General features: G+C 38.6%; 2 protein-coding genes across 2 annotated transcripts; one reads left to right on the top strand and one right to left on the bottom strand.

Annotated features, from left to right (window-relative positions):
* Positions 1-37,193: 37,193 nt before the first annotated feature.
* On the bottom strand, positions 37,194-38,915 carry LOC136874118 (coenzyme Q-binding protein COQ10 homolog B, mitochondrial). Its single transcript, XM_067147673.2, has one exon. It carries the CDS (start codon positions 38,913-38,915, stop codon positions 38,229-38,231), a length of 687 nt encoding a protein of 228 aa, XP_067003774.1. The 3' UTR covers positions 37,194-38,228.
* A 403-nt stretch (positions 38,916-39,318) lies between these two features.
* LOC136874116 (serine hydroxymethyltransferase, mitochondrial) lies at positions 39,319-143,416 on the top strand. The gene is made up of 10 exons (XM_067147672.2): positions 39,319-39,455; positions 53,838-53,981; positions 79,734-79,813; positions 94,853-95,053; positions 106,366-106,570; positions 114,815-114,954; positions 131,511-131,676; positions 131,778-132,033; positions 138,644-138,751; positions 138,854-143,416. Exons 1-10 carry the CDS (start codon positions 39,408-39,410, stop codon positions 138,982-138,984), a joined length of 1,479 nt encoding a protein of 492 aa, XP_067003773.2. The 5' UTR covers positions 39,319-39,407; the 3' UTR covers positions 138,985-143,416.
* Positions 143,417-144,179: the final 763 nt, after the last annotated feature.

Below are 144,179 nucleotides of genomic sequence, written 5' to 3'. Positions count from 1 at the left end.
AGCACCTTGGGAAGATGTTGTTGAGGTGTTGGCGAACTATAATGCGGAAGTGGGGTAGTGCTCCATCATGCAGAAACCACATAACTTGTCTTATTGCCAAAGGCACATTCTCAAGCAATCCAGGCAGAGTATTCTGCAGGAAGTCCAGGTACATTCCTCTGTTGAGGCGTTGTGGTATAATAACTGGTCCAAGTATGTAGTCGCCAAGAATCCCTGCCCAAACATTGATGCTGAACCGATGCTGGTGAGACACTTCAACCATTCCCCGGAGATTTTCTGTAGCCCACAGATGATGATAGAAATCCCATAACTGTGATGGCCTGATGCAAAAACCATAGACAAAATCCTTCCCGTAGAGGGAAATCTGCTGCTGATAATCCTTGCACTCCTTGCAGGTGATAGGGATAATAGCAGTTGTCATGCAGGATACACATAATCGTAGTCTGGCTTACACCATGTTGGCGGGCCATTTGCCTGGAGCTTGTACTAGGGTTCGTCTCAATGTCCTGTAGAACCTGTTCCTCCAGATCTGGTGTATGCACAGTCTGCCGTCTCCCTACATGTTCGTCTGTCTGAAAGGAACCATGATCACACAAATGCCTAAAAATGGCTTGAAATGTTGTGTGATGTGGTTGGTGTCTGTGAGGGTACTTGTTTTGGTATAGCTGTGCTGCCTCTCAACCGTTTCCATGGTTTGGCCGTACACAAACACCATCTCGGCTTGTTCCTAACATGAATACCAACAGTACGCTGCTTCATTCACACTATGTGCAACAGAAGAAACACACTGCAAGTAGTCAGAAAAAATTTCATTCGTCAGTGCCATTTACCGTCGCAACGATGCATTTCCGGACACATGTTCATAGGACATTTTTTCCTCCATTTCCAGTCAGAAATAAGTCCCTGCAGTTTGTCGGTTTTATTAAAGTTCATCCTGTATAGTCCACATTAAAAAGGTTAATGTGGAGGGCTTTCAGTCTCTTATAGATGAATGTCAAGCTCTTCCAACCAAGAGAGTGCCTCAAGGTTCACACAATGTATGTCCTCGATGGAACTAGCAGAAGCTCACAGAGGGCAGACCTTCAAAATATGCATGACGGTTTGCACTTCAGCACCACAGTCATAAGCTGGAGAGTCCTTCCAGCCCCACTGAAGCAGAGCAGAAGCACTTCTTCTGACTCCGCAGCATATCCTGTTAAGTGTGGTCTAGGTGGAGCGAGGAATGTTGAACCCAGACACCTTTGCAGTTGGATCCCTGATGTTGACAATGCCGTGAGGGTGTGATTGAGACCATTCATGTTTTCATGTTTCATCAGGTTTAAAGTGTGAATTAACTAATTCCTTTGCCGTCTTCGATGCAGGTTTCTGTGATTTCAATCTCATTACAGCATTTTTATTTTTTTTTGCTAGTTGCTTTACGTCGCACTGACACAGATAGGTCTTATGGCGACGATGGGACAGGGAAGGGCTGGGAGTGGGAAGGAAGCGGCCGTGGCCTTAATTAAGGTACAGCCCCAGCATTTGCCTGGTGTGAAAATGGGAAACCACGGAAAACCATCTTCAGGGCTGCCGACAGTGGGGTTCGAACCTACTATCTCCCGAATACTGGATACTGGCCGCACTTAAGCGACTGCAGCTATCGAGCTCGGTACAGCATTTTCATCTGTATCCTGATGTACTGGGAGGTAATTGTTCTTCAGGATCTGGGTCCACAGTCTAACAAGGGCACTTTGCCATCTGATATGAGGAAGCTAAATGTTGCTCATTAATAGTAACCATTGAACAGGAATGGAGTGCAATGTACCAGAAATAATTCTCATTGTGTGGTGCAGTTGGACATCAATGAGACTAGTGTGGGAGCAATATTAAGCTGGTGAATATACTGTAACATGTTGGTGGGGTAGATAAATAAATGAGTACAGAACCTGGTAGCGACCTATTTCTAAGATTTATTAACTTAGCACTACAATTACAGATTTACACTCACACTGACGATAGCCCAGATTACAACTTACACACATACACGGTCACACACTTACACTGTTCGTGCGCTCTCTCTCTTAGTTTCTCTTATGTTCCATCTACAATGACTGAGAGAGAGAGAGAGAGAGACACACACACACACACACACACACACACACAGACAGAGTCATCAATTATGTACACTACACTCACTCAGACACTCAGTCACACTCGTTAGCACTGTCATGGTCCACAACCTACACGTCAGTCTCGCAGGTCGGGGTAGTATCCGCTGTTCACTCAATCCGTCGAACCCCGTTCACAGTCCGCACACGTCGGCACCCAGTGTTCCCTTCGCGCTGCTCCAGAACACTCCAGGTTCTCCTCCAGCAGCCCGCCTCAAGGGACACACACACACACACACACACACACACACACACACACACACATCAGGGAAACAGGAACAAGTCCTCGGCTCCAACAGGCAGATACTCTATCAGGCTGACATCTAAGCCCAGGCTATCACTGACTGCGCTCCAGTGAACTCAATCTCGCTCTCACTCACTAACTGACTCTCACTGACTGACTGACTCTCCAAGTTACTCCTCTCCTTATGTACCTGCCCTGGGCCTTCGAGAACAGTCCGGAACCTAGATGTATCCAGGAACCTCGTGGGATAGAAGACTCCAGATTAATAGTCGAGTAATTTCCGTCGTTCTCTGCTGTGAGACCGCGGATGGAGGTGAGAGGGCCGGCCTAGCACCAAGTGTTGCTCGTGATTGGCGCGCTCGAGCATAAGGGGGGTGGGGCCGATACGATGACGCCCCCGGCGCGTAGCGACTTGGCATGGCGGACGCCATAACCATTACAATACTATTGCTAGAGCAGTTGTTCGTAGTGTACACGCATCTACACCCTATGAAGTATCAGCATGCTGTTAAGGCTTTAAAGCTTAGCAGCCAGCTTCTGACACTGTGGTCATGGAACTAATTACAAATGGAGGACTATGACAGTATTTACTAAATACACAGAAGTTTGGAGACTGAATGCTGAAAGGCATTCAAGTCTATAATGTGTGTGAGTGTATGTATGTGTGTATGTATGTATGTATGTATGTATGTATGTATGTATGTATGTATGTATGTATGTATGTATGTATGTATGTATGTATGTATGTATGTACAAATATGAAGCTCTAAAAGTATAGCTTCAGCAAGTGCAGTTACCTTTTCCCTGGTGAAGATGCAAAAGAAGGTAAACTGACTCATCAGGAGCTGAGAAAGGGATGAGGTGAGGACCCAACTATTGGAGACAGTAGTAGGGATGGGAATTCTCAATGGAGAGTATTGAAACCAGCAGCCAAAATCTCAAGAATCTCATAACCATTCTTGAGTCAAAGTGAATAGTGTCTCACTGTCTGACTGTATGCGTGTGCAATCTCCTTTGACTTTACAATATTGTTTTTATCATCTTACCTACTTCATTGTAAAAAGAAATAAAACAGAACAAATATCACTTTAGGGACTTTTCAAACACAAGCGTAATAATATTTGCAAGCAAAAGTATGAGTGTTGATATTCCTTTGAATTATACTTTCTCTTGTTTCTTCTACGAAAACTTGGTATTTCCCTGTAAGAATATAACTATATTCATGCAAATCTGCCTACTGCCGTTTCTTGATGGATGCAGTACTATTGCATCTGTCTCTTGATGCAGGCCAGAGCAAAAATGTAACTTCCACTGAAGTCCCAGTTTTATCTATGGCTGTGACAATATGAAAGCTGCTGAGGTATGGGTGGTGCTGAGTAATGACATTTGGGGCAAGACTAGTACGTCCAATCATTATGAAAGGTGTTGCTCATAGGTTCAGCTGCAATAGCAATTTCTGGCCCAATGAGGGAAGCAATGGCTAACTACCTCACTCCTCAGCTTGTTAGTACGCCTCATTTTGGTGCTGTCATCAGTTTTTGCATTTTTTCCATACCCGCATCCATTTTTGGTGGTGCTATATGAGGATCCAACCAGCCTCTGGGCTGATGACCTAACAGACAGAGACGTTCATGTAAAAGAAACGGCAAAGGACAAGAGTGCAGTTCAAGCTTCAAACGCAGCCATCTCTTCAAATGGCAAATCATGCCCGATGTATTTTTTCTTTCAAAACTAATTACATTGGGGACCAATATTATAGTGGACTTAATTTTCTGATAGCTGGCCCCGTGGTGTAGGGGTAGCGTGCCTGCCTCTCGCCCGGAGGTTCCGGGTTCGATTCCCGGCCAGGCCAGGGATTTTTCTCTCGACCTGAGCACTGGTTCGAGGTCCACTCGGCCTATGTGATTAGAATTGATGAGCTATCTGATGGTGAGAGGGCGGCCCCAGTCTCGAAAGCCCAGAATAACGGCCGAGAGGATGCGTCGTGCTGACCACATGGACCCTCGTAATCTGCAGGTCTTCGGGCTGAGCAGCGGTCGTTGGGCAGGCCAAAGCCCTTTCAAGGCCGTTAAGTGCCGTGGGGTTTGGTTTTGGGTTTTATTTTCTGATACTTCTGTGAAATACTCCCAGGTCCATAATTTTCTTTTGGTAGTCATCAGTGTGCACTAAAAATAATACGGTACATGCAATCAATTACAAGCAGAAGGGCACAGATGATTCCCATCCATCATGAACCGAAAGCACAGGCTTGAATGAAATGACAAATTTTGTTATGTGCTGGGGTATAGGGTGGCTGGGATAAATCAGACCCCTTACCACCTTTCTTCTTGCTTGTCATCGATGAGACTTGTGAATCCCTTCTAGTTAAAGCTGGCAATGATTTATGCCTATCTTGGAGAGAACCATAAGTCAATATTTCCAAACAATATCCATCTATCCATCCATTATCTAAAGGCTAAGCTTTGTCGCTGCAGCCACATCCCACGATCTACAGCAGTCCTTTTCATCGTGACATAGGAAGCAAAACCCAGCTGAGTGATTATGTTCCTAAGGTATGAGAGACGTGGTCTTCCTCTCGACTTCTTCCCTAGGACCTTTCCTTCGAAGAAGGTATAGATGCCAAACAATATATAACTTAAATTTGAAAAGTAATAACAGTTATCTCTATTCAAAATTAATTCTGTATCACATTTCTCTTTATAAATCATAACAGGCATACTAAGTCTATACTACTACTTGTAGAGTTAACCAAAACACAACAAAGTGTTGTTGCTCTCAGTGTACTTCGAGACATCAGAAGCGTGCTTGGGCTTCTCAAGATGCTCATGAGACATGTATCCTCAGGAAAACATCAAGAAGTTCTCCGTCTTCTAGAGACATGTGCTCGTGTTTTCCATCCCTAGATAACAGAGTGTGATGGTATGGACTTTATTATTGCATTTTTATGTTTTCATGTTTGTCTTTCTTTCTCCTTTCATCGCTCCACCTCTTATTGAATACATGTCAATCAATCAATCAATCAATCAATACTGATCTGCATTTAGGGCAGTCGCCCAGGTGGCAGATTCCCTATCTGTTGTTTTCCTAGCCTTTTCCTAAATGATTTCAAAGAAATTGGAAATTTATTGAACATCTGCCTTGGTAAGTTATTCCAATCCCTAACTCCCCTTCCTATAAATGAATATTTGCCCCAGTTTGTCCTCTTGAATTCCAACTTTATCTTCATATTGTGATCTTTCCTACTTTTATAAACGCCACTCAAACTTATTCGTCTACTAATGTCATTCCACGCCATCTCTCTGCTGACAGCTCAGAACATACCACTTAGTCAAGCAGCTCTCCTTCTTTCTCCCAATTCTTCCCAGCCCAAACTTGCCAACATTTTTGTAACACTACTTTTTTGTCGGAAATCACCCAGAACAAATCGAGCTGCTTTTCTTTGGATTTTTTCCAGTTCTTGAATCAGGTAATCCTGGTGAGGGTCCCATACACTGGAACAATACCAGAGACTTATATGCCCTTATATGCCCTCTCCTTACTACAACCCCTAAACACCCTCATAACCATGTGCAGAGATCTGTACCCTTTATTTACAATCCCATTTATGTGATTACCCCAATGAAGATCTTTCCTTATATTAACACCTAGATACCTACAATGATCCCCAAAAGGAACTTTCACCGCCATCAACGCAGTCATTAAAATTGAGAGGTCTTTTCCTATTTGTGAAACTTACAACCTGACTTTTAACCCCGTTTATCAACATACCATTGCCTGCTGTCCATCTCACAACATTTTCGAGGTCACGTTGCAGTTGCTCACAATCTTGTAACTTATTTATTACTCTATAGAGAATAACATCATCCGTAAACAGCCTTACCACGGATTCCACTCCTTTACTCATATCATTTATATATATAAGAAAACATAAAGGTCCGATAATACTGCCTTGAGGAATTCCCCTCTTAATTATTGCAGGGTCAGATAAAGCTTCACCTATTCTAATTCTCTGAGATCTATTTTCTAGAAATATAGCAACCCATTCAGTCACTCTTTTGTCTAGTCCAATTGCACTCATTTTTGCTAGTAGTCTCCCATGATCCACCCTATCAAATGCTTTAGACAGGTCAATCGCGATACAGTCCATTTGACCTCCTGAATCCAAGATATCTGCTATATCTTGCTGGAATCCTACAAGTTGGGCTTCAGTGGAATAACCTTTCCTAAAACCGAACTGCCTTCTATCGAACCAGTTATTAGTTTCACAAACATGTCTAATATAAATCAGAAAGAATGCCTTCCCAAAGCTTACATACAATGCATGTCAAACTTACTGGCCTGTAATTTTCAGCTTTATGTCTATCACCCTTTCCTTTATACACAGGGGCTGCTATAGAAACTCTCCATTCGTCTGGTATAGCTCCTCTGACCAAACAATAATCAAATAAGTACTTCAGATATGGTACTATATCCCAAACCACTGTCTTTAGTATATCCCCAGAAATCTGATCAATTCCAGTCGCTTTTCTAGTTTTCAACTTTTGTATCTTATTGTAAATGTCATTGTTATCATATGTAAATTTTAATACTTCTTTAGTATTAGTCTCCTCCTCTATCTGGACATTATCCTTGTAACCAACAATCTTTACATACTGCTGACTGAATACTTCTGCCTTTTGAAGATGCTCACATACACACTCCCCTTGTTCATTAATTATTCCTGGAATGTCCTTCTTGGAACCTGTTTCTGCCTTAAAATACGTATACATACCCTTCCATTTTTCACTTGATATCGTAATCACAGCCAAGGGACAACCAGTTTTGCATTGAATCTGAACCACAGGGATGTGACTTTTCCTTTCGAATGTCACATTTGCATTGAACACAAGACATCCCACAGCTGCCTTGTAGACTTGTGAATCCCTTCTAGTTAAAGCTGGCAATGATTTAAGCCTATCTTGGGGAGATCCGTAAGTCAATATTTCCAAACAATATATAACTTAACTTTGAACAGTAATAACATTTATCTCTATTCAAAATTAATTCTGTATCACATTTCTCTTTATAAATTATAATAAGTATACTAAGTCTATACTATTAACTGTGAGACTACATCGTTTGGCTATCACTTTCCAACTGTTCCTATATTTCTGTTTATATAATTTTATCAATCAACTGTCTGGTCTTTTTTCATTGGTATAATGTAAAAACAGATGCTGTAACTTTGAGAGATATCAGGCTTAAAAGTACAAATAGGGAGAGCTTTTATAGCTAAAATATTGCACATTGTAAATATGTAACACAGAAATAAATCTCTCACTTAAATAATCAAATATTTATTAGAGGAAATATAATAGCTGTGGTAGACTAGAAATATCTACTAAGGCTGATATCACATTTTACAATTATACTGTAATTTACAAATTCCAATACAATGTTATTTTACACCACACTTTGATTTATACTAATATCTCTTAGCAATTTCTGTGATGAGTTATTTTCAGCAACAGTTCTTCAGAAGTAAAAATAAATTCCTTATTCACAAACAAGAAAGAGACATTAATATAGGTATTCATCAGGACATAAAATAATATTTCTGATTACTAGGAATATCATTTTCACAGCTGATTTTCAGGAGGACACCCGATTCTTTACAATCTCAAAAAAAAAAAAAAAAAAAAAACAGCATAATTAATTTTACATTCTACATGCAATCAGGTGCTCTCGATTCTGTCATTATTACAACATGCAAGCTTGAATTCACCAGTTATTTCTTTGAAAACAAGCATATTGACATGCAAGATCCAGAGTCTGATGAGAGGTTTTATCCTTATTGCATAATTAGTCTTTTGTGTTACTAATTTTCAACCTCCTAGCCCTTATTTACCTTCTTCATACTTTCCATTCAACTAGGAAGAAAATAAAGTGATGATATTCAACAGAACATAACCATGTCTAGAAGTAACATTTTCATAGATTATTTGTTCAAAACCTGTGATTTTCAGCATAGCCTTTGTCCATATCTTGTCTATATCTATAATTACATCATTCAACCGTAAAATTCAGCCATAAATAATTCTAACATTGATTGATTCCTTCCAAGGGAGGAAATAATATATAAACACAATTATGTTAATTTGCAGTAATGGAAACAGAGTTTCCAGTACATGATGACAAGAGATGTTCAATGCCTTTCTCCCCAGTAGCCACAAAGCTGGTCACCATAAATTCCTTGCTATGTGAACATGTGATTTAGTGATAATATTCTGACCACAGAGTATTACTAAAAAAACATATATTTTGCCTATCTATAAACTTACAGTAATATCCAATTTGCATACAAGGTATATATATATATATATATTTGTCCTAAAAACTTTTCATAAAGGATTAAATTAACTAACTGATGAGAGCTTGTTCACATGATAATTCTGCAAAACAGATTCAGATATTAGCTTCACACAAGAACTGAAGTGTGTATGTTCAAAGCTACTACCCATAACCCATAGGATGAGACTTCTGGTTAAGGCTGGCAATGATTTGAGCCTATCTTGGAGAGAACCACAAGTCAATATACTGCATAATTTAAAATAAATTTGAATGGTAATATCAGTTATCTCTATCGCAAATTAATTCTGGGTATCACATTCCTCATTATAAATTATAATAATATAACATAATATATATACTATATCAGGTATTTCACAAATGTAATAGCCATCTTGAAGCAATAACAAGTGAACGTACAGCAACAACAGTCTTGCAATACTTTATCTGATAGGAACATCCAGTAAAAAGAGAGACTAGAAATACTGATACTGAAGTACAATGATAAAAGGGGTAGGAGGACAAAATGGAATGCAAAGAGAAGAACCTTAAAAACTATATCTACAATAGTTTATTTACGCACATTCATTTATTTATATATCCAGAACTTCATAAGAGATAGTACAAATACTGTGATAAAAAATAATTATGTGGTGCTTTTGATAATTCGTCGGTCCCATGGTGTAGGGGTAGCGTGTCCACCTCTTACACGGAGGCCCTCGGTTCGATTACTGGCCAGGTCAGGGATTTTTATGTTGATCTGAAGGCTGGTTCGAGGTCCACTCAGCGTATGTGATTAGAAATGAGGAGCTATCTGACAGTGAGATAGCAGCCTCGATCTAGAAAGCCAAGAATAACGGCCAAGAGGATTTGTCGTGCTGACCACACGTCACCTCGTAATCTGCAGGCCATCGGGCTGCGCAACAGTCGCTTGGTATGCCAAGGCCCTTCAGGGCTGTAGTGCCATGGGGTTAGGGGTTAGGGGCGCTTTTGATGATTCATGTGAGAAAAGCATTACGCATCACATGCACAGCTAGGTTTATCTAGGAATGAGATAATATGAAAGGTAAAATCAGGAAGGAAAAGAAATTAATAGTTGGTAAAGAAGGGGAAACAAAATTTCTTTAGATTATAATAAATGTATACACATTCTTGTTTTAATTTATTTTTCAAAAATAATTTCAAATGTTCTTACATTAACACTTTGCCACTTGAATTCTAGGAAAGGAATATTCCAAAAAAAGAGGTACTATCAGATCTGAAAAAATTATGTTATCTGCGCTATTCTCAAGACATAGTCTCAGTTTGATGTTCTACTGCCAGCAAGCCTTGGCAAGACAATTCATCAGTCAGATGCCACGGAACCTTTCTTAAACAGATGCAGATCCACGTGTTCACTACATAGTCCTCATTATTATCTGCCCACCTTTAAGCGATAGGTATGTGTACGGGTTTGAGGAGTAAGGAGGGAGCTCTCCTGGTTCCGGTAGTACTGCTAACTGAATGGAAATGAAATCTGAATTGCAATCGATAATATGATCGATCGATATGAATTTTCTAAACCTTTGTTATCTTAAGCCAACAATTGTGTCACACACACATTTCATAACATCATATAACATTTCTCGATGCTAATCTTATTCCTAAATTTAATTTTATAGTTTGGCTTTGCTGAGTAAATAACAACAGTACTAGTAGGTAAAGTGTGCGCCAGATGTTGCACAGCGATGCATAAACGATTAATAGTTTGTGTTTCAAAGGTTCTCCATACGAATCTCGAAGATTGCCGAGGTCGACCAATTCAGCACTAGGGTGTAAATCTATCGCTAAAAAAGTGCGCAGATAATACTGAGAACTACTCAGCACAGTATTAGCAGCAGAAACTTCACTGTCGTCTGAATCAACCTGGGAAATTCGTCTGAAATGAAGAAGCATTCCTGACTTCAATCTCGAGGAAGAAGGTCTGAGCTTTTTTTTTTTTTAATGCATGGTGTGGGTTACTGTAGTCACGTCCTAGTTCGTGAACCATGGGCAACGGCTGAGCGGCTTAGTAAGTGGTCCACAGAGTCAGGATACCACTTGCTATGGAATGGGAGTGGGCATCTCGGACATATTCTGAGTCATGGCCATCCTTGTGCTCAGGCAGCTAGGGCTATACAATCCACCGGTGGTCCATAACCTATTAGAGGAGAGATCCTCACTTGGACTATGTGTAAGTAGGGTAGCATCCAGCTTCATGAATTTATCAAGCTCAGAACATTTTAAGCAAGCCTTGGACCTATGGGAGTAACTGAGTCCCACTCTGATTTGACAGGCAAGGGACTCCTTGGAAACAGCGAACAAAATGGAATTCGATGGGGAGCTATCAATATTAATGGGGCATATGGAAGAAAGAAAAAAAAAGAACTGGCTGAGTCAGCAAAGAGGATGCACCTGGATGTGCTAGGAGTAAGTGATATTCAGGAAAGGGGAGATAACGAGGAAGAGATAGGAGATTATAAAGTGTACTTGACAGGTGTTAGAAAGGGAAGGACAGAGTATGGGGCAGGGCTGTTTATCAGGAATACCATTGGACGCAACATAGTTTCTGTTAGACATGTAAATGAGCGAATGATGTGGGTAGATTTGGCAGTTGAGGGAATTAAGACGAGAATTGTATCTGTGTATTCACCATGTGAGGGTACAGATGAGGATGAAGTTGACAAGTTTTATGAAGCATTGACTGATATCGTGGTCAGGGTCAACAGCAAGGAGAGAATAGTACTAATGGGCAATTTCAATTAGGGTTGGGCACTATGTCCCTGTTTCGGGACACTGTGCCGGTGCACCGTTATGTTCCGCTGTTCCGGAACACGGAGTGTCAATTGCTGCGAAACATTCTCAAGCGAGACCGAGATATTGACTTGCTATCCCGTCAGAAGCGCCCTTCCCCTTCGCCTACTAGCTGACTTTACGCATAGATATCAAGGATAAGGAGCCGTCATCGGCTAAGTTAGCGTGCTGGCCTTTGGTCACAGGGGTCCCGGGTTCGATTCCCGGCAGGGTCGGGAATTTTAACCATCATTGGTTAATTTCTCTGGCACGGGGGCTGGATGTATGTGTTGTCTTCATCATCATTTCATCCTCATCACGACGTGCAGGTCGCCTACGGGAGTCAAATCAAAAGACCTGCACCTGGCGAGCCGAACCCGTCCTGGGATCTCCCGGCACTAAAAGCCATACGCCATTTCATTTTTATCGGCTAAGTTTGTGCATGATAGCGTAGCAGGATATTTAGCCACCACACTCTCCCTCTGCTTGAGCTTTTCAGAACTTATGATTTTCACTTTCCTCGAGTTCAGAGTGTATTGTGAACAGAATTACAGGCTCAGTGATATAATTGAACGCTCACAATGCTATCGCTTGTCCAATTTGTAATCGGTTCTAATGCTACTAGGTACACATTCATTATTTCTAACACCTTAAAGAGAAACTAAGTCGCTAATATTATTCTGAAACACTTACATCTACATGACTTGTAAATATCACTTCTTCACCTGAATGTTTCGTCTTAAAATGACAATTCAAGTTTTCCTATAATTAAAGGATGTAGAACATTCTGACATACTGAGCCCACCAAGTTATTCGCAACTATTAGAGAATTAAATAATACACTTCACTAGCTTAAGTGATGATTTCACTGAACATTCTCAAAGAAAGAAACTCAAGTCCACGTTTTAACAAACTTCACCTCATTACCGCAAGCTACAGTTAACTGATTGGAAGCATCTTTTCACGCGGAATCTTCGAGAATGCTTACACTATAAGAAAGAAAAGATAGAGAGTCTTGTGTATAATAAAATGAAGTACGGGTACAACATACTGGGCACACGAAGTTATACTTGGCTATTTTACAATTAAATAATACACTAGTTTAATTGGTTTCACTTCGAGATTCGCAAGTAATCAAAGGTAAGCGGGACCTGTGACGACACGATGCGTTCGGCACCATGAGTCAAGTGACAGCGGATATAGCCGATGACGGCTCATGACGGCTCCTGAGTGTCAGGCGCTAGACGGAAGTGCAGTGTGCCCGTGCCGCCGCCAGTCCCGCCATGTGCTGCTCGTGTTGGAGTGTTCCGTGTTCTGTCATATCCTCTTTGTTCTGTGAGTTCCGTTGCAGCCTGCCACTGGCCTTCGGTAGTAAATCGGTACATGCGAATAACTTAATGTGTTCTGTTTTGTGTTCAACTGTTCTATAAGTATGTTTTGATTGAAGCCTAGGAATATACACCGTACAAAGGACGGTAAACTTTCCATGACGTCGCACCGGAGTCCTGTTTGGGATTTTTTTACTAGAATAAAACCCGACAGAGTGAACTACAATATATGTTTTTCTATTTTGTGTGCAAAGGGATCTTCAACTGGCACAATGTCCGACTCGTTGGCTGAATGGTCAGCGTACTGGCCTTCGGTTCAGAGGGTCCCGGGTTCGATTCCCGGCCGGGTCAGAGATTTTAACCTTCATTGGTTAATTCCAATGGCCCGGGGGCTGGGTGTTTGTGCTGTCCCCAACATCCCTGCAACTCACACACCACACATAACACTATCCTCCACCACAATAACACGCAGTTACCTACACATGGCAGATGCCGCCCACCCTCATCAGAGGGTCTGCCTTACAAGGGCTGCACTCGGCTAGAAATAGCCACACGAAATTAAATTAACCGGCACAATGACGAGACATTTCAGACTTAAACATCCCACAACAGACATTTATCAAAGTAGTTTCTTATCGGTGCATCATGACTCAGAAGACGAAAAGGCAACAACTGAAGCTTCAAATCCTGTGCCTGCCACATCTGTTCAAGTAATAACTGGACAAACCTATCTTCCTGTGTCGCTAATGCAAGCTGTTTCATCATCATCTACCACCAACACTACTACTGCTACTACTACAACCGGTACGTCCGATCATACACTTGAGTTAAGCACATTAAGCAGAGGGAAGGTACAAAGATTGAAACAAAATAGAATACAAGCCTATTCATCCAGGCCTATGTCAACAACTAAGAAAGAGAAACTTGACGAACAGTTGTTGAAATGGATTGCAAACGATTTTTTACCTTTCAATATAGTTGAGGCTGAGGAGTTTCAGAAGTTTTTATCGATGTTGAATCCTAATTATAGTATCCCAAGCCGTAAAACACTTTCGAATAGTCTCTTGAATAAACTCTATGACACAACATTGCAAGATGTCAAGGCTAACATGTCAGAAAATGCTTCATATGTACACTTACAACAAATGGGTGGATTTCATTGAAAAATGAAAACTATATAGCAGTTACCGCTCATTTCATATGTAAAAGTGATGGCACACTCTCTTCAAAGCTTCTGTCCTGCTCAAAGTTTGTAGGAAGACACACAGCAGACAACATTGCCAAAGAACTCAGGAAAGTGGTAACAGAATGGGATCTTCAGGACAAAATCGTGGCCTGCACAACAGATAATGCTTCAAATATGGTTAGTGCGGTTCAGAAGTGCAACTGGTGGCACGTTCCGTATTTAGCGCATAGTTTGAATCTAGTAGCACAATCAAGCCTGGAAGAAATAAGGCCAACGAGAGAGAAAGTAAAACGTATTGTCGAATTCTTTAAAAGGAGCCCACAATCCTTGGAGAAACTTCACAGCACTCAAAAACAGATGGGTTATCCTGTTCTGACTCTAAAGCAGGACTGTCCAACACGGTGGAACTCGACATACAAGATGATGAATAGAGTGATTCAGACCAAAGAACCACTACAAAGTACTCTTGCAATAATGAACAATAATTCTGTGGAAGTTTTAAACAATGAAGACTGGTACATAATTGAGAAATCAGTTGAAATTCTTCGGTGTTTCGATGAAATGACGAGGGAAGTCAGCAGTGAAAAGCACGTTATCCTTTCAAAAATTGGATTGATGAGTAGGAACCTTCGAACTCATTACCAACAGCTGCGAGAGGTGGAATATGACAGTCCGGCCATTTCTCGACTCCTTGGCAAGATATGTGAAGAACTGACAAGTAAAATTTGCAATAAGTACCACAATATAAATATAATGTGGGAAGCAACACTTTTAGATCCACGTATGGTTTTATGAAGGATGAAAGCAAACTTAAAGAAATAAAGGAAAAACTTACTAATGATGCCGCTACCGTTATTGGCACTGCACACCAACAGACAGCTGTTAACACATCAGGTGGAACACAAGAGCCCTCATCAAATGAGAGTCAGGCATATGGGTCTACAGTATCATTTTCGAGCATACTATGGAAAAACATTGATGCAGGCGTTGAAGAGCTCGTTCAAGCGCCAACTGTTAATCCAAAAACAGTAAGTATCATACAGATGGATAAGTATTTAAATATGCCTCTTCTGCATAGGTTAGAGAATCCTCTTCAATTGTGGAATGACAACAAAGATACCTTGCCAGCCCTCTACGACTTAATGAAGAAGAGACTTTGCATTATGGTGACATCAGTTCCCTGTGAACGAGTGTTCTCAAAGCAGGGACAGACCATCACAGAAAACCGTACACGTCTGAAAAGTGACAAAGTTTCTAAAATCATGTTCCTGAATGCAAATATGCTGTGAACATTTTGAGCACCATTTCAAGTGTTGTAGCCTATTGGAAGATTAACATTTGTCGGTAGTTTCACTTAATTTTTATTTTCGTGCTCTCCTTGTACAGTATATAGTGTTTAATTTTTATTTTCGTGTTCTCCTAGTACAGTATATAGTGTTTAATTTTTATTTTCGTGTTCTCCTAGTACAGTATAATATAGTGTTTAATTTTTATTTTCGTATTCTTCTTGTATAGTATATACTGTTTAATTTGTATTTTAGTGTTCTGCTTTAATATCGTGTACGTAAATAGAGTACCGGTACTGACGAATATATATATATATATATATATATTTTTTGCTAGTGGCTTTACGTCGCACCGACATAGATAGGTCTTATGGCGACAATGGGACAGGGAAGGGCTAAGAGTGGGAAGGAAGCGGCCGTGGCCTTAATTAAAGTACAGCCTGGTGTGAAAATGGGAAACCACGGAAAACCATTTTCAGGGCTGCCGACAGTGGGGTTCGAACCTACTATCTCCCGAATACTGGATACTGGCCGCACTTAAGCGACTGCAGCTATCGAGCTTGGTAAATATCTCTTTAATTGTGCGAGTATATGTTTAATTAGTGAAAATAACATTGTGACATTTGTAAACACATCTACTGCCAGTGTAATTATGACAGGTGTATTTCAGAATGAATGAAGACATTCTTATCCTAAAAACATTTTAGACATGATATTTCTGGGTGCATATTTCAGATTTTCGACTGGTTTTTCACGTGCCGTGAAGTTTTATCCTGGCCCTAATTACAATACCTGCCGATACATTCAACTGGTGGAAATATCCTTAGATTAACTACTTTTAAACACCTGTACTGACATTGTAACTGTGTTATCTGTATTTCGTATTGACCGAAAAAATCTTGACCTAAACGCAGCCTTTAAACGAGATTATTGTGCGCGAATTTCAGTGTTCCAACTGTTCGTTCGCGTTTCGTGCAGCTTTATGCTGACCATGGCCATTAGAAACTACACAGTACACACAGCACGTTCGATACACTGATACAGGCATAGTCCCGCTGGCCCGGAGCATGTAATGTTGCCTCTCGAAGTTCTCTCTACTGCGCAGTGCGTAGTTACAGCCTCGCGTCCGAAGTGCCCACTGCACACAGCCAAGGCCAACTAGTTTATCTAGTGCCGCCTTCGACACAGCACGTTCGTTACAGGCACATTCCAGCTGACGCGGAGCGTGTCATGTTGTCTCTCTCTCTACTATGCAGTTACAGTCCCGCGTCCCATGTTGCAGCACTCTGTACCGAAACGCTCCGCCTCCAAGCTCCTAATGTTGCGGAACAACTGAATGTTCCGGTCTCCCCAACCCTAATTTCAATGCGAGAGTAGGGAATAGAACTGCAGGATACGAAAGGGTGATTGGTAAATGTGGGGAAAACATTGAAGCTAATGGGAATGAGAAGCATTTGCCGGACTTCTGTGCTAGTATGGGTTTACCAGTTACGAAAACATTCTTCAAGCATAAGGCTATTCACCACTACACAAGGGAGGCTAGGGGCACCAGATCCATAATAGACTATATCTTAACAGACTTCGAATTCAGGAAATCTGTTAGGAATGTACGAATTTTCCAGGGATTTTTCGATGATACAGACCACTATCTAATCTGTAGTGAAGTATCTCTAGGCCTAGGGTAGAGAAAGTGAAATCTGTCTGCAAACAAATAAGGGTAGAACATCTCCAGGATGAGGAAATTAGACAGAAGTACATGGATATGATTAGTGAGAAGTTTTCAACAGTAGATAGTAAGCAGGTTCAGGATATAGAAAGAGAATGGGTGGCATACAGGGATGCTGTAGTAGAAACAGCAAGTGAATGCCTAGGAAAAACTGTGTGTAAAGATGGGAAAAGGCAAACATCTTGGTGGAATGATGAAGTGAGAGCAGCTTGTAAACGTAAAAAGAAGGCTTATCAGAAATGGCTCCAAACAAGGGCTGATGCAGACAGGGATTTGTAAGTAGATGAAAGAAACAGAGCGAAACAAATAGTTGTTGAATCCAAAAAGAAGTCGTGGGAAGATGTTGGTAATAACCTGGGAAGGCTAGGTCAAGCAGCGGGGAAACCTTTCTAGACAGTAATAAAGAATCTTAGGAAGGGAGGGAAAAAAGGAAATGACGTGTTTTAAGTAACGCAGGTGAACTCATAATAGATCCCAGGGAATCACTGGAGAGGTGGAGGGAATATTTTAAACATCTTTTCAACATAAAAGGAAATCTTCCTGGTGGTGTTGTGAAGAGCCAAGCTCATGGGGACGAGGAAAATGATGTTGGTGATATTACGCTTGAGGAAGTGGAAAGGATGGTAAATAAACTCCATTGACATAAAGCAGCAGGAATAAACCTGAAATGGTGAAGTATAGTGGGAAGGCAGGGATGAAATGGCTTCATAGAGTAGTAAGATTAGCATGGAGTGTTGGTAAGGTACCTTCAGATTGGACAAAAGTAGTAATTGCACCTATCTATAGTCCGACTCGTTGGCCGAATGGTCAGCGTACTGGCCTTCGGTTCAGAGGGTCCCGGGTTCAATTCCCAGCCGGGTCGCGGATTTTAACCTTCATTGGTTAATTCCAATGGCCCGGGGACTGAGTGTTTGTGCTGTCTCCAACATCCCTGCAACTCACACACCACACATAACACTATCCTCCACCACAATAAGACGCAGTTACCTACACACGGCAGATGCCGCCCGTCCTCATCGGAGGGTCTACCTTACAAGGGCTGCACTCAGCTAGAAATAGCCACACCTATCTATAAGCAAGGGAACAGGAAGGATTGCAACAACTATCAATGTATCTCATTGATTAGTATACCAGGCAAAGTATTCACTGGCATCTTGGAAGGGAGGGTGCGATCAGTAGTTGAGAGAAAGTTGGATGAAAACCAGTGTGGTTTCAGACCACAGAGGGGCTGTCAGGATCAGATTTTCAGTATGCGCCAGGTTATCGAGAAATGCTACAAGAGGAATAGGCAGTTAAGTTTATGTTTCGTAGATCTACAGAAAGCACATAACAGGGTACCGAGGGAAAAGATGTTTGCCATATTGGAGGACTATGGAATTAAAGGTAAATTATTAAAATCAATCAAAGGTATTTATGTTGATAATTGGGCTTCAGTGAGAATTGATGGTAGAATGAGTTCTTGGTTCAGGGTAATTACAGGGGTTAGTCAAGGCTGAAATCTTTCACCTTTGCCGTTCGTAGTTTACATGGATCATCTGCTGAAAGGTATAAAATGGCAGGGAGGGATTCAGTTAGGTGGAAATGTAGTAAGCAGTCTGGCCTATGCTGATGACTTGGTCTTAATGGCAGATTGTGCCGAAAGGCTGCAGTCTAATATCTTGGAACTTGAAAATAGGTGCAATGAGTATGGTATGAAAATTAGCCTCTCGAAGACTAAATTGATATCAGTAGGTAAGAAATTCAACAGAACTGAATGTCAGATTGGTGACACAAAGCTAGAACAGGTCGATAATTTCAAGTATTTAGGTTGTGTGTTCTCCCAGGATGGTAATATAGTAAGTGAGATTGAATCAAGGTGTAGTAAAGCTAATGCAGTGAGCTCACAGTTGCGATCAACAGTATTCTGTAAGAAGGAAGTCAGCTCCCAGACGAAACTATCTTTACATCGGTCTGTTTTCAGACCAACTTTGCTTTACAGGAGCAAAAGCTGGGTGGACTCAGGACATCTTATTCATAAGTTTGAAGTAACAGACATGAAAGTAGCAAGAATAATTGCTGGTACAAACAGGTGGGAACAATGGCAGGAGGGTACTTTGAACGAGGAGATAAAGGCTAATTTAGGCATGAACTCGATGGATGAAGCTGTACGCATAAACCGGCTTCGGTGGTGGAGTCATGTGAAGAGAACGAAGGAGGATAAGTTGCCTAGGAGAATAATGGACTCTGTTATGGAGGGTAAGAGAAGTAGAGGGAGACCAAGACGACAATGGTTAGACTTAGTTTCTAACGATTTAAAGATGTATAGCACTAAATCAGGCCACAGCACTAGTTGCAAATAGAGGATTGTGGTGACGTTTAGTAAATTCACAGAGTCTTGCAGACTGAACGCTGAAAGGCTAACAGTCTTTAATGATAATGTATGTAATGTATGTATGTTTTAAATGCTATTTATTCGGGGTGTCAACCTAAGAAGATATTTTGCCCCTACTTTGCACCATATGTTATGAATATGGATATTGAAGAAGTGTGAAGTGTTGAATGTGAGAAAAGGAACATTAAGGATGGCACAAACACCCAGTCCCCAGCCCAGGGATATTAATCATGTACAATTAAAACCCCTGGCCCGACCGGGAATCAAACCCGGGGCCACTGGGTGACAGGCAGATGTGTTGCCCCCTACACCACAAGGCCAGACAGGTCTGAGCTTACACAGAATCTGGTTCACTGTACTCAGAAACAGATAGCAGCTAAGCTGAGGTTTAATTTCTCCAAAAGTGCATGTTGAGCAATTAGTGTTTGCACCTCTATTTAAGAAGGGGTCAATTGCATCTGACTGTCTGACTACTGTACCAGAGCCTGTAGTAAACATGGTGAAATGTCAACTCTCATCTAACAGCTTGGAGAAAAAATCTATCCCTTAGATGCTGGCTGTGAAATATTATTACAACTTCAGATTGTTAATAAATTCAATTTATAATCAGTTTGTTCATAATTTAACAGCACCAATCTAAAGGGAACCTCTTAATTACATGTATCCAGCAACACAATTAGATGTGAGAGTTCCAACTGGGGATAAAACTGGTTTCTGCCATTATACCAACTACTTTATTCAGACTAGATCCTTCCTTAACAAATCAGTGGCAAAACAAAATCAATAACAACATTACAAGCAGTATTCTAGGGGGCATAAATATGACGCTAGGAAATTTAAAAACATAAAAATAAATTTACAGTATCACTTATGAGAGCTCTAGAAACTCCCTAATAATATGTATCCTCTTCATAAAATACAAATTGTTTTTCTTTATCCTTCAAGAGAACATTAAAATCATCACTTAGATACTTTTTGGAAAAGAAGTTCAACTGAAACAACACAGAGTATTTGGGTGAAGGATCAAATGAAGTTTTTACTTTCACAAACTTACAAATGAAATGACAACATACATCCAACTAATACCCCCATTAGACATCCGGATGTGCTAATGGATGACAACATCTTTTTAGACAAGCAATACAAACCAATGCCTAATAGATGTAAAACTATGAAATGTCAGCATGATGACCAAATAGGGTCGAAACCAGTACTGATGTAAGTCATTTACCATAAACAGTATTGATAAGGTGGAATTTCTTTCTTATCCATATATGAGTGATCTAGAAGTTGAAACAGAGGCAGCGTTAGAAAACATCAAAGAATTTGTCACCCATCATTTCCAAGAAAAGAAAACAGAAATGGATGGTGATGACAAGAATGCAGATGATGAAGAAGATGGTTTATGACATGTGAAGTCCTACCAACATACCCTATCAACCATAAAGGATGTTCAGCCTTTTTCGCTAGCAAAAAATGACACAAAATTGTTAGGCATTATTTGCCATGCTCACATTTTAACAGAGAACCGTACTACCAAGGACAGTTGTGTCCAGCGTACAATTCTGGATTACTGGAAGAAGTAAATCTACATTACTATATACTCTAAGCAAAAGGTTTTCAGGTGGTTTCCTTACAAGAACTGGCTCTAGAAGTGGATGTCTTCATGGTTGGAACTTGAATAATCCAGGTTCTCTAATCAGGCAATGTACCACTCCACCAAAATTGCCAAAATTCTCAACGTGTGGTTATGCTTGGCTGGAATACTCTTAGATATAAAGACGAGTAAGATCTATTTATTTATCATTTGCTCATTAGTGCTGGGGATGTCCTGGTGCAGGCATTTCTGTTTGACGTCCATAGGCGACCTGTATATCTGGATGTAGCAAAATGGTAATGACAGTGAGATAGGGAGCAGGTGAAACTTGGCATAAATAGCCTACATAGCCTACATACATAGCCTACTCATGTTGAATAACACCTTCATCTGATGGACAAATCATCATCAAAATGTCATATGATGTCACTCGATATGAATGCTGCAGAGAGGTTTGGAATCAAATCCAGGCTTTTGGCACACAACCTAGTGGTTAGAAATTGTGTACCACCACCTCCCTTACCCTGCGGGCCAACATTCTGATGGTGAAAATTTTTCTACCAACAGGACTCAAGCTGGGTAACCATTTAGACTTGAAACCTTAAAGATCATGGCCACCAGATGGACTAAGGTCAAGATCTGACACTGGGTGATAAAGCACACAAATGTAGACATAGAACTTGCATGATTTTGTATTTCTTTCTTTGGCAGAATAGTCTAAACACAGCTGTTCCCTCATGGGTACCAGCAATCAGTTCAAGTTAGTACCTATTAAGAGACTATACTAACAAATGATTCATCAATAGAGGACATGTTAACACAAATTCAGCGATGGTGTTGCACCTGCCAATTGCAGGACTTGTGGTTCATATACCAGTACAGGGGAATATATTGTTAATTCTTCATTATCTCTAAACATCAAAAGGATTAATTTTTCAACATCTCCAACCCCCAACAGCTGCTACAAAAATCATACAAGTGAAAAGATGCAGTGGCCATTAATGAAGAGCATATTACTGCCATGGGAGCAACACCACATATCTGCATAACTGACTTTGTTCTTCTTATCCATTAACTTCCTTAAGACTGGTTACGCCTCCCAGCCGCATATGAATATGCAGTCCATCGGAAGAATTTTTGTGTTTGTTTTCCATGCAAACAACATTTCTACAGTACAGAATGGCAAGGTAAGGTTAATTTTCCTCTACACGTACACATAGGAAAATGAACACAATGAAGATTGTTCTGGTGCACTGCACATCCATGTGTGGCTGGGAGGCATGATCAGTCTTAAGGAAAAAGGATGGGAAGTGCATTGTCAGATATGTGGTATTGCTCCCACAGTGGCAATATTTCAATTACTTCTGCAGTAGTTAGTATGTCAAACACCTCAGTACCGAGCAAGTGGCTGCACAATTTGGGTCAGGTAGCTGTCGGCTGGGTTCGAACCCCACTATTGGCAGCCCTGAAGCTGGTTTTCTGTGGCTTCTCAATTTTACATCAGGCAAATGCTCGGGCTGTACCTTAATCAAGGCCATAGTCAATTCCTTCCCACTCCTAACCCTTTCCTGTCATATCATCACCATTAGAGAAAGGAATTTCTCAAGGCCCTGTGCTTAGATCTTTTCTTTTCGCACTCTTTGTGAATGACATTTCATCGAATCTAAGACGTGCACGTGGATGACCTTCAACTCTACATAGACTCCACAGTAAGAGACCTTCATGAAAATATTGACTTATTAAACACAGAATAACAAGCTCTTAGTGACTGGTCTGCTGCTCATGGCCTGAAACTGAACCCTAGAAAGTCGCAAGTAATCCTTCTTGGCCATCAAAATCATATGACAACTATATGTAAATGTCCGTTGTCCAGAGTAATCCTTTAAAACGTTCCAATTCCTTTTGAATCATAAGTGAAGAGTCTCAGCGTTATCAAGGATGAAGGCATAACTTGAGCTGCTCATGTCATGCATATCATACAAATACAAAAAATTCTATAGTTCCACCTTTTCAATACAACATATAATCAGTGAAGAATCACATGATAAAACTTAGCAGAACATATTTCGTCCAAGTATAGGACATCTTCAGCTACTAGTTAAGTGAGAATTAAAACATAATTTAATTAATCTTATGACATCTTCAGCTACTATTAAGTGTAGTAAAACATAATATAATTTATCTTATATGATTTAATTAATCTGAAGATGTCCTATAACTGGACAAAACATATTCTACAAATTTTTACCATGTGGTTCTTCACTGATTATATGTTGTATTGAAAAGGTGGAATTATAGAATTCTTTGTATTTTCATAGTTGACGTCAATAAGGAACTCAATATGAAACTCATTGTAAATAATAAATCATGCATATCTGTCAAAGTTTTCTCAGTCCTACATTCTTGACTAAACATATTTCCAATACAGCTTCTACTGCACGAGAACGGAACCATTTACCAGATGACGTCAAAGAAGTACCAACCACATTGTCATTTAAAAGAGAGCAAAGAGGTACAGCAATATGCGAGTGAACTATGCAGTTCTAGTCTTTCATAGATCATGTTAATTACTACTATTATTATTATTATTATTATTATTATTATTATTATTATTATTAATTTTACAATCGTGTAACTGTGTGTGTCTCACTGGGGTGAAGTTTATTTCAGTTATAACGTATTTTGATTGTATTAGAGCAGTGGTTCCCAACCTTTTGTGGCCCATCGCCCCTTTCTGGAGGTTGGCTAATACCTATCGCCCTCTTTTCATTTTCACTGTATGCCTAATTTTAATTTGAAGTAAAGGGTAAATAATAAAGCAGTTTTATTATTTTAAACAATTTTATTACTGTATATAAAAACAACCACAACAGTTTTATCCAGTCACTCTTAAATAAAATAGAAAATATTAAAATGTACATTTTTTACAGATCTTTTAAGAACAAAGAAGTGAAATAATTATTACGGTATCTAAGATCATTGACGAACATTAAAAAAACAGGAGTACATGTTTTCATTTTTAAATTGGAATCTGGAAAAGTTGACAGTTAAAATTTGAAAAAATAAATGAAAATTTGAAAACTTTGTTATTGTTTTATTTTACCATTTCAATGGCTGCCTTGTCCTTGGTGGATTGCAGTTAAAGCTTGAATATCCGGCTTTATTTTCGTCAAGTTCAGGTGCAAGACTCCTTTGAGGCAAATGTCCAACTTATTTTTTTTGTTTGGTGAGGAGCTGGACAACAGAACTAAATCCTTTTTCAACTAAACATGTTGAAGGGAACGAGATGAGAAGTGGTTCAGTTTTTCCCCACAGTTGTGGATAAGTGTCCATAAGCTTCACCCAGGCTAACTCGTAACCGCTCTGCTTGAAAATGATTTTCACCTCACAGTCATACTTCAGATCTAGAAACTCGTCTGCAAAGAGTTATCAAGCTTATCCACAGCTTCAAATGAGAATGGATCTAGAATCTAATCCGGAATTTGTAATTTGGTCAAATCTTCAAATCTTGATTCCATGTCAGTTTTTAACTGATCAAGGTGATCAGTAAAAATTAGGATTTTGTCTTCTGGGAGTTCAGGTGTCTCGTTATCTGACACTGAACACTTTTTAAGGGTCGGAAACTGAATAAGCTCTTTACGGTCAATATTTACCTTGTGAATATCAAACTTGGCGATGAATGATGAAATAATTCCTTTGGCCTTGATAAGGTTCATCTTGTTTCCTTGAAGCCTTATATTGACTTCGTTCATTTTTTCAAATATATCTGTAAGGTACGCAAGTTCCAACTTGTGTTACTTCAAATTCTCACTTAAGACAGGATCAGACGTGTCGAGAAACTCAGTAACCGTGTCAAATAATTCGAAGAAACGGCGCAAACAGTTTCCTTTGGAGAGCCACCTCACGGCCGTATGTAGAAGCAAGCATTCGAATTCCTCATCATTTTCATGGCAAAGTTGTCGGAACAGACGGACATTGAGGGAATTAGCTTTGATATTGTCGACACCAGTAACAACCAGTTGTAAGGTTTCATGCAGGACACCACTCAACTTTTTCGCAGCTAAATGTTGACGATGAATGACACAGTGAATAGTGATGACCTCTGGCACTTCTTTCTTAAGGTTGGCTAGAAACCCAGCATGACGACCTGACATGGCAGGAGCACCGTCTGTTGCAGATGCGCTCACGTTTGTTAGGGGAATCTCTTTTTCCTCAAAATAATCTTGCACCACTTAAAAAATTGACGATCCCTTCGTATCAGTGATCAAAGTTCTAGCAAACAACATTTCCTCGGTAATTTCCTTTTGTTCATTGATAAACCTCACATAAGCTAATAAAATTGTTTTGTTATCAATCACAGTTGAGTCATCAATCTGCAAGGCAAATTTACTTTTTTTCAACAAACTGGTGAGTTTGGATTCAACGTCCATGGCCATTTCATCAATTCGCCTGAAAACAGTATTGTTGCTCAAAGGAACCGATTGACTTATCTTATTACTAGGGCCCTCGCCTAGCATGATTTCAACAATTTTTTGGTAGCTGGTAAAACAAGAATTTTGCCAAGTGTGTGAGGTTTACCACATTTAGCGATCAATAAAGACACCTCGTAAGAAGCAAGAAGACCTTTGTCAAGATCGGTTGCTCGTTTTTTAAATAATTCACTCACATTAGGCCGTTTGTCAGTTTTAGCTTTGAGGTGTTGAAAATAACTAAGTTCTTTACTCACTTTATCACAGTGCACTCTTGATAAATGATCTTTCATTCGCGAAGAATTCATGGCTTCATTACTATTAAATGTTTTATCGCACAAGAGACAATGTGGAAACTGCACATTTTGCGGTGACGCAATAAAGCCAAATTTTAAATACTCAGCTGAGTACTGACGACACTACTTCTTCTTTGAATCCATTGTGCATGAACTTCTACACTTCAAAACAAATGCACAAAAATAGAAAAGCCACGCACAAAAACTTATGGTGAAGCACACAAAGGCTAGTTAAGACTGAAGACAAATGTACTGTAAGTCAATGGCAAGTGTGTTGTGATGGCAGGAGGGGGAGGGCGTTGAGTCATCAGTCGGCCGCGTTGAGTAACAACAGGTGGGGACTGTGGAGAGGGGTGAGCGCAGTGAACTTGCAGGCTGAGAATAGCCAGTGACTCATGTTACCCAGCAAATTCTACTTCTTCTTCTACTTTTTCTCCCTTTTTTCCCACACTTGTGGGGTCGTGGGTGCGAACTATGTCGCACTTGTGGATTTGGCCCTGTTAACGGCCGGATGCCCTTCCTGACGCCAACCCTATATGGAGGGATGTAATCACTATTGCGTGCTGCTGTGGTGATTGGTAGTGTAGTATGTTGTATGAATATGAAGAAGAAAGTGTTGGGACAAACACAAAAACCCAGTCCCTGAGCCAGAAGAATTAATCAGACGCGATTAAAATCCCTGACCCAGGCGGGAATCGAACGGCAGGACCCTCTGAACCGAAGGCCAGTATGCTGACCATTCAGCCGAGTTGGACACCCAGCAAATTCTACTGTACAGTACTATTTTAATTTTCCCCCTTTGAATATTCATCGCTCCCCACTTATTTATTGCCCCCCTGATAACCCCTGATCACAGTATCAATTTTAATTGTGATACTTTTCAATACGGAACAATGAAATTTTTATCTTTAAATCTTCAGGGTTGTCGACAGTGGGCTTGAACCCACTATTCCAATAATGCAAGCTCAAACCTGCGTGACTCTAACCACATGGCCAACAAGGACAAACATAAAAATACAAAAGGATAAGGATAATTTCCATAAGAAGATGCGCAGATTGTCTTTCTTTCTTTTAAGCTTTTGTGTTTGTCCATCTCCTCTTTCTGTTGCTCCCTCTTCCCATACTGACCTGCCATTATGTTTGTTTAATTATGTGTTCATTTTCGTATTCCTATCTATCTCTGTATAATTTGATATGACACTTGTTTATTCCTTTCCTTTATTCCTATCTATCTCTGTATAATTTGATATGACACTTGTTTATTCCTTTCCTATACTTATAATTATTATAAACATAACTAAATTGCCCGCCTTGACACTTAACTACCCACACACATGTATGGATCAAGAAACAATCCCATATTCCTAAAGTTTGTATGGCAAAGAGTCACACTAAAACTTCAGCCAAGTTCTCATACATCCAGCTGTGTAGCAACAATTCATAGGACAAATAGAAGTTAGTTCTCATAGCCAAGTGGTGGTGGCAGTGGTAATTGTATGGCCTCAGTTAGTATGTGCCGGTATTTAGGCTGCTTGTGACCCAATTTAAACAATCAAATTACTCTACTACATAGCAGAGAAGTCAGTATTCTATTGGGGGACCTACTGCAGATCTTTAATTAATTTTGATAGGAATAAAAGATCTTCTATAGCTGACATGGTAGGTCTTAGAGAACTGCATGCTGCATCTACTTTTCACTGCCCATCAAAAATCTAACTACCTCTATAGGGTTTGTACCCATGATCTTTGGATTCAGATGATGACACTATCAACAATCCAAAGAATGGCAATATACAGTAACAAATATTTGTTGCAGAAATATTGTGAAATAAAATTATAATTAATCTTTATTTACCTACTACAGGGTGATTTCAATTAAATAAGCAGGAATCGCTATGATTAATGAAACTGAAATAAAATAACAAATTTGGTCAATTTTTAACACATATGTAATGGAACTGAGGAGTTAAAAAACAGACAGGGATTATCAGCATCTCTTACTAAATTAACATAAAAAAATCAAAACAAATCTGACAGGTGGTTAATATACATATAAATTCTGATGCAAGGAAATATAAAAAATCTTCTAATTCAGCCTATACTTATCAAACTGACAAATCAGCATCTAAATGAGGATCTGAAATCTCAAATAAGACTCATCACGTGATACCAAACCAAACCCCATGATGCAACAGCCTTGAAGGCCACGGCCTACGAAGTGACCCCAGCTCAGCTCGAAGGTCTGCACAGATTACGACGAGGTGGAATATGGTCAGCATGACGAATCCTCACGCCGTTATTCTTAGCTTTCTGGACCAGGGCCGCCATCTCACCGTCAGATAGCTCCTCGATTTGTAATCACGTAGGCTAAGTGGACCTCGAACCAGCCCTTAGATCAAGGTAAAAATCCCTGACCTGACCGGGAATTGAACCCAGGACCTCCAGGTAAGAGGCAGGCATGCTACCCCTACACTGCGGGGCAGCCTCACATGTGATACAGGAAGTAAAAATATGCCTACAGTATATTTTTTTTTTAAATATGTTAACTCATGAGCAGAGAAAGAGAGCCATGAGACTTGTTAGAAGGCAGAGAGCAGTGACAATTGCACAGATCAGGCAGAGGTGAAGTGTCTGTTTAAAGGTATAGTGTATTCTCAATGAAATCAGAGCACATTTAATAGTACATTAAAAAACACAATGATAATTTTAGGTTTCATATTTAAGACAAGCTTTTGCCTGCAACTCTGAATGCTAGAAAATTACATTTTGTGGCCATTCATAGAATTGAGGAGCACTAAAAACTGTATCAAATGCATTTAATATATTTTTAATAATGTCAAAACCTGTTGATTTCTTGACAGAAGTTGAGTATTTTCAGAAAGAAGAAAACATGAGTGTAGAGAAACCATCAAACCATAGAAAATGGTTTAAAGTGGATGCATAACACGATTGGGCTTTGGTAGACTGCAAATAAAGTCGCTTGCTCATTGTTTCTCTCTCTGTATTCTCAAGGTTAAAAATGTTATTTTTCAGCTCTTATTAAACAGATTGAGATAAAACCTAATGGAAGGAAATTCTGGATGTCTGTACTACTAGTCATGAAAAACTAGTTGGCAGTTTGTGGGTTTATTCAGTCCAAACTGAATGACTGACAGATGGACAAAACCTTCAAAAATGGATATTGCCCCTGCAACGTGTTTACTAAACAATAGCAAAATCATGACAAAATATCAATGTACAGACAGATACTACATTCTTATTATATTAGTAAGATGAAAGTTAGTAATTAGTGGGAGAAGCAGAATCACTGTCCATAACATTCACATTTGTAGAAGCTGGAAAAATACACTGATCCTTTGACAGTCTGCGGGCTGTCAGAACCCAAACAATATTTAGTAGGAGTTTGGAAGTATCCAGGATGACGTTAGAACATCTAAAACGGAAAAAAGGTTAGTGAACTCAGGAGTACTATACTGGAAATGAGTAAAAGCTCAAACGACTTAAGTTGTCACAACGCAAGATTTGAAAATCATCCATCATCATCTATATCCAGAAAATAAGCTCACAAAATTCTTATATGCAAAAAAAAGTCAAGTGGCTGAATAAATCTGGTGCATTTCAGAGGCATGAGAGTTTCTGAAACTAAGACCATTCAGTACAGCAGAATTTAACATTCTTGCATCCGGGAGATAGTGGGTTCGAACCCTACTGTCGGCAGCCCTGAAAATGGTTTTCCATGGTTTCCCATTTCACACCAGGCAAATGCTGGGGCTGTACCTTAATTAAGGCCACGGTTGCTTCCTTCCCACTCCTATGCCTTTCCTATCCCTTCGTCGCCGCAAGACCTATCTGTGTCCTTGCGAGGTAAAAAAAAATAGCAAAAAAATGAACATTCTCCAAACTTTCTAGCAAGACAATAATGTTAAACATACATCCCTCCAACTACTTTTATGGTTTGCAGAGACAGCGAGGTGCCAGAATTTTGTCCTGCATAAGTTCTTTTAGATGCCGGTAAATCTGTAGACAAGAAACTGGTGTATTTGAGAGCCTTCATCCAATTAAAATGCTCTTTGAAAATAAATTTTTGTCTTCCAATATATAGGCTGTTTTTCCAGTCATTGCTCTAATATTAAATGGATAAGTAGGCTTGCTAGCAGGATATTTGCCTAAGAATTCTCCAAACAAAAGACACAGTCAATAAAATTTACCATCCATCATTATTATTCCCATTTTCATGTAGGAGAGAGTACTGGATGCCACTGATCCGATTCTAGAACATACTTTCTATTACGATAATTTCCTTCTCAAAATTGATTTAGATTATGAATTTTGCTTATAATTTTTTTTCACTGAAAATTTACCTGCATTTTATGCAGATCTCGATCATTTGTAGACCATTTTGAAAAAGTGAGCATAATTTTTCTCAATCACCATCACATGATGGAGGCTGAATTGGGGAATATTATACAGATCCAACTCTGTCATAATTGCCCACACATGTCCAAACATCGTCTTGAGTCGAGAGCTGGACTCCATAATCAGAGAACACAGGTGATACAAGCGGGCCACGTAACACTAAAATCAGACGGTTCAACTTCAATAATGCTTATGTACATCAGCCCATATCAGAACACAAAAACTAAGCCAACAGTATACAGATACCAGTTGATCCACACCAAAGGACAGCAAAAGCATTGAAACAGAAAGACTCCCAGCTCAAGACTGTTTTAACAATCATCATTTCACAGTTTTTTTGACTTTCATCATGCTGTCTTAAAACTTTCTACCTAACATATCATTCTGTGTGTCTCCTGTGTTTTTAATACATCATACATGTCTTACTGAGGATGACCCAATGCCGGGTCTAAACATTTCTATTTATGCGTGAACTTTCGCCTTAACTGGACATAAAAAATATATAGTATTGACTAGGAGGATTAAAATAGTTTTTGTACAATTTTGTAAGATATGCTAATACAGACATATCGTAGGAAAAAATCGTATATTTTACAATACATGCAAATCTGCACACAACAAAAAAAACAATGGCCAACAAGCTAGGATTCTGGTTAATTACAACTTAATGTCAAGGTTCTCAATCCACTGCACAGTTTCTGGGGACGACATAAGAATTTTTATTTACAGTGTTTTTTAATCTTTTTTTTTACAATTGACTTTGCTACACTGACACAGGTAGGTTTTATGGTGATGATGGGATAGAAAAGGGCTAGGAGTGGGAAGGAAGTGGCCGAAGCATTTGCTTGGTGTGAAAACAAGAAACCATGTGAAACTATCTTCAGGGCTACCAACGGTGGGGTTCAAACCCACTATCCCCGAATTCAAGCTCACAGCTGCGTGTCCCTATCCGCACGGCCAACTCGCTCGATAAGAAATGTATCTTGACCGGGTTTATATGGTTAGATAGCACAACTGTTGACAATGTGATGAATGGTCTGATGTGGAGGTCCAAAGCCACACGTGGAATCGGTAGCTTGTTCCATTTATGCAGCATGTTTCCCTAAAGTACACTTCCAAGTTTGGCATCTGAGAAGAAGTGTAGATGCACCTCTGTTGCTGGTTCCCACAAAACCTCTCTGCAGCATCACACAGAAGTGGGTGGTGAAACCTTAGCCTGCTTGGATTACGAGTGTGCAGATATCTGTGCACAGTGAGCTCAGAATTCTCACCAATTTTATAAAATCCATTAAAAGGGCAGTAGATTTGCACAAATCAAGAGACATTTCCTACGAGCAGTAGGACCCAATGCACTGATGTGCAAACGTGCCAACTTTCAAAAGTCAGGAAATTTTGTTTTTTGGCATATCCCAGCATGATATAGATGTTGATTCCCAGAGGGAATCTGAAATATTTGTTCAATGTCCAATAACAGACCATTTATATTGTTATTATATCCCAGCATGTTACGACGCATCATTATGTAATCAATTATGTAATTTCTCTTATTAATGAATGAATTAATTAATGTATTTATTTATCAATTCTGAATTATTGCATGTATTTTATAAATACTGAAATATTGCATGTATCTGAGTTTTAGAACATGACTCTTTATTGTAACTGTCTTAGGCCTCTTCATACATTTCTGAACTAGATTTATGCTCAAATCACTGGCTTTGTTAAACAGGTTTTAAGGTTTAATTTTTTTCCAGAATTCTTTTTTGGGAAGCTTTGATCTGAATGGAGTTTTTGTCCTTGTAAATATGCTAAAACAAAGTTTCACAGTCGGCATTGTTATGTGGAAACGATAAAATAAAAAGCATTACATTAGAGATTCTGTCATCATCTTGTTTATCGTTTCGTTGACAAGGCAATACAGACTTTCAGCGACTATGTTGTCTACCTCCGACACTAAAATGAACACTTCCACAGAAAATAACAAATTGCTTCACCTTTCCTTCACAGACATTTAACCATCTTACTCTGAGTGCAGCTCTAACTACACAACGTGTAAAAATAAGGCATGACCAAACTTTCAGAACACATTCCTCACACATAGAAGAAAATATGTTGTATGGACATGGGTCCAGAAATGCTTTATTTTCATGTTAGAACTCATTTTCCACAACTCTACATAGTTTATCAAACATGGGAAAAACAAAGGAACCAAACATACAAGTATACCACATGCAACTCTTTCTTACATGAGATGCTCAATATGCCCTGTTAGTATTGATACATGCATCAACCCGCCATTGCATTGCATCCTGGATGTGTTGATACATGTATCAATGCTAACGGAAGGCATTTTGATCATGTGGTATGCTGGCACTTTCTGTTCCTGTGTGCTCTACTGTGTACAGTTGTAGAAAATGAGTCCTAACATGGAAATAGTGGTTCCGGACCCATGTCCATATAACAAGTTTTCTTATTTTACATGTGAAGAATGTGTCCTGAAATTTTGGCTGTACCTTATTGTCAAACCCTGCATTGCATCCTTCTTCCTGCACTCAGAAGCAGGAATTTAAAAAAATATATATATATTCATCAGATGAGAAGAGTCTCATTAGACTTCTTGATCTCTCATTTCAGATTATTCCCTAGTAAGTTCCTTATCATTGATCTGGTAATTCTAGAGCAAGATAATTTTCCCATTTAACAGATGCGTGCTATTAATGAAGAATTTACTGATCACTTCTCAGATATATCTGTCAACTTGTAATTAACAAAGCTCTTGAAAGTTCTGAGACAATCTTCTTCTTCCAGACCTTTTTCCTAATTAATTGGGGTTTGTACTGGTTGCCCAATTTTACAAGCCAGATGCCCTTCCTGATGCCAATCCTATACAGAGGGATATATTCACTACTGCATGTTTCTGTAGTGGTTGGCGGTGCAGTGTGGTGTGGTGTGTTGTATGTAGACAAAAAGAAGTATATTAAGACAAATACAAACACCCAATCCTCAAGCCACAGGAATTAACCATACACAGTTAAAATCCACGACCCGACTAGGAATCATATGATATAGATGTTGATTCCCATAGGGAATCTGAAATATTTGTTCCGACTGAGTAAATTTATAATACCAATATAAATGGTCCATTATTGGACATCATCAATTCTCCAGCTAACTCACTCCTGGTTGCCAGCGTTTCGCCCCCGTGTGCTAGGCTGGGCTCATCAGTTGGTACCCAGCACACCTACCAAGACGCATGGCTAGTAGTGCATATCATGGAGGCCACTGCGTAGGCTAATTGTAGCCACCAGCAGTGCCAATGCACTATGAGATACTTCGTCTCATTACCAAAAATTGATGCCTGCTTGGCCATCAGATGATATAGATGTTGATTCCCATAGGGAATCTGAAATATTTGTTCCGAATGAGTAAATTTATAATACCAATATAAATGGTCCATTATTGGACATTATAAATTCTCCAGCTAACTCACTCCTGGTTGCCAGCGTTTTGCCCCCGTGTGCTAGGCTGGGCTCATCAGTTGGTACCTAGCACACCTACCAAGACGCCTGGCTAGTAATTCTGTTTAGAGGGCCCCAGGTTCAATTCCACACCAGGTCCATGATTTTAACCATGTATAGTTAGTTTCTCTGGTTTGGGGCTAGGTGAATACATCCCTCCACATAGGGTTGGCATTAGGAAGGGCATCTAGCTGTAAAACTAGGCTTAATCTAAATCAGTTGCTGACCCTAATACATTGGGGAAAGGCCAGGAAGAGGAAGAAAATTATTATTATTATTATTATTCAAATTACCTGTCTCCTTTTAAGCTGCCCAGCTTTATTCAGTGAAGAATAACAGGTTATTTTGAACACTGATATAACAAAAATTTGATGAGCTTGGAAGCAAAGTTTTGGTCAGATTTGAAAAACTGGTACAGATGATTGAATTGATTAGGGCCACTGTTGTCACTTGATATTCATTTTTTTAAATATTCATTTGCTGCTCGTTATCTCAAACTAAGGAATGTGTTGTGTTATGTAGGATGACTGTGCCTTATAATGGATTCAAATTTGAATGAACGTTCATTTATATATTTTTTTCAGACCGCTTTCAGTCTCATACCGTACAGTAATGTTTAGATCTCTCTCTTGTGACTTTTTTTTAGCACCGTTAGAACTTAGTTCAGCAAAACTTACCATTTTTAAGCTTAATAAACAGTGTATAGTTGTTTGAGAATCAGTTCTCATTATAATTAGTTAATATGTTTGTTTTATGTACAATTTTTAATTAGCCTAATGTATTTGACCAGATCAAAAATTCTTATAAGACATGATAGCGTTGTGGCAGTGTCACTGGTTTTTCATGAAAAGAGCCACAGTTTAAGTCTTGGCCAGTACATGTGGGATATTTGAAATGGAAAGTTATGTTCCTGTGATTTGGATTGCATGTAAAACTAACTGGATGTCTAGTGACTATGCTTATGATATCAACTATTGAGTAAACCTATGAATTAATGTCTGTCCTTTTTTCATTATTTTAAACTCTGAGCTATAACTACTTTAAGTCTGCCCTGTGTGACGGAGTGGCTCAGACAATACGGCACTGCCTTTCAGAGCCTAAGTTGGCAGGTTCAATCCCAGCTTTGTCCAGTAGTATTTGAAAGCATTTAAGCACATCAGCTCCACGTTATTAGATTTACTGGCACATAAAAGAACTCTCATGAGACAAAACTCTAATATCTCCGCATCTCCAAAACCATAAAAATAGTTAATGGGATGTAAAACCATTAACAGTATTATTAATAATATTAATGTTATTTGCTTTACATCCCACTAACTACTTTTTCAGGTCTTTGGAGATGCTGAGGTGCCGGAATTTAGTCCCGCACAAGTTCTTTTACGTGCCAGTAAATCTACCGACACGGGGCTGTCGTAATTGAGCACCTTCAAATACCTCCGCACTGAGCCAGGATCGAAACTGCCAAGTTGGGGTTAGAAGGCCAGCGCCTTAACCGTCTGAGCCACTCAGCCCGGCAACAGTATTATTACGTCAGTTCCTGATTTTTGTTTATTCTTCAGTTTGATAGTTTATCGTCTCATTATGATACTTTGAATGCAAAGAGTTTCTGCCTATATTTGAACTACACTGTCTCAGAACTTTATTCCGGCTCCTTGGTTGTATGGCTAGCGTACTGGTCTTAAGTTCAGAGGGCCCTGGATATGATTCCTAATACCAATATAAATGGTCCATTATTGGACATTATAAATTCTCCAGCTAACTCACTCCTGGTTGCCAGCGTTTCGCCCCCGTGTGCTAGGCTGGGCAGTTGGTACCTAGCACACCTACCATTCAGCCAAGGAGTTGAACAGACAGGCAACTTGAATATTTCTGACAACTATACTGACAGATAAATTTGTGATTAGCAATTTAACAACACATGGAAAGGGTCACCAGACGTCCAGGAAATCCCAATTTAACTTTCTATGCAGCATCCTTGTAACATCCTCCTTTATCAGAAATTCAAAACATTAATTGGTTTTAAAAAGTGTCCTTTCCAGCTGCAAAAGAGAATAAATTTGTAAGTAGCTTGGCTGCATGGACAAATGTTTTTTGGAGGCGAAGTAAGGTTTTCCAGATGGTTATTGTGGTTGTAGAAAGTAAACTTCAGTCAGATATTTTAGTGCCAGTAAGTATAAAACTTGCCATTCTGAACTGTTGAACATTACAGAATTGTATTTATTTTTTTGTTTGTTAGGTTTTGTTTGTTTCATATTTACATATCTGGGTAGAATTATTAATGGAAGTAATGAAATCAACCATGAAATTAATAACAGACTAAGTAAAGGTACAACATTTTATCATCAAGTCAGAGAGCTTTCATGGGATGACAAAGTACCCAAGAGAACAAGAGAAAGTTTCTTGAGCAAATGTGAGCTGATTCATCATACTACTAATGATAGTCATTAATAATCTGAATAGTTACCAGTATATGATCTTCAGAAAAATTAGGATAAATAATTTAATACTTTAAATTTAATCTCATTTTCTTCAGGTGAAAGGTCTCTCAATTTAAATAAATGAAAAAATCTGAACATAAAACAACTCACAAACTTTCAGTAAGAGGTGGGAAGGGGTCCGACACTTCGAAAACTGAAGGTATTGGCCAAAGAAAGACAAGGGCTACAAAGGGTGTGAAAATGGTAGATTTTCTAGGCCTCGAAACCTAATATAGTCGGGTCGGAAATGAACAAAAGTTGACCAAGGGAGGTCAGATAGGATAGATGACGGTAAGAATCCTGGCACAAGTAACTGGAAGCAATGCCAGGAATCAGCTAAGGGCCCCGTGGTCACCAACCTACGTTCCGAAGTTAAGAGCCGATGGGTTGCCTTTTAGTTGCCTCTTACGATGAGCCCCTATCCACCTTTCAGTAAAGTCTTAGGAATTATGGTAATCTATCATCTGTGACATACCTAATGTTTCTCAAGAAAACATAAACCAATAGGCCTAATCATTATGAATATGAATCATAAATATAATTTTTTCTTGTTTTGATTATTATTTTAATTATTTGCTAGGATTAGTATTTTAAATGCAGATCAGTAGTGATTGATTGATTAAATGAATGCATCTAATTAAATTCAACTTTACCTATGTGACAGTATTAGTTAAATGAATGATACATTGTATGTGCTAAATTTTTGGGAACATTGTATCTGACCTGGACACAGTAAGTAAGTAAGTAAGTAAGTAAGTAAGTGACTGAAAGTGTTTTGAATTGGGTCTGCAAGAAAGAAAAATGTAAGGACAGGTACACATGTAGAATTATCACTAAATCATATACCTAATACAGTTTTAAGAATGTGAAAGTTTAATATTTATATTACACTATGTCTGTATGTCCATGAATCACCTCATCAATGATGGACAAACATAAAAATGTAGTTCTAACACGCGAAAAAAAAAAAAAAAAAAAAACTTAGGCCTAATTATTTTCTCATTTCACATCCTTTGTAACTTGTTCTTTTAGTATTTCAAAAATTAATTATCTGATTACTCAAACATTCCTAATTACAGTATCTATCGTGAAGACTAAAATATATATGAGTTGACTAAATACGTTATTTTGTCATAGTACGTAACTATACTTATAGTCTACTATCACCACTTGCTAATAAACATGTTTTCTTGGAGCCAGTTAGCCATGCTCGTCTCTCATGTGGACAAGAAGCACTGAAGAGTAAAATAATGCAAAGTGAAGTCTCTATAAAAATTTACTGTCGCCTTAACTTAATTTTAACCTTTTAACAGTTTTGGATAGCATGTAGCAGTATGTCTAATAACTTCTTTAAAAATATTGTTACAACTATCATGCACGGAAGACTTCAGACTCCTGAGGATGACAACTTAAATATTGAAAGTTTATAACTAACTTATTACGTTCTATCAGATAGTACAGCAGTAAATAGCATAATACTGCAGGCCTACTACTATAATTCTGGTTTCTGAAAATGTTATAAACATTTAAAAAAATGGGCAATATGTTATTACTGCCTCCTGGAAAAGCTGCCATCCCCCTCTGAATGATCAAGCTATTAATCAAAGGGAAAAAATTCCTCGATGAAATTAGCCTCAATTCAACACTATTATACAAAGTCCTAAATAGCAAAATAGTATATAGGCTAATACTTTCCTTTCAACATATTATGCAAGTAAATGGCAATCAAACAAAAACATTTAAAACACATAAGAATAAGAATATTTATAACAAAATTTCATCCAGCAACAATATACAGGCGAAGTAAAAGCTATCAGACATCACAGATCAATAAAATGTTAAACTACGAAACACTAAGAAATACAATAAGCTATATAACAAAATTTACAATAAAAATATAAGTCAATTACCTATGTACAAATATACAATAATTTACTTGGCAAAATACAGATTATGTCATCATGAACACACTATCATTAATAAGTTAAATAAATTATGCTAATTTAATTTACATAAAGAACTATAAATATCACAATAACTTGGTTGGAATAGATGGTTTACCATATCGGTTGGCTGCTTCCTCTAAGAAGGCTTTCTCCATCTGCCTGACAACTTCATTAAAGAAAACATGTGCAAGTTGGGAATGAAGTGCTGATCGAAATTCAAATGATACAGCAAAATCTATAATACACGAGTTGGTTGTGTTCTTTAGCCCAGGGCTAAATTTCCAAACTGTTAACAAATGATTAAATAATTTCCCTTCTGTGCATTCTGCTTTAACAAGATGAGGTTCAATCATTGTCACACTGGAAGTGTAGCTCTCCTGAACTGGTGGAAAACCTATTGCTAAGTCAGCCTTCAGATGCCCAGGTCGTTTTGAAAGTACAATTGATCTATGACAAAATGGCACAAATTTTTTGTAATTTTCTACATCAGATACTACATTATACATCTGCTCCATAGAAAACCCAACCAATTTTCTTCCTGCATATTCTTTTCTCTTCATGCTAATGCTAGGCAAATTAAAGAAACAGCGTAGAGGTGTAATGACATCATTTCTACGTTGTTCAAACTTTTGACCACTATTACTGCACTGTTTCACAACAGCTGTACACCATACAGGGCTTCTGCTACTGAATGAAGATACACTTCCCATTTGCCTACTGTGGCACGTTAACACACGAAAACCAATGCGGTATCTTCGGAAGATTCCCATTGATGGTCAAAACACTTTACAGTGAGTGGGAAAATTATCTTCACTACAAAAGCTAAAAGGTCTTGTTTAAATCTCCTGAAGAAAACTCGACAGGTACGTCATTGTCATTTAAGCCCACAGGAATTCAGAGGGGAGGTTATGGTACACCAATGTATCTACTTCTCGATTTATTAACAAATCTCATGAGACCCAGCACTTACGTTCTTATTTCGAAGGCATATATCAATCACGAATATTTCATGAACTCCTTAATACCTTACTACCTTAATACCTTTCGTTTCCCTGAGTTGGTAGTTTATTTCTGGCTCATTCCGGTCTACACAATAACCTTGAACTACAGATATAAAAGGGCAGCGGATAACCAAGGCAAAAAACACACACGAGATACTTGCTTCATATGGATCTTTTCATACCAGTTGATATCAGTGTGTAGCGTTAAACAGCTTAATTGATCTTGTAAATGAAAATTTTCTGAAACTACATACAGTAAAGATGTTGTCCACACTAAGGTTATGTTCAAAGTCAACATACAACTGTTCGGTATGTATCATTTCTTTACTACGCGGCTGGTATCTGTATAAGATATAATTTCAGAAACTTAACTGTCACACGTGTAAAGGAAGGTCGAAATTTTATTTCTTGACATAGCCACTCACATAAAAATAGGCTTGCGTCAATTAATTACTTCACCAACGAAATATGACCCATCATTTGTTTGTTTCATCACATCCTACGTCGCCAACTTGCGGAAAATAACTTTTTTTTTCTCAAAAAGTGTACATAATTTTGATTGGGAACGTTTTAAATTGTGTTTTAAATAATGTCCAAAAGAAACAGGGGGACTTATGCTGGGCTATGGACATTTTCACGTGACACGATGGTTGAACGAACAACTACTGTAGGGTTTCAGTTTTCTCTGTCTTGCACTGACGTGTCATTTTCTCTGGCAGTAGCAATCAGCTGAGTGCTATGCAACTGCAAAAACATGTACATTTCCTCTTTCTGACATGTAGTATGTCGCGAAAATCGTTTCTCCAGTCCAGCCAGAACCATACTCTTTGGTTAGAAATAAGAATTGCCACGTTCTACTCTACCCCACAAGTTGAGAAAAACTGTGAAATAAATGAAACACAAATGCATATGGATGTACACTTTTGTGAATTCTTACCTGCAATTAGAATAGATGAGATAGATAAAGTAGCCATAATCCGCGGGTTCGCATAGATTCACGAGAGAAAATTCTGAACCTGTTTAGTCAGGTTTTAAGTGGGGTAAGCCAACTGGGATGTATATTGTCATAAAATAAGCAAGAAGACAGGAAAAGGGTAACTTATAACTAATAATTTCTTGCAGAATGTAAGAGACCTACTCCAAATCACAGAGACCATGAGACATGGTGAAGTGAGAAAGAGAGACTGAAGACCAGACGAGTTGACTGTGTGGTTGGGGGTGCGGAGCTGTGAGCTTGCATCCAGGAGATAGTAGGTTCAAACTCCACTATCGGCAGCCCTGAAGATGTTTTCCGTTGTTTCCCACCATTTTCACACCAGGCAAATGCTGGGGCTGTACCTTAATTAAGGCCATGGGCACTTCCTTTCAACTCCTAAGCCTTTCCTTTCCCATCGTCGCCTCAAGACCTATTTGTGTCGGTGCGACGTAAAGCCAATTGTAAAAAAAAAAAAGTAAGAGGGAGACAGAAGTAGAGGGATAGAGTGTTGATTAGTTCTGAAATGCATACCTCCACAAGTCAGAAAATGTACGCATTACTTTCATTTGAATGTAGTTTCATGTTCATGAAGAAACTCATATTTCTGCCTTCTGTAAGTCCTCACATAATATATAAACTCCCCTTGTTCATTAATGGTCCCTGGAATGTCCTTCCTGAAACCTGTTTCTGCCTTATAGTACCTATACTTACCCTTCTATTTTTCCTTAACATTCATATAATTACCAATTATGTTTGCCATCCTGTTATCCTTAGCTGACGTTTTTGCTAGATTCAAATTCCTAGTAAGTTCCTTCAATCTATTCTTACTTCCACAACCATTCCTCACATCCTTTTTACTCTCTTTATTTCTCTCTAATGATATAGTAGGTCTATCCCACTCCTTACCAGCTTTAAAGGTTCATGATGAACCTATAGAGAATGTAGATAGTTTCACCTATTTGGGCAATGTAGTTACTAAAGATGGAAGAGCAGTACAGGATGTTTCTCAACGTATACAAAAAGCAAATGGTGCCTTTGTTCGGCTCTATCCGGTATGGAAGAACAACAAAATATCTATCAGGATAAAACTTTGCATTTTCCGAAGTAATGTCAAAGCTGTTCTACTATATGGGTCCAAGACCTGGAAAGTGACTAAAGTGATTATCTCCAAGCAACCGCTGTTTAAGGAAGATCCTAAACATCTACTGGCCAGAAGTAATCTCCAATCATGAAGTATGGAGAAGGACGGGTGAAACCGAGATGGCCATACAGATAAAGCGGCGGAAATGGATAGAGCATATGTTGAGGAAAGGGGAATAAAGCCATAGAGAGACAGGTACTGGATTGGAACCCGCAGGGTAAAAGGAAGAGAGGAAGGCCCAAACAAACGTAGGGAAGATCTGTACACATGGAGGCTATGGAAGAAGGCAAGACCTGGAGAGAGGTGAAGAGGTTGGCTGGCAACAAGATCAGATGGAGATGCTTTGTTGATGCCCTATGTTCCACAAGGAACAACAGGAATTAAGTCAATTGTGGGTTACTGTAGTCACGTCCTAGTTCGTGAACCATGGGCAGCGGCTGACTGGCCTAGTAAGTGGCCCTGGGAGTCGGGATACCAGTTGCTATGGAATGGGAGTAGGCATCTCGGACATATTCTGAGTCATGGCCCTCCTTGTGCTTAGGCGGCTAGGACTATACAATTCACCGGTGGTCCATAACCTGTTAGAGAAGAGATCCTCACTTGGACTATGTGCAAGTAGGGTAGCATCCTGCTTCATGAATTTACCAAGCTCAGAACATTTTAAGCAAGCCTCGGACCTATGGGAGTAACGGAGTCCCACTCCCATTTGAAAGGCGAGGGACTCCTTGGAAACAACTTGGCGAACGAAATGGAATTCGATGGGGAGCTATCAATATTAATGGGGCTTATGGAAGAAAGAAAGTAGAACTGGCTGAGAGAGCAAAGAGGATGCATTTGGATGTGTTAGGAGTAAGTGATATTCGGGTAAGGGGAGATTACGAGGAAGAGATAGGAGATTATAAAGTGTACTTGATGGGTGTTAGAAAGGGAAGGGCAGAGTCTGGGGTAGGACTCTTTATCAGGAATACCATTGCACGCAACATAGTTTCTGTTAGACACGAAAATGAGCGAATGATGTGGGTAGATTTGTCAATTGAAGGAATTAGGACTAGAATTGTGTCCGTGTATTCACCATGTGAGGGTGCAGATGAGGATGAAGTTGACAAGTTTTATGAAGCATTGAGTGACATCATGATCAGGGTCAACAGCAAGGATAGAATAGTGCTAATGGGCGATTTCAATGCAAGAGTTGGGAATAGAACTGAAGGATACGAAAGGGTGATTGGTAAATGTGGGGAAGATATGGAAGCTAATGGAATGGGAAGCATTTGCTGGACTTCTGTGCTAGTATGGGTTTAGCTGTTACAAATACATTCTTCAAGCATAAGGCTATTCACCGCTACACATGGGAGGCTAGGGGTGCCAGATCAATAATAGACTATATCTTAACAGACTTCGAATTCAGAAAATCTGTTAGGAATATACGAGTTTTCCGCAGATTTTTCGATGATACAGACCACTATCTAATCTGTAGTGAACTAAGTATCTCTAGGCCTAGGGCAGAGAAAGTGAAATCTGTCTGCAAACAAATAAGGGTAGAACATCTCCAGGATGAGGAAATTAGACAGAAGTACATGGATATGATTAGTGAGAAGTTTTGAACAGTAGACAGTAAGCAGGTTCAGGATATAGAAAGAGAATGGGTGGCATACAGGGATGCTGTAGTAGAAACAGCAAGGGAATGCCTAGGAACAACTGTGTGTAAAGATGGGAAAAGGCAAACATCTTGGTGGAATGGTGAAGTGAGAGCAGCTTGTAAACGTAAAAAGAAGGCTTATCAGAAATGGCTCCAAACAAGATCCGAGACAGACAGGGATTCGTACGTAGATGAAAGAAACAGAGCGAAACAAATAGTTGTTGAATCCAAAAAGAAGTCATGGGAAGATTTTGGTAACAACCTGGAAACGCTAGGTCAAGCAGCAGGGAAACCTTTCTGGACAGTAATAAAGAATCTTAGGAAGGGAGGGAAAAAGGAAATGAACAGTGTTTTGAGTAATTCAGGTGAACTCATAATAGATCCCAGGGAATCACTAGAGAGGTGGAGGGTATATTTTGAACATCTTCTCAATGTAAAAGGAAATCATCCTGGTGGTGTTGCGAACAGCCAAGCTCATGGGAAGGAGGAAAATGATGTTGGTGAAATTATACTTGAGGAAGTGGAAAGGATGGTAAATAAACTCCATTGTCATAAAGCAGCAGGAATAGATGAAATTAGACCTGAAATGGTGAAGTATAGTGGGAAGGCAGGGATGAAATGGCTACATAGAGTAGTAAAATTAGCATAGAATGTTGGTAAGGTACCTTCAGATTGGACAAAAGCAGTAATTGCACCTATCTATAAGCAAGGGAACAGGAAGGATTACAACAACTATCGAGGTATCTTAGTATACCAGGCAAAGTATTCACTGGCATCTTGGAAGGGAGGGTGCGATCAGTCGTTGAGAGGAAGTTGGATGAAACCCAGTGTGGTTTCAGACCACAGAGAGGCTGTCAGGATCAGATTTTCAGTATGCGTCAGGTAATTGAAAAATGCTACGAGAGGAATAGGCAGTTGTGTTTATGTTTCGTAGATCTACAGAAAGCACATAACAGAGTACCGAGGGAAAAGTTGTTCTCCATAATGGGGGACTATGGAATTAAAGGTAGATTATTAAAATCAATCAAAAGTATTTATGTTGACAATTGGGCTTCAGTGAGAATTGATGGTAGAATGAGTTCTTGGTTCAGGGTACTTACACGGGTTAGACAAGGCTGTAATCTTTCACCTTTGCTGTTCGTAGTTTACATGGATCATCTGATGAAAGGTATAAAATGGCAGGGAAGGATTCAGTTAGGTGGAAATGTAATAAGCAGTCTGGCCTATGCTGATGACTTGGTCTTAATGGCAGATTGTGCTGAAAGCCTACAGTGTAATATCTTGGAACTTGAAAAATAGGTGCAATGAGTATGGTATGAAAATTAGCCTCTCGAAGACTAAATTGATGGCATTAGGTAAGAAATTCAACAGAACTGAATGTCAGATTGGTGATACAAAGCTAGAACAGGTCAATAATGTCAAGTATTTAGGTTGTGTGTTCTCCCAGGATGGTAATATAGTAAGTGAGATTGAATCAAGGTGTAGTAAAGCTAATGCTGTGAGCTCGCAGTTGCGATCAACAGTATTCTGTAAGAAGGAAGTCAGCTCCCAGACAAAACTATCTTTACATCGGTCTGTTTTCAGACCAACTTTGCTTTACGGGAGCGAAAGCTGGGTGGACTCAGGATATCTTATTCATAAGTTAGAAGTAACAGACATGAAAGTAGCGAGAATGACTGCTGGTACAAACAGGTGGGAACAATGGCAGGATGGTACTCAGAATGAGGAGATAAAGGCTAATTTAGGAATGAACTTGATGGATGAAGCTGTACGCATAAACCGGCTTCGGTGGTGGGGTCATGTGAGCAGGATAGGTTATCTAGGAGAATAATGGACTCTGCTATGGAGGGTAAGGGAAGTAGAGGTAGACCAAGACGACGATGGTTAGACTCAGTTTCTAACGATTTGAAGATAAGAGGTATAGTACTAAATAAGGCCACAACACTAGTTACAAATCGAGGATTGTGGCGACGTTTAGTAAATTCACAGAGGCTTGCAGACTGAACGCTGAAAGGCATAACAGTCTATAATGATAATGTATGTATGTATGTATGTATGTAATTTACAGGTTCATGCCCGTTTTCACACTACTCTACAATTGCTTTAAACCCATCGCATAGGCTGTTTACATTTTTTGTTTACATTTTCACACTAGGCAAATGCTGGGGCTGTAGTACAAGAGCATGTAGTATGTAGTTGTATGTTTCAACCATTACGTGTAGACCAAAAGAGGTAACTAGAGCCTGTCATAAAAATGCGTACACAGCCCTGAGTCAAGAACATGGGGAAATACAAGATTTTCACTTTGAAAATTCATGTGATCTATTAACTTTGCCTGCCAGTGTATGTATACATTCTTTTATATAAGGACATACGTAATTAAATGCATTCAGCACTGCGTTTGCACATAAAATGTGTGAAATGTCCGTCCTATGAACAATTATGAAGCAGAATAATGCAGAATACTATGCCGCTTCTCTATCATTTCTGTAGCAAAATGTTTTTTATATTTTATAAACTTAAAGGAAAGTAGGCTTTGGCAAAAGTAGCATCGGAACTTTCATGAAAAAAATATCTAAGTAACTAAGGGAAGCAATAACACACAGATAACATTATTTAGATACTCTGTATATTATTATTGCATTGTGTTGTTTCTGACATGAGTACCTATTAAAATCCATCAGTAACAAATAAAGGAGGTGATGGCACACTTTCTTACCATAAAATATAAAGTACACAATAAAAGGCTTTTTTCTTTTTTAAGGAGCTTAACATGCTCAACTCTCGTATGAACAATTATGAAGCAGAATACTATGCCGCTTCTATAACATTTCTATAGCAAAATGAAAGAAAAAAAGGGGGGGAGGGGGGGGAATGCTACAGAGTAACAATTAAATGTACTGCCATTACTTCTTTAAGTGACACTCAAGAGAAAGTAGGAGAATGTAAGAGACCTACTCCATATTCCAGAGACCATATGACTGATCATAATTACTTTTGAAAATTCTCCCATGCCTCTCTTATCAACCACATGGCATTGCCTAATAGTCCTACTTTTACAGCCTTCCTTCTATCATATTTATTTTTAGCTATGAGAATAATAATGGCGTATGGCCTCCGAAGAGGCCTGGTGCCTAGTAGACGGCCTATTAAGCGACCTGCATGTCTGTGAAGATGAGGGCCCTACCTAGGAGGATTTCTAATGTTGAATACGCCACACACACCCAGCCCCTGAGCCATTGGAATTAACCAATTAAGGTTAAAATCCCCAACCCGGCCGGGAATCGAACCCGGGACCCTCTGAACCGAAGGTCAGTACGCTGACCATTCAGCCAACGAGTCGGACACTATGACAATAACAATTTCATGATCACTTGTACCATCAGTCACTTCAGTTTCTCTAAAGAGCTCTTGTGATTTATCAGCACCACGTCTAGGACATTTTTCTCTCTAGTTGGTTCCATCACTTTCTGATTCAGCTGTCCATCCCAGATTAACATATTTAAAATTTGTTGACCATGCTTTCTGTCATTCACATTACCTTTCCAGGTATGTATGTATTTTTTATTTATTTATTTATTTATTTATTTATTAAATATGGCTTAGTGTTGGGAGTGCCTGAGGACATGTTTGACTCGCTTATTACAGATCTTTATATTGACACCCATGGCCGACCTGCATGTCTGGATGTGGGATGATGATGATGATGATGAACATGATGAGGAGGAGTAGGAGGTAGGGAGAAGGTGAAACCCAGTGTCAGTACATAGTTTACACCTGTCAAATAACACCAAGAGGTCTTTTCAAGTTTTAACATCTCCATCCAATGGATAATAATAATGGCGTGTGGCCTCCGAAGAGGCCAGGTGCAGGTCTTTCGAGTTGACGCCGTATAGGTGACCTGCGTGTCTATGAGGATGGGGCCTTACCTACGATGAATTCTAATGATGAAGAAGGCACACACACCCAGCCCCCGAGCCATCGGAATTAACCAATTAAAGTTAAAATCCCCGACCCGGCCGGGAATCGAACCCGGGACTCACTGGGTCAAAGGCCAGCACGCTAACCATTTAGCCATGGAGCCGGACATCCAATGGATGAATCACCATCAGCAGCATCATATGCCCTCACTCCATATGAACACTGCAGAGAGGTTTGAAATTGAATCCATGCTTTTGACACTCAAGCTAGTTTTTAGAAATTGCATATCACCACATCTTCTGTGCTGCCAGCCGATATTCTAATCGTGAAAATGTTTTCCACCAATGGGACTGAACTGGCTAACCATGGTGTCAGATTTTATAGAATCCGTAACAATCATGACCACTCGGCGTTATTCCTTCCCAGTTAACATCTGGTAAATTGAGATCACCTAATATAATAATGTTCCTTTCTGTGTCATTCTCTATATTGCTGATTATCTTATCAAATAATTCCTCATCAGCATCAGCACCACCCTTTCCAGGTGTGTACACACGAAAAACATCTAGTTACATATTACCTTTAGAGATGAGCCTTACACCTAGAATTTCATGTTTCTCACCCTTAACTTTTTCGTAGCTTACAAATTCTTCTTCAAGTAATATGAATACTCCCCCTTCTATGTTCCCATCCTGTCTTATGCCGACGATGGGACAGGAAAGGGCTAGGACTGGTAAGGAAACAGCCGTGGCCTTAATTAAGGTTCACCCCAGCATTTGCCTGGTGTGAAAATGGGAACCACGAAAACCATCTTCAGGGCTGCCGACAGTGCGGTTCGAACCTACTATCTTTAGAATACTGGATACTGGACGTACTTAAGCGACTGCAGCTATCGAGCTCGGTTTTCTTCAATTCTGTTCCTGCCAGACAAATGCTCGGGCTGTGCCTTAATGAAGGCCACGGCTGCTTCCTTCCCACTCCTAGCCCTTTTCTTTCCCATCGTCACCATAAGATATATCTGTGTCGGTTGACGTAAAGCAAAACATAAACTCCAGTTCTGTAAGAAAATTTCCACGTCCATTATATCCATAAGCTTCTTAACAAAGCAAGGACACAGGTGAGGTCTTGAAGAGAAGCTAAAGGACAAAAGAGAGATCGGCAGACTGATGCGGTTTGGCTATATTTATAGGTTGGACACAACTAAGATGGCGGTGGTGGTGGTGGTGGTGGTGATTATTGTTTTAAGAGGAAGTACAACTAGGCAACCATCCTCTATATAACACTAATCAGAGGGAAAAATGGAAGGGGTCCGACACTTCGAAAAATGAAGATATCGGCCAATGGAAGACAAGGGCCACGAAGGGCGTGAAGATGAAAGACTCCCTAGCCCTCGCAAACCTAAGAGCGTCGGGGTCTGAAAAGAACAAGAGTTGACCAAGGGAGGCCGGATAGGATAGATGAAAATGAGGAGCCTGGCACAAGTAAGTGGAAGCAATGCCAGGACTCAGCTAAGGGCCCTGTGGTCGCCAACCCACGCTCCGAAGTTCAGAGCCCCTGGGGCCACAACTAAGAACCCCCAAGAGCAATGCTGGAATGGAAGATGATCAATCCAAGGAAAGGGTGGATAAATAAAATACTGCGAGTGGTGGAGAGAGGAGGAAGATTAGTCTAGGCTGTTCAGAGTCATAGAAGAACAGACAGAAATGTAAGCTACTGATCCATGATGCTATCTGATAACAAGTTGGTTAACAGATGCAGAAGAAAATGTAGACCCATCAGTATACAAAATCTCCTAATGGACCTCAGTTGGAAGATTCTACACACAAAGTTTGAAATATATCCAGCTAATTTCCTGTTGTGAGTGAGATTGCCACCCAAATTAAGAATTTATAGATTATAATTATTATGCGTGAATGTTTGCCAAAGTATATCTTAATGAACATACAGGCAACTATCAAAATGTAGAAGGAATTCTGTGGGCTGTGAGCTCTACAGCTGATGAATGTTTGCAAAATATATCGTAATGAACATACAGACAACTATCAAAATGCAGAAGCAATTCTGTGTGCTGAGAGCTCTACAGCTGATTCCTGGAGAGATAAGTTGCTAGGACTTAAGAGTCCATTTCTGATAACTCTATCAAAAAATTGTATAGAAGTTTAAAATGAGATTTTGATGAAAGGTGATCATATACGTTTTCCCCATAAAATAAATCTTAGCCTTTCTGTGATTTTGAAATAATTTTGGATGACATATTGTATCTGAGGAAAGGCATCTTAGGCTTGACTTAGGCTGTAACTTAGAAGGTTTCATCCTTAATTCTGGTTTTGCTTTTTTAAGTAGACCGGCTCTATGGCTAAATGGTTAGCATGCTGGCCTTTGGTCACAGGGGTTCCAGGTTCAATTCCCGGCAGGGTTGGCAATTTTAACCATCATTGGTTAATTTTGCTGGCACAGGGGCTGGGTGTATGTGTCATCTTCATCATGACGCGCAGGTCACCTACGGGTGTCAAATCCAAAGACCTGCTGCACCTGGTGAGCTGAAGTCCTCGGACACATCCCAGCACTAAAAGCCATATGCTATTTCTTTTTTTTTTTTTAAGTAAAGGAACACTTCTTCATGGTGTAAATGACTAAGACATCCAAGTAATTGTTTACAAACTTGACATTAGAGAGAATTCTGCCAATGAAAATGAAATGTTGTATGGCTTTTAGTGCCGGGATATCCCAGAACGGATTCGGCTCGCCAGGTGCAGGTCTTTCTATTTGACTCCCATAGGCGACCTGCATGTCATGATAAGGATGAAATGATGATGAATACAACACATACACCCAGCCCCCGTGCCATTGGAATTAACCAATTAAGGTTAAAATCCCCGACTCGGCCGGGAATCGAACCCAGGACCCTCTGAACCGAAGGCCAGTCTGCTGACCGTTCAGCCAACGAGTTGGACAATTATGCCAATTAAACATGTTAACAGATGTACAGTAAACACCTAAGAGCATTCTGTACCATGTTGTAACATATCAAAGCATTTCCTGTATCTGCACCTTTGAATCTTTCCTTCAGGGTTGGGGTTGTTCATGCAATATAAAAGAATCCTGACTGGAATATAGCCCAACATCTTCAATTTAATTCTGTATTCTACAATATTGGTACCCCCAAGCCTAGCAGTGAGAAGAACTGGAAATGTATTAAATAATACCAAAATTTGATAGGCTTGCTGATCAGATGGTGTAGGGATAGTATGCCTGTGTTTTCCCCAGAGGCCCCAGGTGCTATTCCTTATCAGTCTATTCATTCAGGACTGAGGGCTGGAGCAGAGTTAACTCAGCTTTGTGAGATACACCGAGGAGCTGTGTGATACAAGAGGCAATGGGTTCAGTCATAACAGCCAAGCAAAACAGCTGAAGATGTTGTCATGTTGACCATGTGGCACTCCAGTGACAATGGGCTATCTGGCTGGACAGCAGTCTTCTTGGGAAACCAAATCCTGTGCCAGAGGTTTTTTTTTTTTTTTTTTAAATTTTTGCTGATCAGTAAGGTTTGTTAATCCATCTCTTGGCACAGGCCAGAGTAAAGTGTAGCTTCCACCGAAGTCCCAGTCAACATCCATGGCAGTGACAATATGGAAGCTGCTGAAGTAGGGGTAGTGCTAAGTACCGACATTCAGAGCATGACTAGTGCATCTGAGTGTTATGAAAGGTGTTGCTCACAGGGTCAGTCTTGCTGCAATAGTACTTTCTGGCCCAGTGGGGAAAGCAATGGCAAACTACCTCACTCTTCATCTTGCCTAGTACGCCTCATTTTGCTGCTACCGTTGGTTTTTGCGGTTTCGTTATAAACGCATAACCTTTGGTGGTGCTATTTGAGGATCCAACCAGTCTCTGGGCTGATGACCTAACAGACACACAAGGTTTGTTAAATCAACACCACAAATTATAATAATCATCAGAACATCATTTGAGGAACCAGCTGATGCAGATTTACGCAAGTTATATCCTTTCTAAGAAAGGGACTCATAGTCTAAAAAAGCTTGAAAATAAAAAAAATGAGGGATTGCTGATGGCAGACAACAAGGAAATCTCCTAGTGAAATCAGTAAATCTAAGCCTGGCTAAGAGTTCTTAACCCGTCTAAATGGGAGGAATTACCAGATAGGCAAAATATCATGATCAAAGACCAGGGAAGAAACTTACAAAGTGACAAAAATACAAACCTCTTCATGAGGCAAGGACACCATAGCATTGGACATACATGTCAATTATTAATTTCACTATTCACATGCAGCGGTCTGAATGGGAGATAATCAGACAACAAAATCTCATGAAATTGTTCCAGAGTTAGCCTGTCTGCTCTGAGCAGATGGAGACATTTGGAAAATAATCTGAAACACAACCTGTGTTTAAAAAGTCCGGTGAATGGTCGCCTATTTTGTACACCATGCTAGTTCGGATGATGCGCTCGCGCATACGCATTGCGAGACATGACACCAAGTGCCCCTATCGGTCAACTCAAGACAGTTAAACGGAGTTGAACGCTGCAACACATCGCACGGAGTCAGTGTGAGGACTTGTATCATTGCACAATGGTCCGACTCGTTGGCTGAATGGTCAGCGTACTGCCCTTCGGTTCAGAAGGTCCCAGGTTCGATTCCTGGCTGGGTCAGGGATTTTAACCTTAATTGGTTAATTCCAATGGCTCGGGAGCTGGGTGTGTGTGTGTGTGTGGCGTATTCAGCATTAGAAATCATCCTAGGTAGGGCCCTCATTTTCACAGATATGTAGGTCGCCTAATAGGCCATCTACTAGAAAAAGACCTTCACCAGGCCTCTCCGGAGGCCATACACTATTATTATTATTATTATTATTATTATTATTATTGTTGTTGTTGTTGTTGTTGTTGTTGTTGCACAATGGAGTGCAAAATGGAGCAACGCGTGAACATGAAGTTTTGCTTCCACCTAGGCAAAACGGCAGCGGAAACACACGCAATGTTAGTGCAAGTTTACCACGCTCAAGCAGTGAACAAAATGTGCATTTTTGACTGGTTTAAACACTTTCGAGGTGGAAAGGAAGGTGTTGAGGACGAGGCGCGTTCGGCTCCACCAACCACAAGCACATCTCCAGACATCGAACGAGTGCGACAGATGCTTGCGAATGATCGGCAACTGTCCTTACAAATGATAGCAGATGAAGTGGGTGTAGGCAAGGACAGTGTAAGGACCATTGTTCACGAACATTTGAAAAAGCAGAAGATTTGTGCCCGACAGACGAGCAGAAGCAAACTTGGATGGAAACGTTGGGAGATTTAATTGACGTTTGTGAACAAAATCCGGAGATGTTGAAAACCATCATCACAGGAGACAAGTCGTGGTGCTACCAGTATGATCCGGAGACCAAGAGACAGTCAATGGTGTGGTGTTCAGCGTCTTCTCTGCCTCCCAAGAAAAGTCCACGATTAAGACAATGCCGATTGCCTCTTTCAACAGCAATGGTGTCATTCATCATGAATTTGTACCCCCAGGATATACCTGTCAACGTGGAATTCTACGAGGAAGTTTTGAAACAGCTACTGCAACACATCAGACGGGTTCGGCCTGAACTGTATCGAAGTGGACAGTTGAAGCTCTTCCACGAAAATGCCCATCCGCACACCACGATCCAATTTCTCGCTTAACACCAGGTGACTGTTCTTCAACATCCTCCGTATTTTCCGGATTTGGCGCCGGCAGATTTTTTTGTTCCCCTGTCTTAAATTAGCCCTGAAAGGCCACTGTTTTGACAGTGTAAGAGGTATCCAATAACGCATGACAAGGGTTCTCTGAGAGATTCCAAAAGAAGCATTTGCTGTCAGCTTCTAACAGCTTTACAGTCAATGTCAAAAGTTTGTTGTAGCTAACGGAGATCACTTTGAAGGCCAGTATAGGAGTTTTATGTGTAACTTACAATTATTTCATGAGACCATTCACTGAACTTTTCAGACACAGGTTGTACCTATACTGAAGTAATGTGAAAGACCAAAACATGATTATAGAACTGACTGAAGTGAAAAAATCACTTCATCTGCAGAGTGTACAAAAAATTTCCTGACATCCTTCTGCAACAGGAGAACAGCATACAGTAAACAGGAGAATAGCTGGGGATCAAACAACGAGGTCACTCTCTCATGTACTAAAGCCTAGCTACCAAGGGACATCGGAACACATATATCATTAAGTTGATCGAAAGGATCTGAATACAATTTACAATAACAGTAGTTTTTCAGGCTTTCTTCAAAAGTATTAACATCTAGAAAAGATAGAGGTTGCTCATTATCTGGGAATGAGCCCAGAGTACAACATCGAGTGCAGGACCTTCACCTCGGATGACACGCTGACCTAAGAAATCATTATCCACACTCTCTTAGGAAAATTGCCATAGAAAAGTTTATCATTATTATTAAGGAAATGGGGATAAAAATACATGCTTAATCCTGGTTGGATAAAGTGCTAATACAGTCAGAACTATTTTAACTCCCACTAAGAAGGACATTTTGTCTCATATACCTAAAGATGCTTTCTAATTGCACTACAGCAGTAGTTAATGTGGACTTCAAATCACCAAGTTTCTCCTCGCTATAAGCAGGCACCCTGACATTCTCTTCAAGGGCAGAACTGAATAGGACTAGGTCATTCTGCATGGTCCTTGCGTCTGAAAAGTAGTTGTTGACTAATTCTTCTCAAGAGCCAGTATGAAGTAAACAAGTAAACAAGCAAGCAACTGCAGTAAACAAAAATAATGTTATTGGTTTTACATCCCTCTAATTACTATGTTACTTAAATTTTTAGAGACATCGAGGTACTCTGAAATTCCACTTTATTTACTGGTTATTGTGTAAAATATTTGTAGCAATCTTATTATGATTAGTTCATTAGACAGAGTGAAGACAAAGTGAACTTTTAAATCCAAGCTTGTTTTTCCCCCTTATACCTAGCTACTGTTCATAATTTAAGCTAATTTGTTTGTATATCCTCAGAGAAATATCTTACCGGCTGTGTTTCGGGCAGCCTCAGGCTGGACTGGACAGGAACCCATTCAGAAAGATGACCCTGAGATGTGGAGTCTGCTACAAGAAGAGAAACAGAGGCAGATGCATGGACTCGAACTCATTGCATCTGAGGTAATTCACACTTCATTCTACTACAAATTCTTATACAGTATGTTTTAGACATTTTTACTTGCAGTAGGTTATATCAGAATATTTTTAGTATGGTAATTTATTTTTATAGTAGTATCCTTATAATCCTTGAGTTTTAGCAAAATATTTTGATTCATAGTTGAAAGTCAACCTTTATTGATGGGTATGGACAATGTATGATGGGTTGAAATTTCATTGGTGGATGGGAAGTCGATTTTGACCTGCTCTTTAATTACAAAACCCAAATCAGTTTCCTGGTGAAAAATGCTGAATTGCTATTGTATTTTTTGTTGGTCAATGTATACTCAACTGCATAAAATTTGGCTGTCACAGAAGATTACTTTCCTTCAAAATCCTCTTGTTTGAAACAAGATCATCTTGTGCATGTGGTAGGATTCCAAGTATCATCACTTCAGCCACCAGCTTTCCAAAGTTTATGAATATCGTCGCATTTTGAGAATGTATAAAATTAAATATTTCTTTGCAGGCCAATTTTTGCGCAGTTGAGTGTACATATGATATTGTTTCCAGTTCCTTGGCCTAATGGTTAACATAGTGACTGTCAGTTCAGAGAGCACTGAGTTGTTTTATTTAACTGCATGCTTTTGAAGAAATACTGGAACATGTGAAGCTATCCTGACCTGATCTTAGAGGATTGAATGAAGGAGGGCAAGCCCATGTATATGGCATTCAAAGATCTAGAAAAATAACTCAAAAATTTTGATTGGACCAACCTATTTGAGCTTGTAAAGGTGATCGGGATCAGATACCAAGAAAGAAGCATTATCTACAATCTGAACAAAAATAAGTGTGCAGCGAGACCTGGCAGAGGTAGTTGGATTTTTGATGGTCAGAGAAAGGTCCATTTGACACTCCATGTTGTATGATGTCGGCATGTAATAGATCTCTGGTAACACATTTGGTGTTTAACCAACAAAATTAATTGAATCTCAGCCACAGAAACCCAAGAGAGTTTCAGTTTACTTTGTCTGGCCTAGAGTAAAACAGAACATTGAAATTAGTGAGCAGATAGCCAGATGGCATTGAATTAAAATGTCTGCACATGGTAGGTGAGGCCATATGATTATAGACATGATGCTGTATAGGCTTTTGAGCTTATGCCATGTCAAAAAAATAAGGTAAAATTGTCACTACTTTTACACCCTGGGGTATACGAAATTCCCTGTACTTGCGGTATGGTATACATCAGCCAAACATGCCGGTCCATTGGTACTCGTATCAAGGAACATGAACGGAATATTCGTCTCAACCAGCCAGACAAATTGGATAGCTGAGCACGCTCTGTCGTCGGGTAATGTTGTCATGTTCCAAGATGCTCAAGCTCTTACCCACACTAGACACTACAGGTCCAGGATTATACGGGAAGCTGTGGAAATATGTAGAAATCCTAACAATTTCAACAAGGACACTGGCTATTACGTAATACCCGGTTGCCAGTCATTAAGGATTTACGTAGGTAGTTCCCTTCCCTGTCCCTTCACTATTGTTATTTTGTCTCAGTGTTTTCCAAATTCGTACGTTCTTTATCGCCAGATGTTTCATTCCAGGCTTGTGTCAATGTCTTATGTTACGTATACATGTTATGTGACCTTCTTTGACAGATTCTGATGGTTCTGTCAACTTCCGCTTTGAACGCTAGCGCTGTGCCACATCCGGGGAGCCATCTGGTGACAAATGAACGTAGCATTTCCACTTCTATTATAACGCCTAAATTTCAAAAAGTCATTGTTTAAGAAGCCTTTCTCATGGACAGTTGAGATTTTCTTCTGATGACGCAGGGCACAGTTCTCTGCAAAACGTAAAGAATTTCACCTTATTTTCTTGACACGGCATAAGCCCAAAAGCCTATACAGCATCAAGTCTATTAGTACGGGCCGTGAAAGCATCAATGGCACCATATGATTATATAATACCCAAACAATATCATGGTAAATTCCTCTGTATCAGACACTGGGTGTTTGTGTTAGTCTTAATACTGTGATAATGAAGGCTGAGATTAAGGTTTTGTGGGTGCTGCAATGTTGGCAAGAAGCAACAATCCAGACAGTGGTGACAGTGTGTACGAGCCAGGAGCGAGCAACAGAATACTGCTGGCAGATTGTTGAAGCTTGCAATGTGGGAGCTTCTAGAAGAAGCCGGAGGCTAATTAACTCAAAATGGGAACTACAAGTGCATCAGTTGTGAGTCTGCAATGGGAAAGAGAAAAGAAAAACTGTCGAGAGAAAACAAAAACTGTGTGATTGGAAAACTCAAATGCAAGGGAACTTCTTAGAAGTAGTTAAATAAATTCTGTTGTTGTTTGAGTCATCAGTCCATAGACTGGTTTGATGCAGCCCTCCATGCCACCCTATCCTGTGCTAACCTTTTCATTTCTACGTAACTACTGCATCCTACATCTGCTCTAATCTGTTTGTCATATTCATACCTTGGTCTACCCCTACCGTTCTTACCACCTACACTTCCTTCAAACACCAACTGAACAAGTCCTGGGTGTCTTAAGATGTGTCCTATCATTCTATCTCTTCTTCTCTTCAAATTTTGCCAAATCGATCTCCTCTCACCAATTCGATTCAGTATCTCTTCATTCGTGATTCAATCTATCCATCTCACCTTCAGCATTCTTCTGTAACACCACATTTCAAAAGCTTCTATTCTCTTTCTTTCTGAGCTAGTTATCGTCCATGTTTCACTTCCATACAATGCCACGCTCCACACGAAAGTCTTCAAAAACATCTTTCTAATTCCGATATCAATGTTTGAAGTGAGCAAATTTCTTTTCTTAAGAAAGCTCTTCCTTGCTTGTGCTAGTCTGCATTTTATGTCCTCCTTACTTCTGCCATCGTTAGTTACTTTACTACCCAAGTAACAATATTCATCTACTTCCTTTAAGACTTCGTTTCCTAATCTAATATTTCCTACATCACCTGCCTTCGTTCGACTGCACTCCATTACTTTTGTTTTGGACTTATTTATTTTCATCTTGTACTCCTTACCTAAGACTTCATCCATACCATTCAGCAACTTCTCGAGATCTTCTGCAGTCTCAGATAAAATAACAATATCATCGGCAAATCTCAAGGTTTTGATTTCCTCTCCTTGGACTGTGATTCCCTTTCCAAATTTCTCTTTGATTTCCTTTACTGCCTGTTCTATGTAAACATTGAAAAGGAGAGGGGACAAACTGCAGCCTTGCCTCACTCCTTTCTGGATTGCTGCTTCTTTTTCAAAGCCCTCGATTCTTATCACTGCAGACTGATTTTTATACAGGTTGTATATAATTCTTCGTTCTTGGTATCTGATCCCTATCATCCTCAGAATCATAAATAGCTTGTTCCAATCAACATTATCGAATGCCTTTTCTAGATCTACGAATGCCATGTACGTGGGCTTGTCCTTCTTGATTCGATCCTCTAAGATCAGATGTAAAGTCAGGATTGCTTCACGTGTTCCTACATTTCTCCTGAAGCCAAATTGATCTTCTCCCAACTCAGCTTCAACTTGTTTTTCCATTCTCCTGTAAATAATACGTGTTAAAATTTTGCAGGCATGAGATACTAAACTAATGGTGCGGTAGTTTTCACACCTGTCAGCACCGGCTTTCTTGGGAATAGGTATAACAACATTCTGCCGAAAATCGGATGGGACTTCTTCTGTCTCATACATCCTGCACACTAAATGAAATAACCTTACCATGCTGGTTTCTCCTAAGGCAGTCAGTAGATCAGAGGGAATATCATCAATTCCAGGTGCCTTGTTCCTATTTAGGTCACTCACAGCTCTGTCAAACTCTGTCCTCAAAACTGGGCCTCCCATTTCATCAGCATCAACAGCCTCTTCATGTTCCAGAACCAAATTATCTACATCGTTACCTTGATACAACTGTTGGATATGCTCCTGCCATCTTTCTGCTTTTTCTTCTTTCCCTAGAAGTGGCTTTCCATCTAAGCTCTTAATATTCATGCACCTAGATTTCCTTTCTCCGAAGGTTTCCTTGATTTTCCTGTATGCAGCATCTACCTTTCCCAAGACCATACAGTCTTCGACATCCTTGCACTTCTCCTTCAGCCATTCTTCCTTAGCTACCTTGCACTTTCTATCCACTTGATTCTTTAATCGCCTGTATTCTTTTCTCCCCTGTTCATTTCTAGCATTCTTGTATTTTCGTCGTTCATCAATCAGGTCTAGTATCTCCTCAGTTATCCACTGATTCTTAGTTGATCTTTTCTTCCTTCCTAACATTTCTTCAGGACTAAATTATGATCAGTGCAGAATTCAACCAGCCGACTTCCTCTTTCGTTCCTTTGTCCCAATCCGAATTCTCCTACTGTACTACCTTCTCTTCCTTGGCCTACCACTGCATTCCAGTCTCCCATCACAATTAGATTCTCGTCACCTTTTACATATTGAATTAAATCTTCTATCTCCTCATATATTCTTTCGATTTCTTCATCATCCGCTGAACTAGTAGGCATATAGACCTGCACTATTGTGGTGGGCATTGGTTTGGTGTCTATCTTGACAACAATAATTCTTTCACTATGCTGGTCGTAGTAGCTTATCCGCTGCCCTATTTTCTTATTCATTATTAAACCAACTCCTGCATTTCCCCTGTTTGATTTCGTGTTGATAATTCGGTAGTCGCCTGACCAAAAATCTTGTTCTTCCTGCCAACGTACTTCACATATACCAACTACATCTAACTTTAGTCTATCCATCTCCCTTTTCAGATTCTCTAACCTACCACAACGATTCAAACTTCTAACATTCCACGCTCCGACTCGCAGAATGTCAGTGTCCTTCTTCCTGATGATCGCCCCCTCTCGTGTACTCCCCACCCGGAGATCCGAATCGGGGACTAGTTTACCTCCGGAATATTTTACCCGGGAGGAAGCCATCATCAGTACATCATTCATACAGAGAGAGCTGCATGTCCTTGGGAGGTAGTTACGGCTGTAGTTTCCCGTTGCTTTCAGCCGTGTAGCAGTATCAACACAGCTAAGCCATGTTGAGTATTATTACAAGGCCGTATCAGTCAATCATCTAGACTGCCGCCCTTGCAACTACCGAAAGGCTGCTACCCCCCTTTCGATGAACCATTCGTTAGTCTGGTCTCTCAACAGATACCCATCCGATATGGTTGCACCTGCGGCTCGGCTATCTGCATCATTGGGACACGCAAGCCTCCCCACCGCGGCAAGGTCACATGGTTCGCAGATGAAATTCTGTGGATAGTAAAACATGATTTCTCTCTGTATAGTAATTTTAAATACCATGACAGGTGGTGGTGGTGGTGTTTGTGATTTTTGTTTGAACAAATTACCAAAATAAATTTGAAATAAAACAAAATGATAACCCACCATGATACACTTCTCTTCATCTACACACAACCCATCACATTGCTAAATACCACAGAAACATGCAATAGTGAATATATCCCTCTACATAGAGCTGGCATCAGGAAGGGCATCTGGCCATAAAACTGGGTCAAATTCATAAAACGTGCCAAACCCAAGAAAATGAGAAAGGGCCAGGAAAGAGAATGTAAATATGATATTGTACTACAAATTTGTTACAGTGATGTGATGTGATGTCGTGTGGCCTCTAGGGAGGCTTGGTGTAGGTCTTATTTGACACCCATGGATGACCTGCATGATGATGATGAAGCTAATAAGTGGGTAGGAAGAGGGTGAAACCAAGTATCAGCACATAGCCTCCTCCTGTCGAATAACATCAAGGTTCTGCTCAAGGCTTAACTTCTCCATTTGATGGACAAATTACTGTCACCATCTTCATATGCCCTCTCTCCATATGAACACAACAGAGAGGTTTGCAATTGAACCCAGACTTTTAACACATAATATAATAGGAAATTTTATTTATTTATATCGTGTCAGAAGCATACATAAGTTTTAAATTAAATATGAGAAAAGAACATAAAACATAATATAAATTCTTCAGTGACGAAGAGCCACATTAAACTATGTGAGCCCAAAACCTTGCAACATCAAGTACATTTGGCTTTGCTTTAACCAGCTCTTCTGTTGTGCAACTGAATGGGCATGAACTACATTGCAGCAAATGGGCTGTGGTCTGCTCTTCTCCACATACACACAAGGTACTATCCACTTCAAAACCCCATTTCTTCTGGTTGATCCTGCACCGTGTAACACCAGAGCGCAGTCCATTTATTCACTGCTCTCCAATGCACCCAATCTGTAACATGGCCTGGAGGGAGTTCCTCTTTTGGGGTCATCCATTGACTGATACTCGTATGTTGACTCCTGGTGCGCCATTCTTGAATTCTTGCTTGCTGCGCTGTTCCTGCAAGTGTTTTGGTTACTCTCAAGAAGCTTTTCCTAGACTTCAGACGCTGGCGTGGTGGCTCATATCCTAACAAAGGGTGGGCTTCAGATGTAAACGTCTTTCTCTCTTCTTTCTTGGCTGCCACTTTACGGCAGATATCAGGAGGTGCTATCCCTACAAGGCAATACACTTTTTCCAAAGGTGTAGGTCTCAAACATCCAGTAATAATGCGGCAGGTCTCGTTGAGTGCTACATCAACTGCTTTGGCACCAGGCATGCGTATTTAGCTGCGGAATAGCAGAGCGAAAGGGCAGATGTCCTCACTATGTCTGTCTGTTTCCCCAAGATGTTCCAGTTAGCTTCCGCACAATATTTTTTCTAGCAGCCACTTTCTGCTTGATGTTCAAAGAATGTTTTTTGTAGGTTAAGGCACGGTCCAGAGTGACTCTGAGGTACTTCGGGGTAGGACAGTGTTGTAATGCTATGCCTTGCCAAGTGACCTTCAGAGTTCGGGAAGATTCTCTGTTGTTTAGATGAAAAACACAGGTTTGCGTCTTAGTTGGGTTTGGTGTTAGTTCATTTTCTTGTAATAGCCAGTGAGAGTGTCTAGAGCTTTGGACAATGTTTGTTCAGTCATCTCAAAGTTATCCCCCTGAGAAGTGATGACACAATCATCGGCATAGATGAAACTATTCGCCTCGGCAGGAAGAGGCTGATCATTGGTGTAAATATTGAAAAACATTGGTGCCAACATGCTTCCCTGAGGTAGTCCGTTCATCTGTATCCTCCACCTGCTTCTTTTTCCCTGGAACTCAATGAAGAAACTTCGATTTTGAAGTAGGTTTCTAATGGCACAATTCAGATGAAAGTCCTTTGTCATGCTATATACCTTTTCTAGGAGAATTCGGTGATTAACAGTATCATATGCTGCTGAGAGATCTATAAATGCAGCTCCTGTGATTTTTCCAGCTTTCAAAACCATCTTCTATATGTTGACTTAATTTTAACACCTGCAATGTGCAGCTTTTCCCTCTCCTGAAACCAGCTCGCTAAGGAATCAGAAGTGGCGCGATTTTTATCAGTCAAGCTATTGAGGATAAGTCTCTCCAGAATCTTAAAAAGATGACACAATAAGGAGATTGCTCTGTAGTGTCTAGGGTCATTTTTTATCTTTGCCTGGTTTTAGGATGGCTGTGACCCTAGCCTTCCTCCATATTTTAGGTATCATGGAAGACTGAACGTAGTTGTTCATGAGTTCTACCAACCAGCACTTCGCAGTTGGACCAAAGTTCTTAATTTGTTCCATTCGAAGGTCATCAAGTCCTGCTGACTTCCCAATCTTACACTTACTGAGAGCTAATTCCAGTTCAGTTAGTGTGAAATGCTTAGAAAATCTCATTGTTCTCGTCTGGTTGTCTGACTATAGGATTCTTCCCTATTTTCATGGAAAGTTTTGGTTTTCCATTAAGCAAAAGTTGGTGTGCTATTTGATCTCCACTTACACTGGCATGTGTGTTAGCTTGAGTAGGATCATTGCTCAAGCCTCTTAAAAGTCTCCAAGCTTCTTGACTGCTCCTACCCATATCGACTTCAGACATCAACTTCATCCACGTCTCCTTCTTTGCCTGGGAGATAGAGGAAAAAACACTTTGTGCTGCTTGAATAGTTTGCTCACTAAATGGGTCTTCTTCATGAAGCTTGTATTAATTGTGTAGCAGAGCAGTTGTTTCACAAGTTATACCTTGAAGGTAGCATGTCCTGCAGCCTCTGGGAATTGATGCCCGTGAACAGAATTTCATGATATCAATGAATTTGTCATAATCTTCGGGTATAGGAGAGACAGTTTTTATCCTCTCATCCAACATACTGGAAAGCCTTTCAAAAGTTCTCCATCTGAACCGAACATCATGTGGTCTTATGGATGAAGAGAGGTGACATATTAGTGGCCGGTGTTGTGTTTTTGGGATTGGTGAGCCCATTTCTTTAGAACATTGCTGCACAAAGCAATTGCTCACAAAGAGAAGATCTGGGTTATACCCTCGGTGCCACCTTCCACTGTTGAAGGAGGAGGGAAGCTTATTGTCGTGAATAAGGGAAAGCTCCTGAGTTTCAGCCCATGAAATAACTATCTCTCCATTCTCATCTTCTTGAGCATATCCCCAGACGTGACTACGGCTGTTAAAGTCACCGATTACTATTGATTTTGTGTATTTACCAAAATTTGCAGGTGGCAAGAAAGAGAACTTTTCATTTGGAGGCTTGTACACAGATGTAATGGTCATGTTGCTCAGCTCCACGCTGTTTATTTCGATATGAACATTAAAACAAGAATAATAGTTAACACCACCTTTCCAATACTTATCTTTCCTGTTATTTAGGAAATAAACATTACAACAGGCATTGTAAGATGGGACATGTTTCGCTTAACAGTCGTAAGCATCATCAGCCGAAAATAAATCTTAGCCTAAAGTTAGGTCAGGGCCCTGAACCTAGTGTCCTTAACATATATGGCACCCTAAGAATCAACATTTATATTTAGAAAATGAAAATAGGCTTAAAACTAGTGTGAAAAAACATAGAATGTTACAACATGGCTAAGAGAAAAAACACAATTGAGTTGAGACAGAGGATAAGAACAGAAAGTACAATACAGAGCTGGTAGTGAAATAATTAAAATCATTAGGATATCATTGTTACCAGTCAGTCAATCAGAATGTTCAAACATAAAAACAAGAGTGAAAATATATAAGAGTGTTCATCATGGCTGAGTTAGAAAAAAACACGTAATCATGTTGCCAGAGGTTAAAAACATAAGGTACAACACAGAGCTAGCAGTGTAATAATCAAACCCATGGCTGTCAGTCAGTTAATAAGAATGTTCATATATAACAATACATGATGATTATATTCTTTTAAGTGAAGAAATAAATAAATCCCACTCTTGTGTAGGTTCGTGAGAACAGGCGAGAGAAATCATATATTGTAGCAGACATGGAGTATTAACTGACTGACAGCCATGAGTTTGATTATTACACTGCCAGCTCTGTGTTGTACCTTATGTTTTTAACCTCTGGCAACACGATTACGTATTTTTTCTAACTCAGCCATGATGAAAACTCTTATATATTTTCACTCTTGTTTTTATGTTTGAACATTCTGATTGACTGACTGGTAACAATGATATCCTAATGATTTTAATTATTTCACTACCAGCTCTGTATTGTACTTTCTGTTCTTATCCTCTGTCTCAACTCAATTGTGTTTTTTCTCTTAGCCATGTTGTAACATTCTATGTTTTTTCACACTAGTTTTAAGCCTATTTTCATTTTCTAAATATAAATGTTGATTCTTAGGGTGCCATATATGTTAAGGACACTAGGTTCAGGGCCCTGACCTAACTTTAGGCTAAGATTTATTTTCGGCTGATGATGCTTATGACTGTTAAGCGAAACATGTCCCATCTTACAATGCCTGTTGTAATGTTTATTTCCTAAATATAAGGAAAGATAAGTATTGGAAAGGTGGTGTTAACTATTATTCTTGTTTTAATGTTCATATCTGATGTCCAATACGGTCTACAATGAGATTATTTCGATGTCGTTATCTTCAGTATAATGAGTACTGCTGATCTGGAGACCTGGCTTTACAAATACAGCACTGCCATATTTTGCATGTGGCCTTTCTGCAACTAAAATCATTCCTGAAATCTTTGGACATTTCTGATGTTCATCCTTATGCATTTCCTGAATGCACAAGACATCACATTTCTGATCTTGGCATAGTTTTTATAAGAGTTCTTCATTGGGAGCTGACAAGCCTTCAATATTTATGGATATTATTGTCATGGATGGCTCTGAAAAGAGCTGTTTCTTGAAACACATTTTAAGATTGATTAGTTCTGCTTCTGGCGTGAGAGAATCAGCCGTCTAGGAAGAGTCCTAGTCTGTTGCCCAGGAGACACCCAGATGTATAACAATATCACATGCAAATACACCATACTGGGAGGTTTCTCTTGGCCTGAGATATCTTTTCAAGTGAAGAAATTATATACCACCATCTCCTCTCCTACACTGTTGGCCAACATTCTGAAAATGTTTTCCACCAACAGGATTCAAACTAGCTAACCACGGTGTCAGACTATAAACATTTGACACCTTAATGATCATGACCACCAGGTGGGGTAATACATTTGTTATTAAGTACTATTGTATAGTCCGCGCACCTTTTAGTGATATTACTTTGTACCGGGTTGAGGAGTAAGGAGGGAGCTCTCTCGGTTCCGGTTATACTGCCAACTGAATGGAAATGAAATCCGAATTGAATCGATAATATGGTTTTTGAATTTTCTAATTTTCTAAACATATATTGCCCTACGCCAACAACTGTGTCACACATACATGATTTAACATTATATAACATTTCTCAATGCGAATCTTGTTCCTAGCATGAATTCTATAGTATGGCTTTGCTGTGTAAACAACAACAGTACTAGTACGTGAAGTGTACGCCAGATTTTGCACAGCAATGCATAAGCGATTCATAGCTTGTGTTTCAAAGGTTGCCAATACGAATCTCGAAAATAAGAGATTGACCGATTCAGCACTATGGTGTGCATGTATCACTAAAAGGTGCGCGTACTATATTCAACACTGTAGATTATGTATACAGGGGACTTTCTGAGAAGTACTACCCATCTACTCTCTTGTTATCTCTTGGCAAAAGGTCTGTAGGTGCACCCACGAGGTGGTAGTATGAATGCCCAAAGAGATTTAATAACAGCCCTCTAGACCTGAGATATCTTTTCAAGTGAATCAAATGAGTATGAATAAGATTTATAATTAACAAATTCTGTTTTCTACATTCATCGCATTCAAATTATGCTTGTGAATTAAAATCAACATAACTCGTAGTACACACACAAGCCGGGCTGAGTGGCGCAGACGGTTGAGACTCTAGCCTTCTGACCCCAACTTGGCAGGTTTGATCCTGGCACAGTCTGGTGGTATTTGAAGGCACTCAAATACATTAGCCTCATGTCAGTAGATTTACCAGCACATAAAAGAACTCCCACGGGACAAAATTCCGGCACCTCGGTGACTCCAATAACCATTAAAAAAGTAGTTAGTGGGATGTAAAAAACAATAACACTATTATAGTAATGTACGGTACACCACTACTGTAGACTTAACTATTCTCAAAGAATGGTAGAGGAAAAGCAACGCACTGCTGTTACGTAACAGATTATATGGGATATTATACCTCCACTTAAAAAGGAAAAGTAAATCGTTGTATTCATGTTAACATTTCACACTGTCAGCATGTTGATTAAACATGTTTATATACTGGACTAGCTGAAGTACCCATGCTTCGCAATGGGACATATAAATTACAATGTGAAGGTGACAGTTAAAATAATATTGAAGAGTAAAATAAAAGGCTGATTGGATTAATGATAATTGTAATGTGTATGTGATTGCCTGTGAGTTCACCACGTAATGCAACAAAAGCAATTTGGTAAAGGTGAACAGATGAAGTGTGAAAGGAACAATGTTTAATGTGGACAAACGCAGCACAGGATAGCATGTGAAAGGAAAAATGTTTAATGTGGACAAACGCAGCACAGGATAGCTTACTCCATACAGGCTGATAGTAGCCAGCTCACCGAACACCTGCCCAACCCAACGGCAAGTGCATGGCCGGCAGGTACGCGTGGAGGGGATAGGCGAGGTGCGGTGCGGAGGCCGTGTTTTATAGCACAAATTTAGGTTTTACTCACTAAACGTTGGAGATACACGAAAAGTGATAAGGATCTTTCGTATAGGACATTAAATTTCAAACCTCGTATATGCCATCAAAAGTTTGCTATTTCCCAGTGTTCTCTTTTTATTTTGAATGGAATTATGAACGTTTGAAACCAAAGGTGTAGTGATGTCACTAAAATGGTCGCCATCTTTAAATAGTGCAAAATATCGAAATCAAAAGTAGTCTGTAGGTTAACCACGTAAATAAGCTATATTCATGCAAAATTTCATATAAATTGGACCAGTGGTTCTTGCGTGATTGAGTAACACACAGACGCACACCATTTCATTTTTATGTATTAGTATAGATTATAACCAGTCGTCAGTAGAGCAAATTAACACAAGTTAAAATTAAAAGTTAAAAAATTTAGCACAAGGAATGAATAAAGTAACCATAAACTGGCATTAAAAACAGGACATTTGAGATGACAAAGAGACTATCCACATTAGAAGATAGAGGACACACTGTTTTTCCATCTTTATAATTTGTTAAGTTATATTTAAGTTACAGTTATCTTTCTAGTTATTAAAATCAAATTACAATAATATATAACTTTGATGAAATTTCTATATCTTTTGTTATTACTATTGAGTCATATTGTTAAATATTAGTGAATCAAGCTGATATAGGTTCATTGCTGGGGACAGGTATGCTAAAGTACTTGAAGGTGCTATTACAAGGTACTTACCATTATCAGGCAGTAGTGAAGATGATATCATTGCTCATAGCAACTTAGTTTAACATGCTACTGTTCTAGTTCAGTCATCATGGACAGTCATAATGGTCTGTTCATAAAAATGAGCTTATTTTATTACTGAATTGAAGTTGTGTTATGCTAATGAAGGTCTCTTTATTTTTTAATGCAGATGTCCATTTATCTGGTAACAACTTCACTAACTGATTTGATGGCTTACAAATTACCTCACTGAAGTGTTACCAACTGATTTTTCCTCCCCTTCTTCACCAACAGACTCCTGCGTCTAGACCCCATTACCAACATTATGGTTATAAAGGGATATTCTCAATGAACAGGCACAGTTCAGACTACAGCCTTTATATCAAGCATTGCAAATACAAAGAGCAAACTCAACAAATGCATGCTTTGACAAAAATCATTTGTATTTCATTCAGAAAAATTCAGTAAGAGAAGAGATTCAAAAGTTATGTAACATTTTCAGATAAAAATATTTATGGTATTCAAAAAATGCATAATTGAATAATTTTCTATTTTCCATATTCTACATTTCTAAATATGTTCAAGGACTGAATATATAATTAATAAATTAGGAAGCTACATTAAAGATTTCCTCCAACCAAATTATAGTCTATGGCAGAAAATCACTTTCATAGTTAATCAGGTCATTATCACTGTTTCATTCTCTTGTTCTTGTTCCTGTGTTACTCGAGTTTGGGTGTTGATAATGCTGACAAGAAACTTCATCCATGCTGGATGAATGTACAGCATTAACTCATATGATATGTACTTTCATTTTTCTGGAGATTTGGCGGTTGATGGTCGTTTAATTTTTGCAGATTATTTTCATTTGCAAGACCAAATTTTTCTTTTTACCTTTCCATTTTTTGTTTAACTCATATTTTTAATTCCAAATAGATATACTGGCAAATGTTAACTTGAGCAAACGAGAAGAGGTTGATACACTCGAAAACACAGAAATGCTTTCGTAAACAAAGAGGACAGTTGTTGAGTTTGCCCTCCGTACTTGCAGTCACAATGTTCAAAATCATTGCTTCGTTCTATTCAGTAGTTATTATGAAAAGAAAAGCAGTGTGAATTCAATAAATCTGACTCGCATTACTGTCTCCATGGCTCATAGATAAAAAAGAAAAAATGAAATAAAATTTTCACCCTATGTTGATTGAGTTCACCTTTCATCCTTCCACATGTCATATAACATGCTTTTCTAACCATCTTAGGATCCGGAGGCTGACACTCTGCCATTGATTTATGGACGGAACTATTCTGAAAATGAATCTCAGCAATAATAGTTTTGGTTATTAAATAAATAAATAAATAAATAAATAAATAAATAAATAAATAAATAAATAAATAAATAAATAAATAAATCAATCAATCAATCAATCAATCAATCAATCAATCAATCAAGCAATCAATCAGGTGCAAGATCATAGCCCAGGAGTCAGATGCTAATCCCTCTGTGGGTGGGTGCAGTATAATAATATCCATAATATCCCCTCCCAGTCATAAGAGGTGATTAAAGGAGACCCCAGCAGATCTTGACTTGGGAGCATGAGTTGGTGACCAAGGGGCCCTTCGCTGAGTCCTGACATTGCTTCTATTTACTTGTGTCTGGCTCCTCACTTTCATCTGTCCTATATGACCTCCCTTGGTCAACTCTTGTTCTTTTCTGATCCTGGCAGTATTAAGAAGGTCTAGGGAGTCTTTCATTTTCATGCCCTTCGTGGCCCTTGTCTTTCTTTGGCTAATACCTTAATATTTTGAAGTGGTGGGTCTCTCCCATTTTCTCCCTCTGATTACTGTTAACAGAGGTTGGTTGCCAAGTTGTACTTCCTCTTAAAACAAGGACCATCACCACCACCAGTTACATGCTGAAGATGGCTTAGTACAGAACAAAAATGCTCCACTAAATGTTGTATGTGTATATTGGGTGTTCAGCCCGAAGGCTGGTTGGATCCTCAACAGGTCCACCATTAGCTGTCATAGATGGCCTAGGTGTCACTGAAGAGGCGTACCAGGGAAATGAGGAGTGAGGTAGTTTCCCGTTGCTTTCCTCACTGAGCCAGAAGTTGCTATTGCATATCAGTCTGCCAAGCCCACTGAAATGCATGCACCAACCGACCCTATGAGCGACAATTTCCCCCCATCCAGAGCAGGGACATAAAGAAAGCATAAAAAATGCATAAAGAATGGCATTACTAGCATCACTCATACCTCAGCCACTTTCATATTGTCAAAGGCAAGGATAAGACTGAGAGAGATCAATGAAAGTAACAAATTTAGTCTAGCCCATACCAGAAGACATAGTGCACTGTAAACACTACATCTTGCCAGCAAAGGTCTCTCCAGGAGATAACTTGTCATAAAAACTGGTAGTAAAGTTGTTATCAGTCATTGTTAAACTTCTTTATGAATGTAACTTTTAACTGGCAGCGACAGCTCACAAGACTTTTAATTAAGCAACAACTATATTACAACCTATGGGACAATAGAACAAGAATGTTGCATTTTTCTGACAAGATTTTTCAGTTGCTCGTTATTAGGCTACAAGGTTGTGCACTGAAGAAAAGAAAAGAAAAACAACAACAAAGAAAACCAATAATAACAGCATGGCCTCAGCTACCACGTGTAGGCATGTTTTATGTCATTTAGGCTGCCAGCATGTTAATTTCTATATTCTGTCACACTCTACCAGATGGCAGAGAAACACATCTCTGTTGAGCAGTTTGTTGGCAAATTTTAGTTAATTTTGTTGGGTAAATACCAAATGTTTCACAAGACATCTTCCACAGGCCAAAATTAAACAGTGCGGAGTGCCGTATGGACTTTTATGTGTCCCTGAAAATTTCAGCTACATCTCCCAGGTTTGAACCCTCAATCTTGAGATTGAAAGGCTGACATTCTGCCACTGAAAATGAATCTCAACAATAATAGTTTTGGTAAATAAATAAATAAATAAATAAATAAATAAATAATCTGCATTTAAGGCTGTCAACCAGGTGACATATTCCCTATCAATATGAGCCAAGGTATATCAATCAATATCAATCAATACTGATCTTCATTTAGGGCAGTCGCCCAGGTGGCAGATTCCCTATCTGTTGCTTTCCTAGCCTTTTCCGAAATGATTTCAAAGAAATTGGAAATTTATTGAACATCTCCCTTGGTAAGTTATTCCAATCCCTAACTCCCCTTCCTATAAATGAATATTTGCCCCAGTTTGTCCTCTTGAATTCCAACTTTATCTTCATATTGTGATCTTTCCTACTTTTATAGACGCCATTCAAACCTATTCGTCTACTATTGTCATTCCACGCCATCTCTCCGCTGACAGCTCGGAACATACCACTTAGTCGAGCAGCTCTTCTTCTTTCTCTCAATTCTTCCCAACCCAACCATTGCAACATTTTTGTAACGCTACTCTTTTGTCGGAAATCACCCAGAACAAATCGAGCTGCTTTTCTTTGGATTTTTTCCAGTTCTTGAATCAGGTAATCCTGGTGAGGGTCCCATACACTGGAACCATACTCTAGTTGGGGTCTTACCAGAGACTTATATGCACTCTCCTTTACATCCTTACTACAACCCCTAAACACCCTCATAACCATGTGCAGTTGTTAGTCCTCTCTCAAAAATTTCAAAGAATTAGATTGATGCTTTCATGGCCCTTATTAATAAACATGATGGTATAGCTTTCGGGCTTTTGCCTTCTCAAGGAAACAAGGAGAAATTCTTCATCTTTCGCAGAGACTTTGTCCCACATCTTCAGAAGAAAAACTTTTCTATCCACAAGGAAGACTTCTATAATAATGATGATTTCAATTTGAGAACACTTTACTGTTGGTCTATTCTAAGTGGTACTCTCATTTGTCACCAGATGACACTATGCGAGTGGGAAGTGACGATGCTCCGATTAAGATGTTTACTGTTCAGTATGTATGTATGTATGTATGTATGTATGTATGTATGTATGTATGTATGTATGTCCAATCCTTGTCTTGTTTCTCTACAGAGTCAGGTATGAAGTGAGATGAATCTTCATATCGAGTTTTTATAACCGGATTCCCTTCTTAATGCCAGCCTCATCAGAGGAGTTAACGAGATGGTATGAATGACGTGATATATGATGGTAGGAAGGAAGAGGGTGAAACCTGGTACCGGCACATAGCCTACTCCGTTTGAATATAATACAATACAATAGCAAACACCCAAAAATGAATAGGTTGGTCTTCCAAACAGATCTCTTCTTCATATGTGAGTCCGTAGGTGATCTGTGAGTCCATAGGTGACTGTGCAGCCCAATATGGGAGGCACACAATTTGCCGCACAGGTGGCGGATAGTCACAGGTAGAGCAGCCATTGCTCTCCTGTTTTGTTCTTTTTCCTTTCTTCATTGGCTCTTATCATTCACTATTTGCCTACGGTTTTCTTCAAAAAGTAGTGTGCTGTGATGAACTAATGATCTCCAAGATGAACGGTTGACGGCTAAGGTCCCCTTGTTAACATCAATGTGGCACATCTTCATGTTAACCTTAATTACATCCTTAAATTGCTTCCTCTGACCTCCCAAAGAACATTTACCCACTGTTAACTCACTTAAAACACTTGCTTGGGAATGCAGTTATCAGGCATGCACATTACATGCCCTGTTCATTGTAGCTGACATCTTAAAACCATGGCTTCTATGCTGGTGGTCTGTGCCTCTTCAAATATGCTGACATTTGTGTGTCTGTCTTACCAGGTTATATGCAGAATTCTTAAACATTGCTGGTGATATTGTTCCAACTCTTTAATATGCTATCTATAGCATGTCCAGGATTCAGATCCATATAGTATGCTGGGAACTACAACTGAATTGTATACGAGGACTTTTGTTGCAACATTGACATCATGATTGTCAAATACTCAGGGTCATAGATTGGCAAAGGATGCCCCAGCACAGTTGATTCTAAATTAGATTTCCGAATCTACAGTAGAGTCTCGCTCAACCGACCTTCGCTTATCCGACACTCCGTGTTATCCGACACTTGTAGGCTTAATTTGAACTTTAGATGGCTGCAATTCTGGGACACGGAGTGTGGAGGGTGCAACTGTGGGACAAGCACTGGCAGTCATGGGGTAAGATTGTTCAATGTAGTATTGGTTGGGTGCGGATGTTATAGTTTTCATATCCTTTGTGAGTACGGCGAGTAAACGTAAGAAAGTGATTGTTTCTGTGGAAGACAAGTAGAGTGGGTTAAAGAGACTGGACAAAGGGGAAACTCTCCAAAAAATGGCTTCAGATTATGGTGTTGGACGTGTTACAGTGGGAGACTGGAAACATACGAGGGAATAAATTTCTTTGGTTCACTAAAAACCAGGAAAAGGGCTTGTCAATATCTGGCCCCATTCTGTGAGAAATGGCGGTGTATATCCAGAAGGAATTTAATAAAGGGACCCTAATTTTACTGCCAGTGCTGGGTGGCTTGATCGGTGGAAAAAAACGGTACGGCTTTGGGCAGCTTCATATCTGTGGAGAAAAACTGTCAGTTAAATCCGATGAGGTTGTGAAATTTAAAAGACAATTTCAAGAAATAATTCTTGCTGGAGAATTATCCGGTGATCAGATTTTTAATTGTGATGAAACTGGGCTGAATTTCAAGATGCTGACATCAAAACTCTTGCAGCCCAAGCCAAGACGTCTGCACCTGGCTACAGGCGTAGTAAGAAAAGAGTACTGCATCTAGTGTACAACTAAATTAATAAGTCAATAAATAGAGTCCTGCAAAACATAGTACTTAATACAGTATAACCTTTCTGTTTGTTTTAGTTCATTTTCAAAGTTATTCTGTATTATCCGACATTTTCGGTGATCCGACGTACTCCAGGTCCCGTTTAAGTCGGATAATCGAGACTTTACTGTATATTTGCGCTTGATGAGAGGATGCTGCGCCAAGATAAGAAAAGGAGTTTTCTACTTGAAGGCTCACTCTGTTGATGGAGACATTGATCTGTCTATGTCCTTCTCCAGGGGCTGGTTGATAGAGAATCTGTGTCTTACTTGTATTCAGTTTGAGACTAATCTTTCTGCATGCAATTGAAAAGGCACTCAGGATTAATACTAGTTCTTCTTCAGACTAAGTTACAACCGTATTATCATCAGCATACTGTAAATCAATTAATGCTATAGAAAGTGTAAGAGTCTTCGCCCTTAGATGACTCAAATGAAACAGTTTCCCATCCAGTCTATAATTTATCTGTATTCCTAGAGAAAGAACGCCCTTGACTAGCTGCATAACAGTGGCTACATATAATGAGAACAAAGTGGGGGCAATCACACAGCCTTGCTTAACACCGGTATTGATATAAAATGGCTCTCCAACAGAATTGATACTGATAACGGCTGCTGTCATATCAGTGTAGAATAATCTGAAGATGGATATAAATTTCTGTGGAAAACCATACAATCCTAAAATCTTCCACAAAGCATCACAGTTTACAGAATCAAATGCCTTAGTGAGATCAATGGAGGCAATATAAAGAGGTCTAGTTTGTTATCTGCATTTTTACGGAAGCTGACAAACTGTGAATATCATATCTGTGGTTCCTCTAGAAAGCCTGAAGCCACACTGGCTCTCTGGTAGTATTTCCTCCACTAAAGGTAGTATACGATTTGCCAGAATTTGAGCAATAAGCTTTCCCAAGGAAGACAGTAATGATACTCCCCGATAGTTATTACAGTCTGTTCGATCATCTTCCTTAAATATTGGGAACTATAAGACTATCTCTGAAATCGGGAGGCATTTCTTCAGTGTTCCAAATTTTAACAGTCAGTTCATATACGTGTCTTACGAGTTCCTCACCACCTTCTATGAGAGCTTCCGCAGGTATACCATCAAGACCAGTGGCTTTGTGTCGCCTTGCTTGATTAAAAGCACGCTTAACTTCATCCAGTGTTGGCAGAGAGCCAAGTTCTTCTTTGATGGCTGCTTGTTCCAATGAATCATACACCTGTTCATCAACAGCAGATTCCTGATTCAGGAGACCTTCAAAATGTTCTTCCATCTATTCATGATGGAGCACTGATGTTTTGGAAGTGTACTCCTATCACTGGACCAGAGTGGATTTCTACCAAAGATTTCTACTAAAGGTGGTGGGGAGCATAAACTGCTTTCTTTATTTGGAAAAATTGCTGTGAATCCTTTCTAGATATTGCAGCTCTTTTGCTTTGGTTGTCCACCATGCATTCTTGAGCACAAGGGTTCTTCTTTGGATATTTGGTTTGGCAAGAAAAAAGGCTTTTTTCTTTGCAAGGCAGTTCATGTCTTTTCACCATGCATGCAAGGTTTTTCTCTTCTCTGAGAGCTTCAGTCTCTTAATTATTTTCATCAAACCAATCCCGATGTTTCTTGGTCTTGTAACACATCATTTCTTTGCAAGCATTCCAAATAATGGTCTTCAGGCTCTCCCAGTGTTGTGTTACATCCTGATGATACTCCCCTGACAGTGTCTGATGAAGTAATTCTCTGTATTGTGAGGTATATTCTGAAATTCCAAATATCACAGTATCAAAAGTTTACAGCTCTTCTGTTGTTTTCTCCCCTGAGCAGATAGTGAAAAATTCATAACTGATCTGATAAGTCGGTGATCTGGCCAACAGTCATCTGCTCCTGTCATTGCTTTGGTGATAAAAACATTGCGAAGATCTTTCTTGCAGACAATTATACAATCAATGAGATGCCAGTGATTTGATCTAGGATGCTGCCATGAAGTTTTAAAGTGATTCTTTTGGGGAAAAATGGTCTTAGTGGTTGTTAAATCATGTTCAGCTTAATTTGAGAGGAGTCGAATACCATTAGAGTTTTCATTGCCAATTCCATCCTTGCCAATTATACCATTCCATACAATGTTGTCCTTGCCCACTCTGGCATTAAAATTGTCAAGTAAGATTATTTTGTCTTGTTGATTAATGTTTGACAGGAAGGTCGTAAATGAATTCTGTGGCTAGCATCACATGCCTTTCATATTCCTGTGCTTTTTCGTTCACCCTTCCTGTCTGCCTGTATACAGTTATGTCTTATAATGCACTTGTGGAGATATGTTCTTCATAAAAGCACGCTTAACTTCATCCAGTGTTGGCAGAGAGCCAAGTTCTTCTTTGATGTTTATTATTGTTTATTTCATTTCATATACTTGTTTTTGCTATTTATTTACATTCCAATGCCATGCACCTTTCTGTTGTATACAGATATATAATGTTATATTGTAAGGGGTTCTACTCAGATGTCAACCTAACTGAATGTGAGGCTCTGGCGACCGAATTCATCTTGCATCTGCTTGCCATTGAACATATTTCCTAGTCAACAAATAAGGGAAGTTTGTTGATGTGCAGCAACACTCTCACTCTAAAAGAATTCATGCACAGCAGTTTTCCAACAACTTATGACTTCTTCCAAAAGTCCTGTGGCAATCAGGAAGTTGCAACAGGGGCAGGATTGTGATGTCTGGAAGCCTCTAGTGATAACTTGGCATGTAGGCGGTAGATGTGTGATCGGTCGTCTTGCTTAGGGTTGTGACTGTAGTGCACTTCAGTTGCTGCATCTATGTCTGACAGTCCTATTTAGGGTCCACTCTGGTCACCTCACATGGGGAAGGGGGGTAGAAAAGGTGCCGTAAACATAGTCAGCCACTAGTATTACCAATCGAATAGCTGCGTCTGATGGTCAAACAAATAATTTTGCAACGTGGAATGTAAGAATACTCACTGATGACCCCACAACTGAGAGACCCGAAAGGAGAACAGCTATATGAAAATGAAAATTAAGAAGATATAACATCGACATAGCAGCACTCCAGGAAACCCATCTTGCTGATGAAGGTCAGTTGAATGAACAAGGAGCAGGTTACAGCTTCTTGTGAAAGGGGAAAGCTACCAGTGAGCACTGATTACAAGGAGTAGGCTTTGCTATCAAGAATAATCTTCTCAAGGAACTGTCAGAGCTTCCCACTGGATATAATGAATGCCTTATGACAGGGATGGCGAACCTATGCCACGCGTGTCACTAGGTGACACGCGGACACGATTTCGGTGGCACACCACCTGCATATTAACGATTTTATGTACGTCTTGTACTATAGATTATACATATCTCGTGCATCGTATAGTCTTAGGGTTTCAGGTTTAAGAAATAAATACCCAAAATGTAAATTCTAGTTCCATTCGGACATGCATTATGGCAACACTGATAGGTCCGGAAGTCAAGTGAGATAAATGTCAGATGCAGCCGACGAGCCATTTGCTCACCCACATCAGTCAATTAGTGAAGTTTAACTTGTTTGTGGTTGCTAGCATCGCGCAATTTTTCTTAGTCAGTTACTGTTTACTGTTTTGAATTTTGAAAGACAAATAGTTGCCAAGGGATTATCCCAATTTCGAGATTTGGAGAAACTATCGCACTTTATTTCAAAACCTCATACTGTATTGCACAAATGAGCGATATGAAGGTCAATTTTTTGAGTGGTTCACAGTTTAGAAATGGACTTGACTGAATTTCAAGAAAGCAATAGGTACATGGCTGAACAAATTCGTACAACTTGGTGTAGCTTTGATGAAAATCGAGGTTGATGGTGAATACTCTCTCCAGAAGCCGGAGAACTTAATATTTGACCAGCCTGCCACAAATGATGTTTTCGGCCATGAAGAAACTTGCTACAGTGCTGCTTACTTTGTTTGCGAGCAGCTGTTTTCTACAATGAACTTTGTGAAGTCAACAGTTAGAAACCGTCTTGGTTCAGATCTAATAGTTTCTCGTGTGTTATTGAGACAAAAAGTTATAAACCTAACATAAATGACATGGCTACTAAGTATATTTGCGATATTGGCAAAATACGACCATGAAACATGCATGGAAATGTATTATTTTTACAATGTATATATGTATAAGTAATAACGCATTAAGAATAACAATTTTGAATTAGGGATGAAAGTCGGTGTAGGTGGTGGTGGTGGTGATGGGGGGTGGATGGTAGCAATTACAAACGAAAATAACAAGTGACACGGTGGACAGTTGAGAATAATAAACCAGACTTAAAATGACACACTAGTTGGAAAAGGTTCGCCATCCCTGCCTTATGATATTAAGACTTCGGTTAAATGACAACCAGTCCGGCCCTGCTGTGTAGGGGGCAACGCGTCCGCCTGTTACCCGGCGGCCCCAGGTTCGATTCCCGGTAGGGTCAGGGGTTTTTAATTGTGTCATCCTTAACGTTCCTTTCCTCACATTCAACACTTCACACTTCCGCAATTTTCCAAATACACGCAGGTTCCTAACATGTGGTGCAAGTAGGGGCAAAAGATCTTTCTTGGTCGACGCCGCGAACAAATAGCATTTTAAAAAAAATGACAACCAACATGCCACGGCAATCAGCACACATGCCCCTACACTAGATTCTGATAATGACATCAAAGAATCATTTTATTCATATCCTGTTGAATAGCACCAAGAGTTCTGCTCAAGGCTTTACGTCCCCATGTAACGGACGAATTACCGTCAACAGCTTCATGTGCCCCCACTCCATATGAGCACTATGGAGAGGTTTGGAACTGAATCCAGGTCTTTGGCATGCAATCTAGTGATTAGAAAGTGTATATCACCACCTCTCCTATCCTGCCGGCCAATATTCTGATGGTGAAATTTTCTTCGACCAACAGGACTTGAACTGGCTAACCGTGGTGTCAGACCATATAGACTTCACATCTTAACGATCATGACCACCAGGTGGAGTTACTATTCAGTGTGTATGTGCATTGCAGAATAAACAAAAAGGTCATCAGATGAATCAAAGATGATAGGGAAGAATAATGTGGTAGAAGAAATAAATAAAATGAAGTGCAATGAAAGACTGACAAGGATAGACTAGAGCTGAAGATGGAAAGAAAAGCATTTAAAAGGAAAAAGAAGAGAAAAATGAATGTGTGTGTGTGTGTGTGTGTGAGAGAGAGAGAGAGAGAGAGAGAGTCTGACTCTTATGAGTATGGTCTTTAGGAGTGATCTGTGGAGAATTTCCGTGCTTGTGTTGTCTGTTCATCTGGATGTGGAAATCAAAACCAGAATCGGTATTGTAAGAAGTATGTTTCAGAAATTAGAACTTCTTGTGCCCAACTATGACCTCCAATTCAAAACTCGTTGGTGTGTTATGAAGTTTTCTGTGTTACCAGGGCTGTTTTAGAGTGTTAAAGAGTGGACGCTAAAGGTTTTATCAATGAGGTAACTGCAAACTGTGTTTAAATGTGGATGTATCGCAGAATGTTCAAGTTCCCATGGGTGACTACGCATCAATACACCATCATGCTGGGAAATCATGTGAAGTTTTAATCCTCAGAAAATACCGGAAACCAGCCTACTTCTTCAGAAATGATAATTACAGACAGAGACAACAGATCATAGAAGGCAAGATATGAGAGAAATGTGGATGTGGGGGGGAGAAGATTGTCCAAGACATGGGATCTCTGTCAGTGGTTTGACATCTATGATATGACATCTTTGATACAGGATACACAAAATAGGAAAAATTACTCTACGATTGTCACCAACCTTCCAAAGAAGAAGTCTGGATATTCTTATCCTGTGTCGAGTAATTGGTTGGAAAATGCAAATTCTTCATTAAATTTGAATGCTCTTGTGTGTTATGTGTACTTTGTTTTGAAATTTTGACTGGTTTGTACAGTCTAGAACTTGAAAGATTTGGTGCCTTTCAATTTGCAAACACTGGGGAGGTAGTACATGTTTATTTTTAATGTCATCTTGTACCCTCAATTTCTGAACTTTTGGCCATGAGAAGGAGTGCACTTTTGTTAACCATTTATGTGTACTATAAGACTTGAGTAACTGCAATAGAAAATTTCCTGTCCCACATGTTCTGCTTTAAAATTCTACCAGATACATAGCACAGTACATTTGAGATTTTCTCTTTTATTACAAAGGGGCTTATGTATGAGCTATCAAGTTTCTGGAAAAATGAGAAAGAGAATCGTTCACTGGTTCATGTATTAAGTAAAAATGTATTACAGAAGGCAAAGCTAACTCCATACAGGCTATATAAGCCCTTGTAGGAGTGAAAGGTAAGGAAGAGCTTTCACTGTCTGTAACCTTGGCATTTAGTGAGATAGAATAGATAGCTCAATGTCCAGTGAACTTTAACCCCAGAAATTAACTTGGTACTCATTTTTGTAGTAGGTTGAGTGACCCTCAGGGTCATATTCCTCTACAGAAGTAGAAAGTTTGTTTAATTTTCTTTTTTACTTTCTGATGGGAAATCAAACCCACCTTTTTCTGGTAATTTATTATAATACAGTTTTACTGTTTCTCCTAAATAATGAGATGTGACTGTACTGGACACAAAACTCTCTTTCATCAATATCTGTTTCAACATTGTCTTTATCACATGTTGCTATTTCTTGATGGATGCAGTATTTTTGCATCTAACTTATCTGTTAGCAAAGGCAAGAGCAAAATTAAGCTTCTACCCTTCTGCTGAGGTTTGTCTCATCTATGGCTGTGACAGTATGGAAACTGCTGAGGTACACTACTCATCTTGCATAGTATGTATGCCTCTTTTAAGTGCTGCCATCAGATTTTGTCATTTTCCTAAAACTGCATAACCTTAAGTGATTCTATTTGAGGATGTAACCAGCCTTCAGACCATTAATTCAAGAGACAGTCTAGCACAGTTCTATACATTTTTCAACCTGTATGTCAATAGTTCTTTTTTGTACAACCTTCCTTGTAATTATATTTTCAGTTTTTATTTTTTGTATTGTACAGAAACCTAATGTTCTTTATTGGCATATGTAGCCCTCCTGTGGTTTAATACAGTAATCATAAAAAACAGATTACTTCGATTTTTTTTAGAATTTTTGTAGCAGAGCATCACTTGAAGTTCTTGGATCCTGTTTGAACAACAAGTATTCTGAAGGCTATCCACACCAACGGTATGTTGTAGTATATTTTACAATTAATTTTGTTCACCTGGGAATAAACTTACTGCATGATCAGAGAAGTTAGTTTTGCAGCCCTTACATCTCTCTTCTGAAGAGGCTGAAACAATTCCAGAGTGTAGAGGAGACATATTGCATTATATCATTTCAGAGCATGAATTCAGTTTTAACCTTTTTTCAGATATAGGAAAAAGTTTTGGAAAACTGAAATCCAGGCATATATTTGTCACTTGAAACAATACAACTTAACATAATATGATTGTTAGATCACAGTATAGTTAGAGCATTTGAGCTAAGAACCACCGTGCAATTTGGCTACACAGTTTGAGGCATGTAGCTGTTAGCTTGCATTTCGAAGATAGTGAGTTTGAACTCCACTGTCAGCAGCGCTGAAGATGTTGTTTTTTTTGTCTTTTTTAAATTTCTGATTTTCACACCAGGCAAATGCTGGGCCTGAACCATAATTAAGGCCACAGTTGCTTCCCTTCCAGCCCTATCCTGTTGTCACCATAGACCTCTCTGAGTTAGTCCAACCTAACTAAATGGTGAGCACATCAGTCGTTACCGTGAGATGGCCAAGTTCAGCAGCATTGATGCTAGCAGATAACAGTATCGTAAACTATTTTAAGAAATTAGTTGCCTACAAATGTCATGGAAGAAGATACTGAAACTGCCTGCCTTTGTTGTCTAACATTTTTGGCACTATGCATCGCTTGCTGTAGTTCACATTGCACAATGGCATCTCATATTCTTCAGCGAGAAGTCTGCATTGACAGTTTGGTTTCACAGGCTGAACACTTCTCATAGCCTGAAATTTATTATAAAAGATCACAGATTGTTTTATTATGATCTGGAACATTTACACTTGGAAATCTTTTTGAAAATCTTGTTTGGACTTGGTGGGCTGACATTGTTAAAACCTATGAAACATAAATAACCACATGTTTGTGCAGTAATACATGTATGTGACCCTTTGTACGGTAAGGGTCCTAAATGATATAGATGTTGATTCCCATAGGGAATCTGAAATATTTGTCCTGAATGAGTAAATTTATAATACCAATATAAATGGTCCGTTATTGGACATTATAAATTTTCCAGCTAACTCATTCTTGGTTGCCAGCGTTTCGCCCTCGTGTGCTAGGGTGGGCTCATCAGTTGGTACCTAGCACACATACCAATACGCTGGCTAGTGCATACCGTGGAGGCCACTGCGTAGGCTAACTGGAGCCACTGGCAGTGCCAATGCACTAAGAGACTTTGTCTCATCAGCAAAAATTGATGCCTGCTTGGCCATCAGATGATATAGATGTCGATTCCCATAGGGAATCTGAAATATTTGTCCTGAATGAGTAAATTTATAATACCAATATAAATGGTCCGTTATTGGACATTATAAATTTTCCAGCTAACTCATTCTTGGTTGCCAGCGTTTCACCCTCGTGTGCTAGGGTGGGCTCATCAGTTGGTACCTAGCACACATACCAATACGCTGGCTAGTGCATACCGTGGAGGCCACTGCGTAGGCTAACTGGAGCCACCGGCAGTGCCAATGCACTAAGAGACTTTGTCTCATCAGCAAAAATTGATGCCTGCTTGGCCATCAGATGATATAGATGTTGATTCCCATAGGGAATCTGAAATATTTGTCCTGAATGAGTAAATTTATAATACCAATATAAATGGTCCGTTATTGGACATTATAAATTTTCCAGCTAACTCATTCTTGGTTGCCAGCGTTTCGCCCTCGTGTGCTAGGGTGGGCTCATCAGTTGGTACCTACCACACATACCAATACGCTGGCTAGTGCATACCGTGGAGGCCACTGCGTAGGCTAACTGGAGCCACCGGCAGTGCCAATGCACTAAGAGACTTTGTCTCATCAGCAAAAATTGATGCCTGCTTGGCCATCAGATGATATAGATGTTGATTCCCATAGGGAATCTGAAATATTTGTCCTGAATGAGTAAATTTATAATACCAATATAAAATTTATAATGTCCAATAACGGACCATTTATATTGGTATTATAAATTTACTCATTCAGGACAAATATTTCAGATTCCCTATGGGAATCAACATCTATATCATCTGATGGCCAAGCAGGCATCAATTTTTGCTGATGAGACACTCTTAGTGCATTGGCACTGCCGGTGGCTCCAGTTAGCCTACGCAGTGGCCTCTACGGTATGCACTAGCCAGCATATTGGTATGTGTGCTAGGTACCAACTGATGAGCCCACCCTAGCACACGAGGGCGAAACGCTGGCAACCAAGAATGAGTTAGCTGGAAAATTTATAATGTCCAATAACGGACCATTTATATTGGTATTAAGGGACCTAAAGTCGGATTTTTCATTTTGGGTATTATTTTAGTTCTAAAATTGGAATAAGATACCAGGCATATAAAAAAATGTTCATGCTTCTATGTGCAATACCTCAGAAGATATTAAGAAAACTATATTTTGACAAAAGCGTAATTAAAGTTTTTGCTAATTTTCCTACCCATTGTATAAAGTTTTCATGACAATGAGTGGTGAAGACTTGAACTGCTGCATATTAGTTTGTTAAGAAGACCCATGGGTAGTGCAAGAAGGCAAAACATAGAAATGCAATTTTTACACCACAGATACTTTTGTTCAGCTCTACTGTAAAATTTTCATTGCCGAATTTGGGTCGCATATATTGAATCGTAATACACTTTGTGATTTAATACATGAAACAGAACAGCAAATTACTAACAAACACATCTCTTGATAGGCACTCAAGCTAGCTTGCCTTGCATTCAAGATCAAGACAGATGCATGTGCACCTTACACATTGAAATCAGCAATAACAGTTGCCTACTCCAATAGAAGAAAACCAACACACAGCTGGCTCTTAATTCATATGTTCTCACTGTAGTAGTTGATGGAAGTAGATATCATAAATGCAGAAAAATAAATTTAAAATTCAGGATTATTGTAGTATAAACTATACACTCACTGAATGAACATGTTAACTGTATAATACTGTACTTTATGTGATCACATTGTTATTGTTGTTATCATACTGAAATGGTTAAACATTTACTGTCTGTTTTGGTAGTTTTAATCAAAACTTAAATCTGTAATTTTACACTATACTGTATATTACAGTTATAAGCATTGGAAAGGAACAAGTGTCAAATCCAGTCATATAAAGACAGGAGCATGAAAAGGAACACACAATATTGTCATATTGTTCCTACCTTGACCATAACATTACATTACATTACTTCTTCACAGCTCTTCTTGACCATGTACAATCATCATCATCATCATCATCATCATCATCATCATCATCATCATCATCATCATCATCGTCATCATCATCCAACTTCAGTTCCTCAGATGTGGTGTATAAGCACTCACCATCTCCTCCTGATTTCATCTTCTGTTCCGGGACATCATCCCACCTGATTTTACTGTCAGTCTTTTTCCTTGGACAGTGAAGTCAAAGTATTTTTTGGCAAGTCTTTTACTACATTACAAGTTATAAACCTCATTATAAACCGTATTGGAGATCAGAATATCAAAGTTTTCAAACAAATGAATTATACCACCTTTCCAATATATATATCCTAAATATAAGGATTGTGAAGTATTGGAAAGGTGGTACAATTCATTTGTTTGTAAACTTTGATAAGTCTTTCACTGTTCATTCTCATCATGTGATAATACCATAACACTTTACCTATTTACCTTCCTACTTACACACAACCGGTCAGAATGTCCTCATATCCTTTTGCCTTTAATGTGATCTGTAGTACTATGAGAGGATGAAGTCCCTTCCTTGAAAAATATCCCCACACCATCACCCTACCTCTGTCAAATTTCACTGTGAGCACTGCACAGGCTGATATGAATATTATGTCCAAGGGTTTATGAAATGTTTAAAGTGCATTATTGTGTCGAAAATGTGCGGGGGCATCGTGTTTCTTAGAATAAGAGGTTCAGCAACCAGTTCACAGACACATAGCTCATACTCGGTCTATATCACTGCTGAAAAATATGTTAGTGAGTGCCACTATTCTAAAAAATACTTAACATTAAGATATATACATATGGTACAGTTTTGGAGTTGAAGGGTTTTTAACTGGCCCCATGATTACTACATATTACAAAAGTTCTATTCGCTGAGGTTGAAGTTGGATACAATTCTTAGAGTTTATGAAGAATCACTGACATTCTGGTGTCAGGCTCAGATATCTAATGTTACATACCAGTACTATGTCCAACAGTTATTCAAAGTGCATTGTTGGGCCGCAGAAATGTGGGGACGTCGTGTTCATTAGAATAAGAGGTTTAGTAACCTGTTTACAGATACATAGCTCTTCCTCAGTCTATATCAATGATAAAAAAAACATGCTAATTTATATTAAGACTTCTTTATTGAGGTTTACCTTGCTGTGTGCGACATATTGAAATCAATGAAAGTGAGTTGTGGGTGCTCCTTTCTTCATACTTGCGTTCCCTCAGGTAATTTTAAAAAATCTGAGAAAGAAGGAAAGGAAGGCAGGTTTTATTGCTGGATGTCTGGATTTTAACCTGCCAGATATTGCACTTGGAATGTAGTCATGAATTGGAAGGTCCGGGTGACCCAATGTTTTCTTATATTCACGTAACACAGCATCCTGTCTTCTCAGTGCAGGTGGATGAATGTGACTTAAAGTTGGAAGCCAAAATGTTGGTGTAGTTTTTAGACAACCTATGATGTTAGTTATTAGGTTCTGAATTGCTGCTATGTCAATTACAGTAGGCAGGTCTATGCATTTAGCGGTTAGGTTAGTCTGTCCTTGGATGGAATAGGTAGGTTACCCCGTCTGCTGCTCCCACTACTCTTCCGAGATGGTGAGACTTCATAGGTAGTAGCAATCTGGCAACAGTCCCATTGACAAACAAATGGCTTGCTTGGCTGTCGAGTATGGCTGAAAAATTCTCGTTGCCTATCCTCGAGATGATAGCTGGACGGGGTTGGCCTGTTCTGCTCGCAGTATGACCAATCCCTCTCCTACTTGACCAGGGTTGCCTGTCTGTCGTGTCTTGAGGCGCATTCCTATTCCCAGTCCCATCTCCTCTTAATCCAGAATGGGCCAGACTTAGTCTCTCTGATGCCAGAGTGAGGCATTTGTTCTTCAGGTGTCCCATTCTTCCACACTGCTAGCATTTTCTAACCGAGCTAGTCTCTTCTGTAGCTTTGCTGTTGTGTTCCTCTTCCAACTGGGCGATTATTCTATGCAGATCAACAAAGGATCTCAGTTGTGACACTTTCACTAGGGGTCGAATCTTATCGTGGAGTAGCTCTGTGATGTCTGGTAGGATCTCGGTCTCGCTTCATTCCAGGTGCAGCCACTTGAAGAGCTGTTACTTCTGGAGGAGTGAATGCACTAACTCTCATGCCGGTGAGTTGTACCTCAGTCAGTAGCTTCCTTTTCACTGAGCTCTTCACCCCTTCGGAATTAAACCTAGCAAGGAATTCCCCTCTTGAAATCCATCCAGTTTCAATTTAAGCCCTTCAAGTTATTCCACCAAGTAGCAGCCTGCCCCTTTAACCGCGGTGTGATGAGTTGAGCGAAGATGTCCTCCAGTAGTTTAGACCTTCCAAGTAGACTGACTGATCCCTCGATAAAGCTAGTCGGGTTCTCTTCCAGTCGCCCGTAGAATTCCAGAAGGCTCTCTATAATCACCTTCAGGTCTGGGGGTCCTGTATTGCCGGTTAGGTTTGAGGGGGTTAGAGGTGTGGCGATAGGTCCTGTTCGAGTTAATCTAGCTTCTACCGCATGAAGGATGCTTTCTCTTATATTCTGCACATCTCCCTTGATGGTCGAAATCCGCATTTCTAACCTTACTTCAACAGCAAAAATACGGCTCCCAAAATTTCCCTCAGCCTGTTGTTTTATGCTGGAAACCTGGATTTCCACCTCCTCCTTGAAGTTCGAGATGTGCCCTTTCAGCTGGCTTACGCTACTATCGATCTGTTCAACCTGTCCCAGTTGGGATCAGATGTTCGATATCTGCTGTGTTAATTAATTGGCGATATCACTGATTTGGGATGAAAGTTAATCATCTACAGTTGAAATGTTTTATTCTAGGCACTCTTCTACTTTGTAAACCTGTGTGTACACTTGCGATATTTGTCTAGTTAAAACTGTATTAGCTTCAGAAATCTTAACATCTACCTTCAAAATTTGTTCTGAAATCTGTTCTGTTAGGCTGCAATTGACGTCTGAAATTTTTTCCGAATGTTTGTCATTTACTTTCAAAATTTGGTCTGAAAGTTTGTCATTCTCTTCATTTAAGGTGGAATTAACCCTTACTCGTAGATCAACGTCCGAGATTTTGTCATTGAGTGCATGCATCATGGTCATTAAGTTGGAACATATTTTGGTAATATTTACCTCCTATTCCAATCCCGAGTCCAATGTTTCGTCCATCTCACTAAAGAACTTTCCAGGATCTTCTTCTTTTCCAATGAGATCTTCTCGTAACCGCGTCTTCAGTGATTTCTTCTTGCCGTTCGTCGGAAGATTTCTCTTTGCAAGTTCGTCTTTGAGTTGTTATACAGACATATTTTCTAGTACCACTTGCATTTTGTTCTGATACACTTACTCATATACATTCAAAAATTAATTTTTACATTCTGTCACGGTCGCCAATGTTGTACCCACAAAGACGCACACTCGTGATGCTGTCAGGTGTGTGCACTATTTTATTCACAAGTCATTTACACAAATTCTGTACACACAAACTAATAAACTGCCATCATAAACAAAACACTACTACGAAGATTCAGAAGAATACTGCAACAGATGCGTGTCAACTACCAACCCAACAAAACCCATTCACATACTTGACTTCAAATATTCTGTTAACATGACTTCACACAAGTCTCATTAAAACAGCTCGGCTCTATCCTCAAGACTGCCTCTTTATATACGTTGCCTGGCCAGGCTTCTAGAAGAATATGACATAACATGTTTTCTCATAAATTCGAGAGTCTCCAATAGCCTACGTACAATGTAAGGAACGTTCTACATAATTCTGGTCACACCTAGCATTGTTCTGGACTTATTATAGGGTATTGCACAATATTGCAGTGGATTATGCATCAAATCAGTCACTACTGATCTGCATTTAGGGCAGTCACCCAGGTGGCAGATTCCCTATCTGTTGTTTTCCTAGCCTTTTCTTAAATGATTGGAAAGAAATTGGAAATTTATTGAATATCTCCCTTGGTAAGTTATTTCAATCCCTAACTTCCCTTCCTATAAATGAATATTTGCCCCAATTTGTCCTCTTGAATACCAGGTTTATCTCATATTTTGATCCTTCCTACTTTTAAAGACACCACTCAAACACATTTGCTACTGATGTCATTCCACGCCATCTCTTCACTGACAGCTCGGAACATACCATTTATGAACATTAAAACAAGAATAATAGATAACACCGCATTTCCATTACTTATCTTTCCTTATATTTAGGAAATAAACATTACAACAGGCGTTGTAAGATGGGACATGTTTCGCTTAACTGTCGTAAGCATCATCAGCCGAAATAAATCTTCGCCTAAAGTTAGGTCAGGGCTCCGAACCTAGTGTCCTTAAAATATACGGTACCTTAAGAATCAACATTTACATTTAGAAAATCAAATAGGCTTAAAACTAGTGTGAAAAAAAACATAGAATGTTACAACATGGCTAAGAGAAAAACACACAATTGTGTTGAAAGAGAGGATAAAAACAGAAAGTACAATACAGAGCTGGTAGTGAAATAATTAAAATCATTAGGATATCATTGCTACCAGTCAGTCAATCAGAAATAATTAATAGAATTAATAGAATTGTTTTATGTTTGAACATTTCTGATTGACTGATTGGTAGCAATGATATCCTAATGATTTTAATTATTTCACTACCAGCTCTGTATTGTACTTTCTGTTTTTATCCTCTCTTTCAACACGATTGTGTGTTTTTCTCTTAGCCATGTTGTAACATTCTATGTTTTTTTCACACTAGTTTTAAGCCTATTTGATTATCCAAATGTAAATGTTGATTCTTAGGGTACCATATATTTTAAGGACACTAGGTTCGGGGCCCTGACCTAACTTTAGGCTAAGATTTATTTCGGCTGATGATGCTTACGACAGTTAAGCGAAACATGTCCCATCTTACAATGCCAGTTGTAATGTTTACTTCCTAAATATAAGGAAAGATAAGTATTGGAAAGGTGGTGTTAACTATTATTTTTGTTTTAATGTTCATAATCTGATGTCCAATACGGTCTACAATGAGATTTATTACTTGTAACATACCATTTAGTCAAGCAACTCCTCTCCTTTCTCCTAAGTCTTCCCAGCTCAAACTTTGCAAAATTTTTGTAACGCTACTCTTTTGTCGGAAATCGCCCAGAACAAATTGAGCTGCTTTTCTTTGGATTTTTTCCAGTTCTTGAATCAAGTAAGCCTGGTGAGGGTTCCATACACTGGAACCATACTTTAGTTGGGGTCTTACCAGAAACTTATATGCCCTCTCCTATACATCCTTACTACAATCCCAAAACACCCTCATAACCATGTGCAGAGATCTGTACCCTTTATTTACAATCCCATTTAAGTGATTACCCCAAAGAAGATCTTTCCTTATATTAACACCTGGGTACTTACAGTGATCCCCATAAGGAACTTTCACCCCCCAAAATGTAGCAGTTAAAACTCGGAGGACTTTTCCTGTTTGTGAAACTCACAACCTGACTTTTAAACCTGTTTATCATCATACCATTGCCTGTTGTCCATCTCACAACATTATCGAGGTCATTTTGCAGTTGGTCACAATCTTGTAACTTATTTATTACTCTATACAGAATAACATCATCTGCAAAAAGCCTTATCTCTGTTCCACTTCTTTACTCATATCATTTACATATGTATAAGAACACATAAAAGTCCAATAATACTGCCTTGGAGGAATTCCCCTCTTAATTATAACAGAGACAGATAAAGCTTCATCTTCTCTAATTATCTGAGTTCTATTTTCTAGAAATGTATCCACCCTTCAGTCACTCTTTTTTCTAGTCCAATTTCATTCATTTTTGTCAATAGTCTCCCATGACCTACCCTATCAAATGCCTTAGATATGTCAATCATGATAGAGTCCATTTGACCTCCTGAATCCAGGATATCTGCTATATCTTGCTGAAATCCTACAAGTTGAGCTTCAGTGGAATAACCTTTCCTAAACCCAAACTGCCTTTTATCAAACAAGTTATTAACTTTGCAAACATGTCTCATATAATCAGAAAGAATGCTTTCCAAATGCATACTTGCAATGCATGTCAAATTGACTGGCCTGTAATTTTCAGCTTTATGTCTGTCACCCTTTCCTTTATACACAGAGGCTACTATAGCAACTCTCCATTCGTTAGGTATAGCTCCTTCGTGCAAACAATAATCAAGTACCATAAGTACTCCCGATATGGTACTATATCCCAAACCATTTTCTGTAGTATATCCCCCGTAACCTTAACAATTCCAGATGCTTTCTATATACAGGTAATAATAAATTATGAACTATTAATTACGTGCTCTTACATTAAATAAACTCATATTAATATATATATATAGCAGAAGTTTCATAACATAACCTCACAAATAATATGATCATGATTTATACCAAATAAAGACTGGACATGACTACGCTCTTAATAATAATAATAATAATAATAATAATAATAATAATAATAATAATAATAATAATAATAATAATAATAATAATAAATATTTGCATTATTTATGCATGGGTTAAAGAATATTGTGTCCAAGTTATATTAGTGTACTAGCAAGATACCCGTGCTTCGCTACGGTATTATACTGAAATTTATAATTGAATGCTTATTGTTTTGGATATATAATCCACCAAAATTCGCGATCTGACTCGTTTTCTGCGAGAATCCACCAAAATTCCCGATCTGACTCGTTTTCTCTTAGTTTACGGCACGTTTCCTCCCATTTTTCAATCTTCCTTTCCAGCAATCGAGTTCGTACTTCCCGGGCTAGGCTCAGGTATTCCTCCCGGTCAGTTGGGTACGTAAATCTTTGCCATCTTTTCCTATAATCATTTTTAATATGGTTAAAATCCTTCAGGAGATCCGGCGTGGTGTTATATTGGGTGCCTTGGCGGCACTGAACTGGCGGCCGGACTGCATTCTTAGTCATTACCCGTCCAGTAGCCGTTCCCAGCACGGTCCGCACATTTGATGACGGTCCGGAACATTATTATTATTATTATTATTATTATTATTATTATTATTATTATTATTATTATTATTATTATTATGTGTTGCTGGAATGGCTGATGACAGGGAAAACTGGAGTATTCGGAGAAAAACCTGTCCTGCCTTCGTTTTGTCCAGCACGAATGTCACATGGAGTGACCGGGATTTGAACCACGGAACCCAGCTGGGAGAGGCCGGCGCGCTGCTGTCTGAGCAACAGAGGATCCTTATAAGTACATTAATAACAGTAAAATCAATTGGTCTCACTTCCTTCTACACCCTACAGCCGTTAAGTTTATTTACCACCAAAAAAAAAATTAAAAGAAGGCTTGTTTCTATATGTTTAAGGGAGATTCCAAACACCAATGTTCACGTCTATTACCTTCAGATTTGAGATATAAGTATCCCCATAAAAATAATTTACTTTCTTCACTTCATTTCACACTACTCCCCCCCCCCCCCCCCCAAGTGAATTTTCCCGCAAAAAATACTTGTTTCTTTAATAGTAAAGGATCTTCTAAATACCAACTATCACGACTCTAACTTCTTCAGTTTTTAATTTATGTGTCCTCATGAAAGGAATTCAACTCCTTTACACTCCAGCCCTCCAAGATGGTTTCCCCCCAAAACGCGTTTTTCTTTGTTTTTAAAGGAGATCCAAATACGAATTTTCACGTCTGTAACAACTTTAGTTTTTATTAGATGTATGTATTCTCATACAATTAAGTCAATTAATTTTTCAATTCTTTCACCCCCCCCCCCAAACCCTTCATTGGATTTTCCAAGAATACCTGTTTCTTTACTTTTAAAGCAGATTGCAAATATCAAATTTCACGTCTGTAACATCTTCATTTTTGAGATATCAGTAGCCTAATTAAAAGAATTCAACACCATTTTCAGTCACTTTAACCCCCACCCTTTCCACCCAAGTGGTATTTCCGAAAACTAAAAATACACGTTTCTTTATGTTTAATAGAGATAAAAAAATACCATTTTTCACTTCTGTAACATGTTAAGTTTTTATAGATATACTGTAAAAATTCTCATTTTAAAATTTCACCCCTTTTGAGTTCCCCTTAAGTGGAGTTTCCAAAAACAAATCACCTCTGTTTCTTTACATTTACAGGAGATTCCAAACACCCACTTTTTACGTCTGTAACATTTTACGTTTCCAAGATAATCTGTAGATACAGTCTTTCAAAAAATTCACCCCAATTTGTCACTCCTGTTTAACCGCCATTAATTGGATTTTCCAAAAACCAAAAAACGTGTTTCTTTATTTTTAAAGGAGATCCCATATAAAAAATTTTCAGTTCTGTAATATTCTTCGTTTCTGAGATATATGTATCCTCATTAAAGGCATTCAACCCATTTTTCACCCTTTCACACCCCTCCTATTAGGATTTACAGGAAACAAAAAAATACGTGTTCCTTTATTTTTAGAGGAGATTCTAACTACCAATTTTTACATCTGTAAATTTTAAAGTTTTAAGTTGTAGACACACTCATTTTAAAAAATTCATCCCCCTTTTCACCCCCATTTATTTGGATTTTCGAAAAACGAAAAAATACGTGTTTTTTTACTTTTAAAGTAGATCCAAAATACAAATGTTCAGGTCTGTAATATCTTCAGGTTATGAAATATAAGTAGCCTCAATAAAGGCATTCAACCCATTATTCACCCTTTTCCACCCTTCCTATTGGGATTTTCCGAAAACAAAATAATATGTGTTTCTTTATTATTAAAGGAGATTCTAAATACCAATTTTTACATCTATAAACTTTAAAAGTTTTGAGATATAGATACACTAATTTTTAAAAATCACCCCCTTTTCACCCCCCCCCATTAATTGGATTTTCCACAAACAAAAAAATACGTGTTTCTTTATTTTTAAAGAAGATCCCAAACACCAATTTTCAGGTCTGTAATATCTTCAGGTTCTGAAATATAAGTACTGTAGACTCATGAATGGCATTCGACCCATTTTTCAACCTTTTCCACCCTTCCTATTAGGATTTTCTGAAAACAAAATATATGTGTTTCTTTATTTTTAAAGGAGTTTCTAAATACCAATTTTCACATCTATAACCTTTAAAAGTTTTGAGATATAGATACACTCATTTTAAAATATTACCCCCCTTTTCACCCCCCTTAATTGGATTTCCCACAAACAAAAAAATTTGTGTTTCTTTATTTTTAAAGGAGATCCCAAACACCAAATTTCAGGTCTGTAATATCTTCAGTTTCTGAGATATAAGTAGCCTCATTAAAGGCATTCAACCCCTTTTTCACCCCTTTTCACTCCTCCTATTGCGATTTTCCGAAAACAAAAAAATTACGTGTTTCTTTATTTTTAATGAAGATTCTAAATACCAATTTTTACATCTGCAAACTTTAAAAGTTTGGAGATATAGATTCACTCATTTTAAAAATTCACCCCCTTTTCACCATCCCATTAATTGGATTTTCCCAAAACAAAAAAATACGTGTTTCTTTATTTTTAAAGGAGATCAAAAGTACCAATTTTCAGGTCTGTAATATCTTCAGTTTCTGAGATATAAGTACCGGTATCCTGATTAAAGGCATTCAACCCACTTTTCCCCATTTTCACCCTTTTTCATCCTTCCTATTGGGATTTTCTGAAAACAAAAAATACGTGTTTCCTTATTTTTAAAGAAGATTCTAAATACCAATTTTTACATCTGTAAACTTTTAAAGTTTTGAGATATAGATACACTAATTTTAAAATTTCACCCCCCTTTTCACCCCCTTAGCGACGGAATATCCAAAAATCCTCTCTTAGCGAGCACCTACATCTTAATACGAATGTATCCCCAAAATTTCATTTCTTTATGTCCAGTAGTTTTGGCTCGGCGATGATGAATCAGTCAGTCAGTCAGTCAGTCAGTCAGTCAGTCAGTCAGTCAGGACAAGTTATTTTATATATATAGATTACACTTGCATCAGCCTCAACCGTCTGAGCCACTCAGCCTGGCGAAAGGAGAATAAGGGAGAAAATTGAAAATCAACTTCAAGAAAAGCAGTTTGGATTCAAAAGGGGAAAACCAACCATAGAGCTCATTTTTATCATGAAACAGAAGATGGAAGAATACTGTGAGAAAGAAAAGGACAGGATGGTGACAAATATTGACTTTCTGAAGAAAAGGCCTACAATGGTGTCCCTGTGGTAAAAGTTTTGGAAAATCTGACACAGGAAAGAATTGAGCAAGAGACAGTAAAAATTATCAAGTTAATGTATAATGAATGTTACAACTGTGTGAAATGAGGATGATTAAGGTTGAATGAGGACTGAGACAAGGACGTGTTCTGTCACCTTCGTCTGTTCAAAATAGTAATGAATGACATCATGAGAGCATCAAAAGCAGCATACAGAGGAAGACAAACGGTCATGATGTTATTTGCTGATATTGTGACGAAGGTTCAAGAACAGTTGGACATAGTGAATGGAAAGACTGAAGAATATGGACTGAAGATCAGGATGGAAAATAGCAAGACTGACATGGGGAAAAAGAAAGAAGGAAAAGCATATTAAGCATCGAGGTAAAGATCTGGAATCCATGCAACTTTCAAGTACTCGGGAAGTGAAATATTGCTGAATGCAAGGCTGGATGTTGAAATTAGCAAAAGGATTCTATCTGGAATGTGTGTACAAAACTTATTATGGGGTAAAGAAGTGCCAATGAAAGCAAAAGAAACTGTGTACAGATGTATTAGATATCCAAAACAATATATGAACCCGAAACACAGTCAATGGCAAAGAGGTGAGAGCCAAATACAGGTGGCAGAAATTAAATTGTTGAGAAGTATGCTGGAAAAAATGAGAAGAGACAAAGTGAAGAATGAGGAAAAATGGAAAGAAATGAAGATGGTAATTCAACTGATAAAGTAGGTGTAAAAATATTATTGATGAGGTGCTGGAATTTTGTCACAGAGGAGCTCTTTTACATACCAGTAAATCTACCATTATGAGGCTGATGTATTTGAGTACCTCTGGATTGAGCCAAGATCAACTCTACCAAATTGGGCTCAGACCCACCTGGGCTCTACCATCTGAGCTACTCAGCCTGGCATAAAATAGGGAAAAGCAGGCTCAGTTGTTTTGGATACATTAAAAGGACAAGCAATCAAAGAATGCCGAAACAGACATGGAAGGGCAAATGGAAAGGAAGAGAGGCCTAGGGTGTCCAAAACTGAGATGGATGAACTTGGTCAAAAACAGTGAAAATCAGTGCTGGATGGGGAGTGGTGGAATGATAGAAGAAAATGAAGTGTAACCATATTTGTCCCTACCCAGCCATATAGAAGAAAATGAAGTGGAACCATATTTGTCCCTACCCAGCCATAGCTGGAAAATGGGAATTGATGATGATAGTAATGACTATAGTATAATTATCTATCTATCTATCTATCTATCTATCTATCTATCTATCTATCTATCTATCTATCTATCTATCGACTGATCTGTTTTGTGACAGTTAGTTCCAGGAGTGTCTCAGGACATGTTTGGCTCTCCTGGTGCAGTTCTTTCTATGTGATGCTCATGGGTGACTTACCACATCTTGCTGTTGGATGATGCAGAATACTGCATGCCTCCAATGAGGCGAGACAAGATTTACAGATTCTTTTAAGCTGTTCACCTGATAAATGATTTTATTAAACATATCATTTATTATATAGTTCTAATGGTGTATACATTTCCATTGTCGTTCTTATTCATTAGGTATTATGGAGGAACCGAGGTGATTGACAAAATTGAGCTCTTGTGCCAAAAGAGGGCTCTTGAAGCTTTCTCACTGAATCCTAGTAAATGGGGTGTCAATGTTCAGCCTCTCTCAGGTTCACCAGCAAACTTCGCAACCTACACAGCACTGATGAAGCCTCATGATCGCATCATGGGCTTGGATTTACCTCATGGTGGCCAGTAAGTACTTGTATAAATGAACAAGAGTGACACATTGTTATGCTAAATTTACATACAGTATGTAGTTATTTAGTCTGAAGTATATTATACTTGAAGATTCATAATGTGAATTATGACTAGTCTTCTGAATGTGTAAAGGATTTCTATGAAAACATGATTTTCCATTATCTTAAAATTAATATTTTCCTTAGCAGTGTTGCATTAATTTTTTAATTAATATGTTCATAACATTCCATGTTATTTGAATTAAGATACCTTTTAGTAATTAATTAAATCCAAGGGTTCTCCACTTTGGAGCATGGATTGACGGCTGTGGGGTCCCTAGCTGAGTGTGATTTACTTCCACTTACTAGTGCCAGTCTCCTCACTTTCATTTACCTCTCCAACCTCTGTTGGTCAACTCTTGTTCTCTTCATACCCTGAGGTTATTTTTTGGGTTTGTGAGGCCTAGCGAGTCTTTCATTTTCATGTCATTTGTAACCCTTTCCTTTTTTTTGTCAGTTCCTTTATTCTTTGAAGGATCAGAGCTCTTTCTTTTGCTTTTCTTGTGCCATTTATAAAGTGCGTGGCTTTATTATTAAAAGAAAATATTTAGATAGCTGTGTGCGGCATTAAGTAGTCGCTGCACAGTAAAATGGAGAAGGGAACAGTTTGAGCACCACATGGAAGGTCTGACTCTCTATTTCTCACAACTTGCTGCTACCAAGAAAATGCTTGTTTTGGGTGTTCTGGTCTATATCAGAGAGTGTGGGAATTTTCCACCCTCTGCTCTGGTTAAAATTCTGCATGTGGTTGGTTGATTAGTTCTGTCGTTCTGAAAGGGTGACATGTGCAAACTGGGGGGGTATTATTATTATTATTAGCGTATGATGTGTACATCAATAAGTTAGTAAAATAACCACCTAATCGATACTTTATTATTGCCTCAGGCAAAATTGAATATAAATTAGCACTTACAGGACATGTTTCGACAACTTAGTGGTCCTCTTCAGCTGTATAAAGAAAGAATTGAAAAGAAAAAACATTAGGACAATAAGCACAAATAATAAATGTTCTTTGGAGACTCCTTTGTTTAAAAATGGAGGTCATCAGAACAGGACATCTTGCCTCTCGTTCTTGTTTGGAAAAGATGTTTATTCTGCGCTGTCTAGAGGGTTTGTCTTTGAGCGCGACCTGGTGAAGTAACGATGTGACACAGTCTGACAGTTCATGCAAAGCTCTGGAGAGAAGGGAAGTAGAGTTTTGTCGTCATCTAAGATATCATGTGAGGGAGGAGGGAGATTGGGCTGTGCTTCTGCGATGTCGTGTTTGATTATATCTCTTGTCCGTTTTGTCTGTTTTATGTCTACCCATTCCAAGTATTTACTAATGTTTTCGTATAAGATGTTTTTTGCTCATTGTATTTGTTAAGATTCTCTTCACTGTTTTCTAATTTATCAAGAACGATGTGGATGTTTTCCAGGTTGTTCATTAGATTTCCTTTATTTATCATACAGATAATTTGAAGGTCTTGTCTGATATTGGTGAATTTGTGGTTGGACTCTTTCATTTGGGATCCCATGGCAGAGAATCTTTTGTATTTTTCAGCCTTGACGTGTTCTTGATATCTAATTAAGAAGTTCCTTCCAGATTGTCCCACGTAAGTTTTTTTTTTACATCAAGTTAGCTTATAAATACCAGATTCCTGGAATTCGTCATCTTTAAGTTTATTAGCTTTATTGTGACTAAAGAACCTATGTTTCGTGTTGTTGTTGGTCGTGCTCAAAGACAAACCCTCTAGACAGCGCAGAATAAACATCTTTTCTAAATAAGAACGAGAGGCAAGATGTCCTGTTCTGATGACCTCCATTTTTAAACAAAGGAGTCTCCAAAGAACTTTTATTATTTGTGCTTATTGTCCTAAAGTTTTTTCTTCTCAATTCTTTCTTTATACAGCTGAAGAGGACCACTAAGTGGTCGAAACATGTCCTGTAAGTGCTAATTTATATTAAATTTTGCCTCAGGCAATAATAAAGTATCGATTAGGTGGTTATGTTACTAACTTCTTGATTATATTCATCGATACGGTCATGAAATGGACAACTTGTAATGTGATGTGTACATGACAATCAAAATATACAAACATAATATAAAATATACAGGTTGATGACAACATCAGGACTTCACTTTTATATTTTAATATTCAAATTTTTAATCCATGTAATCACTTCTGGTGTTACTTCAAAAAATTCCTCCACAGAAGCAGGAAATGCACGTAGGGGGCACTCTTAAACTATGTGCTTGATAGACTGCGCTTGAGCACCACAGTCACAACAGGGAGGGGTTAATATCTTAGACGTGAAAGTTAGTGTCCCTCACAGGAATTCTACAGGGCAGCCTCGCATCTTTGATGATTTAATTTAGTCACAATAGCGCTGAGAAGCTATGTATTTTGTTTTGGGAGCCGGCAAACTTACCATATATATTTGTAATGTAAAATTCATGTCATCGTATTTTTCTCCACTTGCCTGTTTCCTTGTAGAATGGTACTAGTCCACTGTATAATGGAATTTTAACTCCTATGCACCCGTAAGTGGACTGGTACGCGCTCAAGCGGCTGGGCCAGGACTCCACAAGCGGACTGGTACGCCAGGATGCAAGGTCGCATATTGGAGACATTTGTGACATCTGTTGGCTTTTTCCGGAAACATTTCTAATTGAAATCTGTTCTTGGTGTCTCAGAGTGTCACCAGAGTACTCTGGTATGCTTCTTTGGCAAAGAGAATTGATTAAAATATCGATTGAGAAATCTGTATTCTGTTGTTGACAAGATGACTGAGAAGGAAGTTGCTTGCTCGCGCGAAATGCTCAGTAATTACAAGTTGTCTATTTCATGGCCGTATCGATGAATATAATCAAGAAGTTAGTAAAATAACCACCTAATCGATACTTTATTATTGCCTCAGGCAAAATTAAATATAAAATTAGCACTTACAGGACATGTTTCGAGCACTTAGTGGTCCTCTTCAGCTGTATAAAGAAAGAATTGAGAAGAAAAAACATTAGGACAATAAGCACAAATAATAAAAGTTCTTTGGAGACTCCTTTGTTTAAAAATGGAGGTCATCAGAACAGGACATCTTGCCTCTCATTCTTGTTTAGAAAAGATGTTTATTCTGCGCTGTCTAGAGGGTTTGTCTTTGAGCACGACCAACAACAACACGAAACATAGGTTCTTTAGTCACAATAAAGCTAATAAACTTAAAGATGATGAATTCCAGGAATCTGGTATTTATAAGCTAACTTGATGTAAAAAAAACTTACGTGGGACAATCTGGAAGGAACTTCTTAATTAGATATCAAGAACACGTCAAGGCTGAAAAATACAAAAGATTCTCTGCCATGGGATCCCAAATGAAAGAGTCCAACCACAAATTCACCAATATCAGACAAGACCTTCAAATTATCTGTATGATAAATAAAGGAAATCTAATGAACAACCTGGAAAACATCCACATCGTTCTTGATAAATTAGAAAACAGTGAAGAGAATCTTAACAAAAACAGCGAGCAAAAAAACATCTTATACGAGAACATTAGTAAATACTTGGAATGGGTAGACATAAAACAGACAAAACGGACAAGAGATATAATCAAACACGACATCGCAGAAGCACAGCCCAATCTCCCTCCTCCCTCACGTGATATCTTAGATGACGACAAAACTCTACTTCCCTTCTCTCCAGAGCTTTGCATGAACTGTCAGACTCTGTCACATCGTTACTTCACCAGGTTGCGCTCAAAGACAAACCCTCTAGACAGCGCAGAATAAACATCTTTTCCAAACAAGAACGAGAGGCAAGATGTCCTGTTCTGATGACCTCCATTTTTAAACAAAGGAGTCTCCAAAGAACATTTATTATTTGTGCTTATTGTCGTAATGTTTTTTCTTCTCAATTCTTTCTTTATACAGCTGAAGAGGACCACTAAGTTGTCGAAACATGTCCTGTAAGTGCTAATTTATATTCAATTTTGCCTGAGGCAATAATAAAGTATCAATTAGGTGGTTATTTTACTAACTTATTGATGTACACATCATACGCTAATAATAATAATAATACCCCCCAGTTTGCACATGTCACCCTTTCAGAACGACAGAACTAATCAACCAACCACATGCAGAATTTTAACCAGAGCAGAGGGTAGAAAATTCCCACACTCTCTGATATAGACCAGAACACCCAAAAACAAGCATTTTCTTGGTATCAGCAAGTTGTGAGAAATAAAGAGTCAGACCTTCCATGTGGTGCTCAAACTGTTCCCTTCTCCATTTTACTGTGCAGCGACTACTTAATGCTGCACACAGCTATCTAAATATTTTCTTTTAATAATAAAGCAATGCACTATATAAATGGCACAAGAAAAACAAAAGAAAGAGCTCTTTCTTCTCAATTCTTTCTTTATACAGCTGAAGAGGACCACTAAGTGCTCGAAACATGTCCTGTAAGTGCTAATTTTATATTTAATTTTGCCTGAGGCAATAATAAAGTATCGAATAGGTGGTTATTTTACTAACTTCTTGATGCTCAGTAATAACGAAATTCAAAGCATATTTGATGTTTTAGGCTCTGATTTCAGCAGTGTTAGTGAGGAAGAAGTTATTAGTGATCCTGTGCATGAATGAACACGAAATATATCACCAGTGATCTTTCGCGTAGTAATATTGTACGACATGGAATGCCGAATGAACTTTCTCCCGTCCGTCAAGATCTGATTGCGACTGCCGGATTTGAACCTACGATCTTGGTACCTGGATGTGAACATTTTACCAATGATCCTCAGACTTAATAATAATAATAATAATAATAATAATAATAATAATAATAATAATAATAATAATAATAATAATAATAATAATACACCGAGTGAGACATACGGCTGTAAGTTCATATTTGGGATATAGGTTTGAATCTCACCATTCGCTTACTTGTGATTTTCCCATTAGTTCCTTATTTCCAAATCAGGCAAATGTTAAGCTCATGTCGTATTGGTTTCTGATTATTTTCTTATTTCAAAATCAGGCGAATGTTAGGCTCGTGTCGTATAATTAAGGTCATAACACACACTAAAGAACTTCCGAGGTGAGATAATGAAAAATTTAATATTTCAAAGGGATTATTTTATGTGTTATATTTCTGTATTGTTCTGTTTTTTGTGTCATGAGCAATAGTGTGGAATTTTTCAATAATATAAGACAGGTCCCGTGATAATACACGCAGTTTTAACCGAAACTTGCAACACCCAGGTTGCATAAAAAAGTTGGCGGATTCCTAGCGATGTCAGAGCAAAGGGCGGGTGGGTGCATATGAGTTAAATTCCAGGTTTAGGGTTTTGCTATCTACTATGTAAACTGTAAATTTGACTGTCTAACCTTTGCTGGCTCTGGTAGAAAGGGTCTAGCCCTCTGTATAACAGAATCTTAAATTCCACAGTAGGTCAAGTCGTAGATGGTGCCACATCACTGCACGCATCCATATATGTAATGGTACTTCCTGGTGATGTTTTCAGAATCCCCTTGATGTTCTTTTAAATTAATACCTTTTGCTAAACTATCTACCTTTCTTAAATCATTAATTTATTGCAATTTAAAATACATTTTTAATGATAATATTTTAAGCTAGATGGCAATTTGTATCAGTAGGGACATCATGCAGGTTCTGAGGGCAGGACCATGAACCCAAGTGTATGTGTGCGCTCCCATAGTTAAGTAGTTCCTTTTGAGAATTTTAATATTTCATAAATTTTGTATTTTAAAGGTAGGCCAAAATTTTCCATGTTGAAATGTAATATGTACAGGTAAGATACCTTGTTCTTCTTTAATGTTTTGACCTTTATAAGTTTGTGATAGTTGAGCTGTGATTCAGCTTGTGATATTAAGGTGTACTAATTATCCATAGTAACTCTGCGAACAGATCCAGAAACTGGCTGAACTAGCCGCTCAACTAAGCTTTTGCCACTGTTATCAACCTTATAAGGCCCTTCAGGTGGTTTGCCTACATATACTTCCATATTGTAGGTATAAAATGTTGTGGCATCTGCCAAGGAAAATACTTTGATGCCGTACTTTTCTGGCTTATTTGCAATATATTGCATGACAGAACAACAACCCAAAAGCCCTCTAACATCTCATCAGTTTTGAGATATACATAAATTAATAATAATTCATGCATCTAGATACAAAGTCCTCGAAAATCTTCCTGATGTGTCTTAGCTTGTCAACTTTGATCCTATCACTTTGATCATTTATTTCAAATCTGAGTACACATAAGATAAACTGAAATCTTGTTCTGGACATTGTAAGAAAAAAAACCTTCAACACCAGTTCCTCCTGTAGTCCACTGGTCCCTCAGGTTAAAATGTCTTGATTTGTGTACACCTGCCAAATACAGAAGACCAATCACAGCCTTTCTTTCTAACATGGTTGTGTTGGCAGCATCACATTAGCTATAGTTAGGCCACTTTTTTTCAATCCATAAATTGGTACACTATACGTTACAGTTTTGTCATGTATCTCGTTATGTAAATAGGAGCTGCCAGGCTTCTAAGGACTACCTCTTATATAGCACCTGGTAAGTGAGAAACATCCCACCTTGTTTTACTGTCCTTACCAATCAAATATGGTACTTGACCAGACACTGTAGAAGGAATGTCTGTTTCATGTTGAGGTTCACCATACTCCTCTGTTTCTGTATTATGTGCATTTTCACCTCCTCTGCGAACCACGTGACCTTGCCGCGGTGGGGAGGCTTGCGTGTCCCAATGATGCAGATAGCCGAGCCGCAGGTGCAACCATATCGGATGGGTATCTGTTGAGAGACCAGACTAACGAATGGTTCATCGAAAGGGGGGTAGCAGCCTTTCGGTAGTTGCAAGTGTGGCAGGCTAGATGATTGACTGATACGGCCTTGTAATAATACTCAACATGGCTTAGCTGTGTTGATACTGCTACACGGCTGAAAGCAACGGGAAACTACAGCCGTAACTACCTCCCGAGGACATGCAGCTCCCTCTGTATGAATGATGTACTGATGATGGCTTCCTCCCGGGTAAAATATTCCGGAGGTAAACTAGTCCCCCATTCGGATCTCCGGGTGGGGACTACACGAGAGGGGGCGATCATCAGGAAGATGGATACTGACATTCTGCGAGTTGGAGCGTGGAATGTTAGAAGTTTGAATCGTTGTGGTAGGTTAGAGAATCTGAAAAGGGAGATGGATAGGCTAAAGTTAGATGTAGTTGGTATAAGTGAAGTGCGTTGGCAGGAAGAACAAGATTTTTGGTCAGGCGACTACCGAATTATCAACACAAAATCAAACAGGGGAAATGCAGGAGTTGCTTTAATAATGAATAAGAAAATAGGGCAGCGGGTAAGCTACTATGACCAGCATAGTGAAAGAATTATTGTCGGCAAGGTAGACACCAAACCAATGCCCACCACAGTCATGCAGGTCTATATGCCTACTAGTTCAGCGGATGATGAAGAAATCGAAAGAATATATGAGGAGATAGAAGATTTAATACAATATGTAAAAGGTGACGAGAATCTAATTGTGGTGGGAGACTGGAATGCAGTGGTAGGCCAAGGAAGAGAAAGAAGTACAGTAGGAGAATTTGGATTGGGACAAAGGAACAAAAGAGGAAGTCGGCTGGTTGAATTCTGCACTGATCATAATTTAGTCCTTGCCAATACTTGGTTCAAACACCACAAATGACGGCTATATACGTGGACGAGACCTGGAGACACTGGAAGGTATCAAATAGACTTCATTATGATTAGACAGAGATTCAGAAACCAGGTGTTGGACTGCAAAACCTTCCCAGGAGCAGACGTGGACTCTGACCACAACTTGTTGGTCATGAAATGCCATCTGAAGTTGAAGAAATTGAAGAAAGGAAAGAATGCAAAAAGATGGGATCTAGACAAGTTGAAAGAAAAGAGTGTGAGGGATTGTTTCAAGGAACATGTTGCAAAAGGACTAAATGAAAAGGCTGAAGGAAACACTATAGAGGAAGAGTGGAGATTCATGAAAAATGAAGTCAGCAGGGCTGCTGAAGAAATGTTAGGAAGGAAGAAAAGATCAACTAAAAATCAGTGGATAACTCAGGAGATACTAGACCTGATTGATGAACGACGAAAATACAAGAATCGAAACCGACTTTCAACCTATTAGGTCGTGTTACGCACATTTAGTACGTGTTGAAGAGATGTTAAGTACAGAGCAACTGACGCAAAATCGGGAGGTTGTGGGTTTGTATCCCAGTGGTGTCTGGTTGGCCATTTTTGTTCTGTACTTAACATCTCTTCAACACGTACTAAATGTACGTAACACGACCTAATAGGTTGAAAGTCGGTTTCGATTACAATGCGGTCGTGAAAATTCAATATTCATTAAAATACAAGAATGCTAGAAACGAAGAGGACAGAAAAGAATACAGGCGATTAAAGAATCAAGTGGATAGAAGGTGCAAGGTAGCTAAGGAAGAATGGCTGAAGGAGAAGTGCAAGGATGTCGAAGGCTGTATGGTCCTGGGAAAGGTAGATGCTGCATACAGGAATATCAAGGAAACCTTTGGAGAAAGGAAATCTAGGTGTATGAATATTAAGAGCTCAGATGGAAAGCCACTTCTAGGGAAAGAAGAAAAAGCAGAAAGATGGCAGGAGCATATCCAACAGTTGTATAAAGGTAAAGATGTAGATAATTTGGTTCTGGAACAAGAAGAGGCTGTTGATGCTGAAGAAATGGGAGACCCAGTTTTGAGGTCAGAGTTTGACAGAGCTGTGAGTGACCTAAATAGGAACAAGGCACCTGGAATTGATGACATTCCCTCGGAATTACTGACTGCCTTAGGAGAAACCAGCATGGTAAGGTTATTTCATTTAGTGTGCAAGATGTATGAGACAGGAGAAGTCCCATCCGATTTTCGGCAGAATGTTGTTATACCTATTCCTAAGAAAGCCGGTGCTGACAGGTGTGAAAACTACCGCACCATTAGTTTAGTATCTCATGTCTGCAAAATTTTAACACGTATTATTTACAGAAGAATGGAAAAACAAGTTGAAGCTGAGTTGGGAGAAGGTCAATTTGGCTTCAGAAGAAATGTAGGAACACGTGAAGCAATCCTGACTTTACGTCTGATCTTAGAGGATCGAATCAAGAAGGACAAGCCCACATACATGGCATTTGTAGATCTAGAAAAGGCATTCGACAATGTTGATTGGACCAAGCTATTTATGATTCTGAACATGATAGGGATCAGATACCGAGAACGAAGAATTATCTACAATCTGTATAAAAATCAGTCTGCAGTGATAAGAATCGAGGGCTTTGAAAAAGAAGCAGCAATCCAGAAAGGAGTGAGGCAAGGCTGCAGTTTGTCCCCTCTCCTTTTCAAGGTTTAAATAGAACAGGCAGTAAAGGAAATCAAGGAGAAATTTGGAAAGGGAATCACAGTCCAAGGAGAGGAAATCAAAACCTTGAGATTTGCCGATGATATTGTTATTTTATCTGAGACTGCAGAAGATCTTGAAGTTGCTGAATGGTATGGATGAAGTCTTGGGTAAGGAGTACAAGATGAAAATAAGTCCAAAACAAAAGTAATGGAGTGCAGTCAAACGAAGGCAGGTGTTGCAGGAAATATTAAATTAGGAAATGAAGTCTTAAAGGAAGTAAATGAATATTGTTACTTGGGTAGTAAAATAACTAACGATGGCAGAAGTAAGGAGGACATAAAATGCAGACTAGCACAAGCAAGGAACAGCTTTCTTAAGAAAAGAAATTTGCTCACTTCAAACATTGATATCGGAATTAGAAAGATGTTTTTGAAGATTTTCGTGTGGAGCGTGGCATTGTATGGAAGTGAAACATGGACGATAACTAGCTCAGAAAGAAAGAGAATAGAAGCTTTTGAAATGTGGTGTTACAGAAGAATGCTGAAGGTGAGATGGATAGATCGAATCACGAATGAAGAGATACTGAATCGAATTGGTGAGAGGAGATCATTTTGGCTAAATTTGAAAGAAGAGTTAGAATGATAGGACACATCGTAAGACATCCAGGACTTGTTCAGTCGGTTTTTGAAGGAAGTGTAGTGGGTAAGAACGGTAGGGGTAGACCAAGGTATGAATATGACAAGCAGATTAGAGCAGATGTAGGATGCAATAGTTATGTAGAAATGAAAAGGTTAGCACAGGATAGGGTGGCATGGAGAGCTGCATCAAACCAGTCTATGGACTGATGACTCAAACAACAACACGTGCATTTTCAATCACTGAATCATTCCCTAACAGATGCTCATCATCAGAAGGCACACAATCAGTATCATCTTCATAAAACAAATAGCGTCTCACAGTGATATGAAGAGCATGGTTCACAGATTCTTCTTTTTCTACACTCCAGATAAGTTGATCAATATTACTGCTTAGGATCCATGTCTTCAGTAAGGATAAATAAAACAATCTGCAGTATATTTAGACTCATATGCACACAACACAAACAAAAGAACACAGCAAAACACAATACTCACTCATGCGCATGAAAGAAAAGACTGCAACTTATGTCAAGTTCAGAGTTTCCTTGTCCAGACAACAGTGGACACTAAATTTAAATTAATTACTACTGCCCCATTAATGGTACAAACTTGCACACTCCTGAACAATTGTTTAAACCCATCCCATAGGCTATTTGCATTTTTATTTACCATTTCCCACCAATCATAATTACTTTTTAAGAACTCCCTCATACCTGTCTTATTAACCATATGGTACTGCCCATTATACCTATTTTTACAACGTTTATTTCTATCACATATTTTACTACAATAAAAGCAGCTTTGTAATCACGTATACCTCCTATCACTTCATTTTCTCTATAGAGCTCATCATATTTTATGAGCATAATATATAAAATATCTTGTGTTAAAAGCCCCTCATGACCACATGTATATTTGAGGCTGCAAGTGTGCAGTGTAGGAGCCTAAGCACTTCTACCAACTGTGCATTGTTACTGCAATAACAATTAAAGTACGGTACAGTAAATGACATTAGTTCCAGAAGCCTCATTCATATTTGATCCTCTTCCCTAAAATAATGGTGATGTAAAATCACTTGATCTAGTACTTCTGGCATTTTATGTAGGCTTATGTTCTTATTGTTCTAGCTATACTAATAAAAACTAACTCCATTTTTAGTGATACACCAACATTATATTTTAAAAGGATTAAACTTCAGGTAAAAAATGAGTGGGTATTTGACTGATTCATTATTTTTTGTTTCAGTTTAACTCATGGTTTTATGACAGATACCAAGAGAGTGTCAGCTACATCTCTATATTTTGAATCAATGCCATATCGACTGAACGAAAAGACTGGGCTCATTGACTATGACCGTCTCCATGAGAATGCCGTTCTTTTTCGACCTAAAGTAATCATCGCAGGTACCTCAGCTTATTCAAGACTGCTCGATTACAAACGTTTTCGAGAGGTATGAATAATTGTTTCAGATTTTGTGATAGAAATATTTCAAATAATGAAGTCATGATATGTTAACAACCTGCCTAGATCAGGCAAATATGGAAAGAATCTTCCAAATACATACAAGGTGTATCCATGATGATATTACGAACTTTCAGGGATGATGGAGGACTGTAAATGGATCAATTTGAGATAAGGAACCATTTTCAGAAATTATCAAGTCAAAAGTTAAGCAAAATTCTACTCATTTATGTCCGTTTGCCTGCACAAGTTTCACCAGCTGCTCCATTTACAACAAATGTTTGAAATGGTGTCCCCCTGCATCAGTGCAGGCATGGCATCATTGTGCAAAGTTCTGTCATACCTGTTCAAATATCCCCAGTGTCGTTACAACAGTGTTGAAGACAGCAAGAATTCTTGCCAAGAGACCATCTTCAATCTTGACAGGTTTCTCGTACACGAGGCCTTTCACATGGCCCATAAGAAGAAATCAAGTGGGGGTGAGATCAGGTGAACAAGCAGGCCACGAAACAGAACCTCCTCTTCCTATCCACTTTGCAGGGAATATCTGATCCAGGTGTTCACAAACCCTCAGTCCAAAGTGAGGTGGGGATCCATCATACTGGAACCACCGCTGACAAAGGGCAAGTGGGATGTGTTCCAGGAACGTGCGTAGTACATCTCTGAACACCACTGTGTATACTGCTGCATTTCGGAAGAAGAAATGGGCCTACTACATAATAATTGACAATGCCTGCCCACACGTTGACTGCAAGTTTGTGCTGATGGCTCTTCACAACTGTAGCGTGGGGATTCTCATCAGCCCAAACATGACTATTGTGACTATTTAGCATTCCGCCTCTGGTGAAACAGGCTTCATCTGTGAAAAGCACATATGCAGGAAAGTGAGGATCGACTGCAAGGCACTGCAAGACCCATTGGCTGAACACGACTCAAGGTGCGAGGTCAGCAGGACTCAAAGCCTGCACTTTCTGTGGATGGTAGGGGTGTAGCCGCGTTTCACATAATACTCGCCATATGTGAAACATTCATTTCACGTGCATCTGCTCAATTTCTGATTGCAGGCGCCTCATCTACACGAGTAAGCACTGCATCTTCTAAGCCGGGAGTCCATGTAATTCGTTGTCCTCCTCAGTCATTGTACTGTGGTACCAATTGCCCTGTTTCATTTAATCGTTGGAACAGTCGTGGAAACATGGTGTGAGCTGGATGTCTTCTACGTGGATATTTGGTCCTGTGCAACCGTTCGGCTTCTCTGCTGCTTCCATTTGCTTGTCCATACACAAACACCATATTTGCAAGTTCCATAACCAGGTACAACTCCATTTGGATATGGCTGATCAACATACCACTTCAGCCCGTAAACACAGACTGAAGCCTACAGTATAGACATCGCACATTGATCACGTTAGTACACAGTATGCCATCTGCATTGGAGTCGTTATTATCCTAGCCTCTTCTGCTCGTCAGCATTGTTTCCCCTATTGTACTTTTAGCACATGTAGTATACAGTGCAGTCGGAGGTATCAGATCGAATTTTGCTTTAACTTTTGACTGCCGGGTGCAGTGGTGTAGTGGATACGGCGTTAGTCTACTAACCCCAAGTTAACGGGTTCAAACCAGACTGAGGTCGGTGGTTTTTAAGGGTATTTAAAGGTGATAACCCCATTTAAATGAATAAACTTCATTGTTTGTCCGTATTGAACCAAGATTACAACTTTTATTATAATTTGGGTCCACCTTATTCAATACATAAAAATTGTAATTACAACATATATTTCAATCAGTACTAGTTTCGACGTCCCACTGCGTCATCATCAGCCGATATAATTTTGTAGAAAAATTGACAATCATATAAGTTTATCAACGTCAAATTGATCACAGTCCAAAACCATATAATAATAACATGAAACTGTGTTAAAAATATACTGTCTCTAAGTTCATATTTTCTACAAGTCAAAGACTTGCGAGTCTTATGCCATAAACTGATAAAAACATATGCAAACTGGTTTGCTCACTTATGATGTAAAGTGGATTTAAAAGAACAACAAATTAAAAATAGAATAGTCTTGAAGCACTATGTGCTTAATTTATCACACTTCTTAAAACTTGACGTAGTATCGTAGTCGAAATAATACAATAAAAACTACAGTGTCCCCTTAATGAAACAATCCTAATGAGGTGGAAATGAGCAATAAGTCCTTTGAGATGTTATCAAGAACAATGTTCCCAGTTCAGTGCAGACCTGTAATGACAAGAATGTAATAAACTATCACTTTACTGAGGAGGCAAGATATAAAATTGTGTCTTAAAGAGTAATTGTTTTTACGCGACTCACCTCAAAAGGTCGCTGTCCATGCGAAGCGCAATGAAGCACAGCAAGCAGTGTTGTGATAAAAATCAAGTGTCCAAGGTTGGTTGGAATTGAAGAAGGGAAGTAGGGGAAAGTGGGAGGAGCAACTGAGGAACGGAAATTTGTTGGAGCTCTGGAGGGCGTGGTCGTAAAAAGCAACTAGCAAAAATATGAAACACCGAACTTATGACCACGCCCTCGAGAGCTCCAATAAACTGCCATTCCTAAGTTGCTCCTCCCACTTTCCCCTACTTCCCCACTTTAATCTCAACCAACCTTGGACACTTGATTTTTATCACAACACTGCTTGCTGTGCTTCATTGCGCTTCACATGGCGAGCGACCTTTTGAGGTGAGTCACGTAAAAACAATTACGCTATATGACACAATTTTATATCTTGTGCGCCGTTCGCGCGTCCAGGTAGGGTTGCATAAGATCCAGACTAGCTCGAACACAACATCAGTTTCCAAATACAGATGAATTTCCGGGCTATGGATTCTGTATCGAGAGAAAACACCGCCGTGGTAGACTGTCGGATAAACAAAACCTACGCAACGGTTGTCTCCTAGTCACGAATTCGGTTCGTTTCCGAATATCATAGCCTAATTCTTAATCTACATTCACTTAAAAACTAAGTACTTATCCTAGGAAGTCATTGAAAGAAATGTCCGACTTGTTGGCTGAATGGTCAGCATACTGGCCTTCGGTGCAGAGGGTCCCGGGTTCGATTCCCGGCCGGGTCAGGGATTTTAACCTTCATTGATTAATTCCATTGGCTCGGGGATTAGGTGTTTGTGCTGTCCCCAACATCCCTGCAACTCGTGCACCACACATAACACTATCCTCCACCACAATAACACTCAGTTACCTACACATGGCAGATGCCGCCCATCCTCATGAGAGGGTCTGTCTTACAAGGGCTGCACTCGGCTAGAAATAGCCACACGAAATTATTATTATTAATGAAAGAAATAATTAATTTTTTACAATACTATTTATTAAAATAAAGAATATCTTGAAAATGTAGTTTAATTATTTTGAATATCATTAAAGAAATAAATAGTAATCAAATGATGTCACATCTCATCAATTACTTTCCAAATATTTTAAATTAGTGGCCTCCAACTAAATTAACAATAAGAAAACATGTTCAAAATATTTACAATCTTGATTGGGAGCTATAGAAAATGTCAGACGCAAACTATTTACATTGATTCAAATGTAGATAAAAAGAAAATCACGCTTTTATATATTTCATTCATCAGCACATAATCTGGTTCTAATGACTTTCACTTGCTTTAATTAAGTATTCCCTAATCAATTCATAGTACGATAAACTCATTTGCCAGTAGCTAACACATTCAGTCATCAGTAAATATTATTTGTTAAAGAAACCTCCTTCTCAAATATTGCCAACATTTCACATGTTCTAAACTTGTCCAGGTTCTCAATCTATTTCACTTGTTTGAAAAAAAGATCTCTTTAAGTCATTCCTCTATTTAAAAATAAATGACCAAAATGTCATTACTGTTATTAGTTGAATTGCTCATTAAAAATTAATATTAATTTCAAAAAAAATTTGCCAATTCAGTAATTATACATGCCCTGATATTCAGCTATCACTCACATCTGACAAGCAGATAATGTAATTCAACTATATATTAAGTAATCTGATTTGTAAGAAGACTCTAACATTCACTATCAACCTTCAGTTATGCATAATGTCACCAGTGATATCATATAATGCGAATGAATAAGCTTCTAAACTTGTCTTATCAGAATGAAAATATCTGTGGTTAAGAATTCGTACAGAAATCGGTTACATTTGTGCTATCATCCCTATTTAGAATTATTTTCGATGATCAAATAAGTAGTTGTTAAGATAGGCACGTATATGAATTGTAAGTGGCACTATATGAGACTTCCTGAAGAATGAACATAAATTTGAGAATCAATTATAATTATTCTTTACCACGAATTGCGCCAATTAACCTAATTTCACTGCTAAAATTATCTATCTTTTCGTTTACGACGAAGCAATAATTATCACCAATGTTATTCCTCATAATATTCTACCATTCATCCATTTCATATTACACATCTCGTATCTCCTCCTATATTACCTTAACATAATAATTCATTTTAACTTGACGCATGCTACACTCTCATCGTTAAATCATCCATCTTAATATTCTATTTTGTTCTCAAATTTTCTTCAAATTCCATAAATTATCTTACTTTTGTCTTCCTACGACGTTATAATAACCTATATACAATCTCATTTCATCTCAGCTTAACAGTACATGCCCTAATGTAACCTAACGTTAACCACAATATCGCATAATATTGCATTCACACCAATTAACCTCTTTTCATTCAACATTGCCAACATTACGAATGCAAAAATTAAATCATCACTGGTTAATCACTTCCTGTATCAATGGACTTGCCTTTCATGTTAGATGATTACCTAATAATCTCTGATACTGTAAATTCAGTTGACTATTCACGTAACAATATTCCTTTAGGAAACTTAAAATAGCACTTCACATAACTCTTTCAAGTAAGGAATATAAATATAAAAATGGCACTTTCAAAACAAATATTATCTGAATTACTTACGAGAAGAATGATCTTATAAACTCATATTTTCCTCCTGCTTTCGTTGTCGCCGACACACGTCCAGCTGGCTAGGACATGCGGTGTTCGGGTTCACGGCATCGTATCAGCCTCTCAGAAATGTTAGGGATGGTCTTTGCTCATCTCCGGTTGTCATGGGCTCGACTTGTCGTTTGTGTCACCATCATCTAGGTAGCCTCCGCCTCTGCACTTCTAGCACATGACGTAGTTGGTTTCTTGCGCAGTGGAAATAGAAAAGCACATCAACATGGTCATTTTCGTCATCTTCTGGATACAAAGCCTACTATGATCTATTGATAATCTATAACTACTGCTTCTTATAATGGTATCTTATGATGTTTTAGAGTCTTTCAATATGTCTAGTAAGGCTTCAATTTAATCATAATATAATCTTTCTATGTCTTGCGCAACAGATGTTGTTATTCCATAACTTCTTAAGATTGAATTGCTTTCGTGCTGTTATCTTGTGACGTAGCACTGAAGTAACCTGCCAATTAGCTTGTGCAGTTTTATATTACGAAGTATTATAACTTTTCTATCACCAATGACTTGTACTGTCCGTGTAGATGTTTACTATTATTTATCTTTAGCTATATATTTCTTTCTTCTCAATCAGCCTTCCTCACTAATTGATTCGTGTAGCGCTCTGCCAGTATGTTTCCAGTGAAATTGAATTTTTTTCTCAATAATAAATTTTAACAATATTCTGACGTCTCCTTTTCTCACTGCCTTCTATTTCTTTTACCTGACAAAAATATCATTCTCTTAACATTTATGAACATGTTGACGTTTTATTTCTGACGTTCTTACGGCATAGTCACCATTTTTGCTCCAGATAAACTTCATTGCAAACAGCGAAATGACACACTTGCCTCCTCGGTGAAGTGATAGTTTATTACATTCTCGTCATTACAGGTCCGCATTGAACTGGGAACATTCTTCTTGATAACATCTCAAAGGACTTATTGCTTGTTTCCACCTCGTTAGGATTGCTCCATTAAAGTGACACTGTAATTTTTATTGTATTATTTCGACTACGATACTACCGTCAAGTTTTAAGAAGTGCAATAAATTAAGCACATACTGTAGTGCTTCAAGACTATTCTATGTTTAATTTGTTGTTCTTTTAAATCCACTTTACATCATAAGTGAGCAAACCGGTTTGCATATGTTTTTATCAGTTTATGGCATAAGACTCGCAAGTCTTGGACTTGCAGAAAATATGAACTTAGAGACAGTATATTTTTAACACAGTTTCATGTTATTATTATATGGTTTTGGATTGTCATCAATTTGACGTTGATAAACTTATATGATTGTCAATTTTTCTACAAAATTATATCAGCTGATGATGACGTAGTAGGGCGTCGAAACTAGTACTGATTGAAATATATGTTGTAATTACATCTACACAACAATTTTTATGTATTGAATAAGGTGGACCCAAATTATAAGAAAAGTTGTGATAACCCCATGTCGTTGGCTTCCGGTACGTTAAAGAACTACTGCAAGATGAAATTCCAACACCCTAGCGCCTGTTAGGAACGGACAGACATTAAACAACTTGGATTATTAATAACTTTTGACTCGAACATTTCCGGACTTTGGTTCCTTATCTGAAATTGATCCATCTGCCGCCCTCCATCATCCCCTGAAAGTCTGTAACATCATTACGGATACACCCTGTATATTGCTTCCATTTACTAGTTCTAGATTCCTCCATTTCACCTTTCTTGTCTGGCATACCTTTGTCAACCCTTGTTTTTTCCAAGACTAACAGTACTACTTTTTCGGAATCAAGGTATTCTTAAAAATGCTTCATTCCCATTCTCAGGCAACATAATTCAGAAGAGAAATGGTTTTAAATTTCTCACACAGCCATTCTAAAAGAGGTGTTGTGAAATTTTCCACTTCCATGCTAGGATAGTACTTCATTTTGCAGCCTCTCATGGCTTTTCCCTTCCTGTAGCTGATTCTTGAAAACATTTTATTCCTTCCCTCCCTCAGGTTCCATTTCAAGCTAAATTTCTTTCACTCCCACTGCTTTGCAAATCTGCAGTTTGTTTACCATTCTCTTTTTACTTCCTCATGTTTGCATATAATAAAGTTTTTATTTTTATCTCAACTATGTTTGTGATTGAAAACTTCGTCAGAATGATTTTCACATTCAGTACGCTAATAAAATACCTAGTTTGTCTGTCGAGCACTTCTCAGGGACGTTTAATCTCGACATTCGGATGTCATTCATTTCGTTTTCCCTCCCTTTTCTAAGTTTTCATTTTACAGTGAGGACCAAGGGTACTGGGGCTGGCAGGAGGCAACAGTGCCATCAGGGCAGTGACAATGTAGGTGGGACCAGACAATAGCCCTGGCAAATTGTTGAAGCACAATATAAGGAAGTTGGCAGAACTCCTTCGAAAATGCTGGAAATGACCAGCAATAGAGAGGCAGCCAAAATGATCTGGATGTAGAAACTGTGTGGGATCCGGCTACACGGAATTCAACATGGTATGCGAGTCAAGTTCTTGGGCTTAGCAGTGAGATGACATTGCAACAGAAAAGGTGATGAGGAAAAACATGAAAACACAAAGGAGAAGGACAATCTCCTGAACTTTATAAACTGCCATCTTCAAATAGATGGGCTCCCTCATCAATCTTAGTTCTTCTACATGCACTTCCTCTCAGCTTGTTGATACTACCCAGCTTCATCAGGAAGATGGGCATCAACAGTCATTGAGAGAGAGGTCTTGATAGATCTGGTCTTGACATGGGATGTGTAGGATAAGAAGAAAGCCTGATAAAGACAGGAAAGGGAAGAGGTAAAAAGATGAATACTGGATGTAAAAGACCAGGAATACAGGCCAAACAAAGAACAAGTCAAGGAAAGGAACAAACAAGTAATGAATCATATTATAGCCTATATAGATCATGAACATGAGAAGGAATTCATAATTGGATAAACACAATGTCAGGTCAGTGTGGGATGGGATGAGTCTCTTACATTTAAGCACTTTTAAATGCCAAGAGACTATTCCAGGATTCAATCCCACAACCTGGACTGTTAAAGGTGAGCATGCCTTTAATGTATTACTCTTTTACTAGTAATTTCTTCTCCCAGTAGAGTAATGATTTAGCTGTGTTTCAAGATTGTTAGGTAGATATGATTAAATACAAGCAGCTGAATAAATTTTAATACCTGTATACAGTGCTGTGCAAGCGTTCCAATGTTTTCTGCCATAGATCTGTGATGATGTCAAGGCTGTTCTCCTGGCTGACATGGCCCACATTTCTGGTCTGGTAGCTGCGGGAGTCATTCCAAGTCCATTTGAATATGCAGATGTTGTCACCACCACTACCCACAAGACACTCCGTGGTGCAAGGTAAGGCATTAGAACTACAAACTGCATCCTTGAACTCATAATTCAGGAACTGCTGTATGTAAGCAGAGAACCTATAGCTGAACAAATCGAGTTTCAAACTTTACACTTATGTCCTCAGAATGAAATTTCCAACAGTGAGAGGTTGTACAAGGAAACATTATAACAATGTAAGATATTTAATAGATTTTTCTTAACTGGAATATTGTAGGTATGCTTAAATATCATTTCTCTAGAATTTAAGAATTTGGGATATAATAATCAATTATGTATGTGAATTGTGTTTTACTGGATATCTGGCATGTATTTGTAATTTGGGTAACATTTAGAACAAAATAAGTATGATCTTAAAGATATCATCCTATATTTCCAGAAGTTAATAAAGAAGGAACTTGAAAGATGGTCTATAGCATGGATGGCAAACCTACGACACAAGTGCCATCAGGTGACATGCAAAGATTACTTTTGCGGCATGTCAGACAACATACTAATATATTTTAATGCTTTTAACTTGTAATAAATAGGTCTAAAATCTAGCAACATAGCATATTTTAACACTATGCTTTAATAAAAAAGTATGTCTCAATTAATTATATGGCCATATTTATTACAAATTTTATTACGTTGAAGTATAAATAAACCTTATTCTAAAATGTACCTATTTTTTAAATGTAATTTTTAGTGAAGTTTGCAAAATAAAATCATGAAACATACAGTCGAATTAGCTTTATATGTAATGCAATCTAATACCTACATGAAGTCAAATGAGAGAGGTTTCATGATGATTTTAAAGGAAAATAACAGATGTCACACTAGACAGTACAAAATAATTAACAAGACCTTAATTGACATGATAGTCAGTGAAGATTTGCCATCCCTGCTCAATAGTGAGATACAGACTCTCAGTGTCATGATACCAAGGGTACAATTGTGTCAAAATTGTAAAGCTTCATACTTTAAGCCAATGTACAGGTCATCAGAATTTCAAGCACCGCCTAGTATGCGATTTCTTTTAATTACACCAGCATCCTTAGTTTTTTATTTTGCTAGTTTGAAGGATGAGTTCTCCACCTAATCAATACTTTATTTTACATAGTGTCAATGTTATTTACATAAAAGGACAGTACTGGTTTTGACCTGTAAATAGGTCATCTTCAGCTCTTGAAGAACCTGCTTAATAGCGACTGTACAGAATAAATACCGCTAAAATTAAACAAGAATGCCATTAAAATAAACATGAATGCCACTATTCTAAAAAATGCTTAAGGTTAAGATATATACATATGGTACAGTTTTGGGGGTTAGAGGACTTTTTTCCCTGGCTCCATGATTTCTACATACAGTAGAAGTCTGTTATAACGAGAATCCATAACAGCGAAAAATTTACTCGCTATAACGGATTGCCGTTATATCCGATTTTTTTGTAAAAGTCGGGAAAACCCTCATACACATTAAAATCAGTATGAAACGACAATCAGTTTGTTTAAAACTTGCATTTCCGCGGATAACATTCACACTACGGCTTACCTGTTCGTTATTTTTCGAAATCCGATGCTACGTGAAAGGTAATGTATAATTTCATTCTGAAAAAATTATAGTACCGTATTTCTCCGAGTCCAAGACGATTCCCACTTTTTCCTCCAAAAAATTTAAATGTCTAAAAAAGTGTTTTGTAAAATCATATGAATGTCTTTCTTATACAGTACGCATTTTAGACTATTTTTAGACGCCAAACATTGGTTTAGTTATGACGTATTCCTTTGCGGCTGCACAATCATTCTTTATTTCAGTGGGTTTAATAACCATTAACTTAAAATTGGCATCATAATATTGAATATAACCCATTGAAAATTTGCCGGCGATACCTGTTCCACGCGTCTCTACAATACGACGATCCATCAGGTAAATATTCTTGCTTATTATAAAACTGTTACATTCACCCAGCGTCAGATATAACTGGCTGCCGCTACACGCACGTCTCACTTGCCGGGTTCGGCCAACTTCAGTGGCTAGTGATGTATAAGCCTAATCGCGGACGTTGAATGTCAACGAATGAGTTTATTGTGCCGCGGTATGGCAATTCTGCCCTTGCGTTTTAAGTGCACATACCTCACAATTTCATCTTCGACTTCTTTAAAGCGTCCATGTTGCGGACCACTGAATGCATTTTTTGTGCAGTACGCATTTTTAAGCTATCTTTGTCTTCATGCTAACGCCGAATATTGGCTTTAGTTAGGCCGATATTTCCGAGTGTTTAGTAACCACTTACTTAAAATTGGCATCATAATATCGAGGAGAACCCATTGAAAATTTGCCGGCAATACCTTTTCCACATATCTTTACAGTAAGACGATCCATCGTGAAAATATTTCTGCTATCTATAAAACTTAATTTTACTAAGCGTCAGGTACAGTAGACGCGTTATAACTCTGCTACTGAGTAACTATGGCCTTTCTAATAATTCGAAGGCTCGCATTTTTTATGCCATACTGCAGATTTGAGAAACGACTGTTTAGAGGCTAATAGAATGTCATTTACTCTTCAATATTTCCCCAGATCTAGTGGCGTTATACGTAGGCACTGTGACAACCAGTCGCCGCGGCTAGCCACGTATAATAAAGAGATGATCGTTTACTGTCAACGAGTTTTGTGTGCGTGCGCACGGGGGTGAAAAGAAGTAGCGTGGTTAATGCAGTAGTTGCCAGCGGTGTTCATCACTGTTAGGCCGCGAATGCAAGACGACCGTTGATTTTTCACATGAGATTCTGAGAAAAAAGTTGTCTTGGATTCGGAAAAATAAGGTATCACTCCAGAGGCGTCTGTGGCAAACATTTCAGTTTTCTCTTCAAACAGTTGTCACCTAACCTACCCATATATGTATCATGAAAAACATTTCAAACGCATGTAGAGAGGAACGATAACTTCCTCGCTAAAATTTACATGGGAATAGCCTTTCTGAAATTTAACTAGACACGAGAAAATATAAACTATCCTCTGAAATCAGTGATGTACTCTGTCCTATCTTGAGGTGTATCACATTCTTACTTAATTTCAGTATATAACATTACAATTAAGAGATCGTTTACTTCAGCCTTAATTTTTAACAAGTTAACAATTACTATCGGCCACGTTATTTGCGCATTGATTACGAAAACGTGTTATCCTCTTTCATTTTGAATTTTTTTTAGAGAACAGCAGTCGACGGGTATTACTAATCGACTCCAACATCGCCTTCGAATGTCAACGAGAGAGCTCGCAAATGCGAGAAAACTATACCGTACCGAAGATGATCGATCGCATTTTGTGGCAAACATTTCAGTTTTCTTATTCAAACAGCGTCACCTAACCTAACTTAACCATACTGTATTTATCATGAATACAAATTTCTAGCATCAGTAGAGAAATACCTTTCTCGCTATAAATTTATATGAGAATAGCCTTTATGAAATTTAACAGACGCGAGAAAATATAAACTGACCTCTGAAATCAATTATGCATGCTGCTATATCTTGAGGTATATTCCATCCTTACGTAACGGCAAAATTTAGCATTAAAATTAACCGATCGTTTACTCAGCCTTTATTTTTAACGAGTTAACAACTGTTATCAGACACGTTATTTATGCATTTATTACAGTTCTCTTTCATTTTGAATTTTCTTTCTGGAACAACAGTTGACGCGTATTGCCAATCGCCTTCGAATGTCAACAAGCAAACTTGCTAGGGGACCGTGTGAGGAAACTATACCAAAGGTGATTGCTCGCATGTAACATAATCACTGGGCACATAAATATCGGTAACGGAAAATCACTCGTAATAATGGATGCGGCAGTAATAGGGTTGATATAGATGTTGATTCCCATAGGGAACCTAAAATATTTGTCCTGAATGAGTAAATGTATAATACCAATATAATGGTCCGTGATTGGACATTATAAATTTTCCAGCTAACTCATTCTTGGTTGCCTGCGTTTTGCCCTCGTGTGCTAAGTTAGGCTCGTCAGTTGGGACTTAGCACACCACCCAAGACGCAAGGCTAGTGTACCATGGAGGCCACTGCATAGGCTATTTGAAGCCACCAGCAGTACCAATGCACTATGAGAGCCTTGTCTCATTTCCAAAAATAGATGCCTGCCTGGCCATCAAATGATATAGATGTTGATTCCCATAGGGAACCTAAAATATTTGTCCTGAATGAGTAAATGTATAATACCAATATAATGGTCCGTGATTGGACATTATAAATTTTCCAGCTAACTCATTCTTGGTTGCCTGCGTTTCGCCCTCGTGTGCTAAGTTAGGCTCATCAGTTGGGACTAACTAAGAAAGACTACGCACTTTTTACATTCAACAACATCCACATCCACCCCATAACCAGTATTTTCAAAAAACACAATCTAAGAATAGCTTACAGAACCACACGTAATAATGCTTCTGTTTTACACAACACTAAATCAGTCAGTGAGAAAAACAAATACAGTCACTTAATAGTAGGCTATACTGCATAAAATGCAACGATTGTGAAGCCAGCTACATTGGGCGCACCGGCAGATGTTTTTCTATTCGATACAACAAACACATCAATGCCACTAAATATAATCACTTTTCATCCATAGGGCAACATGTTGAAGAACACAAGCATAAATTCACTAATATCGAGAATGACATGGAAATTTTAAATATGAACCCCACAGACCCATTGCTCAAGATTTTTACATTAACATGGACCAATACGCTAATCCTAACTTCAGCTTAAACGAAATCACAATCACAGACGAAACAAACATTCTTTTCAACACAGCCATACCCATTCTAAAAGACACATATTTAAAAAGAATCAGCAAACGCAAACCCACATGCCCCCAGCAAATGCACCCCACCCCATACTACCCCCTCCACAAGCTGCTTCCCCCTCCCCACCACCTCTCTTTCTTAACGCTACGACAGCCACAAGACGTACATGCAACAATGTGCAACACGCTCCCAACTATGCTCGAGGGCATATCCATATATATATCACACACACTCTCTCTCTCTCTCATATATATATATATATCAGTTATTCTAATGCTTACCTTCTTTTTCATCTTTCTCAGATGTTTTTTAAAATTTACCTGAGGGAACGCAAGTATGAAGAGGGGAGCATCCAAAACTCACTTTTATTGATTTCAATATGTCACATACAGCAAAGTAAACCTCAACAAGGTAGTTCGATATAGACTAGCATGTCTTTCAGCATTGATATAGACTGAGAGTGAGCTATGTATCTGTAAACTGGTTACTAAACCTCTTATTCTAATGAACACTATATCCCCGCATATTTGCGGCCCAACAATGCACTTTGAATCATCTCATAAAACCGTTGGACATAGAGTTGGAATTTAACATTAGATATCCAAGCCTGACACCAGAATGTCAGTGATTTTTCATAAACTCTAAGAATTGTATCCAATTTCAACCTAAACAAATATAATTTTGAAATATGTAGAAATCATGGGGCTAGGATAAAAGCCCTTTAACCCCCCAAAACTGTACCATATGTATATATCTTAACGTTAAGTATTTTTAGTATAGTGGCATTCACTAGCATGTTTTTCAGCATTGATATAGACTGAGAATAAGCTATGTATCTGTAAACAGGTTACTGAACCTCTTATTCTAATGAATACGACGTCCCTGCATATTTGCTGCCCAACAATGCACCTTGAAACATCTCATAAAACCGTTGGACATAGTATTTGCATTTAACATATATATTTGAACTTGACATCAGAACGTCAGTGATTCTTGATAAACTATTAGAATTGTATCCAACCTCAGCAAATATAATTCTTGAAATATGTAGAAATCATGGGGCCAGGGAAAAAGTCCTCTAACCCCCAAAACAGTACCATATGTATTTCAAATCAAATCAAATCAAATCAAATCAAATCAAATCAAATCAAATCAAATCAAATCAAATCAAATCAAATCAAATCAAATCAAATCAAAATCTCTTTATTTGCAAATGAGGTGTCTACCTCGGTGGCAAGTGGTACACTAAAATACATTATTATTAAATTAACAAGAGAAGAAAATTTTCCTATAATACAATATACATTTTACGCTAACAATTTTTTCTATTAAACACAAAGCTCATCCCTAATAAATTTACATTGTTTACAAAATTCTACTTATAATATCTCCTGTACTACTTACAAATATAGTCAACTGATATACAGTATGTGGAATTACTTCAAATGATACTATACAACTGGTATAAGATTAAACTTTACATTGCATTTTTTTTTTTTTTAAATTTTTTTTTTACCCATTCTGGAACCTAAGTGGCATAACGACCTGCTGCGTCTTAACCAGAGCCCCTTTTGCCACCACTTTTCAGAGTTCCTGAAGGCCTTCACAACTACCGTAGCTGTCCCAGGGCCCTTGAACTCCCCACTGTACTTCACCCCTACAGGCCGTCCCCTACTTAGGCTGTCCAAACTCCTTAGACCAGGGGATGGAATTCATTTATTCACACACATTTTTTTATTTACAATAACCTGCACTGGTCGAATGCCCTCTAACACTTCATTTATTTTCTCTGTTGCTGTTTATTCTCTTCTTGAATATCTGTACAGATTTTCAAAAAGGGTCAAACACTACCCCTGGTAAACCGTTCCACTCCTTCACACCCTTCCCAATGAATGAAAATTTACCCCAAGCGCTTCTGCTAATATTCCTTCTAATTTTATATTTGTGTCTGTCCTGACGATATAATTATTTTCCAACTGAAGCCTCTCACAGATATCTCCTCATGCTTCTTCTCTTGTATAGGCTCTACATAATCCTATAAGTCTAGTTTTCTCCCTTCTCTTACTTAGTTTCCCACCCAAGTTCCTTTAACATTTCTGATACACTACTCTTTCTCCAGAAATCCCCTGTTACATATCTTGCTGCTTTCCTCTGCACACTATCTATTTCTTTTATTAGGTATTCTTGGTGAGGATCCCAAACACTGTTTGCATATTCCAATAATGGACGAACCATACTTAACTTTTTTCTTTTAATTCTTTATTGCATCCTTTAAGTAGCCTCATTATGACATGTAACAATCTGTATGCTTTCCCAACAATGTCATCAACATGACCCTTCCAGTGCAAATTACTTTCAAATCTCACACCTAAGTATTTGTACTTGCCATCTTTTGGGATAACTACCTCATCCAAAGTATATTCAAATTCAGTTTTAAAGCTTCTGTTTGTAAAAGTTGTAACAGTTGATTTGCCTCCATTAACCTTCATATTACTTTCTTCAACCCATTGTTGGATACTTTCAAGGTCCCTTTGTAATTCTTAACAATCCTCAATGTTATTTATTTCCCTATAAACAATTATGTCATCTGCATACAATCTTATTTTTGATGTTATATTGTTCCCTAAATCATTTGCGGATATTAAGAAAAGTAACGGACCGATTATACTACCCTGCGCAATTCCCTTCCAAACTTTCTCTTCCTGCGATACATTATTTTCTACTTTGACTCTCTGAACCCTTGAATTTAGAATCCCTAAAGATGGCAAGTGCAAATACTTAGGTGTGAGATTTGAAAGTAATTTGCACTGGAAGGGTCATGTTGATGACATTGTTGGGAAAGCATACAGATCGTTACATGTCATAATGAGGCTACTTAAAGGATGCAACAAAGAATTAAAAGAAAAAAGTTACTTAAGTATGGTTCGTCCATTATTGGAATATGCAAACAGTGTTTGGGATCCTCACCAAGAATACCTAATAAAAGAACTAGATGGTGTGCAGAGGAAAGCAGCAAGGTTTGTAACAGGGGATTTCAGGAGAAAGAGTAGTGTATCAGAAATGTTAAAGGAACTTGGTTGGGAAACTTTAAGTAAGAGAAGGGAGAAAACTAGACTTATAGGATTATATAGAGCCTATACAGGAGAAGAAGCATGGAGAGATATCCGTGAGAGGCTTGAGTTGGAAAATAATTATATTGGTAGAACTGACCACAAGTACAAAATTAGAAGGAATTTTAGCAGAAGCGATTGGGGTAAATTTTCATTCATTGGGAAGGGCGTGAAGGAGTGGAACAGTTTACCAGGGGTAGTGTTTGATCCTTTTCCAAAATCTGTACAGATATTCAAGAAGAGAATAAACAACAACAGAGAAAATAAATGAAATGTTAGAGGGCATTCGACCAGTGCAGGATATTGTAAATAAAAAATGTGTGTGATTAAATTAATTCCATCCTCTGGTCTATAGAGTTTGGACAGCCCAAGTAGGGGACTGCCTGTAGGGGTGAAGTACAGTGGGGACTTCGAGGGCCCTGGGACCGCTACGGTAGCTGTGAAGGCCCTTCAGGAACTCTGAAAAGTGGTGGCAAAAGGGGCTCTGGTTAAGACGCAGCAGGTCGTTATGCTACTTAGGTTCCAAAATGGGTAAAATATAAATATGTAAATAAATTCAATGCTAATTTTAATCTTATACCAGTTGTATATTATTATTAGAAGTAATTTCACATACTGTATATGAGTTGACTATGTTTGTAAGATATTATAAGTAGAATTTTGTAAACAATATAAATTTATTAAGGATGATGTGTGTGTTTAATAGAACAAATTATTAGCGTAAATTGTATAATATTGTATTCTAGGAAAATTTTCTTCGTGTCTTGTTAATTTAACATTTAGTGCTTGACAATAATGTATTTTAGTGTACCATTTGCCACCGAGGTAGACACCTCATTTGCAAATAAAGAGATTTTGATTTGATTTTGAAATGTTTTTATCCAACGTGTAACCCTTACGTTCAATCCTATTCCCTCCAATTTCTTTAATAATATTCCATGTTCCACTCTATCAAAGGCTTTGGAAAGATCTATGGCTATGCAATCTAACTGACCTCCTGAATCCAATTGATCTGATATGTCCTGCTGAAATCCCACCAGTTGTGCCTCACAAGAAAATTTCTTTCTAAATCCATACTGGCTCCTCATGAACCAATTTTTATCATCACATATCCCTCTGATGTACTTTGATATTAAACTCTCTGGTATTTTACAAACTATACTGGTCAGGCTGATTGGTCTGTAGTTCTCTGGTTTCCTTTTATCACCCTTTCCTTTATAAATTGGTATTATTATAGATTCCTTCCATTCCTTTGGTATTACACTATTATTTATGACATAGTCAAAGAGAAATTTTAAATAAGGCACTATGTACCACCCCATTGTCTTTAATACCTCCCCAGTAATTTGATCACTTCCTGCAGCTTTTCCTTGCTGAAGCAGTTGGATTTCTCTGAAAATATCTTCGTTTGTGAATGAGAAGCTTCTTGTTTCCCTCAGTCTCTCTCCCTCTCTATCTTCTGTTTCGGTTTCCAACTCTTGACAATCGTCTACTGAATCTCTGAATTCCCTACTAAATAAGTTTGCTTTTTCAGTATCTGTTAAATAGTGTTCACCCCCTTCTCCCACCATTATAGGAATTTGATTCCTTTTCCTTTTTGATTCCCCGTATATGAATACAGCTTTTTCCATTTCCCTTTGTGGTCATTACCCTCTTGAAGTATGCCATTCATATAATTCTCTTTTGCTTCCTTTTTCACTCTATTCAGTTTCCTCATTAGCTGTTTTCTAGTTTCTCTACTCTCCCTACCCTCTTTGATTTTTCTGTTTACTATTCTATATTTTCTTTTTAATTTTCTTATTTCCCTTGTATAATAAACAGGGTCTGAGGTCATTTTATCCTTCTTAACAGGTACAAATCTCTTCTCTCCTTCCCAAATGATTCCTTTAAATTTAGCCCAAAGTGTATCCACATTACTCCCTTCACTTATCCAACAACTGAATTGTGATTTAAGGTAAGTCCCATATACATCAACTTTAGTTTTTCTGTACAATTTCTTGTCTTGTGTAACTCTCTAATTAAGCCTTTTTGGTACGAGTCTTACATCCATTATTACAGCCTTATGATCTCCTATGCCTTGAATTACCTCAGTTTTATCAACAATTTCCCATGGTTCAACCAAGAATACATCTAGTAAGTTATTGAGACGAGTCGGTTCTTGTACTTCTTGTGTAAATCCTCCCTCCCAAATGAACTTATTTGCCAGTTTCTGTTCATGGGCTTCACTTGCAGCTCCATTCCATTCAACTTCAGGCAAATTTAGATCTTCCCCAATTATTATCATATAATTATTCTTGTTTTTAAGAGTATAATCTATTATTTTCTCAAATATTTCCATGTTTCTTTCCTCTCTTCCAGGCCTTATGTTCCTATAATTCCCACAACCTTCATATTATCACAAACTAATTTTATCCCTAATATTTCATCCCTTTCATCGGTAAACCATTCATGTGAACAATAAGTTTCCTTCACCAGAATAAACACCCCCCCCCCCCTCCCTTTTTATCTCCTCGGTCGCTACGATAGACTGTGTACCCTTCTGGAAATACTTCTCTATTACCCACCCTTCTCTCAACCACGATTCCACTCCTATCACCACATCAGTCTCATAAGATTCCATCAATGTACCGAATTTTAATTGTTTATTTACTACACTTTGACAGTTTACCAAGAGCAATCTCAGACCCCCTTCGTCCCTAAAACTTGACTGTTGCAATTGGGTAACTTGAAATTCCTTACTTTCCTGAGTTTCATTTTCTAGTTGACTGAGCCAGCTTGAAGTACAGCTGGCTCTTTCTACTAGTTTTCCTGGTCAGTATTATAACTCAAGGGAGTTGCCTGTTTTACAGTACATATCTTAAGATTAACAAAATCTAGAACAATATTGCTGTCTTTCATTTACCTGAATTGTTTAGATGGAGGCCGTGTTTTGTATAACAGTATCTCTCAAAACTGCTGCATTCAATAACCTGAGTATTCCAAAAATGTTTACAAATTATAACAATATCTGTATTGACCTTTTCCACTTCAATGTTCACACACGAGTCTCTACTCAAATCATGCCTGTGGGGCACGTTCACTACATTTAAGATTTATCTTAACCATTTTTTAGAATAGTGGCATTCATATTTATTTTAATGGCATTCTTGTTTAATTTTAATGTTAGTAGTATTTATTTTGTATATTCGCTATTAAGCAGGTTCTTCAACAGCTGAAGATGACCTATTTACAGGTCGAAACCGGTACTGTCCTTTTATGTAAATAACATTGACACTATGTAAAATAAAGTATTGATTAGGAGAACTCATCCTTCATACTTGTGTGCTTGAACTATCAATACGGACTATGAAGCTAAAAGATTATAGTTTCTAAAGTTTGGCGACAGTGAATAGAAAAAATGCCAAGGCTGAAAAGGTAGTGGCTGTGTCCTTAATTAAGATACAGCACTATTTGCCTGGAGTGAAAACAGGGAAACAATGGTACATTATGTTCCAGTTCCTTGAAGCAAGACTGACTCCAATATTCAGACCATAACATAGTAGAAAATATGGCAGCAATAGTAGCCAAACTGCTGTTATTACGTACATATTATATAAATGGTGGTAATCTGGCTGTCTGTCTGTATGTATGTACACGCATCACGAGAAAACGGCTGAAGAGAATTTAATGAAAATCGGTGTGTGAAGACGGGGGATGAGCCGCTACAATCTAGGCTATAAATCATCTTACTCACGCTGAGTGAAATGGTAGTTTAGGGGAAGGCCTAAAATTTAATTCTCAAATATTTATATTATTAGTGATCCTATCGATAAATACTACATAACTAAAGTTATATAGAATTAAATTTCTGATCATTTATGTCATACTTTGTTACCGTACCGGCTTTGATAACACAGATATTCATGAATTTGTATTTTTGTTGCCAAGTCCATATCAACACCGAGCCACAAGAAAATGGGTTAACAGAATTTAATGAAAGTCGATATATAGAGTTGGGGAATAAGAAACTACAGACTAAATTATAAACAATTTTATTCGCCCTGTATGAAATTGTAGTTTAGGGGAAGGCAATTAAAATTGAATTTTGAAATAACTATGTTATTGTTTCTATCGAAAAGTACTGCATAACATGTTATAAGAGAATACAATTTCCGACCATTTATGTTTTATTCAATTTCACCGTACTGACTATCATAAAGAGTGGTATAAGTCGGAAGAAAACTATATGTGAAGGCCTACAATATTGAAACTGCATAACATTGATCAACAAGAACATTACATTGACCATTGTTTGTGGTGATGTTCTTTGTCTCTTATGCTGCCACTCAACTCGGATAGATGGGATTACTGCTGCGTACCGAGTATAACAGCCTGACGGCATATTGACGGGAAATAGCTTGTGAGTTAGAGAACTTTCTTCTTTAGCTTCTCATTCCTCTGGTTCATACATTTTCTGATACCGTTCTGCTGGTTCGTGACTCACTGGTTCATCAGAGTATTCCAGCTATTCGATCCCCACCCTGACGTGCTGGTTTGAATGAGCAGTGTGCACTGTTAAGGCAAAGGTTCATGTAGTAGTTGTAGTAGTAGTAGTAGTAGTAGTAGTAGTAGTAGTAGTAGTAGTAGTAGTAGTATGACCTGGTCTATAATTACAATTTTGGCATATTCCAAATTATCGCACCACAATTCACTAAGTAACTCAAAATTCAACCCTGAAAAGAGCCGTTTCTTAAAAAGGGCTTCTTCATCTTCACTTTTATTAAATTCTACATTCATTTTATTCAAAATTAGCAGGGAAGAGGGGGTTTCTCCTCTGGCTTGGAGGAAGAATTTGCCTCCAAGTTAGATAGATTTTTCTGCCGCCAGTGTAGTTAATTGAGATTTTCCAACTCATTGGGTACTCCTAGGAAACAGATTAGTAAAAGGGCATAGCTTTAGCCCTGGGAATCTTCACTATTTGACCGCCACCCCCCCCCCCCCCCCCCAAAAAAAAAACTAAGAGTGTTCATGTATCACAGCTGTCTGCGGCCTGGTCATTCCAGCTCTGGAACTTTGAACTGTTAGATCGGCAGCGTAGTATTATTCGTTAAAAGTGAGAAAATGTGTGGTTTTTCATTTGATCGAGTATTTCATGTGAATTCATTGCTTTTACTCGCGCCATTCCTACTGACGTCATTCTAATAACGTATGTTCGTTTCAGTTGGGAAAACCACTAAGGCAGTCTTTCTGAGGATGTAAAAAGACAGATGGAGATGGAGTGTCTTCCATTATAGAGGAAACCCCAACCTGACTGTTAATGATGGTAGGCAAACGGGCCATTACAATGAAAATTCCCTAACGCAGTCTTCATATGAGAAAAGACGTTTGGTGATTTATCTGTCGCGTTTCTAGGGTAACAGAAAGATCTATGCAGTCTTGCTCACAACGTGTACTCTACCTAACCTACAATTCTGTATACAATCTAGAATTCCATAGCGAAGCACGGGTACGTCAGCTAGTTATTTAATAAAGCAGGAGATGCCACCACTTGGTCTACCTAACTGTCTCTGAAGTGCTGTAACATGACGACCATAGTATCCTTCCACACAAGTAGCAGCCAGGGCGGCAGTGGTCTGCTGACTGCCATTGTTACAGTTGTGCAACTGGGTGCTGCTTCTCAACATGCATTTGCTAAACTTGTGTGAACGTGTGAAGCAACCACTTCTTCACCCTGCAGAAACCACACAGTCCATCCTTACCAGTATTGTATAGCTGCCTCTGTGGATCCGAGGTAGAGTGTCGGCCTCTGGATCTCAAGATAGCGGGTTCAAACCTGGCAGAGATAGTCGGATTTTTGAAGGGCGGAAAAAAGTCCATTCGGCACTCCATGTCGTATGATGTCGGCATGTAAAAGATCTCTGGTGATACATTTGGTATTTACCCGACAAAATTCACAAAATCTCAGCCATAGTCACCCAAGAGGGATCCGGTTTACTCTGTCTGCCATCTAGTGGACCTTGAGTAAAACGGAACGTCGAAATTGACAAGCAGACAGCCAGATGGCGTCAAATCGAAATGTCTGCACACGGAACCCGAGGCTATACGATTATTATTATTATATATATATTGCGAATGAGCCCATTAGGACTACGCAAAGTACTTAGAGACAGGCATTTGCCTTTCTTTGTGCCCACACTTCCTTCATTATTATTATTATTATTATTATTATTATTATGTAGTATTGTATGAGCATTGTCCAGGATTGCACCCACACATCAGCACAAATGACACAGCACTGTTCTATCTGTAAGCAGTAACAGCGGCATTTGGTGGCCATAGGTGGCACTATAGTATGTCTTCCTGCATACACCAGGCACATGTTTCAAATTACTACTTCTCCTGACTTGGGGAGGAGTGTCAATCATTGAGCAAATTGGTCACGTGGTTGAGTTCGCGTTGCTGTCGGCTTGCATTTGGGAGAGGGTGGGTTTGAATCCCACGTTCGCAGCCCTGAAGATAGTTTTCCATTTTCACACCAGGCAAATGCTAGGGCTGTACCTCAATTCAGGCCACAGCCACTTCTTTCCCACTCCTAGCCCTTTCCCATTTGCATCGCTGAAAACCTTTGATGTGTTAGTCTGACATTAAACCACCGGTAAAAAGAGTTTTGGTCATTTTTGCATGCCCAAAATATTTGTCGGGCTGCTTGGCCAAGGTGGTAATAATAAATAAGGTTATGTTCTTTACGTCCCACTAACTCATTTTTTATGGTTTTTGGAGACGCCGAGTTGCCGGAATTTAGTCCAGTAGGAGTTCTTTTACGTGGCAGTAAATCTACCGCCATGAGGCTGACGTATTTGAGCACCTTCAAATACCACCGGACCGAGCCAGGATCGAACCTGCCAAGTTGGGGTCAGAAGGCCAGCACGTCAACCGTTTGAGCAACTCAGGCTGGCAGGCCAAGGTGGTAAAGGCATGCTCGGTTCACTCAGAAGGACATGGGTTCAATTCTTCTTCAGGAAGTTGAAAACTTTAAGAAACAAGATTTCCACTTCCAGAGGTGCACATAACCCTGTGGTTTACTCAGCCTACACCAAAAATGAGTACCAGATTAATTCCTAGGTGCAAGGGCAGCCGAGAATAGAGCTAACCAGTCTTCATCATCAAGTGCCGAGGTTACAGATAGTGGAAGCCTTTACCTTCCACCCTTCCTAGCTTTGCTATGCTAAATATTTGCCAGAGTTAGAACATTCAAGGTTCCAATATGAAAACCAAGTGTTCTCTTGGGTTTCACAGCTGGTGAAGCTTCAGGTTGTTAGCCATCACATACACCTAGCTGTTGTCATCTTGAGTTCTTCAATCCAATGCTTGTATTTGTCCCAAAAAATTTGCTTAATCCACCATTGGCCAACTAAGCCTAACATGACTTCATCATAGCCACTTTTTAGCGTTCCTGTAGAACCTTTACAGCTACTGTAGCAGTCTCAGGGCATATAATCTCCACTGTACTTCACCCTACTTCATGCCCGGACATTTTACAGTTTCTAAGCCATCTCCGTATAGGCAACAAAGGCCCTTGGATGAGTGAAAGGTAAAGGCTTTCACTATTCATAACCACAGCATTAAGCAGGTTAGAGTGGTTGGCTCTATGCCCAGCCACCTTTGCCCCCGGGAATTAACCTGGTATTCAATTTTCGTGTTCACTGATAAACTTTAGGGCCATACACCACTCCAGAAATGAAAATCTCATTACTTAAATTTTTTAACTTCCTGACAGGGAATCGAACCCACATCATTCTGGGTGAACTGAGCACACCTTTACCACCTAGGCAAGGCAGCCCAATTTTACATTTACTAATATTTAGAGTACAATATATTGCATGCAGACCTTCACCTTTCATTATCTACTCAAACACATGGAACAGGATTAGAAATTTTACCTGATGAATTACTTCAGATTCTCTAACTTGTCTTCCTAGGTAAGAAAGTGTCTCCTCACTATCCTCCTCCTTCCCCCTCTCTCATGGCATCTGCAGCCAGTTACAGGTCTTTAGCTGCCAAAATAACTGCTACCCAACCATGTAGCCATTAATTGGAATGTCATACGGTCAGCATCGCAACATCCTCAGCCATATTGCCTGGATTTCATGATCAAGTCCACTACCTGTCATATAAGAGCTGAGTGAACCCTGTTCCAGCCCTTAATCTATAATTAAAATCTTTGAGCTGGTTGATCTGCGACTTTGCATAAAAGGCTGGCACACTACATGTACATCATGGGGCTGACATCTCATAAATATTGGTTTAATAGTATTTGTATGACCCCTGTGGCCTACAAATGAATTACCTCCTTACTATGGAGTGTACAAAACCTATCTATTAGAGGAATTTCTTAGTTTTTCAGTTGAGACATTACTGCACAAATACTGTATCAGATCCTGCACACTTAATTTGCCACTCTGTGTTATGTTTCTCTAAACATTAAAAGTTTAAATTGCCACTAAATACAGATTGATGAGAAAACAGATCTAAAAATTAAAGAATAACAGCCAATAAATTGCTGTCAGTCTGTCTGTCTATTTATCTATCTTTATTGTCTGCATCTTCAACAAAATTTTGATTAGGAGAAATAAAATGCCTTTATTTCCTCAGAAAATATATTGCTCATATTTTCTAGGTCTGGAATGATTTTCTTCCGCCGGGGCACAAAACGCATTGATAGTAAAACAGGGAAAGAAGAGCTGTATGATTTTGAGGAACGAATAAATGCTGCAGTCTTCCCATCACTTCAAGGTGGTCCTCACAATCATGCTATAGGTGCAGTTGCGGTAGCACTAAAACAGGTAAAATATATTTTATTTTCCCTGCCAATAATTTCCTGGCATATGCAAGCAGTGTTTCTACATTAAATATACATAATACTTTTGTACATTTCTCATGACAGGCCTGTTCTCCAGAGTTCAAAGCTTACCAACAGCAGGTATTATTAAATGCCAAATCACTAGCAAGTGCTCTCATTGAACGTGGCTATTCTCTAGTATCAGGTGGTACAGACAACCATCTTGTGCTTGTAGATCTGCGTTCCAAAAAGCTTGATGGAGCAAGAGTGGAGGCAGTATGCAACCGAACTAATATTACAGCAAACAAGAATACCTGTCCTGGAGACAAAAGTGCACTTTCACCAAGTGGACTTAGACTAGGTATGTATCATGATTAATGTTCCATATTTACTCTCAACATATCCTGCTACCTAAGATACCCACCCTAATTTTGGAGACATTTTTGAAAGGATAATTTTTAAAGGCCCTATGATGATGATGATGATGATAATAATAATAATAATAATAATAATAATAATAATAATAATAATAATAATAATAATAATCGTATGGCCTCAGCTACCGTATGCAGACATTTCAGTGTGATGCCATCTGGCTGTCTGCTCGTCAATTTCGACATTCCGTTTTACTCTAGGCCCACTAGATGGCAGACCGAGTAAACCGAAACTCTCTTGGGCGTCTATGGCTGAGATTTAATTAATTTTGTCGGGTAAACACCAAATGTGTCACCAGAGATCTTTTACATGCCGACATCGTACGACATGGAGTGTCTAATGGACTTTTTTCCGCCCTTCAAAAATCCGACTACCTCTGCCGGGTTTGAACCCACTATCTTGGGATCCGGAGGCCGACACTCTACCAACTGATCCACAGAGGCAGCTATGATGATGATGATGATGATGATGATGATGATGATGATGATGATTGTAGAGCCAAGAATGATATGATTGATTGGTGCAGATATAGGTCATCAGATGCACAAGAAATCAGAACAGTCCAAGTTGATGAGGATCTGCACTGAGTGACAAAATTAAGTATCTTATGTTCACGATTGCTGATGATGGCTTGTGGTCTACTTATTAAAGAGCTGAATGTGAGAGTTAATGTAGTCTGGATGAAATAGCAAATGATAATAAGCATCATCTGCAATTGTTGAATGAAAGACTACCTGCAAAAGATCTATCACAACACTGACCATTCTGTTGCACTCTGCGATACCAAATGCTGGCCAGTTATGCATGAGACAAATCATCGACTAAGCACCGTGGAGACAAAGAAGCTGAAATGGACAGCCGTTGTCACTAAATTGGATTATGTTTCCAACATAGACATTAGAAAATAATTTGATATTACAGCTAACTAGGAGAAAATGCATTGAACTTGCTCTGATGGTTTGGACATCTGCTGTGGGGAGAAGCAGACACAATTACGAAGATGGGCTACATTATAGATGTTGGTTGTCACAGTGAGACCTAATGGACAATCTATGGTACGATGGGTTGATGAACATGATGGTAAATATACTGGCAGAAAAGTAAATCCCAACACCAAGAATACATTAGTTTAGAGGAATGCAGTTTTCTGGGTAACATTTACTTGATTAAAGTTTCTAGGCCAGAAGTTCAAGTAGGCCTATGAAAATGAAAAAATGTGATATAGTGGTACATTAATAATCACTGTATTCACCACGATTTTGAATGCAAGCATGTAAACGTCACAGTCAAATCAGCAACAGTTAATGTTGGTATTGGATGATGCTGGATTTCATCATCATCATCATCATCATCATCATCATTTCCCTTTATCCAGCTGTAGCCAGGTAGGGGCAAATATGGTTTCTCTCCACTTTCTTTGGTCTTTCCACCACTCCTCCTCCAACACTGTGTCCCGTTTCGGCTTTCTTTCTATAATACTGCGTTGGATTGTGTCCTTCCATCTCATTCGTGGTCATCCCCAGCCTCTCCTTCCTGGCATTTACATTTCCATCACTTTTTTTTTTTTTTTTTTTTTTGGCATTCTTTCATCACTCATTCGCTTTATGTGCCCAAACCATCTTAATCGGCTCTTCTCTATTCTATCATTCACTTTTTCCACTCCAATTTCTTTGAGGAATTTTTCATTCCTTATTTTGTCTCTTCTACTCTTGTGTATCATACTCCTCAAGAACTTCATTTCGGCTGCCTGTATTTGACTCTCATCCTTCTTCGTCATTCTCCAAGTTTCTGCCCCGTACGTTGTTATGGGTATGTAATACATCTTGTACATAGTTTCTTTTGCTTCCATTGGCACATCTTTGCCCCATAACATATTTCTTACACTATGATAGAAACAGCTTTCAGCTTGAATCCTCTTACTAATCTCAGCATCCAGTCAAGCATTCTCCATTAATTCACTCCCCAGATATTTGAATGTTTCTATTACTTCCAGGGGCTTGTCTGCAAGTCTAATCTGACCTTTCTCTTCTTTCTCCCTTCTAGTCATAACAAGAGTTTTACTCTTTTCTACACTTATTTTCAATCCACATTCTCCGATCTCCCCATTCATCACATCCAACTGTTCTTGAACCTTCATGTCCTCTTCTCCCCAAATCACAATATCATCTGCAAATAATATATTCATGGATTTGTCACCCCATAATGTCAAATACATGCTCAGTGAGCGAAAGGTCTGGCGATCATGCAGGCCAAGGCATATTAGGTGACAGCAGCAGTAGGAGGACGAGCATATCTTATTGGGAAAAGCTCCCTTGAATACCGCAAATGAATGGCAGCACAACCAGTTTAATCACCAGTCGGATGTACATATTTGCTGTCAAGGTTCTTGGGATAACGACGACGAGTGTGCTCCTGCTGTCAAACAAAATTACTCCCCAGACCATAACTCCTGACATAGATCCAGTGTTTTGACGCCACAGACAGCTTGGTTCCAAGTGCTTACCTGGCCTCTTCCTTACCAACCTTTGTCCATCATTGGCAGCAAAAAGGAAACGGCTCTCATCTGAGAACACAACAGATCTCCACTACACCCTCCAGTGAGATCTAGCTTGACACCACTGAAGTTACAAATGACAGTGATTCGGAGTTAGTGGCATAAACACTACAGGATATCTGGCTTGGAGTTGCCCCTCAAGTAATTGATTTTTTAACCTTTGCTGTGTCACTCTGATGACAACTTAAGCTCTAAATGGCTGCTGCAGATGCAGTACAATCCACCACAGCCATGCAGTGAATACAGCAGTCTTCCTTCTCGTAGTAGCAAGTTTGCGGCTGGATCCCAGTCTTCTTGAGACAGTGTCTTCCTGTGACCATTATTGCCAACACCGATGCACTGTGTATATATTCCTGCCAAGTCTTTCTGAAATATTGCAAAAAAAATCACCCACCTTCTTGTAGCCCTATTACACAACCTTGTTCATACACAGTAAGCTACTGATACTGCCTTCTTTGTCTCCTCAAAGGCATGTTTGAATCGCACCTACCTCACAACATCAACATCGGATGATGACTAATGCTCAAAAAGTGTACAGCATATATTTGAAGCAAACTTGCTTTGCAAGATCATTGTGATGCTACTAGCATCACTCTTCGTCAACTAGCATGCAAATTTGAATAGGCGTCATCTTTCAGATGTGCAAACATGCCTCCTGAATTGTGTTTATCTAGCACAATTCCTTCTTGATGTTGGGATTTTATTTTTCCTCCATTGTATGTATGTACATAAATACATCACTTATTACAGACTGTTATACCTTTCAGCATTCACTCTGCAAGCCTCTGTCAATTAACTAAGTATGGGTGTCCACAATTAAAGTTCTGTTATTCACTGCAGTACAGCACGGCCTGTAATGATCGTAGGAGTCTGAAATTTCTTAGATATACTAACTAAGCAACACGCTCGCGAATTATGCCACTAACATTATTAGTTCCAAGTATTGCCACCAGGCAAAAATACAGTGCTGTAAGCAATGGTAGGGGTCACAGAAAAAAGGCAGGAAAAATCAAACACATGATAATGGTGGTTCTGGGAGGTTTATTAGCATTTATGGTTACAAACACTGTTCAATCTGGCTTCTGAACACAGCAACATGCTGCATCCATAACACGGCCTGGTTGACAGTAGCTCGCAGCATATTGGGTGAAATCAGAGTGACATGTCACCGTATGCTAGCCTTTAGATCAGGCAGAGACCAGACATGTCCCAGATAGACAAGATCCTTCAACCAGAAGTCACAATATTAAGGTCGGGGGACCTCGAAGGCCACGCATCTGGAAAATGCCTAGAGATAATGCGGTTGTTACTGAAGATTTATCAAAGCAATTCTTTCACATGGCAATCGATATGTGGTGTTGTCCCATCTTGCATGAAAATAACAGTATGTTCACAGTTGCATTCCTGCAAAAGTGGAATCACATATTGCACAAGGAGGTCCATATAACGTGCAGATGTCACTGTACACCTAACAGGCCAATGAGGGGTCATCTTCTCAACGAAAAATGGACCAAGAATGAAGGAGCTTGTAGAACCACACCAAACAGTCACGTAAACTGAATGCAATGGTTATTCCTGTACAATGTTTGGAGGAATTGAACCCCATATGCGACAGTTCTGTGCATTCACTGCACCCTCCAGAGTAAAATGCACCTCGTCAGTCCACAGAATATTCCTTGGCAGATTTGTTCACTTCCACATGTGCCAGAAACCGAAGGGCAAAGTCACAGCGTTGTGCAACATCTTAGGGTTTCAATTTGTGAACGGTAAGAAGTTTGTAGGAATACCAATGTAAAATGCACCGCAAAATCTCGTGAACTGTTGACTGGAGTAGCGACAGTTCACGTGACACAGCTCGAGCACTGGTTACAGAATTCGGAGAATATGCTGCACGGTCTGCTACAGCAACTTCATCAACAACATCCATCCTTTCGCTGGTGCGACACCTAATTCATCTGTTTCCTTGAATTTCTTAATCATTTTCTTCAGCCCATTAATTGTTATGGGACCTCTTCTCTGCTGTGTCTGTCAGCAATATTCCCACAATGCAGCGTTGCTATTGCTACCATTCCGATAAAACAACTTCACGAGTAGTGCATGGTCTCTTCGCTTCACAGAAGGAATCAACATGCGTCACCAAGCAACAACCAAGGAACTGACACAATGCATTTCTACCGGAAGAACATTTTGATTTCACAGTTACGTAATAGTGCATGTTCTGACTGCTTACAGCACCATATTTTCATCTGGTGGCAAAAATTGAAACTAATAATTTGTGAGCGCATTGTTTAGTTAGCATACCTACGAAATTTCAGACTCCTATGATCATTACAGCCCGTGCTGTACCGCGCTGAATACTGTAACTTTAATTGTGGAAACCCGGTATTTTGAAGATATGAAGAAAATATTCTTCACAACTATTTACTTTTTTTAAATATTTTTTTTTTATCAGTTCCAGTAGCATCTCCATGAATGACCCTAACACTCGAAGACAGCTTGAACAAACATAGATTCATTGACCAAAAAAGTTTTTTTGCTAGGGGCTTTACGTCGCACCGACACAGATAGGTCTTATGACGACGATGGGATAGGAAAGGCCTAGGAGTTGGAAGGAAGCGGCCGTGGCCTTAATTAAGGTACAGCCCCAGCATTTGCCTGGTGTGAAAATGGGAAACCACCCAAAAAAGTTTATCTTGGTACTTCATACATTTCATAACTAAATATTGAGCATTCTGTACACCAGATTCTTGGACTATATGTAGGGCTCGGATGTTTAGGAAAAGTCATATTTTTTCTTTAGCTCTATTTTCTTGCCTGATTGGATTTTGGTACAAATCCGGTGATTATCGTCACAATTAAGTAATTTTTATTTGTCGTATAAATGCATATTTAGGCTATTTTTGTCATAAGGTCATATTTTGAGCTATTTTCATAGAAACGTCATATTTCGGCGGTTTGACGACAGCTGTAGTTGTGCAAAATCATCATCTTATCGAATGTGAACTAGTATCCAAAAGTGCTTCTCGGTATCACATCTGCAATTAATACAAGTGGAATACACTGCCTCTTCTATCAAGATTGTGCAAGAATTGTTTTCCAACAGTTTGTCAGAAAGTCTGGCATATGTTATGTCGAACTTTGGAATTATATCGACTGCAATTGCTCGTTTAGAAGCTGCTAGCTTAGAAATTCATGCAAGTATTGAAATTGTGAGAAGTATTGAACTTTCAGTACAACAATCCCATGGACTTTTAAAATGTTATGTGATCTGATAATCTTAGCTAATTTAGTATTTTATAGGTATGTATTCACAAATGTTTGATAAGTGAATCAAAGACAATAGATTGTGAATAATTGCAAAACATGTATATTCAGAAAATGTATATGAAAGTAAAGAACTTAGTTGCTGGCCCCGTGGTGTAGGGGTAGCGTGCTGCCTCTTACCCGGAGGCCCCTGGTTCGATTCCCGGCCAGGTCAGGGATTTTTACCTGGACCTGAGGGTTGGTTCGAGGTCCACTCAGCCTACATGATTAGAAATAAGGGACTATCTGACGATGAGATAACGGCCCCGGTCTAGAAAGCCAAGAATAACGGCCGAGAGGATTCGTCGTGCTGACCACACGACACCTCGTAATCTGCAGGCGTTCATGCTGAGCAGTGGTCGCTTAGTAGGCCAAGGCCCTTCAAGGGCTGTAGTGCCATGGGGATGGGGCGAAAGAATTTAGTTAACAAAAATGTATCAAAAGAATTGCAGTTTCGATTTATAACTTATTTTAATATGGCCATATTTTGATTAATCATTTTTGGGTCATATTTTGTCACTTTTGAGGTCATATTTGCTTGCTTATTTGGAGTATTTTTAGGTCTTAAACATCCTTGCCCTAGTGATGACTGAATACAGTGTATATTGATATGAGTGATGTAGTTTGTAAAAACATCCCCTTCACAATGTACAACTTGCATTATTCCTGTTTCTCAAAGGTGTTCCAGCACTCACCTCGCGCCAGTTCAAGGAAAAGGATTTTGTCAAGGTGGTTGAATTTCTTGACCGTGCTGTGGTTATTGCAGCTGAGGCAAAGAGCAAGTGTGGTACGTTAGAAAAAAATCTTCAGTAACATTTGTGATTCCTTGTGTTAATAACTAACATGAGTTATTTGATTGCATATAACTTAAGAATGAATTGATTTGCAGGTAAGAAACTGAAGGATTTCAATGATTTCTTGGAAACAAATCCTGAAATTAAACAGAAGCTTGAAGACTTGAAGAAAGATGTCAGATCCTTTGCAGGCAAATACCCTATGCCTGGGTTTGACGATCACTAATTAAATGGTATTCTGTACAAATGTGCTGCAATATTCAGACAACAAGAAAGAATGAAGTGACTGACCAAAGCAACACACAATATGAAGTTTTATCTACCATCAGGGTTGTCTTTGGGAGGGTGAGGTATATCCATTTCTGCAATGCTGAAAATAATGGGTCATGTCTATTATAACTTACAAAACAGTACTGTAAGAAAGACTGGTTAGTGTTCTAGCTCCTACCACTACAAGAACAGCAACATTCCTAAGTAAATGACATGCTAATCCCTGAACCATCAGTAGATAGAATCTCATGAATATTTAGGCCTGTGTTCCCTAATATAGTTAACACTGCTAGGGCTAATAAACAATTTACTTGGCTTGGCTATTAATATGCAAGAAAACAGGAAACAAGGAATTGCAGCACTGAAATCCTTTAACTTATGTATTGCACAAAGAGCTTATCATCTTATAATGATCTGTAAAAGAAAATGCTACAGTTACAAACAAGTGTTTATCAGATAAAACAAAGAAACCTTGATAGAATGAAATGTCAGTATTAAGTGAATTTTTTATCCTTTTCAAATATTGAGTAGCTTTGTTTTATTCTCTATTTTTCCTTTTTTTTTTTTTAAGCTGTTGATTTTGTAGTGTTCTCTCATTATACTGTATACTGTAAATTGTTTTCTCAGTAAGAAGAGTTTATCGCAATTTATGAAATCGCGAAGGTGCTCAACAGTAGTTGAGAGTGGATGGTGATCAATTGGTATCGAGCTGAACCTGGCATTGTTTCTTACTGACCTGTATCAAGCATTCTTTAATAATCTTTTCTATCTGTGCTTTCTGGGTAATCTCTTGTTGTTGCTAAGACTTTCCATGGCCTAAGCCATCTCATTTTTCATTCCAAATTTTGAGGGTGTATATTGTGCTTAGATATTGGTGCTCTATTAATCTGTGTATGAATATTGCCATTGTTCATTAAACAGAGGGTTAGGGGGAATATCTCTTTTATAATATTAACATGTGTTTAATGTCTCTTCCGCTACAGTGAATTTTGGGAGATACCAGAGTGCCATAATTTTGCCCTGAAAAGAGGTCATTTAATTTGCCAATAAATCTACTAGCATGGTCTCTTGCGTTCAAGCACTCTTAAATACCAACCTATTGCAGTGAAATTCAGTCTCACAATCTTGAGCATAAAAGATGAGCACCTCCACCAAATATTCAATTTAGCTAGTTGACTCTCTTACCTAACTTGAAAAAAAAAAAAAAAAAAAAAAAAAAAAACCTCAACAATATTATTATTAGTTTTATATCCCACTAACTACTTTTATGACTTTTGAAGAAACTGGTATGCCTGAATTTTGTCTGGCAAGAGTTCCTTTACATGCCAGTAAATTAACTGTTACGAAGGTGGTGTATTTAACCACTTTCAAATACAATCAGACTGAGTCAGTATAGAACCTGTTAACTTTGGCTCAGAATCTCGTTCTGTAGATCTGAATATGTTAATAAGTTATGAAATTTTCTCTAAATTAAGGGGTAACAATTTAGATTTTAATATATGATCCCTCAATAACCAAAATGTAAGAAATTTTGTGACTGAATAGGATTATTGTTGGAGATGTATGGCTGATATAACTGCAATTTATTATTAAGAGATTTAAAAACTAATTTGAAGTTACAGCACTTTGTTATTCTGATCAAAATTTACCCATCTAGTCATAACTGAGAAAATCAGATAATGCCACTTCATTAGTGTAACAGTAAAACTAGAATTTAAATTTACTTTTGAAAAATTGTTAAAGAGTAAAATATCAAGTAAACTCTAAGATATAATTTTAATCATGTAAAGATTCAGTATAATTTGCAATATAAATGTTAGTGACAGAGTCCCATTATAAATACCTGCCTTGGTTGCAGTACAGATCAGTAAAGCTTAAAAATTGGCCACAGTGATATTTATTTTAAACTGATACGTAGACCGTAGAACTTAGTTAATTTGAATTCATGAATAATTCAAACTTTATAACAGTTAAACATTTGAGTTTAATTTGAATATTATATTATTTAATTCAAAGTAAAAATGCCTTATCAGAATTATTAAATTTTCAAAAAATGGTATTTAGATGATGAAATGCTGCCTGGGAAGAGAAATGTTGTGTAGAATCATGCTGGTGTTGGAAATGGACCTGTAGTAGTTGTGAAGGTAAGAAAGTGCTCGAGCTCTTGGCTGCCGGAAAGTATCAGCACATTCCTTCCGGCTTTCTGTAGTGGGAAAATCCACTCATTAGGCCTAAACCCAGAACTCCACATGGAGTTGACTGACAGCTGCCAACAGATGAAATGAGACATTCCACTGGAGGCTTGGAAAATGGAGCATGGGGATATTAGGTTAAATATCCACCATTAAATACAGATGAATTAAACAAAAACACCTAGGCTTTGCTACCGAGCCAAAACTAGTAAGAAATGTGCACTACTTTTATTTACAGTAAAGTGCTTGTATATTGACTGGTAAAAAAGTCGATCACTTAAATTTTTAAGTTTGTATTTATTTACCTGAAACTTTTTATTTTTTAAATTGATTACACAACACATTGCACTGACTGTGCCTTGCACACATTATTCTGATTAGAGTTGAGAGTCAAGTTGTTCTTACAATATTTTATAATGTTTACCAAAAAGCTGCACATTTTTGCAATTTCATTGAATATCACTAAAGGGACACAGGCAGGGAACTTGTAACTGAACGTTCTCTTGCTGTCACTGACCACTTTCCTCTCTCCGGTATTGTGTTTTTCTAACCCTGGCTATGATAGACTCTATATGCCACAGCATGCTACCCACAAGGTGGTGGATAGTTGCCTGGGGATGTGCATGTGTTCCACAATAGTGCTGGTCTTAATTAATACAGGATATCAACATTTTGATGTTGGACATTTTGCTCAAGCATATCCTGCGGGTGTTCATTGGAACTGAGGTCTGGGCTATGTGCTGGTCAGTTCAGGGTTTATATTCCAATGTCGCAAAGAAATACCAGTACACGAGTGACATGGAGCAGATACTGTTGTGCATCAATCTGAATTTTTTGTCAATAAATGGAGCAAAGGGGATTTACATGCTTTGTTAACACCTCTCAATATATTGGTGTGCAATCAGAGCATCTCCAAACCATGATGCATTCCCCTCCAAATGACATCATCTCGGACATATTATAGGGTGAATATCAATCCCCCGTCAGGTGACTGGAGATAAAATCGTGACCACTGGACCTCAGACCAGTTCCAGAATTGATATGCAAATTCTAATCATGTTGCTTGGTGCTAGGGAGTAAGCTGCACAACAAAGGTGGGTCTTCTTGGCCTCAGATAGGCTTCCAGAAGTCTCTGCATTACAATCATCTCATTTATAGCAATGTTTCTCATTGCGCATCATGATGTCATCACAGTATCACCCAGATTAAACTTTTTTCCATCTGTAAAGTTATTTTTAAAAATCCATAATAAATCAACCCTTAACCATAATATTAGCAAACAATTACAGCACATGCTGATAATCCACCAGTAGCTTACGCTCTGGTTCGCAAAAGTTTTTAAAACCTGAAAGGTTTTATGCTTGTGGATGCAATAAAGTTGGCGCTTAGCACTTTAAGGTTGAAAAGCAGCTCATGGAGTGGCATTTATGATCTCTTATCCCTAAAATTGCTGAAGCTGCTGCTGTAAGTTAGTGTTTGTTTCCAGTTCATTTTTTACAAAGAGATTCACATTTTTTGTTGGCCAGTTTAGTACAGTGTGTAGTGTCAGAAAACTTGCTTTATTCTTTTCAGTACAGCACTGAAACAGTATTGTTTAATATGAATATGTGGTTAATTCAGTTTTATTTTCTGGACACTTCAGATTCAAATTAACCAAGTTCTACTGTATTTACTTAATGTAAGAAATCATAAGAGCTAAATCCATATTTTGTCTTCTATTACATCTAACAGAGTTAAGACATATTTATAGACATACCTTTCGTGTTTCTCTTCAAGGAGCGTGGTGCAAAGTCTTTGTCAAATGTAAGGATTCCCTGAAGTTTGCCTACCTCACATGACAAAAACCCAAACTATATCATGTCTATTAATGTGGCCTATGTAAGCATCAGTCTAAACATAACAAATATTTAGTTCCAAACTGAGCTTCAGATCAGTATATACATTCCAGAAAGATATATTATTTTGCTGGGTGAACTCAGATTAATAATTTCTTATATCTTGTGTGAGAGAACTCCATATTATGCATCAACTAAAAGTCTGGTATTTTGCCCCAGTTCTATTGGAAAGTTACTAATTTGTAGTTTCAAATCTCTTCAAAATTTCTTAAAAACAAAATATATTTTTTATAGATTATGTTCTGTTATGCATATGTTTTATGAAATTTTGTATGTACATTAAATTTTTGTTCTAATCTGATTATCTGGATTTTATTTCCTCTTAGGAGAGGAGCTAGTCACAGAAATGGTTGTTATATCTGTTATGATAACATACAGGATCCATATCAAAGGTGTAACTAGTGATGGGTATTCTGAGACTGGCTAGCACAGGCACTGTTTCTTGCGAGAAATTTTGAGAGATCTCAAGAGCATTGTCCCCGCATTGTGTGGCAAGCAGAGCATTGTAAGCTTACAGGTAGACTGAGCTGAATATTGTTTGTGCCGAGTATGCGAATGCCCTACCACAGGCCTTCTCCTTCCCGTAAATATACGTCAACAAGCAACTAGGGTGATGATTTCTTTTCTACTGAGGTCTATTTTGGCATAGTACAACATAATTGTAAAGAATATGCATTTCGGCATTGTATGCAGTGGTTAGTATACAAGTGAGTAGGCCAAGTATACCTGGATACTAGAGGCATCCATTATTCGAATTTGAGAGTGCTACATATGCAGCCACCATTACGCATAATTGGAACGTGTCATCTAAAATGCCTGAGTTCGCTCCAATTCTTTCGACAGGTAGTTGTACATTGTTAACAGACCCCACATTCAATGTCATATGACCACTGCTTACGTTTACCGATATTTTAGTGACGAAGGAAATCATTCCTTACAATGTTATAAAGTATTCACGTCATAATTAGGTACTTTGGTATATGACGGTACGTGTAATTGTGTCTAATTGTACGCGAAAACTTGAATACGACGAAGTCTGAAATGCAACGTAAGTTGTGGTTGTA

The sequence above is a fragment of the Anabrus simplex genome, chromosome 5, assembly GCF_040414725.1.
Source record: "Anabrus simplex isolate iqAnaSimp1 chromosome 5, ASM4041472v1, whole genome shotgun sequence".
Classification (NCBI taxonomy): domain Eukaryota; kingdom Metazoa; phylum Arthropoda; class Insecta; order Orthoptera; family Tettigoniidae; genus Anabrus; species Anabrus simplex.
The sequence above is the reverse complement of the archived record's forward strand: the minus strand, read 5'-3'. Positions and strand labels throughout refer to the sequence as shown.

Coding starts and splice junctions, on each gene's coding strand:
- LOC136874118 (XM_067147673.2), bottom strand. CDS start 38,915: ATGGGAATCTTCCGAAGATACCGCATTGGTTTTCGTGTGTTAACGTGC.
- LOC136874116 (XM_067147672.2), top strand. CDS start 39,408: ATGTTGTCCACACTAAGGTTATGTTCAAAGTCAACATACAACTGTTCG. Junction 131,677..131,777: donor TTGCGGTAGCACTAAAACAG/GTAAAATATATT, acceptor TTCTCATGACAG/GCCTGTTCTCCAGAGTTCAA. Junction 138,752..138,853: donor TGAGGCAAAGAGCAAGTGTG/GTACGTTAGAAA, acceptor ATTGATTTGCAG/GTAAGAAACTGAAGGATTTC.